General features: G+C 34.9%; 1 protein-coding gene across 1 annotated transcript; it reads left to right on the top strand.

The window, feature by feature from the left end:
* The first annotated feature begins 30,937 nt into the window (after positions 1-30,937).
* Positions 30,938-96,702, top strand: LOC150104872 (myosin light chain kinase, smooth muscle-like). The gene is made up of 11 exons (XM_090396032.1): positions 30,938-31,164; positions 36,693-36,740; positions 58,456-58,543; positions 59,533-59,736; positions 61,607-61,748; positions 62,619-62,818; positions 63,120-63,272; positions 66,278-66,323; positions 69,015-69,089; positions 75,075-75,142; positions 96,220-96,702. Exons 2-10 carry the CDS (start codon positions 36,707-36,709, stop codon positions 75,138-75,140), a joined length of 1,008 nt encoding a protein of 335 aa, XP_090252158.1. The 5' UTR covers positions 30,938-31,164; positions 36,693-36,706; the 3' UTR covers positions 75,141-75,142; positions 96,220-96,702.
* The last annotated feature ends 32,587 nt before the right edge of the window (positions 96,703-129,289 follow it).

Genomic DNA, 129,289 nt, shown 5'->3' with positions numbered 1-129,289 from the left:
AAATTTGCATAGTAATTATAAATTTCGAATTTGCTACTGGCATGAAGAGGAATTGCATTCCTATTTATGTATTCGTAATTTTAGGTATTTAATTATTACTTTTTTTAATGAGAAGTATTTTGTGAGTAGTTTTTTGCACTGTATTTGCATTTTTATAAGACGGTCTAATTCTAATTCTTTTTTTTTTATTTTCCTAGGCTATATCTTCTGGTTATGATTTATTTTAAAACTTAATAATAATAGCCCCAAATGTATATGTATTTCCCTACACATTATTAAGGAGCCTCCTTACGAAACGTGAAGACCTGGTAGAAGGTCTTTCAACCAAAATTGGGTTTAATCTTCTCGTACAGAGATAGCAAAGTTATGCAGCAAGGCATAATGCACGGTGACTTCACCTCCTGGAGAAAGTTAGTCTGGCTATAATTCGAAACAATCCAATTCACCCCTACCACTATCCCCGACATAACATACGTGTGTATGTGTGTGTGTGTGTGTGTGTGTGTGTGTGTGTGTGTGTGTGTGTGTGTGTGTGTGTGTGTGTGTGTGTGTGATTTTTAAAAAATATTTTTACATAGTCAGGAAACCCTGCTCTAGAGACTAAACATGGCAATTTTTTCAGACCATTTCAAATCTCTATTAAGCGATGAGATGGTCACACATTGGTCAATGAAATTCAACTCCCACCTAAAGACAATTACTAGCAACCATGGTCACAGCCATTTAGTGAGAAGATGGATACGCTAACCATTTAACATATTTTCATATCATAACAAAAACATAAGCGTCTTGCTCCATTGCAAGTGTGTTGATTTAATACATGGTATGGTCCACTTCGCACTCCCTACAACAACAACAACAACACATGAAATCAGCTAATTAAGAGATCTGATTACCATGGAAACCAATTCTCCGGATCAAACTACTTCCCAAACGTATCATACTAAGCGTTTTTTATCGGTAATTTTTTATACACATGAGATATTATCATGAGATATCACTTAGTTGCTCAAAATCGAAATAAGTTGAACCTTGTTACTTATACACGGTGTATATATTAGGTTATACGATACTACTGGGAAAGCAATTCCCAGTTTTCCACGATTCCCTTTCATCCTTATACGACTAAGGTGAATTACTTTGGAGGGGTAAGCAAAGTAAGAAACGACTCAATTCTATTTTTTTTTTAATCGGGTGAATGGTACGACTACACACATCTGAAAAGAAGAAGAAAATGACAGCGTTTTAGTCTCCCCCCCTCTATCTTCAAAGTACTCAATTTGTTTCATTAATCGAAATTAAAAAGTCGCTAATCAATAGCACTCCACTAAAACCTCGAACTGGTAGCAAATCAAAGTTTATTTTTTGCCCTAATTCTAGTAAAAAAAAGATACCGCTTGGCTTCAGAGTCATTGCTGTGAATTTTGATCGCCCACAACATACTCTATCCCAAACTGTCTATAATTATTATTATTATTATTATTATTATTATTATTATTATTATTATTATTATTATTATTATTATTATACTACTACCTCCAAAATAGAAAGCATATCACACGTATCGGATCAAACCGAAGCAGAGAGCTACCAGTAACCTGTGGAGTGCCACAGGGAGCAGTACTCTCCCCAACTCTATTCAACATTTACACGCACGATATTAATCAGTTACCACTCAAAGGTAAGATATTCCAGTACGCAGACGATACAGCAATGATATCCATCCATAATAACGCAAGCATAACTCAAACAAATATTCAACATGATATAAATCTGATCATAGACTGGCTCACGAAAAACTCCATACACCTAAACTCAGAAAAGACAAAACTAATGATATTCAGAAATCCACTGACTCGACCAGTTGATAACAAATATATAACCATCCAACATCCACTTTCCAACACAAAAAACACACAGAACAGCAAAACCACTACAATCACTCAGGTTGAAACAATACGATACCTTGGAATTTACCTCGATGCAGATATGAACTGGAATAGCTATATAAAACATCTACACAACAAACTCCGAACAATAAGTGGCAAACTCTACAGATTAAAAGACATAGTTCCCATACGCCTAAAAACACTAATATACAAAGCACTATGCCAAAATATACTAAGATACGCTATAACAACGTATGCTTTCTGTGCACCCTACAAATTAAATAGATTAATGTCGCTACAGTACAAAATGACAAAACTGATCATTTGGGAACAAAGAGAAAATCACGACCTTATAAACATTGCAATGGCAGAACACAAAATACTGACAGCAAAACATATATGTCACTATGAAGCTTTGTTAAAACATTATTTCGATGCCAACTACAGGACAGTTAGAAATACATACCGTATAACAAGACCTCAGACTACTAATTATATCACATATAAATACAATAATCACTACGGAAAGGCCACGCGAAACTTGTACATCCCAGACATGATAAACAAATTGCCTTTTGAATACAGAAACCTTACAAACTACAATAGCCTGAAAAGAGCTCTAAGGACATATTACGAACAAGAAACACGCACCCAAAACACCATGCTAACTTAATGAAACACAATATATTCGCTCAGGCTTCCAGTTCAGCGACGCATCAGTACATTCCAATTTATTGTGGGGGGGGGGGCGCGAATTTCTCAATCATAGATTCCGTAGCATCCTAACACAGCAAAAAAATAAAAAATACATAATAACCAACTGGTGTCATCCTCAGATAAGCTTACATTTAAGTTTCGAGGATGAAAGGAAAAAAAAATTAGTTTTCATCCAAGATGTATCATATGTAACCAAATGCATTTAATGTACGTATCACAAGAAAACCAATGTATGTATTATATGTAAACTAATGTACGTAATGTAAATATCACGTGTAAACAAATGTAAGTAATGTATCATATGTAAACAAATGAATGTAATGTATCATATGTAAACAAATGAATGTAATGTATATAATAATTGTAACAAATGTATGCAATGAAAAATAAAAATTATTTATTTTAAAAGTAAATCATGAGTTTACACCGTATGTTTGTGAAAATAAGGACACATAATATTCAGATTGCATAAGTGTAAATACTGTTGTATAATCACACCTTTTCAAACTTGAAAAAAAAAAAAAAAGCAAACCACAACATGTAATATTATACAACTTATGTAACTCTGAACAATATAATTGTAAATTATTACTATGATTGTTATATAAAAAAAAAACTGTTATCATCATTACTATTTAAATCTCATTGTATGTAGCACAAAGTGCTGAACCTTGTAACATAATATACTGAATAGATGATCATTGTACATATGTAAATATTTGAAAGAATAAAAAAATAAAAAATAACAAAATTAAGATTCCTAAACCTCTAAAAAAAAAAAAAAATTATTATTATTATTATTATTATTATTATTATTATTATTATTATTATTCACATAATTGATACACAGTCAAAACAAGATATCATATAAATAAAAATTTGACTGGTGATTCAGAACAATTCAGATTGTACCCAAGAATCTAAGAATAGTCCGTCAGGTAGCGTCGTAAAATATGGACTGTTCCAAGTAATGCTGTTTTTTGTAGGTCATATGGGGTTACTTCATTGATTTTTAATTGCTGTAAATAGTTGGATAGCTTCTTTGAAGTTGTACCAAGTGCACCGATAACGATTGGAATGACTTTGGTGTCTTTAAGTCACAGCAGCCAACTTCGATTGCCAGATCTCGATATTTAGTAATTTTTCCAGTCATTTGTTGTTAATGTTGTTATCACTGGTTACTGCGATATCAATAATTCAAACTTGTCGATGTTCGATAATTGTGAAGTCAGGTCTATTGTGTTCCAAATGCCGATCAGTTTGTATTCGAAAGTCCCAGAGAATTTTTGCTGTTTCGTTTTCCAATACCGTCTCTATTTTATGCTACCACCGGTTATCAGAAGTAGGAAAGCCATATTTCTTGTATGCATGCCAATGAATTATTTTGGCCACTTGATCATGGGGGTATTTATAGTCAGTTTGAGCTATTTTGCTGCAGGCACTGATTAGATGTTCTACAGTGTCATCTTTCTGATCGTATAATCTGCATTTGCTGTTATTATTGATGTTCAAAATTTTTGCTTTGATTGCATTAGTTTGAATGCCTGTTCTTGAGCTGCTAAAATAAACTCTTCCGTTTCTTTTTTAATGTATCCGTGTTGTAGCCATTGCCATGTCTTATTTACGTCAATTTTGCCCTCAGTATCTCGAAGAAATTGGCCTGCAAAGGTTTATTTTTCCAGCGCACATATCGGATATTTTGTTGTTCCTTTTTGGAATCTTTTTGGATTTGTTTCCTGTTGCTTTTAGATGGCCCTCTTGTGTAATTGCTTGAAGCATTATCTCAGAGCTATTGTCGATGTAATTTCTTAAACCAATTTCTTCTTCTTCCACAGTCTGTCTCACTTGCAGCAGACCCTGTCCACCTATTTTCCTCGGTAGACACAACCGGTCAACATCACTTTGTGGATGTAATGCATGATACATAGTCATTAGTTTTCTAGTTTTGCGGTCTAGTTTGTCCAGGTCTTCTTTTGTCCAATCTATTATGCCAGTTCTGTATCGGATCACTGGTATAGCCCAAGAATTCATTACTATAATTGTGTTTAATCCATTTAGTTTTGTTTTCAGAATATTTCTAACTCTTTTGATGTATTCTGATGCTGCCTGTTTTAACTTTCGAGTGGAGAATATCATTGACTTCTAATATTCCTAGGTATTTATAGTGTTCGTCTGCTGAAATTGCTTTCATATATATTTCTCTTGATCAAAATTAAAACTGCTAGTGTCATTAATTTTTCCTCGTTTAATAGATTTTAATAAATTGCGCATTTATCTAAACCAAATTCCATTTTGATGTCCTGACTGAAAATACGAACTGTGTTTAATAAAGAATCTATTTGATGGGCCGATTTTCCACATAACTTCAAGTCATCCATATACAACAGATGGGGAATTTTAATATTACATTTAGGAATTTCATATCCAAGTTTTGTTTTCTTTAGAACCATAGACAAAGGTATCAAAGAAATGTTGAAGAGCAATGGTGACAAGGAATCACCTTGGAAAATTCAACTTTTAATGCTGATATCTCCGAATCGTTCATTATTCACTATTAATGTTGTTTTTCATGATTTCATAGCATCAGACAGAAACGAACATATGTTATTGCTAATTCCTAACATTTTTAGTGATTTTAGGATCGAGGATTGTGGGAGGGAATCGAGTGCTTTCTTGTTATTATTATTATTATTATTATTATTATTATTTTTTTAGCACGTATGTTGAGTATTGTTCAACAACTAAAATTCTGAGAAATTGTCTTTCAATAGACCTAACATCGCTGCTAATGTACAATTTTTACCACCAGTCAATTATCTCTCCCTGACCTAGAACATCACATGATACGACTTTCACACACTCTGGTATCTTAATATCCTCACACTAGTTTCTATTTTCAGTAACTTAGAACCATTTAAGAGTGGATCCTCACACAAAATACCAAAATATAATATATTAGGAAGTACAGTTTCCAAGGTGCATTACGTTTTATCGTTATCATTAGCTAGCTATCACACGATGAGCAAACGCAAAGAGTAAAAGTCCAAAATATACATAGTGGAATTTATTTAACTAATGAGATTAAAGAGTGGTTTATGCTAATGTAAACAATCAGGATTGCGTTATTATTAATGAAATTGTCACAAAGGATTATAACAAATGCTCATTATAATATTTTTATTACATATGATACAACATTACATACATTTGTTTACATATGATACATACTTGATTACATATTTTTCTTTAAAAAAAATCAATCCTTTTTTATTATTAAAATTAGGATTAATATTGTGATTTTGTTTTTTTATTTTCTTCCCCTGTATAATGTAATAATAATAATAATAATAATAATAATAATACTTTTTTATGGATATGTTATGAACATCGTTGTTCTTTATTGTTCTTTCAAATATTTACATATGTACAATGATCATCTATTCAGTATATTATTTTACAAGGTTCAGCACTTTGTGCTACATATAATGAGATTGAAATAGTAATGATGATAACAGTTTTTTTATATATAACAATCATAATAATAATTTACAATTATATTGTTCAGAGTTACATAAGTTGTATAATATTACATGTTGTAGTTTACTATTTTTTTTCAAGTTTGAAAAGGTGTGATTATACAACAGTATTTACACATATGCAATCTAAATGTTATATTTCCTTATTCTCACAAACATACAGTGTAAACTCATGATTTAAATTTAAAAGAATTTTTTTTTACATTGCATACATTTGTTACAGTTATTATATACATTACATACATTTGTTTACATATGATACATTACTTACATTTGTTTACATGTGATACATTACTTACATTTGTTTACATGTGATACATTACTTACATTTGTTTACATGTTGTTACACCTGATATCTTAGGAATATAGTATTCTCAGCTATCATGGTGTAACATGAAGAATTGTTACAGTTATTATATATTATTATATAATAACTGTTATTATATATACAATCATAAATTAAAACTCCTGCATGAAAAAATGAATTATTTAATGGAAAATTTCTTGCATCCAGTAAAATGTATAAAACGGAAGGGTTGTTGTTAAAGTAGCTGATAAAGGAAGGAATGTATTAATATTGTAATATGACTTAAAATAAGGAATTCTAACTAAATAAGTAGCTAACAAAGGAAAGTATAGATTAATATTGTAATACGATTAAAAAATGAGAGAGTTAAGTAAATAAGTAGAAAGGGGTGAGTCATAAAATACATTAGGCGAGAGATTAAGTTATTAAGTAGAATTCATAGAAAAAGTTTGAAAGGGGATTAAGTCAGGTTAGCACAAAAAAAGCAAAGCTGTCGCCGATCCCCGGATTGAAATATTGAGAACGGCATTGCCAATCAAATGACGTTTGGCGGGTAAACGCCACCCTAATTGGTCGATGATTAAAAAAAAAAGTAGAAGGAGGAGAAAGGAAGTAAGAAAAGGTGCCGTTAGGGAGCAGCTATAAAAGGGTTGGTAACCCCCAGGAGAAAAACTTTTTTTTTGGATAGTCGCTTTTGGCCTTGGAGTTTGGTTTTGGTTCCGGTGGAGTTTACGGGGTTTTCCTGAGTGGCGACAGGGGTGATATCTCCTCGTCACAACACGGAAACGAAAGTGAGCGGGATTTCGATTCCCGTTTTCCTGAGTAGGAAGCAAAGGAAAAATTGCCATAGAGTCCTAGAAAAGGAGGGATCTTCTTCGTTTCGACTTCAGTGATAACTACGCAAAGCAGAAAGCTGTAAACAGATCGATGTCCTCGTTGCTGATAGTAGAGCAAATATATGTGTGTTAAAGTATTCCAGAGTTAAGAGAAGTTATACCAGAGGTTCGCTTGGAAAATAATAAAGGCCCATACAAAAAGCTCAAGAAAGGTACTGTAAATCATAACCTATGTTAGCTAGAAATTTGTCTGTGAAAAGTATCATGATTCCAATACAGAACTGTTGAAATTATACTAGGACTTTAGTTTATGATAGAATATGTTATGAGTAGATTGACTAGTGTTAAAAATTTGTGAATGATTAAGTGTCCTAAGGTAATTTTGCATGTCTATTATATTGCACAAGATATTTAAATGACATAATTGTGTGTTAGTGCAATTAACGGTATAACGGAATAGTGTGAATTAAGTAATTACTTATCCTAAGAATTGAATGCCTAATGTAATGTATAAAATAATTGAAATGTCACAAGTATGTGTTAGTGAAGTGAATGATTTGTTAATCTACTTCAGTATGAATAATCAGATAGTGTGAATTGATCTAATTTGTTCACATCAGGTGAATTTATGAATTAATGTGTATGGCGGCATAATCACAAATAGCCATATTGCTTGTAATGATTTAATGTTAGTCTTTAAGTATTTTAGTTTAGTATTTGAATTGTACCATGTTTAGAAACTTAATAAACCTTTTGTTCAATGATAAAAGAGTTGTCTGATGTTGCTAATCCAATGCACCACTTAAAATCATCATACCTAATCATGCGGGAAATTTAATGTTGAGGAAAGAGATTAAGAGTCACGACTGCAATAATATTTAAATACTAAGAGATATATTCGAGATTGACTTTCTCCCTATTTATGACAACATAAATGGTGCAGTTGATAACCACTTGAAAATATTGTACTTAGTCACGCGGAAAATTTAAGTTGAGAATCGAGTTAAGTGTCACGACTGCAATAGTTACACTTTCAGATATATTTGAGTTCTTTCTCCTTGTTTATGTATGTAATATCCTAAACTAAATATCCCAAAAGGCGCAGTATAAATACAAATATTAGGGGTACTACGGGGAGCAATAACTTAGATATTGGTATAAGTTTTGGTAAAATCTCGGGCATAGAAGTTAGAAGAATATAGATAAAAGGAATTGGTAAGATTAGAGTAGAAATCGTAAATTTGGACACGACATAAATGGCGCAGCCGACAGGATGTACTTTAGCTAATAAAATCTTAATTATAAGCTATTTACAATAAGTTGGTTTTGCTAGTAGATCAGACAACTAAGAGGTAAAAAGTTTGTTAAGTTTTGTTGAGAATTTTGAGTGTTAACTAATGTAAATTGGATGCAAGTATGACTGAACCCTCCAGTAGTTTAAAGATGGACAACAGCGAATTTTTTCGTTATATTAATCCACAGCAGGTGTTCCCACAATTTTCGGGCGAGGAGACTGATGACGTCCTAAATTTTTTAGTTACATAGAAGAGCTTAGAAGAGTTGGAGGATGGACTGATTTTCAGTTGCTAGTCCTACTCCGAAGTAAACTGGTGGGAAAGGCTAAAGCTTTCCTGTATTCTTCCCCCATTCTCAAGGAAACCTTGGATTACTCCCGATTTAAGATGGTACTAATTTCTGATTTCTCAAAACTGGGAAGCTTGGGACCTAACTTATGGAAGCTCCAGAGGTGCTCTCAGGAGGAAAGGGAGAGTGTGGCTGAGTTCCATAACAGATTACTGATGATAGCTAGTACCCTTAGTGTCAATAGTGAAGAAAAACCTCATTTTGACTGGGCTATTTTCCAACAATTCAGACAGGGAGTCAGACCTGAGTTGAAGGAAACAGCATTTGATAAGAAATTATCCAATTTTAGAGAATGTTACGATGCTGTAAAAGAACGCGAACAATTACTCGGAGACCTTCGTCCTGCACATGTTCATGGGTCAGTAAATATAATTGAAGAGAAAGAAAATTCTGTACAGGAGCAAAGACAAATTAAAGAGAGTAAGGAAAGGAGAGAAAGATCAAGGACGAGAGAGAGACTAGAAAAGGACAAAAGGCAAGAGATAAACAATTTGACATGCATTTAGTTACATATGATACATCTTGGATTAGAAATAATTTCTCTGCTTTCATCCTCGAAGCTTATATGTAAGCTTATCTGAGGATGACACCAGTTGGTTATTATGAATTGGTTTTTTTTTGCTGTGTTGGGAAGCTACGAAATCTATGATTGACAAATTCGCATGCGCGCACTCACACGCACACGCACGCGCACGCACGCACACACACACACACACACACACACACACACACACACACACACACACACACACACACACACACACACACACACACACACACACACACACACACACACACACACGCACGCACGCACGCACGCACGCACGCACGCACGCACGCACGCACGCACGCACGCACGCACGCACGCACGCACGCACACACACACACACACACACACACACACACACACACACACACACACACACACACACACACACACACACACACACACACACACACACACACACACACACACACACACACACACACAATAACTTGGAATGTATTGATGCGTCGCTGAACTGGAAGCCTGAACGAATATATTGTGTTTCATTAAGTTTGTATGGTATTTTCGGTGCGTGTTTCTTGTTCGTAATATGTCCTTAGAGCTCTTTTCAGGCTATTGTAGTTTGTAAGGTTTCTGTATTCAAAAGGTAATTTGTTTATCATGTCTGCGATGTAGAAGTTTCGCGTGGCCTTTCCGTAGTGATTATTGTATTTATATGTGATATAATTAGTAGTCTGAGGTCTTGTTATACGGTATGTATTTCTAACTGTCCTGTAGTTGGCATCGAAATAATGTTTTAGCAAGGCTGCATAGTGACATAAATGTTTTGCTGTCAGTATTTTGTGTTCTGCCATTGCAATGTTTATAAGGTCGTGATTTTCTCTTTGTTCCCAAATGATCAGTTTTGTCATTTTGTACTGTAGCGACATTAATCTATTTAATTTGTAGGGTGCACAGAAAGCATACGTTGTTATAGCGTATTTTAGTATGTTTTGGCATATTGCTTTGTATATTAGTGTTTTTAGGCGTTTGGGAACTATGTCTTTTAACCTGTAGAGTTTGCCGTGGCCTTCTTTCAAGATTTAACATTCGGAGTTTGTTGGGTATATGGTTTATCTGGCTATTCCAGTTCATATCTGCATCGAAGTAAATTCCAAGGTATCGTATTGTTTCAACCTGAGTGATTGTAGTGGTTTTGCTTTTCTGTGTGTTTTTTATGTTGGAAAGTGGATATTGGATGGTTATATATTTGTTATCAACTGGTCGAGTCAGTGGATTTCTGAATATCATTAGTTTTGTCTTTTCTGAGTTTAGGTGTATGGAGTTTTTCGTGAGCCAGTCTATGATCAGATTTATATCATGTTGCATATTTATTTGGGCTACGCTTGCGTTATTATGGATGGATATTATTGCTGTATCGTTTGAGTATTGGAATATCTTACCTTTGAGTGGTAACTGATTAATATCGTGCGTATAAATGTTGAATAGAGTTGGGGAGAGTACAGCTCCCTGTGGCACCCCACAGGTTACTGGTAGCTCTCTGCTTCGGTTTGATCCAATACGTGTGATATGCTTTCTATTTTGGAGGTAGTTTGTAAACCACCTGTGAAGAGGCCCGTCTGTTCCAACATGCCTCAGCTTTTCTAACAAGGTTTTATGTGTAAGTGTATGAATGCTTTAGTTAGATCTATAATGACTACCATGGCAATTTTGTTTTTGTCTAAGGCGGTATTAATTACTTCTGTCAAGTCTTCCAAGAGAGATGTTGTTCCCTTATTTTTCTGAAAACCATATTGTGTTTTGGTGATAATATGAAAGATCTCAGTGTATGCTGTGAGTACAGCATTTATTCATTTAACAATGAGTTATATTATATATTTACAATTTTGATTTTTTAGTATATTTAAGCGCTGTAACTACAGCACAAAAAGTGGGAAAGAGTATGAGAGTTCAGGCCGGAGTGTGGCATGTTTGGTCTGGGTGAACGTAACACCCATGGTGAAAGACTGTTGGAATTTGCCCGTGCTAACAGATTAGTTATTACCAATATCTGCTTCCAGAAACATCCACGACGGACCTATACTTGGACATCCAACATTCATAGATCAAGGCACCAGACTTATTACATCCTGGCTCTCCAGAGGTGGAAGACAAGCATCTCTGGTGTGCATACTTGTCCTGGAGCAGATTGTGGTACAGATCATCAGCTGGTAAGAGCCAAAGTAAGACTAAGACTTCGAAAACTTCCAGGTCAGGCACATTCCACTAGATTGGATGTTAGAGTAATTCCTAGTGGATTTACAGAAGAAACATCAACTCGGCTGGATGATTTTTTGGAGACCAATGAGGAAATCTCACCAGAAATGCTTTGGGAAGGAGTCAAGATGATAATACAGGATACAGCGAAGACGTATCTCGGCCCAATAAGAAAACCAAGAGACCCATGGATATCAGATTCAAGGTGAAGTAATAATCTGCTACTTTGCACTTTATGACTGATGCAGTGTAACTGTTTAGTGGTGCTCGAATGTTTATATGATCTAGGCAGGAAGCAGCGATAGTATTTCCGAATATTTCTTCTCTAGTACATTATGTTATTGTTGGTATTAGGTTATACATGGATTGCATGTCTAGGTATTGTACAGTGTTCTTCTGGTTTTCGTTTGCAATATTTGTTTATGTCGCTGATTATCATTAAGTATTCGGTTGAGCATATTTCTTGGCGTGAAAGCCAGCAATTGAGTTCGTGCAAAAATTTTATCACGTTTAAGTTTGGTGGCCTGTAAATAGCATTTAGTATTATGGAATGCTGTCTATTAGTGGTATTAGTGATTTCGATACAAAGGGTTTCAGCACGCTCAAACTGATAAAAAGTTTCTTTTGATATTAATTTATGTTCGATAAATATTAATGTCCCACCCCCTGTTTTTGTTTGTCCCCATGATCTATGTTGTTGGAAGCCTGGAATTTGGAAAGCTGTCGCTTCGTCATTAATTATGGATACTTCTGTTAGGACCAATATATTAATAGCATAACACCAGTGTAATTTCTCAGATAAGCCCGTAACAATCACCAATGTTTTCAGGTGCTTCTGATATTAATGTGCAGGATGGAGAGTCCTCTCGTTTGTATTGTGTCTTGTTTCCATGCATCCAGTGACTCAAAAGTACAATTACTTATGTATTCTGGTGTAATTACATCTGTCTGATGATTCACATTCATTTTTGTTGTGTTGAGGTCTTCTTTTTGAACTAATTAGGAGTTTTTGCTTCACTCTGGCAGCCTATCTATGTCCTCCGAGCTTTTTTGAAGTTTGTGACTTTCTCAACAATGTCTTGCCGTCTTTGATCCACAAAAATAGATTTTTTTCTCTGTTTTTGTTTTCTTGCTTGGTACAACAGATTATGATTGAATGGTGTTAAATACTCAGATAGAAAGTTGATGTATTGTCTTGCGATGCGTTTAAGTCCTTGACAACTGGTTTTTAATGTCTGCTGGCTTTTATAAGATTGTCTCTTGTGGACTTGCTTGTCAGACGAACTATGACTGATAATAATAATAATAATAATAATAATAATAATAATAATAATAATAATTTTATTTTATTTTATTTGTGCAAATAGGGTTGGATTTAGACGTGGTGTGTTTCTTTCTTTGTGTTCTTGTAGTGATAGTTTTTGAGAGGGTGGGGGTTGTCATAGGTTTGTGTGTGCATGTGTGGTGGGGGAGGGAGAGAGACAGGAATTGCTCTAATTTTCATTCTCGCTATAATATTTATATAGTGCCTGTTTCAGCTCTCTGTATGTTCCTAGGTTTCTGTTGTCGAACGGCAGTTTGTTTATCATGTCAGGTACGTAGAAGTTTCGGGTGGCTTTGCCGTGGGAATTGTTGTACTTATATGTTATGTAGTTTGTTGACTGTGGTCTTGTTATTTGATATGTTGTTCTGGTTACTCTATATGTTGGGCTGTAGTAGTGTTTTAACATAACTGTGTAGTGGCGTAAGTGTTTCACCTTAAATATTTTGTGTTTTGTCCATGCTTCCTGCATAAGAGTGGGTTGTTCCCAGAATATCAGTTTTATCATTTTATCTTGCAACCATTGTAGCCTGTTAAGTCTATAGTCTGCACAGAATGCGTATGATGTGATTGCATATCTTAAAATGTTTTCACATAATGCTTTATAGATTAGTATTTTTATGTGGGTTGGGGCAATGTCTTTTAATCTGTATAGTTTGCTTGCTATTATCCTAAGCTTGGTATGTAGGTAGTTTGTATGGCTATTCCAACTTTGATCAGCATCGAAGTGAAGTCCAAGATAGCGTGTTGTTTTCACCTGTGTGATGGTTGTGATTTTAGGTTCTGCACTTTGTGTATAGGAGGATGAATGTTTGATAGTGAGATATTTAGTTTCTATGGGCAGGGTTTGGGGGTTTTTGAATATCATTAGCTTTGTTTTTCCAGGGTTTATATATATGCCGTTTTCGGTTAACCAGTTAGTGATTTGATTGATGTCGTGTTGCATATTTTTGTAAGCGATATTTGCATTGTTGTGAATGGATACTATGGCCGTGTCGTCTGCATACTGGAAGATTTTACTTTTTAGGGGGAGTTGGCTTATGTCGTGTGTGTATATGTTAAATAGAATGGGAGATAGCACAGCTCCTTGCGGTACTCCACAGGTTACATGTACCTCTTTGCTGTGTGCTGATCCTATACGTGTGATGTGCTTTCTGTTTTTCGTGTATGCTTTAAACCACTGGAGTAGACGACCTCCAATTCCGATATGGGTAAGTTTCGTTAACAAGGTTTTATGTGTTAGTGTGTCAAATGCTTTTGTTAGGTCAATGAAGACCACTAATGTTATTCTGTTTTTATCCAATGCAGCGTTTATTAGATCTGTGAAATCTTCCAGGAGTGTTGCTGTTCCTTTATTTTTTTTAAAGCCGTATTGTGTTTTGGGTATGATTTGAAATTTTTCAACGTATGTGGAGAGTTTCTGATGTACAATGCGCTCCATGATTTGGTTGATTACAGGCAGCGTGGCGATAGGTCTGTAATTACTTATTATGTTTCTTTTTCCCTGTTTGTGTATGGGTGTGATTAGTGCAGTCTTCAGTGTTTCAGGTATGTGTCCCGTTTCGAAGATTTTATTTAACAGTTTTTGTATAACTGGAAGTAGGTCGGTTGAGTATTTCTTGATGTCTTTTGGTCTGATTCCGTCTATCCCCGGTCCTTTGTTAGGATTAATTTGTTGAATTGCCAGTGATAGTTCTTCTTTTGTTATGTGGGGAACCACATCGACTGGATTGCTCGTGGACCTAGTGGAGAATGTTCGTTTGTGTGAGGAAAGGTTGTTTCTTCTAGCTTTTGGACAGAGTTCACGAAGTGCTGATTAAAGTTGTTTGCCAACTGTTTGAGGGATTTGGGGTCGCAGGCAAAGCTGTGTTTTATTGTTTCTGAGGCAGTGGGTCTGTGTATATTGTCCAGCATTTCATTAATCAGGTGCCAGGTTTCCTTTATGTCATTCTGCGCTGTTGTTAATTTGTTGCTGTAATAGTTTCTTTTTGCCGTTCTAATCTGGGTTGTTAGGAGATTCCGTTTTCTTTTGTATTCAGCTTTTAAAGCGATATTGTTTGGCAACTTCTTAAGTTGTTTCCATAGGGCATCTTTTCTTTGTATGTCTGTTAGTATGTTGTCTGTTATCCATGGATTTTGTTTCGTTTGGGGGCGTATTTTTATTTTTGTTAATGCTTTGTTATATATTTTGTTAAATGCAAGTTTAAGATTATTATATACAGCTTCAGCAGAGTCTAGAGATGCTATCTGCATCCAGTCTGTTTTTCTGATTTCATCGTTCACTATTGCTTCGTTTACAATGCTATGATACTGTTTTGTAGTCTCAGTGATTTTTATGGGTTCTGGTTCAGTGTGTAACTGTAATGCTGTGAAATAATGGTCTGCTAGTTTGCATGTTATGACGGCTGCTGTGTGGCTGTTTGGAGGGTCCCTTATGTTTATATGATCAATGCAGGTTGAGGTTGTTGTGTTTCCGACTATCTCTTCTCGTGTATACGACGACTGTATGGATGGGGTTATGTTGTATGCCGATAATAGGTCTAGGTATTGTTCTGTGTTGTTATTTATGTTCCTAATGTTTATATTAATGTCTCCTATTATTATCAAGTATTTTGTGGTGCCTACTTTCGTGGCTGAAAGCCATCTGTTTAGTTCTTCTAGGAATTTTGTGGTGCTAATAATAATAATAATAATAATAATAATAATAATAATAATAATAATAATAATAATAATAATAATATTTTATTTAAAATAAAGAGCCAATAAGTTTCATGTCGGCCATGTAAACACTATTTAAATTTAGGGGATATTAAATCCCACATTGTTTCAAAACCGAATAAGAAACTCAAAGATCGGAATCAAAGAGTTTCATGCCGAATATAGTAAACTATAAAAGTATCGGCGACTACTAGCGTAAGCTAAAGCACGTAGTCCAACTACGTAGTACAAACTAGGGCAATTCGTAGCAAAGTTACTATATTCGGCATGAAACTCTTTGATTCCGATCTTTGATTTTCTATTCGGTTTTGAAACAATGTGGGATTTAATATCCCCTTTTTTTCTCTTTTTTTTAACACTTTATTATGTCTTGCATACATATAATGATTACATTATAAAATTATAGAAATGACAAAATTTAAAAATTCTAAAAATTACATACATATAATTTTGTTTTAAATTATTTTTATTTTTTATATTGCTCTCTCAAATATTTACATATATACAATTATTATCTTGAGTAACATTCAGTATATTATTTTACAAGGTTCAGCACGAAGTGCTGCATACAATGAAATTTCCATAATAATGATGATAACATAGTTTTTTTTTGCTTATCTTTTAAAATAACAATAATTTACAATTATATAGTTCGGATAATAATATTTGTTTTTTATTTTTAAATAATAATAATAGTTTATTATCTCTCAAATAATCACATGAATATACTAAAATTTAGGCAACAATGCAACTTTTTCTTGCAAATGGTTCAGTAAAAATTATGATTACTCGTAATATCATTATCATTTCCAGAATTTCTCATTGACACAAGAGTAAAAAGAGTGTATTATTACCATTAATAATAATCATAGTAATGCTTTACACTTAGTAACTCACAAGTTAAACAATATTACTTATGTTGCAGTTTACATAATAATATTTTTTTAAAATTTAAATATGTAAATTAAACATATAATTTTAAATTTAAATATATAACTGAAGTATTACTATCACATTTTCTGTTAGCTACAAGTATTCATTACAGAATGTTAAGTGAATAATGTTAGATAAATACTACTACTGGGATGTAATGTCTCAACTGCATCCTCGAAGCTTTGTAATTAGCTTATCTGAGGATGACACTGGTTATATATATATATTTTATTGATTTGGTTGCTGTGTTGGAAGTAGGCAGGTGTTTGGGAGGGCAAATGAATGACCTGAAAGGTCTGATCAAAGTAAAATTGCCGATATATCCTGTGTTATTTCATCTGTTTTGATTTAAATAATAATAATAATAATAATAATAATAATAATAATAATAATAATAATAATAATAATAATAATAATAATAATAATAATAATAATAATAATAATAATAATAATAATAATAATAATTATTATTATTATTATTATTATTATTATTATTATTATTATTATTATTATTATTATTATTATTATTATTATTATTATTATTATTATTATAGACTAGCTTCGAATTCGAAGTAGGTGGGATTAACTTGCCTCACACATCTACAAGTAATCCTTATAAGCAAATGCAGAAATTTGTATGTATAATCATTCTTTCTCAAACTTAAAAAATAAATAAATAAATAAAATAAAAAAATAAAAAATTATACAAAAAATTCTGTATAATCTTCATTGTTAACATTAGAAGAACATGTGTTGTAAATACATAATATAAAGGCAAAAAAAGTATTATTAAAATTTTAATTGAAATCCAATGTAGGAATTGCAGCACTTAGAGCTGAACTCTGTAAAATTATAAGGTGCAATGTCACACAAGATGTTTATTGTATGTATAAATATTTTATCAATTTTTTTAGCAATTCCGTGTAATCTTCATTGTTAATATTAGAAGAACACGTGTTGTAAATATAGATGCAAAATAGCATTATTATCAAAATTTTAATTGAAATGCAATGTAGAAAATTGATCACATATGCAGCACTTAGTGCTGAAATTTGTAAAAATTACAAGATGAAATGTAAGACGGTTATTGTAATTGTGTAAATATTTTAGAAATCAATAAAAATATTATTTAAAAAAAGAATGTGGAAGAAGAAGAAATTGGTTTAAGAAATTACATCGACAATAGCTCTGAGACAATGCTTCAAGCAATTACACAAGAGGGCCTTCGAAAAGCAACAGGAAACAAATCCAAAAAGATTCCAAAAAGGAACAACAAAATATCCGATATGTGCGCTGGAAAAATAAACCTTTGCATGGCCAATTTCTTCGAGATAGTGAGGGCAAAATTGATGTAAACAAGACACGGCAATGGCTACAACACGGATACATTAAAAAAGAAACAGAAGAGTTTATTTTAGCAGATCAAGAACAGGCATTACAAACTAATGCAATCAAAGCAAAAATTTTGAACATCAATAATAACAGCAAATGTAGATTATGCGATCAGAAAGATGAGACTGTAGAACATCTAATCAGTGCCTGCAGCAAAATAGCTCAAACTGACTATAAATACCGCCATGATCAAGTGGCCAAAATAATTCATTGGCATGCATACAAGAAATATGTCTTTCCTACGTCTGGCAGCATAAAATAGAGACGGTATTGGAAAACGAAACAGCAAAAATTCTCTGGGACCTTCGAATACAAACTGATCGGCATTTGGAACACAAATAGACCTGACATCACAATTATCGAACATCGACAAGTTTGGATTATCGATTATTGCAGTACCCAGTGATAACAACATTAACAACAAAGAACTGGAAAAAATGACTAAATATCGAGAACTGCAATCGAAGTTGGCCGACTGTGGCTTAAAGACACCAAAGTCATTCCAATCGTTATCGGCGCACTTCGTGCAACTTCAAAGAAACTGTCCAACTATTTACAGCAATTAAAAATCAACGAAGTGATCCCATATGACCTACAAAAAACAGCATTACTTGGAACAGTCCATGTTTTACGATGCTACCTGACGGACTATTCTTAGATTCTTGGGTACAATCTGAATTGTTCTGAATCACCAGTCAAATTTTTATTTATATGATATCTTGTTTTGACTGTGTATCAATTATGTGAATAAAATATATATATATATTTTTAACATTTTATTATTTCTCAGATAAATTACATATATTATATGAACACAATTATGCATAACAAATACTTTCTCGTACATAAAGTTTGTTTAAATAATAATAATAATAATAACAATAACTGTTTACAACGTATATTATTGTAATATTCATAATGATGATTATTACAGATGTTGCTTTGCAATTTTACACTCTATATATACAATATCAATGGATATAATCACTGTATATTGCATACTTTTGTTACAGTTATTACATTCATTACATACATTTGTTTACATATGATACTTACATTACATACATTGGTTTACATGTGATACGTACATTACATGCATTTGGTTACATATGATACATCTTGGATGTATCATATGTAACTAAATATTTAATAATAATAATAATAATAATAATAATAATAATAATAATAATAATAATAATAATAATAATAATAATAATAATAATAATAATAATAATAATAATAATAATAATAATATTTTCAGCCGCTTCTTATTTGTGTTGTAATGCGATTCCTTGTTATCTTATATTCAGTTTTTAAAACTGTGTTATTTGGTTCTTTAATTCTTTCCATAGAGCGTCCTTTCTGTGTATTTCTAGGATTAAGTTTTGTGTTATCCAAGGATTTAGGGTTGTTCTTGAACGAATTCTGACCTTCTTTGCAGCTTTCTTATATTTCCTCCAGTGTGAGTTTAATGTTGTTGTATGAGATATCTGCTGAATCTAATGGCATATGTTCCCAGTCGGTTTTTCTTATTTCGTGGTTGACTATTTCTTCGTCTATTATTGGTTTGTGTTGCTTTTCATCTGTGGGGAATTGCATGGATATTATATTAGTGTGCAGGTTTAGAGCAGTGGAGTAATGATCTGCTACTTTGCATTTTATGACTAATGCAGTGTAACTGTTTGGTTCGAAGTTCCAAGCGGCTGAAATGAGGTTCCTTCGAGGGGTTGCGGGGCTAACAAGAATCGACAGAGTCAGAAGCTCTGGAATTCGGGAAACCGTCAATACTTCTCCGCGTTGAGAGATCACAGTTACGTTGGCACGGGAACCTGGTCAGAATGCCACAAGAAAGGCTCCCCCAGCAGGCCCTCTTTGCCAAGCCAGAGGGTGGGAGGCCACGTGGAAGGTCAAGGACTCGCTGTATAGATTATATCCAAAACCTTGGGTGGACACGTTTGGGAGTCCCACCAGAATACCTGAGTTTGGTGGCGGAGGATCGTGACTATTGGAAGTTCCTCTTCCAGCTGCTGCCCCCACAACCCAATTAGGAAAGGTGGGCCTTAAAGATGTATGTATGTATGTATGTATATGTATAATAATATTAAACAGTTAATGATTAAATTAAACTTTAAAAAAATTAATGATAATATTAAAGATGTGTGCAAAAATACTCATTGAAACATACTTTTGAATTTTTATTGGTGTCTCGAAATTTATATGGAAAAGTCTTTGAATTTTGCTAACCAGTCTCTCTTTTCTAACAAAGTTAAGATCAATAATCCTGTATCTTGAAACCCAAAAAACATGAATTATCGAATACGTCAACAAACTCTATATCAACGAGAATATAATACAATTACTACCACTGAAATAAATAGACGTAAATAAATATCGGTATATTTCTCCTGTATAAAATTCCTCTTATGAAATAAAATAATATAATTAATTTAAAATCCTTAAAAATTATAAATATTTTGATTATTTTTTATTTTTTTGCTTAAAAATCGAAAGACTTTTATATAAATTTAGATACACCGATAAAAATATATGATAGTAGTGACCTAAAATAAATGGTCAAACTTATTGCTGTTACCTTCCTGCCATGATCAGAGCTTTAATAATAGGGAATCAATCGGCCGGATGACCACCATACCCTTGGAGGGTAATGGATGGCAATGCTGTAGCTAATGAAGTTCTAACTGAGGCTCGGCTATTGCTGTTACCCTCCTGCCATGATCAGAGCTTTATTAATACCTCATAACACCCTATCCCTACACTGTCCTCTACAGATAACGGGGAAGATGAAAAGCATTCTTGCTTCGCCCCTTTAAGCCAGTCCTTATAAGGACTAAGGGAATCAATCGGGGAATCGACTGTGAGGTGCGGTGATTAATACCCATGGAGGGTAATGGATGGCAATGCTGTAGCCAATGAAATTCTAACTGAGGCTCGACTATTGCTGTTACCCTCTTGCCATGATCAGAGCTTTAAGAGCTCAATAACACCTTATCCCTACACTGTCCTCTACAGATAACGGGGAAGATGAAAAGCATTCTTGCTTTGCCCCTTTAAGCCAGTCCTTATATAAGTTTAAGTTTATTTCTTGGAATTCTGATAAAAAGATTTCTATTGCAATTGAAAAGTGACTCCAGAGTAAGTCTTAACTGATTTACCAAATGAGGTTTCAGTCCCATTGACCACGTAATAAATAAACGATTACATGATTCTAGTCCATAGGAGGTGCTAGGCACTAGTCAGGTTGTCACTCCTGTTAGGCTCAAAGCACAGAATCACTCAGTACTATCCTTCATCTATTAACTGGGTAAAACCTGCTCTTCAAGAAGTTCTTGGCCCACTTCCATTGATAATTAACCGTAATAATTGAAGGCTCAGTGTCGAATATATGCTATGCGTTTATAGACCATTGAGGACATCAATGTGAGTCGAAGCTCCACTCTTTGAATACGGAAGATGTTCTGTGAAGAATCACGAAGGCTCTTCCAGCCGACTGCGGATCTCTTCGAGCATTCCACAGTGACAGTGTACTGTGACGCCGAAAAAGCAGAGGCATTTGCCAAAAGCTTGGAAAAGCAATGCAGTTCCAATAACACCATCGCAAATCTATAGGTAATCGATAAGGTACATAATGGAGTACGCAGAGGAACAAAAATGAAAATCTTTATGGAAACATCAGACTAAGTATCGCCTGCCGAAGTGTACAGGATTCAAAAATAGTTAAAAAAAAAGAAGACACGGGGGGAGGCATCCGGGATCTCTAACAACTTCAAATGCCCCTCTCTCTCTCTCTCTCTCTCTCTCTCTCTCTCTCTCTCACACACACACACACACACACACACACACACACACACACACACACACACACACACACACACACACACGCGCGCGCGCGCGCGCGCGCACGATAGAGTTATACACATAGTTTCCATCACAAATGCAATGAGGAGATTCTGTTACTTCTCTGTACAGTGTAAACTCATATCAATGTTTTTCTAAACCTGTTGAAGGAAATTAATTTCCTCAGAACACCAATCGTATTCAGTTTGTGTCATGTGTATTAAAAATTTTAGCTATAGACATTTAGAATTGCAGCCAAAGCAATTAAGGCTGTGAGACCAGTTTATATGTAGAGAGAGAGAGAGAGAGAGAGAGAGAGAGAGAGAGAGAGAGAGAGATTCATAAACAAGTAATCTTCTCGCGACTTCGGAAATTGTATTTATGTAGAGGGAATTAACCTCTGACAAACAATTTGGATTCTGCAAAGATAGACTCATTCAATAGTTCACTTGAGAATTTCAACGCCAGTTCTTATTCTATTCATTAAACCGTATCTCAATTGTTGCAAATTCGGAGTTAAAATCAATGAAGTAAGATCTTCAGAAAGAAAAATTACAGCAGGTGTCTTTGTAGCTCAGTCGATACAGAAGAAGCCCTTTGGTCGGAAAGACCTGAGTTTGATTCCCGTTTATGACGTGAGGAACCTTTATCTGGTCTCTTTCGACTAAAGGTGAGTTAGCTGGTCTCATATGGAGGTAGGTTTGATTTACAGCCATGGATACTTGCGACAATATGTGGAAGAGATAGGGTCCTCACCACATGTCGTAGTAAACCATGAGTCACATCATTAAACCATGATAGCAAACCTTCTGGTTAGGAGATGACCCACAAAGGGAATGGGGTTCCACACCCTTACTTTTCACCATCATTACAACTGAACTTCCTCGCACGTTTATGATTATGACTTCCCCATAAGCCGACCACACTGTTCTAATGTCCAGATCATTTAAGACAAGTACTAATACCAGAACAGCTACAGTCTGCTATTCTTGAACCAGAGGACAAAGTTCAAGGTATGGCCCATAAAACACAGTTTCTCCACAAAAGAATGACGTAATTATTTTCAAGTGTAGCTCACTAAGGAGCAGTGGCCATGTTCAGAAACCCATTCATCTGCGACTTCTAGCTAAATATTTAGGAAAACACTGACTTTGTCTTCTTATAGCTAACAGAACAATTGCGCAGCTTTTCTAGCTAAAAATAGCCATCTGAACAAAAGGATCAAGATACTGATCTACAAAACCGTGATTAGACCAATACTAGGTTATTTACGAGTCACCAGCCTGGGAATATAGTACAGATCAAAAACGTTAAGAAACTGCAAACAGTGCAGAACAAATGTCTGGTGATGAAGTTCAACGCCCCGTAGTTATGTCAGAAACGGTCACCTTCATCGAGAAGCAGGCCTTCCGGATATACAATCATATATAAAAAGTTCTTGGCAGAGACATTCATCCGAATCAGTTAATGTGCCAATCAGCCAATCATAATGCACAATAAATCTCAAAATACAGAAAAGGGAAATGAATCATCATAGATTAACTACATTATACACTACTGTATGTCGTAAATGAGAGGGGGCAAGTTTCCACCAAATTCTCCCCTCTTCTTATCCCTCTTCTTATCACAAATATCAAAACAAATATAGGGATGAAGAGTTCTAGGAACTCAGTTCGTCAATCAAAAGCAGTTAAAGTTTCGAAGAATATATTATTGCTAGTCATGTTAAAACAGTGATCGTGAACATAATATATATATATATATATATATATATATATATATATATATATATATATATATATATATATATATATATATATATATATATATATATATATATATATATATATATATATATATATATATATATATATATATATGACATGATATATTTCAAAAGATACTACTAGTTTACTAGTTTCGTTGAATTGATCAACATCTTCAGGTATCGCAATCAAAGAAGTATATAAAAAATTACAGAGACTTAAAATTGCATTAACAGAACAAGTACAAAAGACAGTAGCGTGTTTGAAAACAAAATACGAGCTTGAGTTCCAAATAAACGTAGACTACGCGCTGTCAAGAGTGCGCCAATACTGAACAGAGGCAACGTGTGCGTCAGAGAGATTGAAACTTAGGCTGTTGTTGATATGGGAAGAATCTAGAGAAATTTCTCTACATTCGACAATCTTTCTCTCGAGCTCATCATAGCACACATGGATGTTAGAAGTTTGAGTTCAGTTCACAATGTTGTTGGCCGCCTTAGTCTCAGTTAACTGAAAAGAGAACGTGGCTAGAGAGAGCGCTGGCTCTAGTCCTGTTGTAGGAGATATCTCTATGGTGTTCTTCCAAACGTAGAAGAATGGATTTAGCAGTCTGGCCATAATATAGCTTTCCACAATCACATAAAATCATTTCCACCTTAGCTCACCGAGCCAAATCATTACTTACAGAAGAAGCAGAAATTGAAAATGAACTCCTTTTTCTTATAAAAACTTTTGTTAACAATGGTTTCTCTCCTAAAAAAATTGACAAATTTCTTTCCCCCAGTTACTCAACTACTTCTGAAGATCCCTCTTCCCCTAGAGCCTTCATCTCTTTGCCTTACATCAACTCTCTTTCAACAAAACTGTCAAAAATTCTCAAGAAGTTTAACTTCAAAACTTGCTTCACTACGCTTCCAAAACTTCGTTCAATACTTAGTAAACTTAAAGAGAAACATCTTCCAACTCAGTTTCCAGGAGTGTACAAGATTTTATGTGATTGTGGAAAGCCATATTATGGCCAGACTGCTAAATCCATTCTTCTACGTTTGGAAGAACACCGTAGAGATATCTCCTACAACAGGACTAGAGCCAGCGCTCTCACTAGCCACGTTCTCTTTTCAGTTAACTCAGACGAAGGCCGCCAACACATTGTGAACTAGACTCAAACGTCTAACATCCACGTGTGCTATGATGAGCTCGAGAGAAAGATTGTCGAATGTAGAGAAATTTCTCTAGATTCTTCCCATATCAATAACAGCCTAAGTTTTAATCTTTCTGACGCACACATTGCCTCTGCGCGTAGTCTTGTTCGAAATGACAGAAGCCATTTCGAACAAGCTTCAAAACCTACAACTGACAAACGCAATTTCTTGGAGTAAAGAAATGTATAAAGATGCTCTTATGGGGTGGGTTGGGGTAAATGAAAATAAGAGAATGTGATTAATATAATAGCATACGAAAAATAAATATGATTACAAAAGTTATGATTATTAAATTTCACTATTAAAGCAATTTACATTATTAATCATTAATCATTAAATTATCATTAAAGTTATTTTTTACAGTTTTTTTAAAAAAACCTAGAGATTACTCTAGAACCCATCTCACTATCAAAAACAAGACTGCAGTTAGGATACGCATGTAGTAGGAATATAGTGCAAAATATTTTTATAAACCATAATAAAATAATTAATAAGAATTTTATTTTATAAAATTTTTTAAAATTGACTAAAATATCTAAATTATTTTAAAATAAATTTAAATTACCCATAAAAAGTTTACATTATATTTTTATGAATAAATTAAGGGAAAGTGCTTTACCCCATTTATCCACCCCGTGTGGTAGCAAAGTTAGAATAGTCCCACTGTAGCCCATGTATGTCATACGAGGCGACTAAAATGGGTACCCAGGGAGAGTAATGGATTGCAATACTGTGGCCAATAAAGTTTTAACTGAGCTCGGCTATTGCTGTTACCCTTCTGCCATGATCAGAGCTCATAGCTCAATAACACTCTCTCCTTACATTATCTTCTACAGATAACGGGGAAGATGAAAAGCATTCTTCCTTCACCCGTTCAGCCAAAAAAAAAAAAAATAGAAATTTAATGCTGCGTGCATTTATTTATAATTGTTTTCTTTATTATTTGTAGTAGGGATATCATTATGAAAAATGTCTCAGATGAACCGCAAGATTTTTTTTTTTGTTGTTACAAAACTTTATTTGAAAGGATTTAGTCGTTATGACCAAGGGATTTTTTTGTGTTCATCCCACCCACGAAAGATTATTTGCAAACGTATAGTACATTTTGTACAGTGGAGTAGTTAGGATTTTTTTTCTCATTTTTATCAATTTATGTACATATTTTTGCATTTTTTACCTGTTGCGAAAACCCTGCTCTAGAGAATCAACACTGGGATTTTTTCAAGCCACTTCAGGCCTCCAATAAGCAGAATGGATCTCACACCGGGCGATGAAATTCATCTCCCGTGCTCACGGCAGGATTCCAACCCATAACCTGTTGGTTCATCAATGAATTGATTAATCTTTTTTTTTTTCTTTTGTTTTAGGCAGGAATCCTTCGGGATGTTTATAAGATAGATAAAGCAAAAAATTCAAACTGCAAGTTCGAAGATGTAAAGTTCGAACAAGAGGTCTAAAAACAATTTTCAGACCGCATAAAGAATGCGGTCTGAAAATTGTTGCTATCAAACCCAGTAAGTGATGGTCAATTTTAATTCATGTGAAAAGTGAGTTATGCTACTGAATCCCATACGAGACAGAAGACGTGGAGATCATTATTTGTCTCCCCTTGGGTTTGGAATGTACAAAAATAAATAAATTAAATGAAATTAAACATTCTTAAACCAGAAATCATTAATAGAAAAAATATAAACATAAATGGATGGAACACGTTGAAAGAATGAAAACAGAAAGATTACCAAAACAAGAGCCTTAAATTACAAACGATTAGGAAAAAGAAAACGAGGACATCCTCATAAGAGATTCAACAATGACTTCTAAGGCCGGAACAGGCCAATCTAGCCCTAAATCCTTGAGAAACGTGATGAAGAAATTAAATTAAAATATGTTACAAATCACCTAAGCACTGGTGACGTTTTTTCGTCTTGGAACATTTTCTTCAAGAGGGCAAACAAATCATTATCTTTTAATTGAAGTTACATGGAAGGTACTCGTTGAGAAAAAATGAACTGTAATTATTTGGTTCCAGAGATTGTTTTAAAGGACGCAAATTTTCATCCAACAATGTTCTCTAAGAAACATCAGTACTACTGGTCGCGAGAAGGTATATGAATTCAACTGGCCCTTTAAACCTTTTATGGCGATATATTATATGATATATAGCGATAATTATTAGGTCGCTAGTGATAATATACTGGCACTGATAAAAATTAAACTTCTGAAGTTATGAAGCTATCAGAGAGGTTCAACCAAACTTCTCAATCTGTTGAGAAGTTTGGGATTTGTACCCGTTTTTCGATAGATGGAGGAATGCTAATATTATATATAGAGCAGAGGTTATCAAAAATGGGTCTTAAAAAATGGGTCTGTATACAATAATCCATGTTGCCTATTAGGTCACCTTGGATTGCCTTTATTCCATTCCGTGGTGCTACAGGTTTACAATCTTTTATGGACAGAACTGATTTATAAAATTATCCAAACAACATTTATATCTTATTTGATTTTAAAAAATGTCAATAAAATAAATATTAGGTCAATAGAAACACTTCTATTTTTGTAACTATGCACCCCAAATCTGGCGAAGATTATCTGATGTTCCTTCAGGAGATTCCAGTGTTGACATTTTCGGAAGTTCTTTTTAATGTTTTTATGAGGTGAGTAAGAGACATCCAGAAAATTATCAGGATAAAGTCTTAATTTTTTTTTCTTATTTTGTTTTGTGACGTGAGGGGCTGAAGGATCTTCCTCAGCCATAGCCAAGTTAGCCGGTCTTGGGCGTGGACAGTAAAGTTTTCCCCCCAGTTTATTCGGGGGATTTTCATCCCGCAAAGTAGGCAAACCGGCTTTGAGAACTCAACACTACGGACATATGATATACCGGGGCATAGTTTTTTAACTTTTTAAAACATTTTCTGATCATAAAAGATTGTAAACCTGTAGCACCATGGAATGGAATAAAGGCAATCCAAACAGTATTATTTTAAATCACTTCAGGTAATCGGGATAATGGTTTCACACCTGGAGAAGAAAAATCATCTGATATGAGATATATGACATACGACATGAAAATTTAAGACCCATTAGTGTCATCATTTATTGTTCATTATAATGTAATGTAAGAATTAGCATGGTTATTTGGTAGTAATAACAACTATGAATATTTCAAATAACGATTTTTCAAGTTTGTAATATACTTATTTGATCGTTATTAACATGAAACTAAAGAACATTAAAATAACACGTTATGTGGTACTTGTAGTTTTATCTGCCAAGTTTATGTAATCCATGGTAACGTAATTATACCTTTGGCATAATTACGTTACCATGACTACATAAATTTAGGCAGATACAAATGTCCATTGTTGGATAATTAATACATAAAACCTATTTATCCACGCATTACAATTTGAAATGCAATTGATAACTATGCATTTTATCGAACATTTGTATTTTTAATATTCGTAGATATTTCGGAAGTTTCACTATGAACCGTTTGCAACTTTGCAATGTTGTCGAATCTGAGAAGGGAAGCGTGCTAACAACAACCTTAGATTTTGTGAAATTAATACTGCAACGAAGGAAGATGAGAATGTTGCGTTTTATTTGCGTTTCCTTATAGAGAAGAACAGAAGGCGTCTAACAAGAGGTCCTTTTCATCCACCGTGACGCTGAGACTATCCCATGAAATGTAACCGTGGCGAGAAACACGATCTGTCAGACTGTGTGGACTTTCTCGCGCGTACTGTTTAGTGTCAGAACTGTGAATGGCTGGATTGTTAGCTAAGAGTGACAGAAAGGAGGGGGGGGGGGAAAGTCACTCACAACACGACTGAGGAATTTGTGTTCGGAGTTAGACAACGATTGTGTCACTGAGTAAGTTAAAGCGTAGGTCGGAAAGAGGAAAAGAAACTGCAAAGCAATGTGGTGATAGAAAAACCGGAACATTATGAGATAAGGGGAAAAGGAAATGAAATATTATGTAAGAATGAAAGAAAAAAGAATGGAAAGAAACGCATACACATAGAAAAAAGAATGGAAAGAAACTCATACACATACAAAGTGGGGGGCGGGGGGCTGCGGTGGCTATAATTGATGAGGAGACAACCAAAACCATAAGGGCAGTTTATATTATGCTTGGTTGAGTGGATTCGCCAACAATTTCTATATTTTATGAGAGGGGTGAAACCCAACTTTTCATGTTCCTCGCAGTATACACAGAATTCAAAATTATGTCCTTCCTAATAGAGAAAATGAAGAATAGGAAAATACATAAATGTCGCAGGGTTCTACAAATTAAGCAAAATCCTATTCGCTACGCAAAAAAATGTACTCGCCGAAGGCTCCCATTTGCTTTAATAATTTGCCTCAAGATTTGGCTAAGATGAAGAACAAAAAAAATAAAGCAGAAATAATCTATGCAATAAACAAGAATAGAACATCATTTAGAGAATGTGTGCGATTAACAAGCGAATCTCTAACTTGGATCATGAATAAAGAAACAATATCTATAGAGTTTAATGAATATAAAGAATGACATCTAGAAAAATAAAGATTAAAATATCAAGAGATTATGGTTAACGACATAATGAAGCTAAATTTGAATGATAAATACAGAATAAATTAATAAAATGATAGCAAAACACATTGATGTAATTGAAATAATGGAACGAAAAATTAAGAATTCATGGACTTGCATGATTTTGATATTTGAATTAGAGAAACCAAATATAGGAAATGTGAAATTTTTAACACGAATTAAATTTATAAAAATATTATTGTTTAAAAAAAACGGTTTATTTATAATTGTTCTGTATTATTGTGAAAAATGTAATAAAATTCAAAATTATATCCTGACAAATATACAAATATAATTTAATTTAAAATATCATAAAAATTATTCATTTTATTTATAAATTTTTTAGGCTTTGGTTTGCAACCAGTGTCCAATCGACACTTTTGGATAAAAGCATAGATGTCTTTATTTATGTACCACAGCTTTATTCGAAATTATAGCGTCGAATGAATTAAAACGTACTTATAGAAAGATCTCGAAAAGCAATCTCTATCTATTTGTCTGTCTCTCTCTCACTTTGGCGAGTTCGTGAAAGTAATTTGACTCTTTCGCAGGATCACTTTACAAAATTATCTGGAAATCATGGAAAATGACAAAATTATATATATATAAAGCAAAAATGAAAAAGTAGTTGCCATAGTTACGTTTTATTTTTGTAAGAGAAAAATAAACTTTATTCTCATACGCTCTCTTATTTTCTTGTACAATAAGGCACTTTAATATCGTTTGACAGTTTATCTTTTGCTTATGTCGATTTTGTCATTTTGGTGGATAATATATAATAAATAATTAATCATTCTGAAAATATTTTATTGGTAATATAATCAAATATGATAATCCAAACATGATAACGTACTTTAAATGCTGGATCTTAACCGGTCTTTCAAAAGCAAAATATTTCGAGATGACTGTTATATATAGACTTTTTTTTTTTAACCTTCTGTGTGACTGCAACATTTCTAGGCTAGAAATACTGCTTAACAGAGGTCATATGAGGCGTGGCATAAAACATCATCTCCGCGTGAAATTTTACGATGGGCCTCTCTTCTCAAAACAAACTATAACTCATACTGTCACGACTTCCACGTACTGATTGTTGAGTTCCTTTCATATTGAGCTTATATAGCTTAGTATACATAAAAATCCATCTTTTATAACAGCGGACAAGAAGCAAAAGGAGAGGTAAGGAATTAACAAAGGAGAAAAATAGAAGTATTAATATGTTCAGTGGTAGGTGAGGGCATAGTTGTTTCCTAGTTCTTTTCTGGCTTAAGTAAAAATCATGAATGACCTCGAAATATTTTACAAATGCTATTACTAAGGTAAACATTGATGACGTCACCATTCATTGTGAACCCGCACGAGCGCGCGCACGCACACACACACACACAGGGACGCACACACGAACGTCAATTTGGCTACATTTGGGCTGCGGGCCAGCACGCGATCGTGCACACACAGTGGTAAGCACGCATGACGACCAAGTCTGCGACTCGGTTCGTTGGTTTATATTCCCGAGGACTGAAAGCGCCAACACCCCCGCCAACAGTCGTTTGCCAATTGCTCGAGTGGTGTTTTAAATCACGAGCAGCGTTTCGTTACAGCACAAGGATTTCCGCTACTCCCGTGTACGCAGTTTGTTACATTAATTTTGAATTGAATGAGTCGTGGTAGCTGTGCTCAGTTGAATACTTATTCCTGAGGATACGTAAGTTGCTCAGATCATTTTTGTCATTTTTTGCTCCCGGTTGCTAAATAACGCGCTGTTGTGGGGGTGGCTACAGTGTGCATGTTGGTATCCCACATCATCGTCAAACTCTCTTGCGTCTATATTTAGTTTGGCCTCTTCTGGTCTATCCTCGATAAAGCTAACGAAATATTCCAACATCGAGTTTGGACAGCTTTTCATATGTTATTGATTCTCACTGAATTCCGTTCGTAGCCATTCTATTCCTTTAATATTAGTGCAACAGCCTTCCTTTTACTAATATCTCAATGGATTTCTTACAGATTCCTTAATAAGCAGAATGTCAGGCGATTTAACATTCCCAAGTTCCATTTTCAAACGCTGTAATACTATTTTTATGTGGAGTTTGAAATAAACAAGACAAGAATTTAGTGTTACCAGAATTCCACTGTGCTGCTGTAAAATTAATGGATAGGAACTAATTTTAGATACGATTGGCGACCTCGCTTCTCTCCTTTCACTTTCTTCGTTCTCTCTAAATAGTTTTATGTTCACATAATTTCCAATTTCTTTATATATAGTTTTATTTTCTTCTTTTTTTATGATTCTGGTTTTCTTTGATAGCTGCAACTAGCTGATGAAAACACTACATTTTCATCCGAATAAATAAACTGTTTTTATATAAATAAAAACATTTCCAAATTATTTTAGAAATATTTATTTAAATTACTTTAATATAAAATATTCATTTTTATTTATTTATAATAATTATTTAAATAAGAATAAACTTTCTTAATTTAATAGATTTTTAAATAATATACAAACACCTTTTTCTATTTTATATATTATTATTATATTAATACAATGAAAAAACAGAGAATAGTGGGATCATAAAAAGTCCTTCTTAGGACTTCCAGGGTAACGAATGGCAATGCTGTAGCCAATAAAGTTTTAACTGAGGCTCGGCTATATTGCCGTTACCCAGCCATGACTAGAGCCTTTAGTTCAATAACACCACGTTCACACAGATTTTCTTCATTCAGATGACAGGATAAAGAGTCAAGGACTCAGTCCATTTCATAGTTCTTTTAAGAACTTAAGAGAATGGTGAGGGACTTGGAATGAAGCATAATCGACCGTGAGATGCGGTGATTAGGAGGGCAATGCTGTAGCTAATGAAGTTCTAACTGAGGCTCAGCTATTGCTGTTACCCTTCTGCCATGATCAGAGCTTTAATAGCTCAATAACATCTTATCCCTATATCCCTACACTGTCCTCTACAGATAACGGGGAGGATGAAAAGCATTCCTGCTTCGCCCCTTTAAGCCAGTCCTTATAAGGAGAATGGTGAGGGTAATAGATGGCAATGCTGTATCCAATGAAGTTCTAACTGAGGCTGCTATTGCTGTTACCCTCCTGCCGTTGTAGATTATCCTACGGCAGCTCGTTCCTTAAAGATTTCGAACTGTTAAGTGGTACACGAAATAACATCTAAGCAATTAATAATTTTATTTCGTATTCTTATCTTATATTTCCGTTTTGTTATATTATTTCTGTAAGTTAACATTCATTAGTATTAAAACGTATGAATTTAATACTTTTTTAAAATAATTATTACGATAGACGTTCGTCACAAAAAATATTTAATGCTAAGCGGAAGTGCAATGGAAAATATTTCAAATGTAGAAAAATAGGGGGTGAAAAATCCCTGAATGCCCATACCGCAATAACATACGATACAAAGTTTGCTGCTCCATATATATATATATATATATATATATATATATATATATTTCATCTTGTAGTTTGATACTAGATCAAGATTTTTTTTTTTTTCGTGAATTTCACGAAAAGTGAATCCTACTAAAGATTGTTTAGCCAAAAGGTGTCACACCTTGATGAAAATCGTCTACAATTTGAATACATTCATAAACACCTATGCCACATGGGATTTGAACCGATAGTTTGTTGGTTGGAGAAATAAAGAGTCAAGGTTTTGCCACCTGGCAAAATTAACGAACGTACACTTGCCTCATAGTATTTGAACTTCTTATGTAATTCCGAATAGTCATAAACCTTGGAAAGTGGAAGTTCTATCCGCCTCAGCCAACCATGTAACTGGCAAAAATTTGTAGGGAGATTGTCCTATTGGACAATACAGTACATCAGTAACAAAAAATGATTAAGCACCTTTAGGAATTTTTCTTCCTTTCACCGGACAGTATCTTAACTTCCTTTTTTAAATCAATTATTATTCTTATTAGTCATGTTATATAAGCCTCATATTCAATTTATCCGTCCATACACAAGTTACTGCCGTATCTGAATGAATTTAATCGAAATTTGATATTTGGAATGTTTGAATTTATTTAATAGAAACATACCAACATTTGTTCCGATCGAACCGTTTGCAGAAGCACAAAGGAATAAAACATGGCGAAATATATATGTATGTATATATATATAGCAAAAAATCATCTGGAATGCTTCATCTTTAATAGTAGAACGATTACGATAATCGTTTTGCTTATAATAATAATAATTATTATTATTAAATTTGTTTATTTATTTATTGTATTTATTAAATTATATTACAAGAGATTATTTATTGCATTATTATTCATTGCTAATTATGGGATTATAATCAGTGATTATTGATTATATATATGAGAAATGATGGTAGATTTTTTTTCGTTCTTAGTTAATATTAGCAAAAATTGCTTTAGATTTAATTATTTTGATAATGAATGTCATCACTAAACAAGAATATGATTGGATATGCACCTTTTTATGATAGTCGCTATTATTTTCTTATTTACTACCGTTATTATTATTATGTATGATATATATAGAAATATATAACATTAAATGATGATAAAGAAAAAATATTAATAAATCAAATATTTTAATAATTATTAGAATTCAATGCTCTTTTTTTTTATAAAAAAATCAAGTACACCATACTTAAATCAATATGGACCATATCTAAGGTTCAAGCTTGTCTGGGTTTAGAGAGGGTACAGTTGAATAAGTTTCACCTGATACAAAATACTTAAACACCCATATCGTGCAAATCTTAACTAATTAATACTAATTAATTTTATAGATGGCGCTTCCCAAATCGTGCAAATCTTAACTAATTAATACTAATTAATTTTATAGATGGCGCTTCCCAAAAATTATAAAGTATAATTGTTTTGTAGCAGCGCCGTCTATATTGAAGTAATTTGAAGTGAAAATAACGGTAAATATATATATATATATATATATATATATATATATATATATTTAACAAATTCAACATATCTGTCGTTATCATTTCGCATTTTCGCATTTAACGCTTACATTTCTTGTAATGAAAAGAATATATATATATATATATATATATATATATATATATATATATATATATATATATATATATGTATATGTATATATATATATATATATGTTAAAGATACCAAGAAATTTTAAACCTGGTTTTACTCCATTTTTCCCAAGTAAGCAAACAGACAAACAAGTCAAGTTTGCGCCTGCAAGTGATGCAAGACTAGCTGATCCCACAGGTAGTGCAAGACCAAGGCAACTCGTGGTAAAGGTGGAACAAGCTCCGATCACTAATCTTAATATTTACCCTTAATGCCAAAACACATCTCCAAGAAGGGGGGATGTATGACGTTTTGTATTTATATATATCTCCTCCTGAGATTAATCGACCGTGAGATGCGGTGATTGATTCATTCAATTCATCCCATACCCTTGGAGGGTAAGGGATGGCAATTCTGTAGCCAATGAAGTTCTAACTGAGGCTCGGCTATTGCTGTTACCCTCCTGCCATCATCAGAGCCTTAATTGCTCAATAACACCTTATCCCTACACTGTCCTCTACAGATAACGGGGAAGATGAAAAGCATTCTTGCTTCGCCCCTTTAAGCCAGTCCTTATAAGGAATAAGGATAAGGTTTAGAGAGGGTGAACCTTCTAATTTAATAAAATCTAATTCAATAAAATCCAACATCCAATAAATATCCAATTGAATATAATAAAACATAAGTTATATTATTTTAATATTATAATAAATCCAATTTATTATAATATTAAAATCCAATTTAATAAAAATCCAATTTAATAAAAAATTGGATTTTTATTAAGAAATCCAATTTAATAAAAAATATAAATCCAATTTAATAAAAAATAAGTTATATTATTTTAATATTAATATTATTTAATGGCGATGAATTCAGAAAAATAAAAGAACTTTACGCAATGAGGACGTGGTTGGCTTTCATTTTTGGAGAAAAATCCTAATTCCTTCTGAAGTAATGATCAAATATGAATTTTCATTTGAGTGGATGTTTTTCCAAGAACTGTGAGAGAAAGGCTCCTAGACATTGATCACATAGATACACACTTCTAACGCCAGAGGCGATTATGTTAGGCAAATGAGAAATGGAAAAGGTCATTTCTAGCGACGACAGGGAAACATCAGTGAAAAGTAGGGATACTCGTGCGAACAAGATATTTTTAGTTCCGTGATAAGGAAAGCTTCACAAAAAGTTCATTTGCTGTTGGCAGTTTCCCCAATATTTCTATGTACTTTTGAGCCTTTACAGTTCTTTTCACGGCATGGATTCTTATTTCCACTTGACTTAACTTACAATCCTCGATCGCAATCCTCAGTTGGTACTTAATGACCTTCAGACACAATGTGTGAAAAATGTGCAACCATGGCATTGATTTATACATAACTTTATACTGCGTAATATTATCACATATTTTCTGCATTTTTCTGTTTCTATTAATTGATATCATATTACCAGATTTCGATATCCACTATTTATCTTATTTAATAATCTTTATTGTTAAATGAGATCATTTTAATTTTCTTATTTTAATTATTTTTTATTGTATTTAAATATTTATTTTAATATTTTAAGAATTGTAATAATTAGTGTAATTATTAAATATCATAATTATTATTTATTGGGAATAATTAATAAATCTACCATATATTAATAAATAAATGGTAGATTGTAAAACTTATTATATAAAATTCAAAATTTTTAAATTTAAAAATAAATTAATTTAATTAACATAACTAAAAAGAACGAATTGAAATTTATTTAGATATTTTAAAAAAATATTTAATTAACGTATAATTTTTCTTAATAATCTACATACCTATATTAATGTATTCTCTTATTTCTTTTATAATTTGTATTTTTTTCCCAATCAATCAATGCGACCTCACGTTAGATATGTATAAACAGAATTCTTATCAAGCTGGTTTCGACAAGTAAATTTCTTTTCTTTAATAGATCTATATACTTTTAAAAGTAGCACGAGTTTTCATAGTGCAAAAGAAACAAGGAGAGCATACACAATTAATAGACTTAGCATTAGCCTCTCATGGCCTTCGATTGTAATTTTTATTATCCTGATCCGATCCCTAATATATTCATCTTTCATTAGTGATTGGTAGTAATTTTTCTTGTTATTATGCCATTTTAAACAATCCATCATTCAAAGATTTGTATTTTATTTTGCAGGTGATATCAGTAATATGATCTATGTGGACGAGTCTGAACCAGAGGGTGGTAAGTGTAATTTAATGGCCTTTTCTATTTACCGATTTTTTTTAAATGAATTGAAATGCTGCATGTATTTAATCCTGCATAATTTTTGTTAGATATATTACACAAAATGTTTGTAACTGAGTTTCAGTTATATAGTCATATTTGAATCATATCTATCGTTAAATAAGATATTATTATATAAATTTAATTATATATTATATATTAACATAATGATTATAACATTTAACTATTTACATAATAATTATTTAACATATAGGTCGTTGTGCGTAAATTGAGTAATATAAAAAGACCGAAAAAAAATGATGATAATAGTATCATACATACAGAATGAAAAATATATATATAAAAACACCGAAAATATAAAAATAAATGATAATAATAGTAATATCAATGAATATGAAAATCATTTTTGAAGCAAAAATGATTTTCATATTCCCCGTTATCTGTAGAAGAAAAAGTATGGATAGAGTAATATAGGGCTATAAGCTCTGATCATGGCAGAAGGGTAACAGCAATAGCCGAGCCTCAGTTAAAACTTCATTGACAGCAGCATTGCCATTCATTACCCCTCATCCTGGATACCCATTTTAGTCGCCTTGTATGACATGCATGGGCTACAGTGGTGCGTTTTTAAGTAAAGCCCTGTTTAAAAATTAGAACGATCCCTAGACTACTCTACAGTGGCCGAAAGATCGTCCAACTCAGCGTTGGCCCACTGTTTACTCTACCACCGAGCAGAGCTGCTCATATTCCAGGGAAAAGCATCCACCGACAAGACCCCTCAAGGGCCACGCCTGAGAACACCCTCCCCAGAGACTCAAAATGCTCTTTCAGGGCAGTCCTCCCCCCAAAAAAAATCTAAGCCCCCCCACCGGGAGCAAAATTCTGGAAGAAACCTCAGAGAGCGAAACTCAGCGTCCATTTTAATCGCCTCTTAGTACATGCATGGGCTACAGTGGGATTATTAAGTAATGCCACCTCTAAAAATTAAGACGATACCCCGAACCACTCCCTACGAGTAGCCGAAAGAAGACCGTCAAACTCAGCGTTCGTTCGGCCACAGCACGAGATTCACATGAAAAAAAAAAAAAAAAATATATTAGGGAATAATTAACTAATAAATAAAGATTTGTATGGGCATATATATATATATACTTATAAGGCCTGGGCTTAAAGGGGCGAAGCAAGAATGCTTTTCATATTCCGTTATCTGTAGAGGACAGTGTAAGGATAAGGTGTTATTGGGCTATATAAAACTTCACGAAACAAACTGCCCGCTTAGACCTATAGTTGAGGGCATAAATTCTCCTACCTATAACCTCTCCAAATATCTCGCGAAGTTTCTAAGAAATCTTTCTGGAATTTCCTCTTCACATATTAAAAACTCTGCAGGTTTGTTTCTAAAATCAAGTATATCAAACTTAAAAAAAACAGATTTGATGGCCAGTTTCTATATTGTTTCTCTCCATACAAATGTACCTGCTCAGGATCGATCTTCTCAAGAACAAATTATCAAAAAAACTCTTTGCTCTTCTTTATATATAAATATATATTTATATATATTATATTATATATATTTATATATATTATATTATATATATTTATATATATTATATTATATATATTTATATATATTATATTATATATATTATATTATATATATTTATATATATTATATTATATATATTATATTATATATATTTATATATATTATATTATATATATTTATATATATATATTATATTATATATATTTATATATATATATTATATTATATATATTTATATTATATATATTTATATTATATATATATTTATATATATATATAATATATCACCGGATACTTTTTGTTTCGTTTATGAACAGTATAGTCTCTTATCAAAATACTACATAAAAGATAAAAGAGATTACATTTTGCTGAATCTCAAAGGTTAGTTTGAGCAGAATGCAAGTTAAGAACGCTCACAATTCTATGATCTCTAAGGCTCAATGTTGCCACTGCTCATTGTTACTTTTACTTAACTAATAACAAAGGAAAAAGTATTCAGAGAGGGAATGATTAACTAAACCACTATATTATATAGCTAGAATACATAAACCTCGAGTAGTTGTTGGTTGGAGTTATGGGCGAAGAAAATAAGATTGTCAGGTTAGTGCATTAGGTCTATTGATTGAGTTTATTATTTCCTAAAACAGGCTGATTTGTTTGTTTTGGGGGGACTAAAAATCCTTCTACTTTCATGGAGATCAGCTAAACTGCTTTCAATTGAAATGACTTTGGTCATTTCAGTAATAATTGCTGAAATCATTAGTCGCTATAGAATAATTATTACGGTATCATGGATATAGCATAAACATATTCATATAAGCAAAATTCTAGCCTCTAATCAAATGAACACGAACTGAAAACTTTGAAGTAAACAAATAGAAAAAAAAAATATATATATATATATATATATATATATAATAGGAAATATAATATAATATAATAGGAAAAAGTCACATTCAGATTTCGAACTTCTATACTTCATAACAAAGAATTTTGTGACAAGGTATATAGTCGAAACATCAGTTCTAAGTCAACAGTTTGAATTATAGTCGAAACTTGAGTTGTAAATCAGTGACAATTGACATTTATATCTTTAGGGGTGAAGCAAATGCTTTTCATATTCCCCGCTATCTGTTGCGGTTACAGTGAGGGTAAATTTTACGAGCAGCTTGCTCGCCCTGAATGGGCATGTAGATTATGCATCGCTATAGGAGGTTAATATAGCTTTTGGTCTTCTATGTTTGAATATGTCCGTTGCCTCGCATGCTGCAGCTTGCTGAAACAAATCGTTGGGGTGTATGGACGTCTTTAGGAAGAACTTAGATGCTAAGGATTGTAGGAAAGAGAAAATATAGGGAATATTTTTATCTCTATGAAGTTAATTGTTTCTAACATACCATGTATTTTGATAATGTTAGTATATTAGAGGTGTGGCTCCAGGCATTTGAGGTGTAGGTGATTATAGGACGAATCGTCATCTGGTGTAGCTGCAATTTGATTCTGTTGCCGAGCTTGCTATTTCTATTAATTAGCGGATAGATCTGAGCGATGGCTTTAGATGCCTTTGCGCACGTAAACATGATGTGTTGGTTGAAAGATAGCTTTTTGTCGAGAATCACACCCACGTAATTTGTTTCTGTCTGTCAGGGAATTTTAGTATTGAATAGTAATACATTACCCGCAGGAGACATTGGCCTTTTTTGAGAAAAGAACGGCTGAGCTTTTCTGGGGGTTGACTTCCAATCTCCATTTGGAGAACCAATCCTCCAGCTTAAGAAGGTTTTCTTGAAGCTTTATGGTAATGAAATGGGGTCGGAGAGATCTGGTTAGTATTGCTGTATCTTCCGCATACAGGGCCAAAATGGAAGACATCGGATTGTGCGGGATGTTCGACATGTATATAGAAAACAGCAATGGAACTAGTAGGGACCCCTGCGGCACTCCAGCAAAGATATGGCGCTGGGATGAGGTAGAACGTTGATTTTGACTTGTATTTGATCTATTCTGAAGATATGAATGGATTACATGAACCATTTTTAGTGAGATACCGGCTGAGATAAGTTTGTGTAGGAGTCCGAAATGCCAGATTTTGTCAAATGCTTTGGATAGGTCTAGGAAAACAGCTCCTGTGCACTGGTGCCAGTTATAGTTGGTGGTGATGTGTTCCACAATTCTGTGGATTTGCTGGGTAGTACTATGGTGTTGCCGAAAACCAAACTGTTCTTTAGGGAGGGTGTTTAGGTCACTTACTGAGGTTGTGAGTCGTGAGAGGATGATTTTCTCCGCAACCTTACCCAGATTGGAGATGAGACTGATTGGATGATAATTTGACGGTAGGTGTGGGTCCTTGCCTGGCTTATATATATGAAGTCTTAAGATTGCATTAATTATAATGGTCAGGTACACTACAGCTTTTCGAGGCAACAGCTTAATCTCCGTATTTGAGATGCTGTCTGGTTCAGGAGCTTTATTGTTCTTAAGTTTTTTAATAATATTATATAATTCAACAGGTGATGTGGGTGCAAAATGGTCAGCACTGGTATCTGGGAGTTTTAATACGTGTCTGACGTGTCTGTGGATTTTTGTTATATAAAGGTTTGCACTGCATTTCTAGATTCTTTACCATGGCTTCTGTCTTATCTACATCTGTGTGAACTAGTCCCTGGTTAAAAATTATGGGGGGGGGTCTGTTTTTATTTCTGATGTTTCTCAGTAACCTCCAGATAGAGTGATCAATAGGTGAGATAGAGGCTAACTTTTCATTCCAAACTTGGTTTCTATGAGTTTTAAGTGCATCTCTCAGTGCCCCCTTCAATCTATTAAGAACTGTTTTGTCTTGAGGAGCGCGAGTGTTACGAAATCGCTTCCTAGCTCTGTTCTTCTCTCTGATCAGGTCCATAATATCCTCGAGCAAACGACCAGGCTTGGGAACAGGTTTGTGGATGGTTGCAACCGTCATAGCGGACATTAGCGGACATAATCCGTTGATTATGTCCGCTATAACATAATTCACTGCTATAGGGTGAGGCTAGTCACTGCAGATTCCACATCTTCTTCTGTGTATATGTGAGGGACAGGTCCAATTTGATCCCTAAGTGCTTTAGACAATCTGTCCCACGATATGCATGAGTGAGAGGGAGGAGACAGGTATTCTTATTCTCCCAGTTGAAGTAGAATTGGGTTGTGATCCGATGACAGCTCGTTTTGTGATTTAAGGCTGTATTGAAGATTAATGTCTTGCAGGATAGCTATATCCAGGATGTCATCAGTGCCAAACAAATTGAGATGAGTTGGTTCGGTAGGTCCATCCACGACAACATAGTTTGATCCTATGTAATTGGAAAGGATGTAGCCATTCTCTTGTTAGTGGTTCTACTATTCAAGGCAGGGTGCTTGGAGTTTAAATCCCCAGCAATAATGGGACTCTAACTATGGGTACTCTAACTCCTAAAATGGCATTTAGATCAGTGTGCAACAGAGTTTTTAAGGGTGGATTGTAAGCGGAATAGATTTTCAATCTGCCGGCAGAGCTGGTGAAAACTTCCACACCTGCAATTTCAAGGTCAGTGGTTGGTGGGTTGTTCACAGAATGGTGGTTAATGTAATTTTTAAAGAAGATGGCACTGCCATCACCACCTCTGTAGTTGGATCTGTCATTTCCGTACGTGAGATAACCCCGTATTTTGGGACTGTCAGAGGGTCTAAGGTGTGTTTCACTCATTAATATAATATCAGGATGGTATCTGTAAGTGAAATCTTGTAGCTCCAGAATTTTGTTCCTTAAGCCGTTCACATTCCATGCAATGATCTGAAGAGAGGCAGGAATGAGTTTGTTTTCATTCATTTATGATTGTTGTGAGGATGGCCTGTGTTTCCTGTAGGAATCTTTATGTGGTGGTTGCTGAAGGGTTAGACAGGCTGAAATCTTGTAGCCTGTTAGCTAAAGAGGCTGTAATAATTGCTGTCAGATTAGGTGCTATTGGCTGATTTTGTTCTGATATTGGTTTGTTAGTACGGGCCACATCAGCATAACTTCTTGTTTGCCTTCCACTCTCTTTGAAGGTCACCGACTGTTGCTGCCGAGTCTCAGGCTGTGGAGCAGGAGCCTCAGGTGTTCTTTTACTAGAGGAAGAGGGCGGTTTAGCCTTCTCCATCCCTCTGTTTTTTGGGTGCTGAGTACATCCCTTGTAGTTTGCTGGATGAGGGTCACCACAGTTGGCACATTTAGCCGAGGTGGTTTTTGGCTTGGTTCTGGTGTTAGTGGGGTGGTTCGTAGCACATTTCAGTCATTTATACTCTGTTTTGCAGAGTTTTTGAGCATGGCCAAACTTCTGGCATCTATGGCATTGACCAGTAGATGCCCTTTTATGGAGTGGTTCTGAGGTGATCCGGAGTCCACAAACAGATGTTAAATCATAGATGTGCTTATAGGCTTTGTGGATCTCCACCAAGACCAGAGGCATAGGGGATTTGTCCGCTCTAGTCATTCTGCTGATCTTAATATGTGACAGGTCCTGGTGGTGGAGGTCAGTCTCAATTTCACCCGTAGTTATATCCACCGTGACACCCCGCAGTGAGTACTACCTTCAGATTTTTCTCCGAACTAAGAGAAAAGGTGTGGTATTGAATATTGTTAGAGTCTAACACTTTGGTCAGAGTCCTGTAATCAGTCACGGGAGCCGGCTGAATTTTTATACCATCATCAGTGTTCTGCTGAGAGATACTGTATCTGTGAGTTTATCATGGTGGACCTTAATTGTGTCCATCTTTTCTTTCCCCGGCGGACTATCGATGGAACCTTCTCTTTCGTGACGGTCGAGGGATTGGAACTGGGAGTATCCTCTTCCATACCAAAATCTATGGGAGGTTCTGTGTCAGTGGTTTTGCACTTTTTGCACACACGAACTTCTTCAAAGTCTGAGACAGACTGCAACTGAGTAATGAGCTCCTCACTTGTATCGTCCGAGTTATCTTCTGTGACTGCAGAGGGTGGGAATGAGTCAAAAAGCTTAACTTTTCCCGGCCAACTATCACTCAGAGGTTTTCCTAATTTGAGGAATTCATTATAAACCTCCTCGAAAATGGTCTCGTTCAGAGGTTTTGCCATAGCAAATTCCATAGACACAATCTGGTATTTTCCAGCAGTACGATATATAGTTTAGTATGCCCTGTGATTAGGCTTAGAAGATGGTTTCCGACGGAACTAAAAATTGAAATTAAAGTATTTACTCACCTGTAACTAACAAAACATTTTCGTAATCAAAAAGCTTGATCAATACATGTGAACATAATACTCTACACGAAAGCATAAATCGCTAAAAAACATATTAATCAAATTCGCAATTCACCATCAATAATACACGAAACACTAACACACGAGCCGCCATCTTTTTTCCCTTGTTGTAAATCAGAGTCCTTATAAGGACTGGCTTAAAGGAGCGAAGCAAGATTGCTTTTCATCTTCCCCGATATCTGTAGAGGACAATGTTGGGATAAGGTGTTATTGAGCTAAGCTCTGATCATGGCAGGAGGGTAACAGCAATAGCCGAGCCTCAGTTAGATCTTCATTGGCTACAGCACTGCCATCCATTACCCTCCAAGGGTATTAATCACCTCATCTCACGGTCGATCTATCATCCATCTTACCAATATTCTGTAAATCAGTCCTTATAACGATAAGGACTGGCTTAAAGGGGCGAAGCAAGAATGCTTTTCATCTTCCCCGTTATCTGTGGAGGACAGTGTAGGGATAAGGTGTTACTGAGCTATTAAAGCTCTGATCATGGCAGGAGGGTAACAGCAATAGCCGAGCCTCAGTTGGAACTTCACTGGCTACAGCATTGCAATCCATTACCCTCCAAGGGTATTGGATTGAATGAATCAATCCTCTGTAAATCAGAAGTTTGAATTAGAGAAATTATATGAAGGTGATATGAAAATAGGTGTAAAAAGAGAGTTCACATTATCTCTATTGTTAATTTATCATCTTTAAGAATCATATTAAAAATAAACAGATATTACTCCAGACAAAATGAAGAATACTTAATCAATCTCTTTATTATATTATACTCAGATAAATTTTTTGATGGATTAACTAATATAACATTGAAAACAGCAACAGTATCCTGAATAGAACACCTACAGAACAAGTAAAATATTTTATATTCAAAGCTATTCAGTTACAATTTTTGGTGAAGATTGTAAATTAAATTAAATATGAAAATAATAGACAACAGGAAAAGAAAAGTTTGTATGGTTGGAAGTCAACTGAAGAAATGTATATTGAACAAGAGAGAAATTGGTCAAGGCATTGCACTACATGTATTGTAGTGCAATGCCTTGATGCAATAACCTCAATTGCAATGCAGTGCAATACAGTTAAAAGTATGCAAGATACTTTTAACTGTATCAATCTGATACATAGATTAGAAATAAAACACTTAATCAAAGACCCGAGACTTTACAAATGAGAGTAATCCTGAAAAAACTTACGAAAGTGAACAGATCGCATCAATAGCAGAATCATATTGAAAATGAGAGAATTATGAACATGAGATTGTTAGCATTCAGGAATGCATTTACAGAACTAATCTCAGATGATATGGACACTTAAACAGAAAGGAAAGATTAGCAAAATAGGTTTTTGATGCCCAGGCTGTTAGAGAAAAATCAATATCTACGTGGACTGATGCAGAAGAAAAGGCCTTAGAGGACCGAAATAATCATGACTAATTTAGAAGAGAATTATCGATTTATTTATTTATTCGTATGGGGTTATTTCCCCTTTCTCCGCGTCCCTTGGGAGGACGGGTTGAGCCCCTCTTAATGAGGCATCGATATACAGGGTGTTCGGGATAAATTTGACAGTTTCGTAAGGAAAAATAAAATCTTCTTTGTATCTATTAAATTTAATGAATTGACAAAAAAACATTACAGGCAGAGTTAATTACAATACTATCAACAAGATTTACTCAAAATAACCACCATTAGCATCGATCACAGCTTCAATTCTGCTTCGGAACCTCGAACAAGCTGATGCTACAGTCTCCCTGGGAAGGGCCGCAAAAACTGTTTTAATTTTATCCATTAACTGGGCTTTTGTATTACTGGAAGTGCAATTGGTGTCTTTTTCAACTGCGCCCCATACAAAATAATCCATGGGGTTAAGGTCTGGGGAGTTTGGAGGCCAAACATTTGGACTGGTGAAGTCGTAGAAATTTTCAGACAACCATTTTTGACTTTTCCCAGAGGTGTGGCAAGGGGCCGAATCCTGCTGCCATACATACGGCCTACCATTGGCTACCCTTGTTATCCATGGCTTGACTACAGTTAGCAACTCCACGAACAAAGCCCGAATTCCAATGCCAGGGTTCTTCAACACCTGTTCCTGCAGATTTGCGAGGAATTCTGCTGTACGAACGCAATCAGATCGTCTGCTAGGGATCTTTCTTCTTGCTACATCCTCGTAGTCACCATTGCAAGTCTCTAGTTCATGCCTGATTGTTTTTACTGTATTCAGGGAGCATTGGGCAGCAGTCGTAATATCCTTATTTTGATGGCGGGCACGAATCATCATGATACAAGTTATTCTCTTCCATGATTCAGGTGGGTTCCAGCTATCCATCCTTTCTGACATCTTGTATATGAATGAAGAAGGGTCCAAACTTTTAAATGAAGAGAAGTGTGTGTTAATACATGTAACTTACGGAAAAATATAATTAATTATAAATATGTCAAATTTATCCCGAACACCCTGTATATATATATTATGACTGTAAATCAGTGTGTGTTCACGGGACCGGTTTGTCTGTTCTGAGGGACGAAAAACCCAAGTTTGCATGTGAAAATACCCTCTACCTCCGTATGAGACCGGCTAACTCACCTTTAGTCGAAAGAGATCACATAAAGGTTCCTCACATCATAAACGGGAATCAAACCCATGTCTTTCCGATCAAAGTGTTACTGAGCTGCGAAGCCTCTAGAATTATAAATAAAAAGTTAGTAACACTGGAAACTTTTGATGTATCCTATGTACGTCTTGAAGGAAAAACTTTATTTTTTACGAGAGTCAAGTTATTGCTCTCAATGCAATGATACAGGAGGCAACTGTGGGGAAAATACATCATCTAAAACTCTGAAAATGCAGGCTGTTCATTTCCCGTATCGAGTGAAATCTGAAGTTTTTGCTATTATGCGTGGAAAATATGCATCTCTTTTTAATATTATGCTGTTATTAAAATTTCACTAAAATGGAAAATATGCAAGGATTTAAAGTCGAACTCCTGGATTTCCAACGTATATTAAGTTGGAAATATATCAGAAAAACAAAAACAAAATGTCATTGCTTCTCTGACAGGTCAACCCAACAAACAATCCCTTTAGAATAAAACAATGACCTCTTCCGTAGCAAAAAAAAAAGTCGTCAAAAAGCTTTAATTTCCTTACTTTTCAAATGATGCTGAAATTTGAAATAATCTCTCTCTCTCTCTCTCTCTCTCTCTCTCTCTATATATATATATATATATATATATATATATAATGTTAAAAATACCAAGCAATTTTAAACCTGATTTTACACCATTTTCCAAGTTAACAAACAGACAAATAAGTCAAGTTTGCGCCTGCAAGTGATGCAAGTTGAATGGGGTTGAGCCTGAATCAATCGACCGTGAGATGCGGTGATTGATTCATTCAATCCAATACCCTTGGAGGGTAAGGGATGTCAATTCTGTAGCGAATGAAGTTCTAACTGAGGCTCGGCTATTGCTGTTACCCTCCTGCCATGATCAGAGCCTTAATTGCTCAATAACACCTTATCCCTACACTGTCCTCTACAGATAACTGGGAAGATGAAAAGCATTCTTGCTTCGCCCCTTTAAGCCAGTCCTTATAAGGGCTATAAGTGATGCAAGTCTAGCTGACCCTACAGGTAGTGCAAGACCAAGGCAACTCATGGTAAAGGTGGAATAAGGTCTGATCACTAATCTTAATATTTACCCTTAATGCCAAAACACATCTCCAAGAAGGGGATGCATGATGTTTTGTATTAAAGGCAAGAGGCCTCTACCCAGATCGATTTCGACTTTTATTGAGGTCTCATCAGTGGGAGCTAGGCTAGAAATACCAAGATTTAGTAATACAGAGCTGATAAGTATTTTACCAGAACAAGTTGCCATAAGGTGTTTTAACCTTATTAAATAAAAATCTCTGGAGGAGATATAAATGTAGAGAGTATTTTAGCAAAATACTCTCTCTCTCTCTCTCTCTCTCTATATATATATATATATAGTTATATATATATAGTTATATATATATATATATATATATATATATATATATATATATAGTTATATATATATATATATATAGTTATATATATATATATATATATAGTTATATATATATATATATATATAGTTATATATATATATATATATATAGTTATATATATATATTGTTATATATATATATATAACTATATATATATATATATAACTATATATATATATATATATATATATATATAGTTATACTATGCTACTGCATAACAATGCAAATCGAAGAATGCTTTTCATATTCCCCGCTATCTGTAGAAGAAAGTGTAGATGCGGTGTTATTGAGCTATAAGCCCTGATCATGATAGGAAGGTAACAGCAATAGCAGAGCCTCAGTTAAAATTTCATTAGCTACAGCATTGCTATTCATTATTCTCCCAGCGTACTCATTTTAATCCCCTTACGACAAGCATGGGCTACAGTGGGGCTGTTCTTATCCCGGCCACCACACGAGGTTGTTTCATTCAGAGGGGTCCTCGACCTACGTCGTACTCCACATGCGTCGTTTCGACTTTACGGTGGTAACCCCATAAATAATTTAAAAAATAAATTTCTACTTGAAGCAGCGCGACGTAAAATTCAAACGTCGCAGGCGAACTTGTTTGTGAGCGCGACGGAAGAATACGCCTTTACGAGGCGTTTGTTTTTGGAGAGGTGCATCGCTTGGGTCCCAGCATACACTGTTTGGGTAGCACGTGCTTTGTTTACATCCGCTCTCTCACTTTTGTGTTTGTGTTTTTTTTGTGACTTTTTACCCTTCCATATGACTCCCAAAAGTAAGGCAGACTCTTCCGATGGCAGTGTGTCGAAGAAAAGGAAAGCCATTACATTAGAAGTGAAATTAGACATTATGAAAAAGGCAAAAAAGGGAGAAACACCAACGAACATCGGCGGCGCGTTGAACTCGTCGTACCACAGTCGGGACTATTTTTTTAATCGCCTGTACAGAATGTACAGTTTCATTTGTCATTTTGGGGATTGTTCTCATTTTTATGTTTGTTTTTATATTACAGTTTCATTTTTCTGTACTATACAGTAATTATGTTCTCCCGTTCATTTTCCTATGGCCTAGTTCTGTTTCTTGATAGCTCTGATCATGGCGGGAGAGTAACATTTATTAAGGCTCTGATCATGGCAAGAGGATAAGAGCAATAGCCGAGCCTCGGTTAGAAGTTTATTGGCTACAGCATTGCCATTCATTACCCTCCAAGGGTATATCGTGTTCTCCATCTCAATCGGTAACATTTATTTTTAATAGTCCTTATAAGGACTGGCTTAAAGGGGCAAAGCAAGAATGCTTTTCATCTTCCCCGTTATCTGTAGAGGACAGTGTCGGGATAAGGTGTTATTGAGCAATTACATTAAAGCTCTGATCATGGTAGGAGGGTAAAAGCAATAGCCAAGCCTCAGGTAGAACTTCATTGGCTACAGCATTGCCATCCATTACCCTCCAAGGATATTGGATTGAATGTATCAATCACCGACTATGTAAGTTAAGATGAAATCTCAAAAATACGGACGATCGCTAGGCCACTCCATAGTGGGCGAAAGACCGTCCTTATCTCAGCGTTGGTTCCACTCAGTGACGGGCTCCCCGACCACTGAGCAGAACCGCTCAAATTTCGAGGAAAATAATTTAATTCACCGACAAAGCTCCTCAGCGGGCCGTGCTGGAGAACACCTTCCCCGGAGACTCAAAGTGCTTCCTTAAGGCAAAAACCTTAAGAGAGCGAACTCAAAAACTCATCACCCAAGGGGGTAACAGCAACAGCCGAACCTCAGTTAAACTTCATTGGTACAGCATTGCATTGCCATTCATTACCTCCAAGGGTATAAAATCAATCACCGCATCTCACGGTCGATTGATCCCACTCCCTTAACCGGGTAACATTTATGAATGCCTGTCAGACAGTTCAATGGAAGCTAGACATAATTGTATCATATGTGTATTGATTACGTATTTTTTAAAGCATGTATATTTTAGAAATACATCTATGAGCAGATTAAAATCAGTAATATTAAAGATCCATTCTTATTTCATAGAGGAAGAAATAATAAAATCTTTGAAAAGTTTTTTAAAATTATTTTGATTAATTTTATTATTATTATTATATCAAAGTTCAATTTCAAGTTCACCATCTAAAATCATGTAGTACCCTAATTCTTTACAAATTATAAATCGTTTAATAATATTCGATGGCCTACGATATTTCCTTAAATATAAGAACTTAATATTAAATAAAAATAAATACATATATAAAATAATTTAGAATTTACTTCCAAATTTTGTTATTCAACATTTATTGTATTTTTTTAATGTGAATAATTTTAATAAACCAATCACATTATTATAGAATATTTATATAGCAAATAATTGATTTGTCTATTTGAATAGAGTGAAAAAGAGTATAATCCTCTTGGGGAAAGAATCGACCGTGAGATGCGGTGATTAATAATATCCTTGGAAGGTAATGGATGGCAATGCTGTAGCCAATGAAGTTCTAACTGAGGCTCGGCTATTGCTGTTACCCTCCTTCCATGATCAGAGCTTTAATTTAACACCTCATCACGTTCTGCCTCTACAGGTAACGGGGAAGATGAAAAGCATTCTTGCTACGTCCCTTTAAGCGTCCTTATAAGGACTATATTTGAATAGAATTGCATTAATCGTTGCAATTAATGCAATATGACTGGACTAGCAAAACTGGAATTCTTTATTTTAAGATAAACGTTCTAATCAAATAAGCTAAAACCAGTCGTTTTATTTTTTTTTTTACTTTTTACGTTAAAATTAAAGCTAGGAGCTTCTAATGTTCAGAAGCAGATGTCTTTTTCCGATGCTCACACATGTTCTGTCAAACTAATAATTGATTATTGAATTATTGAATTTCGTCAACAGACAAAATGACATTTTTGAGAAGACACAAGTTTTCTGGCAGTCTTTGTTTCCGTTGTTTAAATGAAGTCCAAAATAAAAATTTTTGATATCTTTGTCTTAAAACCTTTCGTCATCTTTTGTAATTCTGTCAACCCTTCTTAATTCTTAGATTTTTCTTTCACATTTACACCCTCTGTCCAACCCGAAATCGTTCGTGAGATTGATTGCATATGAATTGGGGATTCCACATCATCAACTGTACACAACATTTTGACTGAGAGTTTGGGCCTTCGTAAATTGAATTCGCGATTTGTTCCTCACAAGTTGAACCGACGACCAAAAAATGTATCGAATTGAACACTGCAAGAACCTCATTAAAACCTCTCGTAAGGATCAAAATTCCTTGAAACGATCGTTACTGGTGACGAAACGTGTTGTTTTGAGTACAAGCCTGAAACAAAGCACCAGAGTGCTGAGTGGAGACCACCAGAAGAGAAGCATTCGAAAAAAAAAGTCTCTTGGAGAAGCCAAAAGTAAAAACAATGCTGATTTGTTTCCTTCCTGTTTTACGCTTATGTGTATTACGCTCGTTGCGAACTACATGTCATGGTAGTTACAGCGGCTGATAGTCAACATCTACACATAGTTCAAATCAAAACATATTGATTCAATTTCTCATTCATCCTCTTTCATTCTATCTGTTTGTGTTCTCTAGAAGAGTATTCTCTATAGGGTTTACGAAAACCAATTCTACTGATTTTTATTCTTTTTTGAACTAATCACGTGGCCATAAATTGCTTTGTTGTGTTATAAGTTTTGTAACTTCTCTTTTGCGAGGTCGACACGATATATGAGATTAGCCGATTTCTAGTAAAGTATATTATCACGCTCATATTGGTCATCAGTTCGTTCGTGCGATTGCAACGCAATCATAGCATTGGAGATCAACTGTGACTGGTCATTGAAGGATAAAAACGTGATGGTAAAAATAAACACAGGAAACTCTCTGACCCAGACAATAAACGGATGCGGAATAGAATGATGCTATAAAATAGTTGCACATTCCCCAGGTTACATCAACGAATTATCTCTACCAGGCGTTCAGGCAATTGACATTAATGTATAATAACTTATATTAATTGAGATAAAGTGGAATAAAATTTACTAAAGATACAGAGTTGCAATTTGTATTATGAATTCAATAATGCAAATAGCAACCGGGAATGAAAAATATTTTTTGCATAAAGTTTTAACTATTAGCATTGATTCACATTGATCACATAACATAAAACATAACATCATTGGCCAGAAGGGTGAAGCAAGATGCTTTTAAATCCCCGTTGTCTGATAGGGAGGATGAATTGAAGGAAAAATTTATGAGCTGAGAGCTCGCCCTGGGGGGGGGGGCACGGAGATTAGTCATTGTTGCAAGTATTTAGGATGGCCTTTGGCCTCTTGTATTTGAAGAGGTCAGTTTCTTCATAGTTTGCTGCTTGTTTAACTAGATCGTTGGGGTGTGTAGAGATCTTTGAGGAGAATTTTTCTGCTGTAGTTAGTAGGAAGGAGTAGATATAAGGGATGTTTGTATCTCTATGCATTTGTACGTTCATTACAAACCACGGTGCATCCAAGATCATGCGCAAACATCTATTTTGCACTCTCTGTAGCCTAATGATGTTGGTGTTGGATGTGTGGCTCCAAGCTGGAGATGCATATGTCACTATGGGGCAGATCGTCAGCAGGTAGAGGAGCACTTTGATTCTGGTATTTAGTTTGCTTTTCCTATTTATTAGAGGATAAAGTTGTGCAATGGTTTTAGATGCCTTCGTTCATATGGCTTTGATGTGTGGGTTGAACGTTAATCTTTTGTCTAGAATTACCCCAAGATATTTTGTTTCTGTTTGCCAGGGGATTTTGGTGTTGAATAGATGAAGGTCCCCCATGGGAGTTGCCATTCTTCTGGTGAAAAGTATCGGTACACTCTTTTGGGGTTTCACTTGTAATCTTCATTTGGAGAACCATTGTTCTAGTTGTAGCAGGTTTTCTTGCAGTTTTTTAGTAAAAAGATGTGGTCGTAGAGATCTGGAAAGTACTGCTGTGTCATCCGCATAAAGTGCTAAGATGGATGACATTGGGTTGTGTGGGATGTCTGCCATATATATTGAGAATAAGATCGGTCCAGTAGGGAACCTTGGGGAACTCCCGCAGAGATCCGTCGCTGACTTGAAACTGTATCATTTATTTTGTCTTGTATGTGTCTGTCCTGGAGGTAAGATTTAATTAGGTGGACGATATTTGATGGAATGCCTGCTGAAATGAGTTTGTGTAGTAATCCCATATCTTATCAAAAGCTTTCGCTATGTCCAGGAAGACTGCTCCAGTGTGCTGGTGCCAATTGTAACCGGTGGTGATGTACTCAATTATCCTACGAATTTCAAGCCTCAGTAAATGAGTTAAATATCATTTCATTCCTAACGAACAATTTGGTTTTAGACAACATCACAGTACTACTCAACGTTGATCACATAACATATAACATAGTCCTTATAAGGACTGGCTTAAAGGAGCGAAGCAAGAATGCTTTTCATCTTCCCCGTTATCTGTAGAGGACAGTGTAGGGATAAGGTGTTATTGAGCATTTAATAAAGCTCTGATCATGGCAGGAGGGTAACAGCAATAGCCGAGCCTCAGTTAGAACTTCATTGGCTAAGGCATTGTCATCCATTACCCTCCAAGGGTATTGGATTGAATATTCGTCCCCCCTAACATATAACATTCTTAAAAGAACTGGGCGATGGATGGAGTCCTTGACTCTTTATCCCGTCATCTGAATGAAGAAAATCTGTGTGGATGGAGTGTTATTGAGCTAAAAAGCTCTAGTCATGGCTGGGTAACGGCAATAGCCGAGCCTCAGTTAAAACTTCATTGGCTACAGCATTGCCATTTGTTACCCTGGAAGTCCTAAAAAGGACTGTTTGGGAATCAATAACATATAACATCCTTATAGTCCTTATAAGGACTGGCTTAAAGGGGCGAAGCAATAATGCTTTTCATCTTCCCCGTTATCTGTAGAGGACAGTGTAGGGATAAGGTGTTATTAAGCTATTAAAGCTCTGATCATGGCAGGAGGGTAATAGCAATATAGCCGAGCCTCAGTTAGAACTTCCTTAGCTACAGCATTGCCATCCATTACCCTCCAAGGGTATTGGATTCTTCAATCCAACATATAACATCCTTATCCTTATAAGGACTGGCTTAAAGGGGCGAAGCAAGAATGCTTTTCATATTCCCCGTTATCTGTAGAGGACAGTGTAGGGATAAGGTGTTATTGAGCAATTAAAGCTCTGAACATGGCAAGAGGGTAACAGCAATACCGAGCCTCAGTTAGAACTTCATTGGCTACAGCATTGCCATCCATTACCCTCCAAGGGTATTGGATTGAATGAATCAATCACCGACTATGTAAGTAAAGGTGAAATCTCAAAAATACGGACGATCTCTAGGCCACTCCATAGTGGGCGAAAGACCGTCCTAATCTCAGCGTTGGTTCCACTCAGTGACGGGCTCCCCGACCACTGAGCAGAACCGCTCAAATTCCGAGGAAAATAATTCACCGACAAAGCCCCTCAGCGGGCCGTGCCGGAGAACACCTTCCCCGGAGACTCAAAGTGCTCCCTTAAGGCAAAAACCTTAAGAGAGCGAACTCAAAAACTCATCGCCCAAGTGGGTAAGAGCAACAGCCGAACCTCAGTTAAACTTCATTGGTACAGCTTTGCGTTGCTATCCATCACCCCCAAGGGCATTAATGAATCAATCACCGACTATGTAAGTAAAGGTGAAATCTCAAAAATACGGACGATCTCTAGGCCACTCCATAGTGGGCGAAAGACCGTCCTAATCTCAGCGTTGGTTCCACTCAGTGACGGGCTCCCCGACCACTGAGCAGAACCGCTCAAATTCCGAGGAAAATATAATTCACCGACAAAGCCCCTCAGCGGGCCGTGCCGGAGAACACCTCCCCGGATACTCAAAGTACTCCCTTAAGGCAAAAACCCTAAGAGAGCGAACTCAAAAACTCATCGCCCAAGTGGGTAAGAGCAACAGCCGAACCTCAGTTAAACTTCATTGGTACAGCTTTGCGTTGCTATCCATCACCCCCAAGGGCATTAATGAATCAATCACCGTATGTGTAAGTAAAGGTGATATCTCAAAAATATCGGACGATCTCTAGGCCACTCATTCGTGGGCGAAAGACCGTCCAAATCTCAGCGTTGGTTCTACTCAGTGAAACTCGATTACCGAGCAGAACCGCTCAAATTCCGAGGAAAATAATTCACCGATAAAGCCCCTCAGCGGGCCATGCCGGAGAACACTCTCCCCGGAGACTCAAAGTGCTCCCTTAAGGTAAAAACCTTAAGAGAGCTGACTCAAAAACTCCTCGCCCAAAGGGGTAGCAGCAACAGCCGAACCTCAGTTAAACTTCATTGGTACAGCTTTGCGTTGCTATCCATCACCCCCAAGGGCATTAATGAATCAATCACCGCATCTCACGGTCGATTGTTCATTCAAACCAACATATAACATTAAAAAGTTCTTAAAAGAACTGGGCGATGGACTGAGTCCTTGACTCTTTATCCCGTCATCTGAATGAAGAAAATCTGTGTGGATGGAGTGTTATTGAGCTAAAAAGCTCTAGTCATGGCTGGGTAACGGCAATAGCCGAGCCTCAGTTAAAACTTCATGGGCTACAGCATTGCCATTTGTTACCCTGGAAGTCCTGAAAAGGACTAAGATCTTCCCTATCCTGGTCTTAATAACATATAACATAACAACCAAAGATAGTACATTAATTTCTTTTATAGGAAACGTTTATTGGTGTTGTTAATTTATCAATATAATTTGTAAAATTATCTGAATATATTCTAACTTTAAACATACACTTTGAAAGTAAGTTTATCATATCATAAAATTAATTTATATGATTATATAAATTTTTATATAATTATGAAATACAGTATCAAATTTTATTTGTAAACATATACACCTATCTTAATGCACTCAGCGCCATCTACTAGCAATTTTCTATATTAAAAAATGCAGTTCCAGATTTCCAAGTATTAGTCATTTATTTAAAACCGTGATATTTATGATTACCTCGGCGTCTTAGGAATTAACTTGAGTCTCTCGGGATTTTGCTATGTCTAAATTTGCTTGCTAAAGGTTCTGTCCTCATTGCACTTTCATTAACATAAACAGCTACCTAAGGAGTTGAAAGTGGGTTGAGCAACTGATACTTGAACGTAATTATTACATTGGAATTCTTCATGTAAAACATTTGAGAGAAACGTCTTCCATTTCTAAAGAAAAATTTAAAAAAAATTAATTTTAAATACATCTACAAATAACCTAGTTCAATTTTTAGTTTATTTGCTATATTATTTTTTTTTTAAAAGTGACACCTAAAATTTTATATAATAAATATTAGATATATAATTACATTTATAATGAATAAGTCAGTGAAAATTTAAAAGTCCTTTTTAGGACTTCCAGGGTAACAAATAGCAATGCTGAACCGAGGAAGTAAACTGAGGTTCGGCTGTTGCTGTTATCCTGGGTGTGAGTTTTTGAGTTCGCTCCCTTAGGGTTTTTGCCTTAAGGGAGCACCTTGAGTCTCCGGGGAAGGTGTTCTCCGGCAGGGCCCGCTGAGGGGTTCTTGTCGGTGAATTATTTTCCTCGGAATTTGAGCGGTTCTGCTCAGGAGTCGGGGAGCCCATCGGGGTGCTAGGATGGGGCGGCCGACACTGAGTGGAACCAACGCTGAGCGGTTCTGCTTAAACGGGGAGCCCGTCGGGGTGCTTGGACGGGGCGGCCGTCAATGAGTGGAACCAACGCTGAGACATGGACGGTCTTTCGCCCACTATGGAGTGGCCTAGAGATCGTCCGATTTTTTGAGATTTTACCCTTTACTTACTAATCAGGGTAACGAATAGCAATGGTGAACCGAGGAAGTTAACTGAGGTTCGGCTGTTGCTGTTATCCTGGGTGTGAGTTTTTGAGTTCGCTCCCTTAGGGTTTTTGCCTTAAGGGAGCACCTTGAGTCTCCGGGGAAGGTGTTCTCCGGCAGGGCCCGCTGAGGGGTTCTTGTCGGTGAATTATTTTCCTCGGAATTTGAGCGGTTCTGCTCAGGAGTCGGGGAGCCCATCGGGGTGCTAGGATGGGGCGGCCGACACTGAGTGGAACCAACGCTGAGCGGTTCTGCTTAAACGGGGAGCCCGTCGGGGTGCTTGGACGGGGCGGCCGTCAATGAGTGGAACCAACGCTGAGACATGGACGGTCTTTCGCCCACTATGGAGTGGCCTAGAGATCGTCCGATTTTTTGAGATTTTACCCTTTACTTACTAATCAGGGTAACGAATAGCAATGGTGAACCGAGGAAGTTAACTGAGGTTCGGCTGTTGCTGTTATCCTGGGTGTGAGTTTTTGAGTTCGCTCCCTTAGGGTTTTTGCCTTAAGGGAGCACCTTGAGTCTCCGGGGGAAGTTGTTCTCCGGCAGGGCCCGCTGAGGGGTTCTTGTCGGTGAATTATTTTCCTCGGAATTTGAGCGGTTCTGCTCAGGAGTCGGGGAGCCCATCGGGGTGCTAGGATGGGGCGGCCGACACTGAGTGGAACCAACGCTGAGCGGTTCTGCTTAAACGGGGAGCCCGTCGGGGTGCTTGGACGGGGCGGCCGTCAATGAGTGGAACCAACGCTGAGACATGGACGGTCTTTCGCCCACTATGGAGTGGCCTAGAGATCGTCCGATTTTTTGAGATTTTACCCTTTACTTACTAATCAGGGTAACAAATGGCAGTGCTGCAGCCAATGAAGTTTTAACTGAGGCTCGGCTATTGCCGTTACCCAGCCATGACTACAGCTTTTTAATAACACCCCATCCACACAGATTCTCTTCATTCAGATGACGGGATAAAGAGTCAAGGACTCAGTCCATCGCCCAGTTCTTTTAAGAACTTAAGAATAAGTCAGTCGACATTTAAATATGAGGAGATTGAATCAATCGACCGTGAGATGCGGTGATTGATTCATTCAATCCAATACCCTTGGAGAGTAATGGATGGCAATGCTGTAGCCAATGAAGTTCTAACTGAGGCTCGGCTATTGCTGTTACCCTCCTGCCATGATCAGAGCTTTAATAGCTCAATGCCACCTTATTCCTACACTGTCCTCTACAGATAACGGAGAAGATGAAAAGCATTCTTGCTTCGCCCCTTTAAGCCAGTCCTTATAAGGACTATAAGGAATAAGCCAGTCCTTATAAGGATAAGGAATAAATGGAGTGGCGGTGAATTGATCGACCGTGAGATGCGGTGATTAATAATACCCTTGGAGGATAATAATGGATGGCAATGCTGTAGCCAGTGAAGTTCTAACTGAGGCTGTTCTAACTATTGCTGTTACCCTCTTGCCATGATCAGAGCTTTAATAGCTCAATAATATCCCGACACTGTCCTCTACAGATAACAGGGAAGATGAAAAGCATTCTTGCTTCACCCCTTTAAGCCAGTCCTTATAAGGACTATTATATTAATGAATAAATGGAATTAGGTAGAGCAAAAAGTCCTTTTTAGGACTTCCAGGGTAACGAATGGCAATGCTGTAGCAATGAAGTTTTAACTGAGGCTCGGCTATTGCCGTTACCCAGCCATGACTAGAGCTTTTAGCTCAATAACACTCCATGCACACAGCTTTTCTTCATTCAGATGACTGGATAAAGAGTCAAGGACTCAGTCCATCTTCCAGCCCTTTTTAGGACTTATTGAATAAATCAGAGATTCAATGTTAAACGATATTCCTGTTTTGGAATCCATTTAAAAGATAATGAATGATTAAGATTTAAATTACTACACTTTCAATGTACATATATTCAATCAATTAATCAAAGTTTATATTTCGTAGATCCAGAACCGCCTTTTGAACCACGAAATGTTATTGTAAAGAACTGTGACGTAAAAACAGAGTACATTCTACACAAAGAATTAGGCAGGTAAGTAGAATAGAAAATAATTAAACAGAATTTAAAATGCTACGGGAAATTAAAAATAATTAATCACTACAGTATTTGGCTGTGTGAAATGTTCTTATTAAGACAGTATTTGTTTTATTTCATCGGAGAAATTTTAAGCAATAAAAGCCTTTGGCTCTTCATATATTTAGTAATTTTAAACAATATTTTTTTCAGTGCGAGCGTCATCTAGTGGCTGTTTAACAAACTAATAGAAGAATATGCAAATATCTATCATCACGTTTCCAGAGTTAAATGCATGCTTCATGCTCAAAGTGTCAGAAACCTACCAGACGTAAAATTAAATGAGTACAAAAAGTCGTAACTTCAGAAGACAACATTAAAAAATCCATTTGAGAAGCCAAGCATTACAGCAGTCTTGCATGTGAACATAAAAATTCAAATCGTTTGTAAATTTCACACTAATAAGCTCAGTTTAGGAACTAAATAAACGCTTAATTGCCTTTTAAAACACTTGTTATACGATCGTCAAGGTAGTGCTTTTTTTCTTCTTTTTTGTGAAGGTGTATTTTTTTTAGATTGTTCGCTCTCATACGATCATCTCTGATTATTGTGTGTGGGAACGAAGTGGTTAATGGACGTTTCACTAGCACATAAACAAACTAGACTACAGCATTTGCCCTAATAAGTAAGGAAGGATTCACACATGAATGATCAAGTGGCAATGCAAAAATAAATAAAGAAAAGAAAAGAAATAAAAAAAATAAAAATAAATAAAAGAAAATAAATAAATAAAATAATAAAAAATACAATAAAATAAATATACATAAATAAAAATGAATTAATTTTAACTAAATATTGAAAGCTAGGAGCTTTAACCAGTACGAAGATAACGAACTGAATGAGGTTTTTTTTTTTTTTTTTTTTTTTTTTTCCCTCCCAAAACGATTAATAATATCACTGAAAGTAGAGCATTATCTCTGTAACAAAAATAATTTTCTATGTTTCAGAGGAAAGTTCGGCACAGTGTACCAATGTACAGAAAGCTCTACCGGACGTATGTTAGCTGCCAAATTTATAGCTGCTGTTCGGCAGGAGGATCGACGTGATGTCGAAAGAGAGGTTGAAATAATGAGGTGTTTACAACACCCTCGACTACTGCAACTCTACGACGCATTTGATGACGGAAAGAAGATGTGTCTAATTCTTGAACTGTAAGACGATATCATATGAAATAACCTTGTATAAAAGTTATGTGTTGTTAAAGCTAACATTTTTATTTTATCATCTTAAAAATAATTCAAGGTATGGTTAATAATGATTATTTCGTTATTTTCTTTTTTATGTAGAAGAAAAAAACCCACATAGATATTAATTATAGTAGAAAATACGATATACTATTATAATACTGAAATATTATGCCCGATAGTAGTCATTTACCATTCATAGCAAGATCTTTCAATACGCAGATGGCATGGCCATGCTGTCAATTCATACTGATGCAAGCGGTGCCCAAGCAAACATGTAACATGACATAAATCTAGTCGCCAACTGCTCGCTATAAATTCCATGCATCTAAACTTCAGCAAGCATAATCAATGATATTCAGGAACTTATTGTGAGTGCTAACTGACAATAAGTACATAACAATCCATCATCCACCCTCCTATATAAAAGGGTTATCCATCAGCAAAACTACTACCATAACTCAGGTGGTTGTTTTAACGCAGATATAACTCAGTTCTTGGAGAAAATATGAACCAGAATAGCCATAAAACACATATGAAGCAAACTCCGGATAACAGCCAAGAAGATGCATAGACTAAAAGACTTACCTCTTACACACATAAAAGCACTTGTGTACATGATATTAGGTGATAACACATGATAGAACAACTTAAGTATTGTGTGTGGATGATAAACTAAATATATTAAGATCAGTGCAGTATAAAATGATAAAACTGATCTTTTGGATGCAAAGAGATGATGCTCACTTTATCTACACTGCAATAACATCGCCTAAAATATCAACAGTCAAACACCTTTGTCACTACTTTAATGCTTTAGCGTTATAATTTTGTAATGCTTTAACGTGACCACTACGTGGTCACACTAAAGCATTACTTTGAATTAACTACAGAATAACTAGAATCGTATAACAAGCCCTCAGTTTTATCTGCGTCACATAAATCATTACGGAAACCTTGAGAACTACAGTACTTTGAAAAGAGCCTTAAAACGTAAAACATTATACGAGATCAGGCTTTCCACTTCAGTGATACATCATCATCATCATATTTCAAGGTACCGTATGTGGTTGTTTTCCCATACTGATAGCAATGGAAACAACAAACTAATATGCAACAACTGATCAATATGATCCTCAGATAAACTGAATACAAGCTCAAGAATGCTTGCATGCAATTTTATTATACCTTATATACAGGCAGCAGCATTACAATGAAAAATATTTCACTTATTGTAAATATAACACTATAAATACGTATTGTAAATATGTTTCTAAAAAAAGATGCGAACTTCTCTCTCTCTCTCTCTCCTTCCAGCTATGCATAGGCCAACACTCCGATCCTTCCTAAATTTGATGTTATAAAGCTTGAAAAGAAAAAATAAAATGGAAGTGATAGATTTTTGTGTTTGGTGATTTGTCTACTCTTGCTATATGTTTTATATTGTCTATTCACCATTTACGCGTTTACCTCCTACATAATCCTCCATCCAAACCCTATGATGTGCACTGCCCACTGACACTATTGTTTATTAACTGCGTGTGTTTTCTGTACGATTCGTCTGTATGCGGGATAAAAAAGTTTGATACCTCATCCGTATGCTCGCCTTCAGTTGAAAAATAAATGAAGTCTATACATAATGATTCTTCTTGCCATGGAGGAATTAAAAGACAAATTGTCCCTGCTTTTCTAATTGCGTTGCCCCGGCGTAAATCTCATAGTACTTATTATCATGCACAGTACGCATCCAGTTTTATTTACTATATTACCCATCATTATTTTCCGTTAAAAATTCAATGTGCTTATATGAATTAGAACTGTTTTTTTTTTCTTCCAGAATAGAAGGTGGGGAACTGTTTGAGCGCGTAATTGATGACGATTTTATACTTACCGAGAAAGCTTGTTCCATATTCGTCAGACAGATTTGCGAGGGAGTGGAATACATGCATTCTAGGGATATATTGCATTTGGATATGAAGGTAAAGAATATTTTAATAATCTAAATACATCAACAGTACAAGCGCATCTAATAATTTCTTGTGAATAGTTTGCGAATGTAAGAAATTTCTATAGAAATATAAGTGAAGACTTTATTCAAAATGTTTGTGACCTCAAGTAAGAAAACATGGTCCAATTTCACTATAGATTGGTAATCTAAGTATACAAAACACGTAGTTGTGTTATGTCTTTCAAAACTTAGCTTTCAATTACCTTCAGTTGAAAAGGTCTTTGCCTCCTCAGCTGTAACAATTTGCCTCCTGAGCTGTAACAATATTACACTAACAGCATCAGATTAAAAAATAATAATAATAATAAAATATAAAATAAGGACTGGCTTAGAGGGACGAAGCAAGAATGCTTTTCATCTTCCCCGTTATCTGTAGAGGACAGTGTAGGGATAAGATGTTATTGAGCTATTAAAGCTCTGATCATGGCAAGAGGGTAACAGCAATATCCGAGCCTCAGTTAGAACTTTATTGGCTACAGCATTGCCATTCATTACCCTCCAAGGGTATTAATCACCGTATCTCACGGTCGACTAGTCCCACCTCTAGCATCAGATTACGTAACCATACAAATATTTAAATAAATAAAATTATAAATTATTTTTGGTATGTAATTAAATATAAAATTTTTTATTATACATTTAAACATAATAATAAATAAGAACTTTTTTATTTAGTAATTTTATTATTTTTTTTTTATATATATAAATAAATTTTACTTTAAATTTCTATTATAATCATTGGAATTAATTTTATCTGTTATAATTAATAATGTCTTATAATTAAACTTTATAATTTAACCACAATTGCTAATATCCATGTATTCCTCCACCCCATTAATAGCCTGAAAACGTCCTATGCATTAGTCGACGTGGGAATAAAATCAAAATAATCGATTTTGGACTCGCTAGAAAATACGATCCTACTAAAAAGCTACAAGTGTTGTTTGGAACCCCCGAGTTCGTAGCTCCCGAAGTTGTCAATTTTGAAAGAGTTGCTTATGGTACGGACTTGTGGAGCGTTGGAGTAATCTGCTATGTTTTGTAAGTGAAAGTTGTTTGTGTTTTAACATGAAATGATTCAAACTCGATTCTACTGGATATGTGATTTAATACATCGCTAAAGACAATACTATGTTAGTCAAAATAAAAACTGTTAAAGGTATTTTATTTTATATACTTCTTATACATAAAAAGAAATACTTTATCTTGTTTATTTGATTTTTTTAAATTAAAATACTTCATATAGACCAAAATAATAATTGAATTTATTAATATATTATATTATTAAAATTATAATAAACTGATACTCTATTTTTTTTAAGAATTTTTTTATTTTCTTTAGACTATCCGGATTATCACCATTCATGGGAGACAGCGATCTAGAAACCATGGCGAATGTAACTAAGGCAGAGTTCGATTTTGAAGATGAAAGTTTTGAAAAACTTTCTGACGAAGCCAAAGATTTTATTTCGAGATTAATTGTAAAGGATATCGAGTAAGTATGAATCATATTTTAAACAGAATTACAAGTTTTCTTCAGGCAAACTAGCAACAAAAATCCTGCCGAGTTTCCGGAGGGAAAATCCTCCGTATGACGAGGAGTGCTTTTCTCCACATTTCTGACATGTTCTTTTTGACGGACTTCTGTTATGTCCAACATAACAAACACCGCGGCTGCAATAGATTTTATAAACTGCTGGTCTCTTCGTAGGCTGGTGTGGTTGTTTTGGCTGTCTTAACATCGTGGAAATTTTTGTAGAGGTCTAAAGGCAATTAAGTTATGTTCGTCTAGGACTTTTGCTATTTTGTCTATGACTTTCTTGATATAAGGTTGCACCTTTATAGTCGACTGGTTGCTGTCGTCGAGCCAGAGTAATGGTATATTCAATACGTTATTAATAGTTTTTGATGTTGTAACCATTTTTTTAACTATGACCTTCAACTGATGAGAGCATCCAAGAAGAAAATGGATCTACCTTTTTTTCTACCTTTTGACGCTAAATTAGATTCTATGATTTCAACCATTAAGGATGTCAGTAAAGTTTTGAAGAGATTATTCTTCTGAGCCTGGCCAAATGATAAAAACATAATCAAATGTATTACTTTTTTCTGCTAGCAGAATGGTTTGTTGATTAGATGTACTTGAGATTATTAAAATTCCATGTAGTTTATAGCATGGAGGATGAACTGTTTTGCGGAATGGTAGCGTCTGTGAATGCCTGGTTGCTGAGGTGGGAAGATAGGTGTTGATGTTGCCGATCTCAGTATTGCTATGGAGTTGTGCGTTCCTTATTAACCATGGCGTATCTAGTATCTTGTATAGATATTTATTTTGAACGATCTGGATCTTTTTGATGTTGGAGTTTGCTTGTGTTGGTGAGCCATATCACGATTGGTCTAATTGCTGCTTTATAGAGGAGAGCTTGTTTCTGGAGTTTAGCAGCTACTTCGATTGAGACTTGCTCAGGAGTAGTTATTAATGATTTAAAAAAGCGGTGTCTTTTGTCCAAAAGGAAATGAACGTATGTGCTGACATTTAACGACTCTTCATCGGATTGAAGAAAATGTGTGGAGGTGTTATTGAGCTAAAAGTTCTAGTCATGGCTGGGTAACGGCAATAGCCGAGCCTCAGTTAAAACTTCATTGGCTACTGAATAAGTAAAGCCATCTCTAAAAATTAGGCGATCCCCCGGACCACTCCCTAAGAGTGGCCGAAAGACAGTCCAACTCAGCGTTGGTTCCACTCAGTGACGGGCTCCCCCCCAACACCGAGCAGAGCCGCTCATATTCCAGGGAAAAACATCCACCGACAAATCCCCTCGCCAGGCCATACCGTCGATCACCCTCCCCGGAAACTTAAAATGCTCTCTCAGGGCAAATCCCCCCCCCCGAAATCTAAGCCCCCCATCACCGGGAGCAAAATTTCGGAAGAAACCAAGAGAGCGAAACTCGACGTCCCAGGGTAACGGCAATAGCCGAGCCTCAGTTAAAACTTCATTGGCTATACAGCATTGCCATCCGTTAACCTGATACCCATTTAACACGACTTTCTAAAAAGGACTGGTTAAATGGGCGAAGCAAAAATGCTTTTCATATTCCCAGTTATCTGTAGAGGGCAATGCAAGGGTAGGGTGTTTATTGAGCTATATAAATAATTGAGCTTTATAAATAAAGCTCTGCTCATGGCAGGAGGGTAACAGCTATAGCCAAGCCTCAGTTAGAACTTCATTGGCTGTATACAGCATTACCCTCCCAGGGTACCCATTTTAGTCTCCTCGTACGACATGCATGAGCTACATTGGGGCTATTCTTATCCCGGCCACCACACGGGGATTAACCTTAACACGACTTAAATTGGGTTTTTCATTACTTATTTCTAAGTTAAGTATTTTCCTGTGCGGTGGTTGAAAGTTTCATTTTTTAATTGAAAATTGCATCTAATGTAATAATTTAATTAAAATAACAGCTATTTATTTACTGTAACAAATGTTTAATTACTGATAAATATTAGTATTCATTTAAATTATAGTTAAAGTTCTTAAACTTGAACTATAATAACTATAATTTCAACTTAAGTCCTTATAAGGACTGGCTTAGAGGGGCGAAGCAAAAATGCTTTTCATCTTCCCCGTTATCTGTAGAGGACAGTGTATGGATACTGTTATTGAGCTATTAAAGCTCTGATCATGGCAGGAGGGTAACAGCAATAGCCGAGCCTCAGTTAGAACTTCATTGGCTACGGCATTGCCATCCATTGCTCTCCAAGGGTATTAATCACCGCATCTCACGTTCGATTCCTTCTTCCTTCATTCCTATAATTTCAACTTATCCTTATAAGGACTGGCTTAAAGGGGCGAAGCAAGAATGCTTTTCATCTTCCCCTTATCTGTAGAGGACAGTGTAGGAATAAGGTGTTATTGCGCTATTATAGCTTTGATCATGGCAGGAGGGTAACAGCAATAGCCGAGCCTCAGTTAGAACTTCATTGGCTATAGCATTGCCATCCATTACCTATAATACCTATAATTTCAACTTATAATTCTTATAAGAACTGGGCGATGGACGTCCTTGACTCTTTATCCCGTCATCTGAATGAAGTAAATCTGTGTGGATGGAGTGTTATTGAGCTAAATAGCTCTAGTCATGGCTGGGTAGCGGCAATAGCCGAGCCTCGGTTAAAACTTCATTGGCTACAGCATTGCCATCCGCTACCCTGGAAGTCCTAAAAAGGACTCTGATCTTTCCTCTATAATAATTTCAACTATAATTGAAATTATAGTTATTTCTAAGTTAAGTATTTTTCTATACGGTAGTTGAAAGTTTCATTTTTTAATTGAAAATTGCATCTAATGTAATAATTTAATTAAAATAAAGCTATTTATTTACTGTAACAAATGTTTAATTACTCATAAATATTAGTATTTATCTAAATTATAGTTATGTATAATTAATTCTGTATTAATTCTACATTTTTGTGATACAATTCATATTTCATTTCAGTCAACGTATGACGGCAACTGAATGTCTGTGCCATTCCTGGTTGAGGGTAAGATTTTTAAATAAACACCTAACCAATTATTTTCCCTTAAAACTAAACGTTGTTTGCATCAGTGTTATCTTAGCTCCGTTTTTTTTACGTTTCCGCATCTCATTTTTAAAATTACCGGATGTGTTACCTGACTAGCATTCATTACTCTTGTCAGTGTTCAGTATATTTTAAAAGCACAAATGTATCCTTTTATTTCTTTCCTTCCATTGCAGTTAACTTATTATTTTAATGATCCCCAAATAGTATGTTATTTAAACTATCCATTGTACAGAAAATTACAGTATAATTTAGCCTTTTTAGTAAGCATGAAATAAGATAAACCCTTTGCACAAACCTTCATACGTATTTCACACGCCAGGTACTACGATCTCTTTAAGTTAGTCAAATATATCATCCTGCAAAGGTCAGCAACCTTTCAAGGGAAGAACCATTATTTTGTTTATTTATTATTTTCTTTATTTATACATAGTTTCTCACAGGGAATGATGAAGAGTCGGGAAGGAGGCCGGGAGTACTTTCGACTATATGAGAATGTTGCCTTCTTCGATGCTTAAAAGAATGCCAGTTCGATCCATTCTTCGTGAATGGTATTGGATGTGTATAGTAATAATCTTGCAATCTGTGTGAAGTAGATGTTAGCAGCCTTCTCGGTAATGTATTTAATTGTGGGTAGTAGAGCTAGTATCCAAGGCATATCTGATAACATGGCCGTATTTAGATGTCAAGTTAGATATCTGTGTCCAGAATTTCAGGGGTGTTACGGTACATTCGCAGATTTGAATCGATAAGTTTGAATCTATGTAGCTTCGCTGACGTTATCAGAATATTATGCCAAAGCCTCCATTGGATATCTGCTTCAAGTCTCATATGGAGGTGGACTGAAAGTTAGATGGTGCATGTGGCTGTCAAGAGGTGGGTTTGATGGGACGGTTAGATGCAGCGACATCAGGTAGTGATATATTTTCCTGTAATCGGTAGATAATAGAGTTAAAATGCACCAGATGATGGGAGTTGGAATAATATATTATAGAGTAGTGTGCACAGGTATATGTTGCCTGCAGAGTCTTGTGAAATACGATGATTCTGAAGTATGCAACCTTGGTTTCATGTAACTACCCTTGTGGGTAGGCATGCAGAGTGCTTAGTATTTCCTACGAAACATGCGAATAATGAAGATGCTATCTGCCAGAGGATGCTATCTGCTTTCTGACTGTTCCTCCAAATGAAGAGGTCGTCCGTACATTATGCCATTTTCCTAGAATTCGGTTAAAATGATTTTGTAGTTCCTTCCAGTTCAGCATAGAAATATTGTTTAGGTAGACACTAGGTATATTTGTCCATTACTTGATCAGTTACATCTGGTTTTCATTTCTTCTTTGTTTCGTATTATGACTGTGACATTCGCTGTCAAATGTTGTTACGGTAATTTTCCAAGGTGAGTCCAGTGCTTGACTTTGCGTGGATGATAGGCTGTTGTGTATTTTTACCAAGTAAGGTTATACAACTAATCTTTACAATATTCTTGAAAAAGGACAGCCTTGTTTTATCCCTCACGAATAAAGTAATATCTGGATAAGATGGTTACTTGCTTTCAAAAAGAAGCCTGCTTCTTTGTATAGTAAGTTGACTATCGCAGCTTACTTACTTAGCATTGTTTAAAAAATACTAGCAAACCTCTTCTATTTATGTGTTTGTATTCTTCCCATGCCAGTGAAGCGCAATGAAACCACTCGGCTATAAAGATATCCCAACAGAAGGCACACACCGTCGTGTCTTCATTTTCGTGATTTGTCTCTCTATCGGATGATATTACGGTAATTTTTTTCCATCTCCGCCTCTCATAAAACGAACATGTGCCCAATCAACCAGATTAATTTACATCCTTAAAAAGTTAAATTTAATGACTTGCTTATAAATTCACAGTATCTCTGTGATGTGAGGGAATTGAGTTCGTTTGTCGTGTTATGTTTTTACTTTTTTTTTTAATTTTCTTTTCATTACTATCCTACTGCCCTGTTCATTCTTTACCTATACAGTTAATTAGATGAAGTTTTTACTAAATTTTAAAGCATTATGCATCAAACATGGTAAACATATATGTTCATCAATGGTGATAACGACTGTAAACATTCCGAGTGAATAAGCGTAGAGTGAATTAAAAAAAAAAAAAAAAAAACTAAATGCAAGTATTTCTTTTAAATCCCACAAATTCATATAGTACAATGAAACGCAATACAAAAAATGACATTACATATGAAATAAAGCAATACACTTCAAGGTAAGTTTATTAGTATACTTATTTACTATTTAAACAAATAATGTCAGTAATTATTTACGAAACCCAATCGGATATATCTTATAAATCATGTAAAAATAATAATCACATATTAGCATTAAATTTCATCTTTGTTCATTTAAGTTTCAAATTCTATTATTAATATTTTATTTATTTTATTCTTACCATTCATAATTAATAGTTATAGATATTGGATGTCATGGAAACGGAAGAATTTTGAAACAACGCCCCCTATCAGATTTCATTTTATTGTTGATTGCAATTATTTATCTAATTATGCACATTTCACAAGATTACCTAATTATTTCATTTGCATTTGTTAATGATATTTTCTTTAATAAAAATAAACGGTCATTAGTATTCATTATTAAAATTCTTCCTGTCGTCAACAGAAAGACAAGAAAAAGGAAGAAAAGCAGTTGGATAAAAAGAAATTGAAGAGGTTTGTCATCAGAAGGCGATGGCAGGTAAGAAAGACGTTTGGATATTAAATGATTAATTAAGCTTTAGTAGTAGATAATATTTCAAATTGTTGACTACAATCCAATAAGAAATCTTGGTTGGATTGTTACATTTTATGTTATATAATTTTATTTTTATTTTTAACATTGCATTGGTATTTTGTTTGAAAAATTCGGAACATTAGTAGTGCCATCTGGCGGTCTGTTCTGAAAATTTGTTTAGGATTGGCGTATCATAAGGTATGCCAATGGTAAACCTAAACAATGATCAATAAAAAAAATTCGTTATTAAATTAAACTTGGTATTTGATACTGGATATAACTATCTGTTCTGTTGTTCTTAGGAACAAACGTGTTTTTAAAACACTCCTAACATTGTTATTAAGACCGTTACAGACATGATCTTTCATTTGACCTCAATTCAGCATTACGTTTAAAAATAAAACCGAAAGAATGATAGGAACGTGGGAATTATGTGCTTGATCAATAATATTATTTTGGAAATGATTTCTCAAGTGTTAAATTTTTGGCAGTTCAACAATAGCTAATTCATCAGTTATTTTTCTTATTCATCTTTGTTATTTTAATAACAATGTTATTCAAATATCTGTACACAGTAATAAATTCATAAAAGCAGCCTTCGTTCAACATATGCATACTTCATTATTTAATTATTTTATGGTGGTTCCAACTAAGAAAAGGTTTTTATTGTAAATCTAAATTACATTCATATATATAGTGCATGGATTGAGAATTTTTTTATCTATTTTTGTGGATTTTATATTTTTATTTATTTATTTATTACTTAGTGCAGTCTCTTCTTTGTAGGCAATGCACTTCCATCAAGAAGCACTGATTCGTTATTAATATTTTTTTCAGTATTAAATAATAACATATAGTGAACTAGTACCAGGGATTTCCAACTGCTAATCCTTATATACCACTGGAGAAACGGAAATCAATCCTCTTATGGTAATAGTTCCCAACTTATTTTTTAATGACAACAGCTAAATTTGTTTATTATAGGCTTGTGACATAATACCCTCAAACCTTTTCCAGAGTAACGCAAGAAGCGAACATCCTTCTTCCCCGCATCCTAAGTAACTTATTTTGTAAATGATGCCATGAATGCTCATCCACGCAAGTACCTTTTACCATGTTAGGATCACTAGAAATTAGGAGAAACACAAAAATCCCTTACTTCCGGTCGACAATTTAAATATGAGTGATGTTTTCTTAGCTTTTTTTTTATTATTTATTTAAAAATGCAGTATGTATCTTGTCCTTCTTTTCCTTTTTCGCTGTCCTCGTTTTAACTCTCTAGTGTCGAGTAACCCTAGAGTACGCCTCTATAAGGTAAACACTGAGTCGTGTTCCGAATTATAATTACATCTGACAGATTTATTTCTTCATGCAGCTTACACGTAGGTACTAATTATCCTTTAAAACTCTCACCCTGTTTTTCATCATCTCCGGACTGTTTTATTAATATTTGAGTGACTCTTTACACAACAGACTGTTCAATATTTAATTATTTTATGTAGGAAAAACAGTGAGGCACGCATTTTTCACCGCTAATATTTGCATATGTTTCAAACAAAGCATGAAAGATCTCGGTGTTTTTTCTTACTCTTAATCAATCGCACAGACTTGATTAGATTATCTTTCTTTAATTCGATTATGTTTCCCTTCTTTTAGAAGAACAGTATTACCTTTAATTTCAACTTGTGATCACTGAAAAGATACGTATGAATTCATCCTCTTTGTTATCACCACACAGAATGCCGTAAGATGGCGCTCAACTTCAATGAATGGAATTTTCAGCCAATCACAGCTATCAGCAGGATCAAGTGATGCTGAAGTTTCTCCTCTAATACAGATGTTCACAGCAATAATATTCGTATTATTGTTTTTATTTATTTAGACTATTAAGATGCTCATTTTTATTTCATTTATTTTTACTCTTCGGATCCCAAAAATGTTCCTTTCTTTCATATACTCCAAAGGTACAGTTTTATAAGGTAGTTACTCTTAAAAAGAAAGAAACAATCCCTCAAGTTTTGACAGGTACATGGTTGAAGATTTCAATAATATTTCCATGGCTTTCTTTCTAATATATACTTTTTCTTGATATTTAGCCAATATTCACAATAAGCACAAAAACTAACAATTCTGTGAATACCCAATGCGAAATGTTCGATAAACCAACATGCACAGAGGCTGATTGTACGCATGTGCACATTTCTCCAATCACTTACCATTCTCATGATGTCATTTCAGGCGAGTCCATTTTGCATTCTCCAGTACACTTTTCATCAAAAATAGCTCTTCAGATTCATAAAAAGGTGCCTCGCCTGCACTATGCAATTATTTTGTATTTTAGAATGAAACCCTAACTAAAACTTGCGTTAACACAGCATTAACAAAAGGTTTAATTCAGTTAGTATAACTTGGGATTTTTTTTTCTTGAATTGAGACGATATCACAAATGTTAAATGTCAATTTCTTGAGTTTTGAAAAACAAACAAAAGTCATAGAGTAAAAAGTCGGAGCTGAGGAGTAATATCCGGACGATATATCCGGATATACCTAGTATATACGTAAATATATTGAAATGAGTAGAAGCATTGCTGAGATGGAGAAAGCCATCTCCAGTGCATCACTTCTTTGTACGATTATGATATTTAGACTTTTTAAATTATTGTTTAATTTTTACCTACTTAAATTCCATATATCGGGCTATATTTTTCAGCTTTTTATAACTGAGCAATATCGTTCTTCTCAGTCTGTTCAATGTGCTTAGTAAGTAACGTCTATTAACAAGCATTCTTCAAAGTATCTATTTGATAGTTTGAAGAATAACCGTATGTTTATAAAAAGTGCATAAGAAATAGCAAAATTAGTTCAACTCTCATTGTATGAAAATATCTCGAAATCTGACGTCATCAGAGGCTAGTACGCATGTGCATATGCGTTATTAGCCAAAAAAGGTGGTTAGGAAAAGTGACTTGGAATCTTCACGTCATCTGAAGTTAAGCCTATGGTCGCAGAATTTTGGGGATGTTAGCTGAATTTAATTGAGGCTCTTAAGCCGCTAAAATTTTTCATTTTATTTTTGTTCCATAAGTTCATAATATAATTATATTAATTTATAAATTACTTTGTTTTATTTTAATTTAGATAATTAGCATTATATTAAATTATATATTGTTCATAACATTTTACGTTAATTTCGAAATTAATCTATTTTAAATTATTAACGTATAGTTATGTTAATAATAATATAATTAAAATTTACGCATATTAAATGTATATGTCCATGATACAAATTTTGTCTTTTTTTTTGGGGGGGGGGGAGATGGACCGAGTCCTTGACTCTTTATCCCTTCATCTGATTGAAGAAAATCTGTGTGAATAGGGGTTTTAATGAGCTAACAGCTCTAGTCATGGCTGGGTAACAGCAATAGCCAAGCCTCAGTTAAAACTTTATTGGCTACAGCATTGCCAACCGTTAACCTTGTTCCTCAACCAGATCACATCAAAGTTTTTTTTTTTTTAATACCAAAAAGTGGATAAATTAATTTTTATTAATTTTTTTTGTATTCAAAATATGTTTAAAAATTTATAATAAAATATTATTTATTATTATACTTATTACAATTGTTATATGAATATAATTTTAACGTTATACTTTTTAATAATAAAAGTAATTTTAAATATTTTATCATCAATAATGAAAGTACTTTGCAATAATAAAAGGTAAATTATTTATATAAGCTTATGTTAAGTGTAATTACATTCATAATAAATGATTATTATTTATGAATTTTATATTGCCATTACTCTCATAGTAATGGCAATATAAATATGTAATGGCTTATATAATACTTATATAATATAAGTATTATATAAGCTTTATATGTGATTATGCTCATAATAATAAAATTAATTATTATATTGTATTATATTATTACACAAGCATCTCCTGAACACAGATTCCAACGGAAATTGAACAGAAAAGCTGTGTGTGTGTGTGTGTGTGTGTGTGTGTGTGTGTGTGTGTGTGTGTGTGTGTGTGTGTGAAACAGCGAATTATGTATGTATTAGTGGCCAGTAGATGACATAGTGTATGGTGGATTGTAATAGTACGTAGGTGGTGCAGTGTGCCCTTCCGTGATGAGCCCAGGAACTACTTGGGGGAGGGGAGTGTCACTTAATAATACTAATATTATTTCTATTATTACACTTGACACTACCATTTTATACGTACATATTCATAACATCGAAGGTAATTTGAAATATCATTTATAGAAGTTTGCCATATAGCAAATTCCATCTGTAAATAAATTACTTTATAGAAATTGGTTTTTACAAATTTATAATTTATATCCTGTTTTATATAACTTAGAGAAGTTTATAATATAATATATCACTTACAGAACCTTGAAAAAAATATAATTGCGCTTGTAAAACAATAAATAATAAAGCGATTTTTGCTACGAATCAAATCCCACATTTTAAAGTTCTTAAAAGAACTGGGAGATGGACTGAGTCCTTGACTCTTTATCCCGTCATCTGAATGAAGAAAATCTGTGTGGATGGGGTATTATTGAGCTAAAAGCTCTAGTCACTCTAGAACACTCCCTAGTCATGGCTGGGTAACGGCAATAACCGAGCATCAGTTAAAGCTTTATTGGCTACAGCATTGCCATTCGTTACCCGGGAAGTCCTAAAAAGGACCATCCTGTCCTTATAAGGACCGGATTAAAGAGGCGAAGCAAGAATGCTTTTCATCTTCCCCGTTATCTGTAGAGGACAGTGTAGGGATAAGGTGTTATTGAACTATTAAAGCTCTGATCATGGCAGGAGGGTAACAGCAATAGCCGAGCCTCAGAACTTCATTGGCTACAGCATTGCCATCCATTACCCTCCGAGGGTATTAATCACCGCATCTCACGGTCCAAATCCTGTTCTTAAAAGAACTGGGTGATGGACTGAGTCCTTGACTCTTTATCCCGTCATCTGAATGAAGAAAATCTGTGTGAGTGAGATGTTATTGCTAATGAAAGATTAAGAACGTAATGCGCGACAAATTGAAAAGGCAGCGCTATCAGTCTACAAATTAGTTGTAGACTGATAGCGCTGCCTTTTCAATTTGTCGCGCATTACGTTCTTAATCTTTCATTAGTACAAAAATGAAATAAACCACGTGGTCTCATATGCACCGACTAGTTTTTGAAAGATGTGGAATTAGGTCTTCCATTTCGCATCCTTTCACTTACTTAGGCCGTATACTAATAATAATAATAATAATTTTATTATTATTATAGTGTTGGAAATTTTTTCTGTAGGGTCTACTATCCGCTTCTTGAATAATGATGAGTAATTATTATAAATGTTGAAAAAAGTATTACATATTTGAACGGATTCGAGTTTTTTTTTGTAAGCAACTCGGTTCTTGTATGATAAAATCTTTTTGCAAAAATGACATAATGTTTCCATGGCAGCAATAGTGTCTGATTACGTGAAAGTAAGCATTTGTTGATAATAATAAAACATGTCTGTTCAATGACCTTCTTTATAAGGAAAATGTATAAAACATATACAAAGAGTGCTAAACAAAGAAACATTGTGCTGAGTGGGTTGTGCATGCTGAGTAAGAATCTTGCTTGTTTAGACTTGTACAAACGTGTAATATTAGAAACGATATGGTCACTTTTTGATTAGAAGAATTATCATTTAAATTTGTGTGAAGTTCTGCGAGCATTTCAGACTCATTAAACGTGTTTACAGACAAAGAAAAATCTCAATGAAAATCCGCTTCGTGGATTTTCATTGAGAAACGAAAAATTCTAAAAAAGCGAGAAACTGAGAAATTTCATTGGCTTAGGTTATTGTTTCCCAACTTTATAGAATAGGGGTATCCGTAATTCTCTATTTATTAACATATCAAATAGCGTGATATATAATATTAATTTTATACTATTTCAGAAAGCTGTACATGCTTTACTAGCATTGAAAGCGATGGGCGCCACCATTTCCGAAGGATGTCCATAAAGGTATGTTTTTTTTTTTTAATCTGTTTTATTTTTACGAGCAAAAAGTGTGTTGAAAGTCTTAATGTCTTTAAACGTCAAATCGAGTATTGGCTGTGAACAATGAAAAGAGGAAGGAAGAAACAGAAAGAGAAATATCTTCGATTTGCAGACTGTGATGTTTAATACAGAATACTATTCGTTAAAGATGTAACAGTTCAAGACTGAAATTAATTTGCAATGCTAATTACTTTTACTTTTCATTAGTTTCCGAATTATATATCTGATTTCTTATAGTTTCTAGGCATATTACTAGTTTATACTTGTTTGTATATTATATAAAGAAAAAAAAATGAAATGTTTAATAAATTATTATACATACAGACAAGCAGATGTATAATAATCTATTAAAATTAATTATGCGATTTTTTTTTACCTTGTGAGCTCTTGCTTGGACCTTCCATTCATTGCTGGATTTACGCAATAGCTAGATAAGTTATAGCTTACGGCCTCATATTACAAGGGGGGCCGCTAGTTATCAATACAGATAATCTAAATTTTGCCCATTAGAGGAGGACACTCTTCTAAGTTATAACTTGGAGTTTTATTATTATTATTATTATTATTACGAGCAACTATAAAGAGTCCTTAGACTCATCGAGGAAGGTCCTAAACATCACGTCAAGAACTATTCAGCATTCGCACAGTATCTATCATACTTTGCTTTGAACTCATTCACAGTCATGGCACCCACAACAGACTCTGGCAGCTTATTCCATTCATTCACCACTCTACAAGTAAAAAACCTGGTTCTGGCACCCTTGCTAACTACACTCTTGCTCAATTTCCATGGATGGCTCCTAATTCTCCCATCACCAGACCTGTTCTGAAAAATTTCCTCTGAATTAATCTTGTAAAAACCCTCAGTAATTTGAATGTCTCAATCATATCACCCCTTTTCCGTAAGAATTCCATAATTCTGTTTAGTTTCATTCCATAGACTACCTACCATCTCGGTCACTCGCCTCTGGATCTCTCTACCTCCTCCTCATCAAGAAGAAACCCTGGCGCCCAGATTTGGGCACAGTAGTCAAGATGGGATCTTATCAAGACTCGATAAAGAGGAACAATTAACCTGCTCGTCAGTGTTCTTCAGTAACCAAGTGATCTGATTTAGCCACTTTTGCTATGTGCCCATAAACTTCAACTCCCTATCCACTAACACTCCCAAATCTCTGGCTTCGTCAATTTTTTGGAGTACAGTTCCACCGATGTGGTATACTGCTGCTAATCTTTCCACCCCAAAATGCATAACCTTGCACTTTGCCACATTAAACCGATATCCATTCTCCTTATCCCAGTCTGCCAATCTATCCAAATCATTCTGCAAAATTTTGACATCATGTGTATTCATTATTGTTCTACCTAACTTTGCATCAGCAAATAAATGAACAGTTCCTCTCAGATCCTTTCCTATATTCATTAATGAACAAATTAAATAGGAGTGGTCCAAGAACAGAATCCTGTCGCACACTACTAGTCACATGCCTTCTTCTGGACTCTACCCCTGAATAAAGTACTCTCTGATATCTCTCCATCAACCACCCTCCTATCCTTTTCACCAACCCTATATCCATCCCCATGTGCTGTAGTTTACTGATTAGAATTCCATGTGGTATCTTGTTAAAGGCCTTTGCAAAGTCCAGCAGTAACATTGTAAACCCACGTGGTTGAACTTATCCAGTTCAGCCGTCACTGTATTAAAATACGTGAGCAAGTTATTGAGGCATGATCTACCCTTCACAAAACCATGCTGTCCCTCATACAGTATCCCATTTCGATCTATCCATTCCTGTAGTTTAACTGACTGTTTAACTTGACTTTTTTCTCTCGACTAATTTGACTAATTTTGTGTTCTAAAAGTGACTACTGTGATTACTGACACAATACGAATGAAACTTAGAAACACTTTATAATGATTTTAAGAATAGGTTTGAGAAACTAAAAAAAAAAAAGTTAAAGCCATGTTTTGAATTTCTTGTGAATCCTTTTGTGATTGATGTCATCAAAACTTGACTAATTTCTCCAATACTACTATTGGAGAAATTAGTCAAGAGTTATAACCTTAAATCTAGTGCTGCTTCCATTTTATTTTGTAGATTTCGTTAATGAAGTGTGCGTTTGACACGACTTCAGAAAAGTAATTCTAAACTGAGTAGCTTTGAGATATTTAGAACAAGAATTCTAAACAACTGCACCGTAGGGCAGTAGCTCTAAAGTTTCTATAGTAGATTTCATTTTTGGCTAAAGATTCGGTTGTTGTTTTTTTCCAATAATCGATTAAGTGGTAGTTAAAAATAAAACAATACTATAAGTTATTCTTTGGATATATGGACCCTCGATGAGTCCTTGACTCCCTGGAGGTCTTAGATAATAATAATATGCCCAAGCAGCTAAACTATGAATTTAATATCTTCGGGTTGCTACCTGCGTGCACTTTTTCTGGGCTGAGTTTCATAATTTGTGGATGAAAATCCGTTACCATTATGAAAAAAACCTATCATCATCCCTGTATAAATAGTATTAATCAAGTACTTCAGTTGAAGAAAATCCCTTATAAAGGTTCTTTGTATCCTTGCCTGGATTCGAACCCAGATGTTTCAAACCAAAGGACATTGTCGATATCTGCTAAGATACGGAAATACTGTAACAGGGAATGGGCAAACCCATGCGGCTCCCGAGACAATACTGGTTTTCATTACCATTTTTTCTCAACTTTCATTTTAATAATCTATAGTAGCATAGTATGTACCAATATTAGAATATTTTATTTCGTAAATGCTTTAAAGATAAGTGAAAAACAGATATTCTGAAACTTTTCATTTTTAGCTTTTAAATGGTACCGGCTAAAAGGGTTGTTAATGTGGATTTTATTATCGCATTTGGTTGGTAAAAAGTGTTTCGATGTTTTATGGCCTGTGTCTCTCCCGCCAAAATCAGTTCACCAACCAAATGCGATAATAAAATCCACATTATGATAATCCTTTTGTGATTGATGTCATCAACGATGGATGTCCTGTTGTTGCACCTTTTACTGCGGATGTTGCTTCAATAGAGACAGAGCTTATTGAGCTGCAGAAAGATGTGGGTTTGAAGCTAGTACATACAAGCTCTTCTGTAACTGACTTTTGGAAACAAATCCCGGAATCAAAATATCCCAATCTTCAGAAAACTGGCTTCCGACTACTCTCTGTTTTTGGGACAACTTACTGCTGTGAATCTCTCTTCTCTGTAATGAAATTTGTCAAGTCAAAACATCGTGCTATCCTCACTAACAGCCACCTCACCGAGCGTCTTAAAACAGCTTTGACATCCACCAAGCCAGATTTTAATCTATTAACTGCACAAATGAAGAATCAATCAACGTCTTCAACGAGTACAGATTAAACATATTCTTCTTTGGTGAGAAGGAGTTGTATGTTTTATTATTTATAAATACAATTTTATAATATTTTCATGAACTGAACATTCAGCTCAAGAAACTGAATCCTCGAATCATGGATATACTTTTTATTATAGTAAAGTTATATAATAAATATTACGGTAATTATTACACAACTGGTTTTTATACAAAATTTTTAAAAATGCATTTACTACTATTTATAAAAAATTACCCAGTATTAGCTTTAACATTTAGGTTTATAAAAGATATAAGATTCTCCATATATACCTAAACCTTTATAAATGTTTCCTATTTGTTTATTTATGGAAGTAAACGAATGACGTCATGCTCTGCTATATAAGATTATGTAGTCTGCTTCATAGTACGTGATAATAGGAAGGGGAAGTACTTATTTAAAAAAATAACAAATGGCTCAAAATATTGGTTATAATTTCGAGCTTATATTTTGATCAACTATTCAATAGAAGCCATAAATAACAGGTAAAACAAACAGATGTATCGGGATCTTCAGTTCCAACTGCTCTGAAAAAACATGCATCTTATATAAATCTGGTTAATAATTACTCAATAATAGGATTACCTTTGCACCACCAACATTCTAAATGACTGCTCTTTCGTTATTGGTTAAAGTTCATTATTAAAAACTCTACCATTGAAGCTCTACCCTTAAGACATTTTCGCATGCCCTTGTCCTTGACGTCATCGCGCCAAGGACAGCTTCTCAAGCGAAACGAAATACGTACTAAAAGGTAGCGTGTAAAAGACAATCTACGCATAACTTTCATGTGTGTAACATTGGGTAAGAGTAGTATTATTCAACATTTAAACATTTGAAAAACCACGCGTTAAACAAATAAATGGTATTGAGAAATATCTTGCAAATAGATATTTGTATGCTATTCTTTTCTACTCAGTAAATATGTGCAGCCTTGTCAAGCTATTAAGGCTCTATGAACACATTAGAAACTGCAATATAATAGTAAATATTGTGGCAAGAAACTGTTCTAATAATGTTAATAATATTTTTACTAGTGAGTTACTTCAGGGTTATAATTAATACCAAAGGAGTTTAACTTGAAACCGTAATTTAAATTTCGGTTAAATGTAAAAAATGTCTCACTAAAAATGAAAATAGCAGTGATTCAACATGAAAAATGATTACTGTGAAAAGATGATTACGATGATTAAGCATCTTGATGTGAATAAGGCCATTGGACTCATGTGATTTCTCAATAGTCTTTCATAATGCGAAAGAAAGCGCTAAAAACTGCAATTAACATTGACTTAGTTGTGTAATGAAAGTGTTGCTTTTGGAAGGTTACCGCTCACCAGGGATCCTTCCCTGGTGAGCGGTAACCTTCCAAAAAAGACAAGATTATTCCATCACAATAAGAGATAATCAAACAGATGCATTGATTAATAAGTAATATAATAAATAAAGTTTTGGAGAGATTGGTTAGGAATAAGATACAAGATTGGAGAACTACGAAACGATTCCATATAGGGTTAAACATAAGCTTGTTGAAGGGAGATTGTTTTTCAATAATCTAGTTAGATTTTATAAAAAGGTCACTACAGAAGTAGATAAAGGGGGAGAGTGATTGGATGGATACGAAACTGGCTCTCTAATAGATATTAAAGGGTTGTGTATAGAGGAACTGTATCTCTGAGGCGGAGAGTTATCCATCTCACAGAGGCCTACAGGGTTCTGTTCCGGGACTACTGATGTTTAATCTGAATGTTAACGATAAAACGAGTGGTATTCAGATTATGTGTAGTTGGGCAAAATAGAGCACCGCCAGGGTGCTATATTTTGATTTTTTATGAATACATACTGGTGGTGCTATATTGTACGGAGTATAGGAAGTAAGAAATCTTGCAATAATTGTTAGAGAATTGAAGTGCGAAGGACATATTGCAAAAGTTATACAAATAGCACAAAGAAATGCCAATATACTAAGAAGAATTGAAAAATAAAGATAAGAGTGTGATCATTCCACTGCACATAGCTTTGATTGCACCACGTCTCGACCTAGATTTCGTCGCCTAATTTCTTGGCGGTGATCAAGCCTTGGAAAAGGTTCAAAGGCGAATAACAAAAGTAGTATCAGGTTTATAGAATACTGGCTAAGATGATGGATTGTAAATATAATTTGCAGAGTTTTGTAAACGGGTGGAGATGGGGTGATATAACTGGAACATGTAATTTGTTACAAAGAGCTTACCAGATATCCTTAGTTTTCAAAATTTAGTATTCAAAGGTTAAAGAAAGAGAAAATGGGGACAAGTGGTCATTCTTGGAAATTGTATAAAGGTGTGATGCGTAAGAGAACAAGAAGTAACTTTTTTTGCATGGAGAATAGCTGGCAAGAAGAATGCATTACTGGATGAGACTGTGACTGCACAGTCATTGAATACAATTTAAAGCAAGATGGATGGTATCCCTTTATAGTATCCCTGAGTTCAATAACTTATTTATCAAGACTGGAAAATGCATTTTCTTGCTCGTAATAACTTGTCTTACGAGCCTTTAAATACATTCAAGATGCCTTTAAATTCGCCCTCCTAAGTGCTACAAGATGGATTTTTATTATTTTTATACAAAATAAGAGAAGTGTATAGGATTGTTGATGATAAAATTAAATATTACAAGCAAATATAAATAAATTAATAAATATATTTATGTATCGAGAAAAATTAGGGGTGCTGCAGTTCCTTAGTGCCTATGCACGAGCCGCCCTGATTAGAAATATCTGTGGAATAGTTTCTACTTTATTATCTGCAATATCAGAATTAGATGTAATTGAACTAGAATTATCTGTAGGAATACTTGGTATGTCAGGTTTAAAATATGGGTCAACTTTGGGTAAACTAGATAAATGAGCCTCTAACAATTTCTTATTCTTTCTTTCTCTTTTTATAGCCAGCATTCTCTTTATTTTTAATCCTAAGCAAAAATTTTGAAATGTTAGTAAATAAAAATTATCCACTGTTACTTACATTACAATATTGCAAAGATATTATTAGAGTTCATTATTTATTTATATTACTTTATTATCATGAATTAATTATGTTTATCTGTAAATTATGTTGTACGATTTAAATATACTTTGTTAAACTATTTCTAAAGTGTGTTGTTCACTTTAAGAAGGCACGCATGCATATTAAAATAAAACACCGAAAGCAAACTAATTCAATTGCAATTTAAAAAAAAAAAAACGGGAGAAACGGTCAAGTATACCAACGATAGATTAGAAATAAATTCAGATTAGAAATAAACTAAGCCAGTTTCAATTTTGATAAGCAGTGACTGTTACTGAAAGATGTAAAATTGGATAGGCGGGTCCAAATGCATACACTTGTTTCATCTTTGATTGATGCTGAAATCTAGTAGCAAACCACTAAACTTGCACACTAACATAAGATTACGAGTTACTACCCGGTTAAGCCTTACTTTCCCCTATAAATAAGCAATATGTGAACAGTTGAAATCCGATCAATTTATCGCATACTACTATAATTTGTTTTACGATAAGTAAAAAAAGAAATAATCAAAAATAGTCTATAATTAACAATAATACTTTTGTATACTGATTAGCATTATCTATAAATAATCTATTTTTCATTATGTTTTCTATACTGAGGCAGAGGTTTTATTGTAATGTGAGGCTCGAAAATGTAGGTTTGTCTAGCTAATGCGTAAATCTGACCCTATGCTGACCACACTGCGCTAATGACGAGATCATTCTGACCGGGTCTAGTTACATTAGGGGAATTGCCTAGTTCAAGAAATAAGACTCAGTTCATTATTCACCAGTTAACAGTTATATTATTATTTATTTTGAAATAATTATTTTTATATATATAAAATATAAGTTTTTTTTTCAAAACAGTTATATTCTCATATAATGCAAATAAAATACATTCCTTTGTAATCAAACATAACATTTTATGCCTATAAATGGACATAATATTTCAATCATAAAATCCTTACAAGGACTGGCTAGATGGGCGAAGCAAGATTGCTTTTCATATTCCCGTTGTCTGTAGAGGACAGTGTAAGGATAGGGTGTTATTGAGCTATATATATATATATATATATGATCATGGCAGGAGGATAACAGCAATAGCCGAGCCTGAGTTGGAACTTCATGGGCTACAGCATTGCCATCCATTACCCTCCCAGGGTACCCATTTTAGTCGCCTCGTACAACATGCATGAGCTACATTGGGGTTATTCATATCCCGGCTACCACACGGGAAATTCTCAGTCATAGTCTTTAAGGGCGAAGCAAGATTGCTTTTCATATTCCCGTTGTCTGTAGAGGACAGTGTAAGGATAAGGTGTTATTGATCTATAAAGCTCTAATCATGGCTAGAGTGTAACAGCAATAGCCGAGCCTCAGTTAGAATTTCATTGGCTACAGCATTGCCATCCATTACCCTCCCTGGGTACCAATTTTAGTCGCCTCGTATGACATGCATCAGCTACATTGGTGCTATTCTTATCCCGGCAACCACACGGGGATTCTCAATCATAAAATACACATCGATATAATTATAAGTAGAGAAATTATTTAAGATATTGGTGTACTGAGATATTTATAGATATTATAAAATACCAAAGAATATTTATATAACATATCATCATCATCAAAATTATTTATTTATTTAAATAATTCTTTTTAAAAAAATCTGATTAATTATTAAGAATAATCAATTTAATCAAAATATATAATCAAAATATTAAAATAAACAGCATTGTTATAATGATCGAGTTTTATATCAGTGTTCGATTTCATTGATATTTCCTTCAATTGTCATTAACTATCATTTTTCAGTCATCGTTCTTATATTGTGGTTGTTTTTCCTAAAGAAATTAATTATTTTTCCTTAGTTTACTACTTATCCGGATGAAGGTGATTTTAAACAACAATAACAATAATACCAATAAGTGAGACCTCAGGAAGTCAGGGACTGATTGATGGAAGCTACATACATATTACTCGCACCAGCTATCATACCTGTATTTGAATTCATTCATTCTATTTGCACACACACAATATTCATTGGCAATCCATTCCCTTCACGCACAACTCTATGAAAGAAAAATCTAGCTCTCATCCCCTTGTTGACAATATTCATTCTGCAAGTATGCCCTTGTGTCCTCTCCACCCTCCATAAAATGAAAACTTCCATCAACTGAAATCCTGTATGACCCTTTCAGAGGTTTGTAAGTGTCAATCATATCAGCCCTCCTTCTCCTGTTTGCTAGTGATTGCGGACTAAAAATTCTCAGTCTGTCTCCATAATTAGTATTCCACAATCCTGATATCATTTTAACAATCTGCTTTGCATTCCTCCATTGTATCATAATCACCATGGAAACCAGGAAAAGAGATCTGCGTGCTATAGACCAAGTGAGGTCTTATAATGACATCGTAAAGAGGCAAAATGACTTAAAGTTGAAAGAATGTATGGAATTACCATACATTCTTTCAACTACTCTGGAATCTTTCCTGTTCTGAAACTCGTAATAACTAGCCTGGTCAAAGGAATAGCTAGTTCAACTGAATCATCGTTTAGCATATATGCTAATATCCCGTCAGTCCCTATTGCTGAATTCTTATTAAGTTTGTGCAACAGCGTTAATACTTCGTCCTCATACACCTCAGTTTCTTCATCCAGTGAAGAGGCAGCAGTGAGCTCAATGTTGTGTACACCAGGTCGATAGCTTTTAGCGCATTCATTAGTTAAATAATTGCTTCTGAAAACGTTCTTCTGAATCTGTCACTCGCACACCATCTGCAATCAGTACAGTTATTCTTTCATATCCATTCTTTCTTTTTCTTTTATAATAACGAGAGAAATTTTTGTATTGTCTTTAATTGCGGTTTCTTTTCATATTCAGACTTCCGTACAAGTGACTCTTCTGGCCTCTTGCTTATAATTATCATAATTAAGATCATCTTTATGCACACAATATTCCTTCCACGTAATCCTTTTCTTACGAATCTCTTGTTTAATAAGATTACACATCCGTTTGACTCCTACCCTATTTATTCTTCGAACTCTAGAGATATATTCAGATAATGCATCATTTATGTATTTTTAAATGTCTTCCCATGCACTGTCGATATCCTTCCCATTCAACAAATAATACCATGGCTTACAATCCAGCATACTCAACAGTTGGTCGCAATTTCCTGCTTTGTGACTCAACATGTAACCTTTTCTGAATGGAATATTCATGAAGAAGCTACTTCTCAAGTGAGTACGCTATGATCACTGTTACCTGTCTGAGGCAGAATAGTTACGTCTTTAACTGAAATCCTCTCCTACACTAATTAGATGTAGCACTCGTTGACTTCGATTTCCTTGAGGAAGTCGTCTCGCAACAACTCAATAAATTCATTTTCATTCTTCTCCTCATGAGATTTCACAGCTACCCAATCAATATTCAGATAATTAAACTCACGCCCTCATTAGGATAATCATGTCTCGCTCATGATTATCATAATGAGGTCATTGTTAGACTCCACCTCGCACCGAATGGCTTCAAACTCACTGCTACATGAAAAAATATTACTAGTATTGCTATCATAAGTCTCAACTCTAACTGGATTATTTATCATCCGATAAATAAATAAAGTTGCAAACTTGGATGTCATGTAATGCTTAAACTACATTTTGGCCCTTGTACTAATGAAATAATAAATACATGAATAATAATTTGAACTGGTACCTATTAAGGTATTTAGACTATCAACTATTAAGATTGCCAGTTAGTATGGAGAGCTCGCATAATAGGGCAGAAACAGCTGTTATCTGAGTCATATTTTTTTTCAATTAACAGCAGGCATTCAAGATTAAGACAACCTGTCAAATAGTCTTTATTATTATTGTTATTATTATTATTATAGAGGAGACTAGACAAGAATACCGATCTGTAAGTTGTCCAACTGTGTCATGCAGATTGCAGACAAGAGTACACAAAAGAATGTGCAGGTAGATTATTATGTCTGTACACGAATGCTAGGAGTATCAGAAACAAAGCGGGTAGAGTTTGTTGCCCTAGTCAATATGTTGGGACCTCAGATTGTAGGAATTAGTGAGACCTGAATTATCATGAATTATCAGAATCAGAGACCTGACTAACCGGTATTGATTGTAAAGGGTACACTATTTTTAGGAAGGTTAGACAGGTTAGGAGAGGGTGGAGGGGATGCACTGCTAATGATATCGGATGACTTGAAGCCAGTTAATAGCGAGATCTATGATTGTAGTACTAGTAACAGTTTTTCATGTGGCAGTACCTTGGAAGCCATCTGATGTGAGGTGGAATCTAACATAATCAATTACATAGTGGGGGTGTTGTTGCAGACCTGGTGGATTGGTTGCTAGTGATGAAGAAATGCATCACCATCATAATGGGAGACTTTAATTATCCAAATATTGATTGGGTAGCAGTAGAATCTCATGAGAAGAATGAAAATGCATTTATTGAGCTGTTGCGAGACAACTTCCTCAAGCATCATGACAGAAGGAACTCGACGTCAAAGACTGCTAGATTTAATTATAGTGTCAGAGGGAGTTTCAGTTAAAGACGTAACTATTCTGCCTCCGGTTGGTGACAGTGATCATGTGGTACTCACTTGAGAAGTAACTAAGTTTATGAATGTTCCACAAAGAAAAGGTTCCATGGTGAAATACAATGCAGGAAATTATGACCAACTGAGAAGTATACTCAGTTCAGTGGAATGGGATCAGTTGACGGATGAAAAGAATAGTGAGAGTTCATGAGAAGCATTTAAACAATACTTAAATGATGCGATATCAGAATGTGTTCCTAGAATTCGAAGAATAAATTGAGTAGGAGTCAAATGCATGCTTAATCTTATTAAGCCAGACTTCTATAAGAAAAGGGTGATGTGGAAGGAATACTGAGTGCATTAGAATGATGTTCATTATGAAAATTATAAGCATCATGCTAGAATAGTTACAACTGTTGTATGGAAACTTAAGTCTGAGTAAGAAAAGAAACTGGTTCTGAATGCTGAAGAAAATCCATAAGTAGTCTATCTATAAGCTACAAGTAAAAGAAAGAATGAATATGATAGAATAACTATTCTAAATGCAGATGGCTTGAGAGTGACAGACGCAGAAGAGGTTGTTCAATTAATCAGTGCCCATTTGTTTAAAGCTCTCAACTTGGTGTATGCAACATTGAGCTCACTATTACCTCTTCACTGAATAAAGAACTTCTATTGTATGAGGACGAGATATTACAGCTGTTGCAAAACTGAATAAGAATTCAGCAATAGGGACTGATGGGATATCATCACGGATGCTAAAAGAGTATTCAACTGAACTGGCCATTCCTTTGACTAGGCTATACAATATGAGTCTCAGAATAGGGAAGATTCCGCAGAAATGGAAAGAATGTATGGCAATCCCATTGCACAAGGGAATTTCAAAGACCGATGTTTCCAACTAGCGACCAATTAGTATATCAGGAGTGGTGGTGAAGATTATGGAAAAATTGGTCAAGACTCGCATTCAGAAATGGGTTAACAGTGAACTTCTACTTTGCGATGAACAGTATGGGTTTACTAAGGAAAGGTCATGTTTTTGCATCCTGCTCATATTCTATAATAATATTACTATTGAACTCGAAATGGGGAATGGACACACTATGATTCTTTTGGATTTTGCTAAGAATTTTGACAGAATACAGCATGGAGATTATTGCATAAATTGGAGAATATGGGTTTTGATTATGAAATATTAGCGTAGATAAGAGGATGGCTTAATAACAGATATCAAAAAGTGATATACGAGGGATGTGAGTTTGCAAGATTTAAGGTAACTAATGGTGTACTACAAGGATCAGTCCTTGGTCCACTGTTATTCAATCTGTACATTAATGATAATTGAGAAGGATTTGACAGGCGATACACTATTTGATGAAGATACAAATAGAGGTAGGATAATCAGGAATGCTGCTGCTGATATGGAGTACTTGCAGAAAGATTTGAATAGGCTGGGATTGTTGGCATGGGAAAATGGATGTTAGTTCAATGTCAGTAAACGCAGTCATGCACTTTGGCGTAATTAGATATCCAATGGCGTATTATATTGATGGGATTGTTAGAAGAAACTGTTGATGCTAGGGATCTTGTGAAAAAAATAATGTTGGGCCCTCTGTTGATTCTAATTTTATATACGAAAACATTTTTCTATGTAAGAAAAAGAGGAATCCTAAATGCCACTGCTTGGTTAGTTGTTAGTTTATCTCTTTGGATAATTAGAATCACAGAGTATCCACTTGAACATCTGACAGGAGCTTCTTGTGCAGAGGCACCAACCAAAATCTTTGCTTAATGTTGTCAACAATATCCAGATGATAACGACGATCATTTTGAAAATATACAATAAAGCAGTATGTCTCAATTATATAAAGTATCAGTAATAAATATATGCTATTTGTGTTTCATTGCTCAAATAGAATAGGTATATTTTCAAAAAGATCGCCGTTATCATCTGGATATTGTTGACAACATTAAGCAAAGATTTTGGTTGGTGCATCTGCACAAGAAGCATTTTCATTTTCTTACCTGAAACTCCATCTTCGTCATCGCTGAAACATTTGATTACTTCAATCTATGCAGGCGTGTGCAGATGAAATGCTTTCGAAAATATAACAGTAAACCGACGTCATCTCGTCTCCTAAGTCCGAACCATTACCGTGTGAAATCGTGCGAATTCCGGATCTTTATACTGAAGGGGGGGGGGGGGGAGTCTCCCTTGTATCAAATACCAACTAACTTGGCAAAGAGAAAAATGAAACACTAGAAAAATTATGACTTCTTCCGATTACTGAGAACTTTCTAGCAATTCTTGCTAATATGGCATCATAGACATTATCAGCACCCTTCACAACCTGCTGAATGTAATATCACTAATCAATAACTTGCAAACTATACGCGTCTATTTCTGAAGGAGAAGTATGTGGAGGAAAATGTGAAAATGACAAGTTCGATTACATAATTTGCATTATTTTCATTCGTCTTGAACATTTATTCATGAATGCCTTTTTAGTTATAACTTATATTTTACTGATAGTTTATACTACCGTTTTTCAAACCTTACAGTCCAAAGTGTAAATTAAGTGCCTGTAAATTCAAGTCATAAATTTGCAAGGTATATAAGCGTCTGTTCTGTAATAATAGTAATAGATTACAAAACTTAGTAAAACATAAACACCAATAAAGCCATATGATGTTTTGTTATGTTATAATGCCATTTACAATTTTTTTTCATCCAATTACTTACTGGATAGCTTATATCTGAGTTTACTTCTTTTGTAAGTTCACATGTAAGATCAAAACAATTGATCCTGACTAAATAGCATTAGTTATCCAACTCCATCAGTATTTCTTACTATTTTAAAATTTTGGGGTTCCCACTGTAAAAATAGAAAATGCTGTTTTTTATATCGATGAAAGAAGAGTTTTATCTCTCTCTCTCTCTCTCTCTCTCTCTCTCTCTCTCTCTCTCTTTCTCTCTCTCGGAAACAGAGCAACTATTTCCACTGTCCTATTTATTAGTAGAATTGCTTCTACAATCTGTGTAAATAAAATGCAGTCGACTTTCTGTGTGTATTTATTTATTTTTATTTTCAAGGAGCTTGTGTAGCTCAGGAGAAGTGGTGTTTGCACTCTCAGGGCTAAACCGCCCGTGTCACGAGTTCAATTGTAGTCACTGACTAGAGGAACTTTTTCTAAGGCTTTTTTCGACCGGTTCTCGAGTTAGTCGATCCGTAACCCGGGAAAGCGCGTGTTTCGTCCCGGAAACTCAAGAAACCCGACTGTGGAACCCACACGGTTTTCAGACATTAAAAATATTATGTTAGGGTTAGGTACCACAAGATGGCGGCACTTGTTAACTGTCTCTACACTGCAGGTGCAGGCTGCTTAATTAGTAATAGATTTGGGTCAGATATCTCTTATTGGCTACCAGTGGAGATTGTATTGCCCACTCAGTCTCCAAAAATTAGATAGGGCTAAAACTCCCTATAAGGGAATAAGACGTTAGCTGATTTTTTATATTTTTATTTCTTTATTTTATTTCTTTATTATTATTATTTATTTCATTATTTATTTATTTCTATTTGTTTATTTTCATTTATTTGTGATTCATATTTATTTTATTTATATCTCATTTTATTTATTTATGCTTTACTTTATTTATTGATTTGTTTATTTATTTTGCCTTACGATAATAATTCCAACCACTTTTGGAATAGGCGTAAATTCACTTGAACACTGATACATATACATAATCCTTAATTACTACCATTTCTAAATTAAACATATTTTATATTTTATTTTCATGAGCGATATTACTATTTTGTTTGGACTCGTTGTTTAAATCTTATTCCTAATTTAAACTCGTTGTTTAAATTAGGACTGTTTTGTAGAGGGACTCTGTATACCTATTGCAAAACATTTTCATTTAATTGAGACTGGAAACCATTCTGATAATAAATAAATTAAAATAAATTAACATTATAATTTTCGAATCAAAAGTAAATATTTTATATAGAATAAAAAAGGAATTTATACGCTTAAATTAACTGCTTAAAAATATAAAATATTTTTAAAAATTTAGATTTCAATAATAAATTTTGTAATACACTTTTTATTAATATGAATAATGCAGCCTCTTCTTAAAATGACTAGCATTTTATTATGTTTTTAGACATCCCACACAATCCGATGACTTCCATTTTAGCACTGTTTGCGGACGATACGGCAATACTAACCAGATCTCTCAGACCCCACTTCGTTACCAGGAAGCTTCAAGAAAATCTTCTAAAGCTGGAGGGTTGGTTCTCCAAGTGGAGATTGGAAGTCAACCCCCTGAAAAGCTCAGCGGTTCTCTTCTCAAAACAGCCAATGTCTCCTGCAGGAGATGTGTTACTATTCAATACTAAAATTCCCTGGCAGAAAGAAACAAATTACCTGGGTGTGATTCTCGACAAAAAGCTATCTTTCAACCAACATATCAAGTCTGCATGTGCAAAAGCATCTAAAGCCATAGCTCAGATCGACCCGCTAATTAATAGAAATAGCAAACTCAGCAACAGAATCAAATTGCAGCTATACCAGATGACGATTCGTCCTATAATCACCTATGCCTCTCCAGCCTGGAGCCACACCTCTAATACTAACATTATTAAGATACAGCGAGTGCAGAACAAGTGCTTGAGAATGATTTTGAACGCCCCGTGGTATGTTAGAAATAGCCAACTCCACAGAGACACAAATATTCCCTATATTCTCTCTTATCTACAATCCTTAGCTTCCAAATTTTTTCTAAAGACGTCCACACATCCCAACGATTTGGTTCAACAAGCTGCAGCATACGAGCCAACAGACATATTTAAATATAGAAGACCAAAAACTATATTAGCCTCCTATAGCGATACATAATTTCCATGCCCATTCAGGGCGAGCAAACTGCTCGTAAATTTTACCCTTTCTGTAACCACGACTGATAGCGGGGAATATGAAAAGCATTTTGCTTCACCCTTAAAGAATAAATGTCAATTGTCAATTGTCAATTATTATGCTTTTATGTCATAATGATGATAAAGCATCTGATTTCTCATAGAACGATTTTTGATTTGATATGAATAATGAAGCCCCTTCTTAAAATGACTAATATTTCATTATGCTTAAATCTTATATCTCATAAGGCTGATAAAAACATATTTCGCTGAAAGATGAAAGATACATGCCGGTGAAAGTCAACAGAATTATATCATCCGGACGCAAAATTTATTGCAATTAAAAATTCGTTTCTTTTCATCCTTACCATGCAAACATTAAAGTCATCGTATACCTTTACTTTTTTATGTCACTCAAAAAAACTGCAAACCAAAAAATTGTAAAGAAAACTGTAAAAACTGTATGGTACGTTAGTACCATACGTGGGCTAAGGTTTTCAAATTATTATTTTATTTATTTTTTACACCATCCCAAGACTGTTATAGACACACATAACTTTTAAAGCCACTTCAGAACTGCAATAGGGTCGGTGAGAACCACCATACCCTTGGAGGGTAATGGATGGCAATGCTGTAGCCAATGAAGTTCTAACTGAGGCTCGGCTATTGCTGTTAACCTCCTGCCATGATCAGAGCTTTAATAGCTCAAGAACACCTTATCCCTACACTGTCCTCTACAGATAACGGGGAAGATAAAAAGTTCTTGCTTCGCCCCTTTAAGCCAGTCCTTATAAGGATATATAAGGAACTGCAATAGTTTATTTATAATGAAAAAAAAAATTAAAATGGAATTTCCACATTATAATTAACTCATAAGTCATTCATTTACTTCTCTGTATGTCTTTCTTTACACATATCAAGAAATATGATTGCCTATCATACTAAATCAGGCACTGTTAGGATACAAACCAGCCAATCATGGTAGCAAGATTTCAAGCAAAACCATTTAATATATCAATAGTCCAGATATATGCGCCCACATATGACAGCACAGATGAGGATATTGAATATTTTACAAAGATCTGACAGAGAAAATAGAAACAAAGCACGATGTACTAATTATTGAAGGAGATTGGAATGCCAAAGTCGGAATAGATAATGATGGTTGGCAGAGTATCATGGGAAAATATGGTTTCGGAGAAAGAAATGAACGAGGGTGAAAAAATGTTAGAATTTACTGTGTACCATGAGATGATGATCTGTAACACACGATTCCAACAAAAGGACTGTAGAAAATGGACGTGGCGATTAAATGATGGGAAAATCAAGAACATAATTGATATGATTATGATTAAAATAAGATGGATAACATCAGTACAGCAGTGTCGAACTTCTCAAGGAGCAGATATAGACTCGGATCATAGTTTATTGATTGCAAACATCAAGTTGAAATTAAAAATAAAATATAAACTCCATCATCAGAGACGAAGAGATACAGCAAGAATAAGTGAAGCAGAAATAGGAAGAAGGTAGAGAACAGTGTTAGAAGAGAAACTTAAAAGTGTGGACAAAGAAAAAAAAATTCGAATCTAAGAGTGAAAGGAGTAATGAAGGCGATAAAAGATAAAGTTGAAGAAACAGTACCAGAAGAAGAGAAGTTCAAGAAGAAGTGGATTAGACAAGAAACACTGAAGTTAGTACAGGAGAAAAGAATGTTGAAGATAAGAAGGGATACATCAGAACAAATAGAGGAGCAATGTAGAAGAAAGTGTAATGAGGTGATAAAAGCAGTCAGAATGGATAAGATGAAATGGTTAGAAGCCCAGTGCAATAATATAGAACAGCACTGTGGAGAGCATAAAACTAGGGAGGTGTACAAAATGATTAGAATCGTTAATAGAAGGTGGAAAACAAAACAGACTACAATTAAAGATGAAAAAGGCAAAGTATTGATGATTAAAGATAAAAATGTAAAGCGGTGGAAAAGATACTGTAGTGAGTTATATGAAGAAAAACTATATTTAGATAGCGTTGGGAAACAGACTGAAGAATTGAAGCAGCTATCACCACCAGGTAATGAGTATGATATGATATGGACATTTTAAGAGGAGAGGTAGAAAAAGCAATAGGATGGCTAAAAACACAACAAGTGTCCTGGTAATGATAACATCACTGGAGAAATGATTAAATATGGTGGCGAAAGTTATGGTTACAGAAATGCACCATATAATATGGTATGGAAAGAAGGGAAAATGACAGAGTAGTGGGTGAAATCGATATTAGTCACATTATACAAGAAAGGACATAAGCTAGAATGTAAAAATTATAGAACAGTTGCCTTGACAAGTCATCTTGGTAAGGTGATGATAACGATATTGACAGAAAGATTGAGAACACAATTGGAAGCGTACCTTGCAGACGAGCAAGCAGGATTTAGGAAAGACAGAACTACAATTCAACAGATTTTGCAATACGGTTAATAGTAGAGAAAGCTAGGAGAAAACGCAAAAACATATGTAACTGCTTTGTTGATTTTCAGAAAGCATTTGACAGTATTGATCAGAAAGTGACATTAGCAGTGCTAGAATCCTATGGAATTGAAAGAAAACTAATAGCTATATTAAAAGATGTTTATAAGAATGCAGTTGCAGCAGTTAGAATAGGTGATGATTTAGGGAAATGGTTTAAAACAAGCAGAGGTACTAGACAGGGAGAACCCAACTTCACCAAGCATTTCATCGCACGTTTAGAAAGAGCAATGGATAAAATGAAGGAAGATGCAAAATGAATATCAGTGCATGGGATGAGAATTAACAATCTGAGATTTGCAGATAACATTGTTCTTATTGAAGAAGAAGAAAGAGAACTTCAAAAAACATTGAAACTGTTAAACGAGGAAGGGGAAAGATTTGGACTTGTTATGAACTTGGGAAAAAACAAAGACAATGGTTTTTGATGAGAACACGAAACAAAAGATAAAAGTGGATGGAGATGGAATTGATATAGAAAATGTAGAACAATTCACATATTTGGGAAGTATAATGACATATGATTTGGACTGTAAAAAAGAAATAAAAATCAGGATTGCAAAGGGAAGAACAAATCTGAATGCTATGGATAACATCTGGAAAAGTAAAGTGATCAGTCTGCAAACAAAACTAAGAGTGCTGGAAACATGCATCTTCAGTGGTGTACTGTACGGATCTGAAACGTGGGTAATAAATAAGGAATCAAGAAAAAGAATTTTGGCAATTGAAAGAGTTTGTTACAGGAAGATTCTAAGAATAGGATGGGCACAGAAAGTCACAAATGAAGAGCTCTATCGGAAGATACAACCAAAGGAGAATCTAATGCAGAAGATTATAAAATGGAAGTTGCAATTATTTGGACACATCTGTAGAATGAGTGAGGACCGGAAGATAAACACATTCGTGTTTGGTATTATGGATGGTGTGAATAGAAGAAGTAGACCATACAGAGAATGGATAGACGACATAAAGGAGTGGTGTGGAATGTGCAAATTTACACTTTGCACTGGAAAAAGAAAGGTGGAAGAAGATAGTGAAGGAGGCATCGAACACCAACGGGCAATGAGCCCATGGTTCGTGATGATGATCATATTAAATTGTAATGCCATTACAATGACAACCATACAATTATAAGTAGTGCTGTTATTTTCTTTTTATCTAAAAATCTTATATTTATGAAGACAATATTTATTAATAATAATAATATTATTATTATTATTATTATACGAACACCTCCATGGAGTCCGAAGACTCATCGCGAGAGACCCAGTCTCTCCACACAATCTAGCATACCTCTCATTGAACCCATTAACAGACAAAGCACTCACAACTGACTGTGGCAACCTATTTCACTCATTAACGACTCTCGAAGCAAAAAATCTAGTCCTTACACCCCCACTGACCACACCTTTATTCAACTTCTAGGGATGAATCCTTGTTCTGGTCCCTCTAGCCAAGTACTGAAACATTTCCCCTGCACCTATCCTATAAAAGCCTTTAAGCAACTTAAATGTTTCTATCGTATTCCCTCTGTGTCTCTTATCAACCAACTTCTGCAATCCGCACACATTCAATCTATCTTCATAGGAAACATTCCACATGCCAGTCACTATCTTGGTCATTCCCCTATGAATCCTCTCCATCGCTTCCTCATCCCCAAGAAACCCACGGGATCCATAGTTGAAGTCCCCCATAATAATAATCACTCTACTTGTACTCATTGTACTAATTTGGCGATGCATGTCATCCAGATCATCTGTGGAATTCTCTGGCCTATAGAAACAACCAACTATTTATTTTGTCTTATTGGTCTTAATCTCACACCAGATTGCTTAAAATGAACAGCCACCCTCCCTCCTGTTTCCTATTATGTTTAGTTGCAATTCATCTGCTATCGTCTGCAGCATCCCCCAGCCTATTATATCTTCTCTATTTTCACTGAAAATACTGAATCCTTCACATTCAATCCGTGTAACTACATCATCTGCTGTTAGCCAAGTCTCAGTAATACCTATAACCTTTGGCCAGGTTGCACGAATCAATGCCAAAAACTCCTCCCTCTTGATTCTGATACTTGTAGCATTAGTACAAGTATATAGATACCTGTCTTTACTTTCTGAATTGACTAGAATTGAGAGACCAGATTCTTCACTTGTCATTCTCACACTCACTCGCTTCATAGTTGCCTTCACACAAACTCACTTGCTTCCACCCTAATTGCTTAAGTTTCCCTGAATTTGCACGTTAGCATGCTCGGTGAACAAAACTATTAAATTTTTAATGTGTTTTTTCTTTTATATAAATAAGCTAAAATTAAAAACAAAATTAAAAAAGAAATTACTTTAAATCTACCAATAAAATAATAAATAACATTACTATAAATAAACCCTTATTTCTTTCCTAATGTTATATTTGTATTATTAAGGTCGCATTTATCTCCTGCTAGTTTGTGACATAAATGACATAAAAGCTGTTTTCATTGCAAAACAAATTTGAAATGAATTTGAATAAAACGAATTCGAACAAATAAAAATTTGAAAAATAATTTAAAAATGATGTGGCATACTTATTTATATTAATATTTGTTTTTTTTCAGATGAACTATGAAGAAAGTTCAAAAAGGCCTCTCTACTAAAAGCCTTAATCACACCTTCTCACAGATTGAATCATACACTTGGCTGCTTGATTCTACTTTCGTAACTATTGTTTATCGCCTTTGATCGGTGTATGTGATTGTGTCTAAACTTAGGACGGTAACTGCCTGCTTGTTGAACACATTCCTCTTTCCGTCCTGACTTCACCTTTCAATTAACGACAAAGCTTACTTGTAATATTTGTCAGGTCTAACACTCCCATGTCAGTCCCTCTAAGTATACGTTCCAATGGGGGATTTCGTTTGTGTAATATTTTCTGAGGAAGGCAAATAACAAACTGAAAACTTATGTGCAATAAGAATTATCGTGTTAATGAAAAAAAAAAAAATTCAATAATCTTGAACCAGTCAGAATCGTGGAGTTGTTATAAATTAATTGTAAAATAAATTTTATACATGAATCAATAAAATTGTTTAAAAATTTGCCTTGTGTTGTATTGGGATGTATTTTCTGTGTAAAATAAGTCAGATGTTTTAATTTTTGACGATTTGCTTTTAAAGAAATTCACAAATGTTTAATCTTTATATTAATTAGTTTATATTAATTTTCGTAGTAAAATCTCTTCATCTTTTTATTTAGAAAATTAAAAAGAAATTGTAAATAAATACAAATAAAAGTCTATTTAACAGTATTAAAACAAAAATAAACTAAATTATAAATAATAAATAAATTTAAAAAATATTTATTATAATAATAAATGTTTTATAATTTATTTAATTTGTTGTTTTAATTCTGTTAAAATATGTCCAACACCTAAACTTAATTTATTAGATAACAGATATATTAAAACAGACAATATTATCAAATTGTTTAAACTAAACATATTTGGCTGTTTATATAATTGAAATACAAACTTATTTATTACTGACCATTACAAAAACAAACTATTGTTTAAACTAAACATATTTGGCCGTTTATTTATATAATTAAAGTACAAACTTGTACATTACAAAAAACAAACTACATTAGCGCCTACCAGTTTCGCCAGCAAACTGTCTGGCTTTTTCAAGGCATTTACGGAGACATAAAAACTAGTAAATGCAAATTGAAAGGAACATTTTCTGGCTTTTTCAAGGCATTTACGGAGACAAAAACTTTCTGGCTTTTTCAAGGCATTTACGGAAACATAAAAACTAGTAAATTCAAATTGAAAGGAACAAGTTTGTATTTTAGACAATATTATCGTGATAACGGAGGGATTAAGTAATGGATGAAACTCTTGGAGGGTAATGGATGGCAATGCTGTAGCCAATGAAGTTCTAACTGAGGCTCGGCTATTGCTGTTACTCTTCTACCATGATTAGAGCTTTAATAGCTCAATAACACCTTATCCCTACACTCTCCTCTACAGATAACGGGGAAGATGAAAAGCATTCTTGCTTCGCCCCTTTAACCCAGTCCTTATAAGGACTATCGTGATAACACTCGAGTATATTTCTTGTGTTTCGTTTGCTTAGTGCAGGGGTCGGCAACCTTTTCAGACTGACGGGCCACATTTAACTTTTATTTTTAATAATTGGGCGTTAAGTGTAGCACGAACAATGGATTCATTATGAATACTTTGCATCTTAAATATATTTCGCTGAGCAGTTAAAGAAACTTGTAATTTATTAATTTGATTTTTTCCAAGTTCACAGTTCAAATCCTGGTATTGGCTTTCCTGTTGAATCTCGTAATGACGTCTGATATTATATTCTTTCATAACATCAACACTTATAGAATCATGTGTTCAAGAAAATCTAATTTTACATTTTCTTGAACACATTTTTGAAATTATTATTTAACAACTATATATCTGAAAATAATAGTTGATGTTATTGAATTATATTAAAAGACGGATCAGGGGACGCGACTGCAAAAGTGCGACAAAATTTCGGATGACGTCGCATTTGTTATCCCCACTCATGATGACTCACATGGTTGACTCGCGCCAAATGGCACGACCATATCACGAACTATAAGTATAAAATTATTTTGAATTTATTATTCATATTATAAAATGTATTATTTAAATAATTCAACATGCCATGTAAGGATGGTCAACCTTTTATGGGCCGCCAAAAATGCACGTTTGGGCTGCATGCGGCTCGTGGGCCGCCGACACTTGGCTTAGTGCATGGATCGTGATTAGGAAGCATTCAAACAAAATATTTTATTTTAGACGTAGAATAACAGGGGCAAGGAACAGAGCGTTATCAATACTTGCTTTCAGCTAATCGGTATGATGCACCAAAAGAAAGACATAAGTTCTTTGGAATGTATTTACAAACTTACTCCTTCAATACAATAAAACTGAAATAAAAACGAGTCCACTGTGATCATACCTGACCTTGTAACTATGACTGGAATAATCATAAATCCTGTAAAATACCGTATTTTATCCTTTTAACCTTTATAATGTCTTTTGTATATTTTATATTTTATACACCACCTACACACAGCTACATCACCAAATTACACATCATAATAAAGTATTGTATTGAATTCCAATAAATTCCAATACCACAGAGATTCATAGTTTTTTTTTTGGATATCTTCACAGTCAGGTTTTGTTCATGAAGTACTCCCAAATGAGTTCTTTCAGAAATTCGAAATATCCAGACGTTCACTGGTTCAATTTTGGTAACAATAATGGAAAAACGCTCCGAATAAATGTACTCCTGAGATTTTTTCCTGCAATAAATCTCTCAAATAGAGTTCGTAGTTTTATGGAAGATATTGTTCCCTAATGACCCTTTGGGAATAACATGCAGTGTGTGATGGTTTAAACTAAGACCTGATGGAGAAAGAGAACAAATAGAATCATTTACACAAGTCTAAATTTTTTTCCATCACTGGCAACGAATAAAAGGTCTTCTTGGATGAATAGTTAAACAAAGTAGAGAAAAACATGTGTCGGTGGTCATTATACGATTTGTAAGAATAGAACAATATAGAAGATACAAAAGCATCATTCGCTGTTTCTACATCATCCGTTATCTTCAAGACTATCATATTTTTATCAAACTAATTTTTTCACCTCAATCTGAACTATCGACTCTCATTAGTAAACCACTTTGGAAGTCCCACTGAAAAACAGGAGAATGTCAATCGAATGGAAACGTAGTCAAGAAGAAATATAAACTACTTCGTCTCGACTGTAGAAAAGATTTGAGATTCAGATTGATTTTATGTTACGATACACCATGATTTTCATTATTCAATTTATTAATTAAATGACTTGTAAAAGTATGTGTATATACTTTATATAATGTATATTTGATAATTTAAGTGCTATTAATTAACTAAAGTTCACAGACAAAAGGGGTTAAATATTCTATAAATGCATGGATAAAATGAAACAAATTTAGATTACAACATTAATTACACACTGCACTTAAAAATCCAAGTTTGTTTCATCACTACTTTTATATAAATTTTATGTACTAAAGTAGTTTACTTTTATAGTAAGATATTTCCCGATGAATGCATTATGGCACAAAGGCTTTATGTTATCACGTCACATTTTCGCATGCAATGCGATAATTATATGACCAACATAACAGGACCTTATAAGGAGTGGCTTAAAGGGGCGAAGCATGAATGCTTTTCATCTTCCCCGTTATCTGTAGAGGACAAGATGTTAGAGGATAAGGTGTTATTGAGCTAATAAAGCTCTGATCATGGCAAGAGGGTAACAGCAATAGCCGAGCCTCAGTAAAACTTCATTGGCTACAGCATTTCCATCCATTACCCTTAAAGAGTATTAATCATCGCACCTCACGGTCGATTCTTCCTTTTACATAACAGGACATGGGCTAATATGCCATCCAGTCCAACTACTGTATTCACATTCTTCATATTTTTTTTCACTCAATATTTAGAATACATTTATATATTTAATATATTTGTGTTTTGATTTAACTTTAATTAAAAAAAAATTCTAAATTTACTTTTACTTTCACAAATTTTTTTGAAAGATAAAATAATAGTTAACATTAGATTTTATATTTATTTTTAATTTATAAAAAATATTTTAAGGTGTCTGCGCTCACTCTCAGCTACTCATATGCGTATCCATATAAATACGCTTCTTCGAATAAATTAAGGAAATTAAATCAACGACAAAAATCACGATAATGATAAATTTTTATGGAACTCAGTGAAAAGCAGTATGATAGGAGATGTGGAAGAAACACCAACAAAAATTTAAATAAATGGTATAATTCAGTGACAAACGGGTAAATGAAGACAGTGGTCAAGAGGAAGAGGTCAAAATAAGGTTGACAAAGTGCCTTAATAAGGAATGTAGTCATCGACATCGAACCTATGAGCTTCACTCAGTGAGAACGAGCATTATCGTCTTGTAAGATGAATATTTCTCATAACCACACCCAGACTAACATAGGAGTCAAAGACTTCGTCTCTATAAGTTGCAGCATTCGTAGTTCTGCTAAGAAGCACATAAAGGTCTGTGTGACCACATAACAAGATACCTCCCCAAAATATCACAATATCTCCATCATCAGTGTCCATTTCATGAATATTAGGGGGGGGGTGATAACGTGTCATTGGTTCTCTCCAGATCAAAGCACTCTTGGTATCACTTGGTAGAGCAAATCGGAACTCGTCAATAAATAATGTTGCCCCAGTTAGTTTTGGATCAAACTGATGTGGAGCCTGGAATATTTCAAACCTTATTTCCTGTGAAGGAGTGGGATAAAGACACGCAAGACTACCAGTCACTTCATCTAGCTTACAGACCACCTTTTCAAAGCCATCTGCGGAAGCAATTAGCAATCAGATCGTAGCTGATTCGGAGTAGCACTCCGTTTTTGGTGAGCAGATAAAGGTAATTAATTATACGAGGGTGGGCTGAAAAGTTCTCGACCTAACAATGAAAATACGAATTTATAATTTCAAAATCAACATAATCTTCTTTAGTTTTCAACATAACCTTCCTTAAGACTAATACGTTTATTCCAGCGATGCTCCAGCGCCGTTATCCGGTCTCCGTGTAGTAGTTCTCAGTAAGATCTGCGAAATATCCCTCTACAGCTGCAATTTTCTTCAAATGTATGTTGATTTGAAGAAAAACGCTGACCAGAGAGGAAGAGGTTTTGTTTTTTGGGAAGAGATAGAAGTCAAAGGGGGCCAAATCTGGGGATTAGGGTGGATGTTCCAACAATTCATAGTGCAGATCCCTTAATTTTCCCATTTCCAAAACACTTGATTTTTTGGCAGTGAAGATGATTCTTTTATTCTGCAAATCGGGTCTTTTCTCACGAATTTTTTCGTCTAGTCTGGTTAAAAGAGCGGAATAATATTCTCCAGTTATTGATTTACCCTTTTCAAGATAATTCATAAACAAAATACCTTTCGCATCAAAAAACACCGATGCCATGACTTTCCTACTGACGGAACCGACTTTGTCTTCTTTGGCGTTGAACAACCGGCTTCTGTCCACTGTTTTGACTGCTGTTTGGATTGTGGTGGGTAATGGTGAATCCAAGTCTCATCCATAGTAATAAATCGACGCACAATATCAGTTTTATTCTTGTTAAAACGCTCCAAGCACTATTCGGGAATTTTCATCTAGTGCCATTTTGATCTGCTGTGAGCAAGAGCGGCACCCATTTTATGCAAAGATTTTTCATATGCAATTCTTAATTGTCGAAAACGAAGGAGAAGAGTGCCCATAAACTTTTATGAATTTCGAATAAATTTCTTTTGACGTTAAACTTTCTTTTACAAATAATTTTATAACCGCACGATACTCAATTTTATCCATTTCAAGGGATCCATTCGGTGCATGGATCCCTTGAAACACTTTTGCTTCACACAACTGTATAAAACAAACTACTTGATAGAATGACTTGCAATTTCACATGCATTTTTATGATAGATGTACCAACTTAGAAAAAACTCTTGCCGATAGTGTTGCCATCTGTGGTCGAGGACGAAAACATTTTGGACCACCCTCGTAAAGGTCGGTGATCCAACCAACAGGATACTTCCCCAAACCATCACACTATCTCCATCATTAGTGCCCATTTCATGGATATTAGAGGGGTGATAACATGTCATTGGTTGTCTGCAGATCAAAGCACTCCTGGTATTATTTGGTCGAGCAAATGGGAACTCGTCAATAAATAATGCTGACTTAGTTGGTTTCAGTCAAATTGATGTGGAACCTGGCCTATTTCAAATCTTATTTCCTGTGACTGGGTGATAAGAACACGAGACTACCAGTCACTTCGTCTAACATACAAACCACCTTTTTGAAGCCATCTGCTATTCACTTATGTAAATATATATAATAATTGCGTTCAAAATAATCATAAAACTGCACTGTTTCAAATATTTTTTTATGAATATTGACTCTTATTTCGAATCTCATTGTCATACAGATGTAAGCGAATTTCTAGGTGTAGATGACTTTTATCGCTGAGTGTGAGACTACCTCTGTACTTATTGGAAACCTAAACCACCATTCGAAAAAATATCCACTGTTGGCTTCTGGATGATATATCCTTGAGCCCAGTTGCTTACTAATGAGCTACTGGTTTATAACCATTCAAAGTCAGGATTGCCATATAAAAATTAATAAGGATTAAAAGATCATTTAAACTCCCACTAATAATGCTTTATATGAAAACAAATATACTTTTTTGGTATCTTGGTATGTTTATCATAGAAATGGATAAAATTAGAAATTGCAAGTGCAACTTCTATATTGATATCCAAAAGTGATCTTATGTTATTGATACTACAGTGAAGTATACGTTTTGAAAAATATATATCTTCTGAATCAGATGAGTAAATCATATATAATATAAAATATATAAACATGTAATATAACATATAATATAATATACACTGCTTGTGAAGAAGTCAACGGGCATCTCCCGTGGGCAAGGTGTATCGTGCCAAATAATGAGTTACGTGTTTGTAGCCGGTATAAATTAGATGATGCTCCCAAGTCAGTGAAATGGCTGCAAGAATGGAAGATGGAGTTTGAAAAAGGCGTTGTGATAGGATGCCATGTTGCAGCGGGCTATCTGTTAGACAAATTGTCCAACCATCCCAGGTTAATAATCAGTGATACCATACTGAGATGAGAGAGCAGAGAGTCAACTGCAAGTGCTACCTGCAGTGGACGACCCACGATACTCACCGACGTGACCGTAGGGTGCTACGAAGGATAATGTGTAAAAATCGCCATTTGTTGCCGACACGTTGAATGCAGAGTTCTGGGCATCGACTGAAACACGAATCTCCACACAAATATTCAGAGTCGAGACTAACAACATGAGTTTCTATGGTATGCCCCACATTACCCGAACCGTCGTCTTCAGTGGGACATGGAAACTTGAAAAACTGTATTATGGAGCGACGAATCACGCTACACCTTCTTCCGAGTAAATGGATGGGTGTGGGTGTGGTAGGTGCCCGTTGAATGTCTCTTACTGGAGTGCATAACCCCAGCTATGAAATTTGGAGGTTGTGGTGCGATAGTATGGTCCTGTTTTTCCTGGTTTGGCCTCGGACCTCTGTTTGTGGTGGCACGAACATTGAACTACGAGAGGTATCTAAAATTCTTGACCATGCAAATGTGTTTCTACTTTGTGACGTTTGAACTGACCTTTGTCTCTTTCGGCAAGGCAATATATCGTGTCATAAGGCTCTGCCGTAACTGTGTGGTTTGTGGACACGAACGTCATCACACACTTGATTGGCTCCACAAAGCTCTGATCTCAACCATATTGAATATCTGTGGGATGAACTGGAGTGCCGGGTGAGGTCAAGGGATGTCAACTCCACAACAGCGCAGAACCTCATTAAATGCATACAGGAAGAATGTTCCCAACTTCCCACTGATCGCTGTCATACGCTTGTGGAAATGCAATCCCATATGCCCCGTGGGATTGCTGTAGTCACTGCAGCAGCGAAAGGAGGTCCTATATCCTTTTAAGGTTGGCGCCATGATTGTTTGTTCCTCACACTATGGTGTCCTTTGATTTCTTTCCAAGCGATGTGTGTGTGTATATATATTATTAATATTATTCATCAGCCATTTTCTGTCCCCTGCTGGAAGAAGACTGCCGCAGAATCCTCTATTCAATCCTCTTAAATCTCATCCTTCCACCATCTCCTTGGCCTTCCTGTAGCTTTGATATTCTCTGAGATTCAGATATCAACTGTTGGTCCATTTCTGAGTAGTACTACGTGCAATATATTCTGCCCGATTTGCCATTCGGATCTTTTAATGACTCTTACAATGTCTCTCACCCCCACCGCAAACACACACACACACACACACACACACACACACACACACACACACACACACACACACACACACACACACACACACACACACACACACACACACACACACACACACACACACACACATAGTGAGAAAATTCACAAAACATCTGTGTTATGAATTTGCGCTTTTGGACAAGCAGCTCATTAGTTAGAGAGAGGTGATAGGTTAACCACAAATTCAACTAAGCTAGTATATATAATATAATGGAAACAATAATTCAAGAGCACTGTATATAACATTGAGAACATTTCGCAAACTTTGCATTGCTGGGAAATGGCTATACATTTTTATATTAATATTTCAATATAATTTTGGTGGTCGTCCAGCACGCATATATGTATGTGTAACAGGCGCGTATGTAGTTTCTCGAATTATTATTATTATTATTATTATTATTATTATTATTATTATTATTATTATTATTATTATTATTATTTGAGACCTACAGGGAGTCAAAAACTCATCGAGGGAGGCTATAAATTACTAAAACCAACTGCCATACCTTCCCTTAAATCCATTCACACTAGATGCACTCACTACCCCCTAAAGGCAAACTATTCCACTCATTCACTGCTCTGTGAGAGGAAAATCCTAGCTCTTACCCCTTTCTTGACTGAGAACAACTTAACTTCCATGGATACTCCGTGTTTTCTTCCCCGCCTTCCATATAACGAAAAATTTCATCAGTTGAAATCCTATAACACCCATTCAAAAGTTTATAGACCGCTATCATACCTCTTTCTCCACAGAGTCTGTAATCCACAGACTCGCAATCTGTGCTCATAAACTAAATCTCATAATCCGGATATAATCTTTATAACTCTTCTTTGCACTCTTTCCACAGCTTCTTTATCCCCTTCGAATCCGGGAGGGCAAATCTGCGCACAATAATCCAAGTTTGGTCTTATCATATCAAAGCCTTATAAAGAGACAAAATGACTTCCTTATCCTTAGATGTCAAGTTTCGCTTCAACATCGCAATTATCCTCTGAGTTGTATTTGCAATTTTTGCTATGTGACCTTTGAACTTCAAATTCCTATCCAGCAAAATCCCTTGCCTCGTCAGTTTCTTGTAGTATAACCCCGCTAATATAATATGCTGCTGAACTCAAATCACGCCAAAGTGCATAACTTTACACTTACTGAATGATAAATGCATGTAAACACAAGAAAGATATTTAATTAACCAAATATTTCGGTCTGGAAATAGCAGACCATCTTCAGTGGTATTACAAGAACAGTTTTAAAAAATACAAGCTAGAATACTAACAATAGATCGTTAAAAATAGAACACGCCGCGTGATGTTATATCACTAAGTATTTACACTTACTGATATTAAACTGATAACCATTTTCGTTTGACCAAATTTCCAGCCCATTCAAAGCATTTTGTAAATGCTGAATATCGGTAGCATCAGTACTGTTTACAATAAAATGAGTACTGTATATTTATAATACAAGCAAAAAATAAATATTATTATTGGCGTGTGATATTTAGTTCTTCACTAGTGTTATTAAACTTGAATAAATAATAATTTACCTATTTCTGTTCTTTAATTTAATTATTTAGTTTTTAGTAGTTTATAGCTTGATTTTTTTCGCACTCGATAGTCCCAGTGTTATATTTGATTTTTTATAATTTCTGCGAGCCAATCCTAGCTATTCATCACCAGAAAATGCGGACATAGATAAAGATAGATAATTAATACAACTATAATGCAAAAAAAGCTGGTATAACATAACAGACAATAGAAATGATGACAAAAAAAATTCAATTTGAAGAGAAAATACGATATGGAAATTTATAATCCCAAATATATATATATTTAATTTATGTATATGTAACTTTTATCCTTAAATATGGTATTACAATTTGTTTAAATATAACTAAGATTAGAAATGTTAATACAGCAATCCCTCGATTAATGCGCCTAATGGATTCTTTAAAGCAGGCGCATTAATCGAAAACGCGCTAATCGAATATAATAACCTGTTGGAAAATGTATAATTCGTTCCTCAGATTTTTTTTTTTGACCCTTAAGTTTTTTTTATAAAAGAATTAGGGTATATCTCAGGGCCTAGTTAAAGGGAAACCATGAAGCTGAAAGACAATAAAACATATTCAGAATATAAATTTAACTAATGGAAGGTCAAAAAGGGAAAAATCTACTGTAAATAAAAATATAAAATACGCGATTATATAAGTATGAAAATAACTCATATTATATATAAATTATTTAACAATTTAAAATACTGTCCTTCAATTGGAAAGGACAAGTTGGATTCTCTTCTTGACTAAAGGATTCTTCATATGAGCTATTTCAGTTTAAGGTGATTTAGGCAATGCCATAGGGAAATAATAAGATTTTTTTCTCCCTTAAACATGAGTTTTTCATTCTATATACAGGCAGATTGGTTAAGAGAAAACACACGTGATTTACAGACAAAAGTACTATTGGTGGGAGTTAGGAGGTGGTTTTGTGTACAGATGAGAATAGTAGCTTAGTGTGTATGTAGATTGTGCTTAGTTCTGTAGTGTATAAATGGATAATTAAGTAATGGAGGAGGTGGGTCAAAGAATGGAATGTTCTCCCACAATTAGACCTTGAATTCCTTGGAGATGTCGCGTAATAATAATAATAATAATAATAATAATATGAAAAAGAGTAGTATAATGAATAACAGAAACGCGAATTCAGAATGAGAATATAACGAGAATTTTCACCCTGAAAAATAACATAGTATGCGATAAATAATTGAACGCGATTATACTAGAAGAAGAAGTGGATTAGACAAGAAAAACTGAAGTTTAGTACAGGAGAAGAGAATGCCGAAGATACTCGTAAGAAGGAATATACGTTAGAACAAATAGAGGAACTATATAGAAGAAAGTGTAATGAGGTGAAAAAAGCAGTCAGAATGGATAAGATTAGATGGTTAGAAGCTCAGTGCAACTATGGAGAGTAAAACTATTGAAGTGTACAAATGATTAAAACCATTAATAGAAGGTGGCAACCAAAACAGAACACAAATAAAGATGAAAAAGACAAAGTATTCATGAATAAAGATAAAATTGTACAGCGGTGGACAAGCTGCTGTAGTGAGTTATATGAAGCAAAATTAGATTTAGATAGCACTGGGAAACTGACTGAAGAATTGAAGCAGCTATCACCTCCAGGTAATGAATATGATATGGATATTTTAAGAGGAGAGGTAGAAAAAGCAATAGGACGGCTAAAACACAAGAGTCCTGGTAATGATAACAGCACTGGAGAAATGATTATTCAGGGTGGTTCAAAATTCCACGTATACAAACTTTGAGGGGAAGTAGAGAACATCAAAATCAACCATGTTCACATAGGAAAGCATGACCCGAAATGCCACCGGAAGGTACTAACAGGGACACAAAGGTACAGAAATAACACAAGGCAGTAAGTAGTGTAAAAAACTCGTAACTGAACAGTTCAATAGTAGTTGGATACATAATATGGTTTCAAGGTGCATGTCTGCCATCTTCGCGTTCGTAAAACGACGCATGTTCTTCGTACGACGTCGAAAGCTTGAATGAGGAAGTCCCAGTTGCTCGCCTGGAGTGCTGGCGAACAGCGCCACCAATCACTTTCGGTTCGCGTTTCCAGTCATGCTTTCCTATGTGAATGTGGTTGATTTTGATGTTCTCTACCTCCCCTCAAAATTTGTACGTGGAATTTTGAACCACCCCGTATATTATGGCGAAAGTATGGTTACAGAAATGCAACAACTGTGTAATATGGTATGGAAAGAAGGGAAAATGCCAGAGGAGTGGATAAAATCGACATTAGTGACATTATACAAGAAAATAAATAAGCTAGAATGTGAAAATTATAGGACAATTGCTTTGACATTTACCTTGGTAAGGTATGATAAAGATATTGATGGAAAGATTGAGAACACAATTGGAAGCATACCTTGCAGATGAACAAGCAGGATTTAGGAAAACAGAACAACAATTCAAATAGATTTGACAATGTGGTTAATAGCAGAGAAAGCCAGGAGAGAAAACAAAAACATATATACTTGCTTTGTGATTTTCAGAAGGCATGTGGCAATATTGACCAAAAAGTGACTTTAGCGGTGCTGGAATCCTATGAAATTGACAGAAATCTAATAGCTATATTAAAATATGTGTATAAGAATGTAGTTGCAGCAGTTAGAATAGGTGGTGATTTGGAGAAATGGTTTAGAACAAGCAGAGGTACTAGACATGGGAAATATCACCAAACATCGCACATTTAGAAAGAGCAATGGATAAAATGAAGGAAAATGCAAAAGGAATATCAATTCATGGGATGAAAATTAACAATGTGAGATTTGTAGATGACATCGTTATTATTGAAGAAGACGAAAGAGAACTACAAAAACATTGAAAGTGTTAAATGAGGAAGGAATGCGATTTGGACTTGTTATGAACTTGGAAAAGAGAAAGAGAATGGTATTTGGTGAGAAGAACATGAAACAAAAGGTACAAATGGATGGAATTGATATAGAAAATGTAGAACAATTCACATATTTGGGAAGTAAAATGACATCTGATTTGGACTATAAAAAAAGAAATAAAGATCAGGATTGCAAAGGGAAGAACAAATCTGAAGGCCATGGATAGCATCTGGAAAAGTAAAATGATCAGTCTGCAAACAAAACTAAGAGTAGTGGAAACATGCATCTTCAGCGGTGTACTGTACGGATCTGAAACGTGGGTAATAAATAAGGAATCAAGAAAAAGAATTTGGTATTTGAAAGAATTTGTTACAGGAAGATTCTAAGAATAGGATGGGTACAGAAAGTCACAAATGAAGAACTCTATCCGAAGATATAACCAAAGGAGAATTTAATGCAAAAGATATACAAAGCAGCTGCAATTATTTGGACACATCTGCAGAATGAGTGAGGACCGGAAGATAAAGACATTCATGTGTTCGGTATTATGGATGGTGTAAATAAAAGAGGTAGACCATACAGAGAATAGATAGACGACATAAAGCACTGGTGTGGAATGGGTGTACAGAAACTGCGACACTGTGCACTGGACAAAAAAAAAAAAAAAAAAAAGGTGGAAGAGATAGTGAAGGAGGAATCGGACACCAACGGGCGATGATGATGACGAATTATACTAGGTCAGTTTACAACCTCAAAAATGAAAATAAATTTTATATTACTTATAATGAAGCCATTCAGTTCTTACATAAGGTATGGAAAAGGTATTTTAAATTTATCTTAGGGAAAAATAAGTAAATAATATATATATATATATAATTAAATTTAAAATTAAAAAATTCCATTGTCAGTTAAAAAATCATAATCACAAGTCATTGGCAGACCATTTCCTTAATATGGTATTTTCCTATAAGATGACAATGATTACAAAGACCTTTTCTTTGTTAATAAGTGACTCCGACTGAGAAAAGGTCCTAAACCTATAGTACATTAGTACTCTAAATGGGCTAGCGTTTTTTTTCTAATTCGGAATTCCTGCTAATACGATCAAACAAAAGCTTTCAACCGACTTCAAGCCGCCATTAAGGTGGTGGTAGTTCCTCCCCCCCCCGACACACACACACACACACACACACACACACACACACACACACACACACACACACACACACACACACACACACACACACACACACACACACACACACACACACACACACACACACACACACACACACATTCGCGAACCTTGATACTCACTACGGAATTCGAGTCTATACTCACACATGTCTAGCTAGAGAGAGAGAGAGAGAGAAGATAAGTTATCCACTCACCCAACAAGACCAACAGTATTTTTAATTACTAGCGTTATCTGGTGATATTATTAACGTAATAAATCTACCGTATAAATACACTGCTTTCCATAAATTAAGGAACAAACAGAAAAATCGCGATTACTCGATCGAAAAGGGAAAAAACATATGAAAGTCTGGGCCGAGTCTAGTTATTGCATACAAATGAGTGCCGCTGTCAGCAGTATGTGCAAATGAGCCACGGCATAAAAGCGGGCGTTTTGGAGTGGTTTTTCCATTTCGTGTCTGAAGTGAGAACAAGACATTTGGTGATAGCAAAATGTTTGGATATGGGTGCAAGACATCAATTAACAGAGATTAATTCAACTCGCAAGCGATCGTAAGACTAGAAGCGACCAAAGTTAGGCGGTGACAGCCAGATGGTTGGATTTGAATCGTTCCGCTGTTCACAGATTGTGGAACTGATTCCAACAATCACTAACAGCATCTCTTTGAGTTGTGAAGAAATGCCACCGCAGTGAGTGACCGATATCTCAGATTATCTGCTCGCCGAAACTGGAATGTTATCCCGAATCAGTCACGATCTCACCTCGCGTCAGATCGAAGAACATTGATATCTGTTTACATGTGCGCAGAATGCCCCATGAATGTGGCCTGTATGCTAGCCAAGACGACCGGTACTTTCCCTGCTCCAGCCTCAGGAAAGAGCATCTGAAACGGGCCAGACTCCACGTCAATTGGGGCCAAAACTAATGGGATTGGTTTACTGACGAGTCCCGATTTACTCTACAATGCGATACCAGGTGTGCTGTGATCCGGAGAAAAACAGGGACACGTTATCAATCCTCTAATATCCATGAAAGGGACACCTATGGTGGAGATACTGTGATGGTTTGGGGAGTCAACTGGTTGAGTTGATGCATCGGCCTCTGTATGTGCCCATTGGAACCATGAATGCTGTAACTTATAGAGACGAGGTCCTGGTTCGTCCATATGAGGTGGCCGCTACGAGAGACATTTATTGTACAAGATAATGCTCGTATACCGGTATCTTCAAGAAGAGACTATCGATAGTATGCACCTGGCCAGCCCGGTTTCCTGACCTTTATCCTATTGCGCATGTCTGGGATGCTTTAGATAGACGTGTTCTCCATCCCTCTACACCAAAATCTTAAGGGATTTAGCAGTTTTACATGAGCAATGGTTTCTGTTACCAAATAAGCTCCTGTACACCATTAGAAACAGTTGTGAGCGCTGTATTGCTAGGGGTTGACCACATTCCTTATTAAGGCACTCTGGCAATCTCATTTTGACCTCTTGTTTTTGACCAGTGCCTTCATGTATCTATTTGTTACTGAATGAAACTGTTTATTCACATTTTTGTAGGTGTTTCTTTCTCATCTCATCTCATATTATACTGGTTTCGCTAATTTGTATAAAAATTCATTATACAGTTTATGAGTTATCGTAACTTTTCCCTTTGCTCCTTAATTTATGGAAATCATTCAAATAATTTTACTAATGCAACGATAAAGCGAAGAAATAGATTTCAGGATTTTAAACTATTAATAGGATAAAATATAATTAAGATCTCCATACATAGTATACAATAGTTTAATTCTGCAGTAAACTACCATTATCACCATCTCAGCTAAAGACGCAAAGCCTAAAACATCCTTAGATGTTAAACATCCTTATATGTTACTTGAATCAATATGAGATCCTACCTTTCTCTGAAAAGAGCCATTTTGTTATCTAGCGGATGCAGCGCCAATATGCGGCTTATGGAAGAAATCTGTTTTTAACAGGAGCCAGAAACCCACTGCTTTATATTTATGATTATTATTCTAATTTCTTATTGGAAAACATTTCTCCTTCTAAAATAGTCCTTTTAAGACTATACTAGGATTTCATAAAGAGTCAAGTCTTTATGAATGATCCTAATATAAGAATGAATAATTCTTTTTCATGCATTTTAAAGTCATTTATACAATACACATCGTTAAAACTTTTGCATAGTCTGAACCATTCAGTGAATGAACAATATAGCCAAGGAATGGGAGAATCCAATCGTGTTCCTCCAGAGAAATGTGCATTTTAATTTAATTTAATTAATTTTATTTATATTATTTTTATTTTCTTTATATTTATATTTATATAATTTTATTTATTTTTATTTTTATTTTCTTTATATTTATATTTTTATTTATGTACGTGTGTCTAGATTAGTGAGTTTATAGTGGAATTCCCAACCTAACCTATTTCCAAAATATATTTATATGCATTTTTATTTTCTTTATATATATATTTTTTATTTATGTACGTGTGTCCAAATATTCAAGTTTATAGTGGAAATCCCAACCTACACTATTTCCAAAATACACAGTATCTACATCTATTTTTTTTTCTTAATTATTTCGTCTAAATTTATTAAAGTATGTTCATTCTAATTACATGCGCCCTAATTATACACACACACACACACACACACGCACGCACGCACACAGTGTATCATTTGTAGGAACAGATACTACAATTCATTTCACAAAGATTGAAGTATAATACGTGGCCTAAAATTGAAAGTCAGTTTTGCGGTGAGAAACATTCTTCAAAAAAATAGTAAAGATATTCAATAGCGTTGGAATGCCTCGGCAATTGGGACTGTTGCCAAGGTGCCAGTGGCAAGGTTTTATTTTATTTTATTCTTCCAGTTATTGAAATTGTCACACTTAAAAGACGCTTAGATACGAATGTGAAAAGGAAGCTACTGAATATCTTGCATATTTTAATCATTTTATTTTTTTTTTCAGTTTTATATTTTTTAGTATATCGTAAACTCTCATGAATTAAAAAAAAGTGAACAGTTGTCTAAAGATTTGAAAAGATTTGATTTGGAGCAGGTTTGCACTTCTAGAACCCGAAGATTCTTGTAGCCTTCGTTTTGGTGTGTATTAGAATCCCAACTAAATGCTTGATGTCCAGTCTTAGAGGTGCAGGTCGTGAAAATAGATGTCGTTATGAACTTGTTTTTTTTACCTCATGATTATCGTGATTGTATGTCGGAGCATACTATGTGAAAAAAAGCATTTAATTGTAATTGTTTATAATAATAATAGGTAATTTATCCTCTATACCTTATATATTTATTTACTATACAACTATTTAGTGTGAGTAATGTGTCCCGTTATATTGGTGTCTGCAATACAATATTTACATAATAGCTATATTATCAAAATTGTTGTATATTAATAGGAATAAAAAGAGTCTGATATTTCCAGAATTTGTCATTTATTTGTCCTTAGTCATTATGGTACATTTTTTCCAACGAGATTTCACTCGATAGTTTGTTTTTTATTCTTACTAAAATTCTAAGGCTTTAAATTCCTTGGATTTTTCTACTGACCGAAGTTAAAACAAGTCCATATTGTCAGTACCAAATGAGCAACACTTCAGTTCTTTTGATTATTATGATTTTTGTTTCTCTTTTAACATACGAAATGTTACTGAATTCTTAAAAAGAGTTTTTAAAGTCAAAATCAATTCACCAAATCAATGTTTGCGTTCTTCTGTTGATTTTTCTGATCTTCCTATTCGAGGAATAAAAGCTGCCCTCCCTAACCTGGGTGTAAAAGAAGCACGAGAATTGACACGGATGTCTGGATCGGAGCGACCAATGCGTGGGATGAAAGGAGCCCGACCTATCCTAGGGGTGAATGCTGCCCTCTTGGAGTCATCATTAGCGTCAGCTTCACCGTCGGACCTCTTGCGACCTAAACGGGGAATGAGGGATCCTCTGCCCATTCTAGGAGATGGAATCAACTGTCGGGATTGGCGAGAATAGTAAAGGTCATCATCGAAAGAGTCATCATCCCAGGTGTAGTCCCAATTGCTAGCAACATTTTTGGAATTTTCGACGTTATCGTCAGCGATTGATCTCTTCTTGCGTCCGATCCTGGGAGTGAAAGCGATGCTACCTCTTTTGTAGAAGGTCAAAGGAACTTCGTCGGTCCAATCGTCAAAGTCTTCGAATACCTCGAATTCTGGGAAGGCGTATGTTCGTCCCACTCGAGGAAATGGAATCAGTCCTTGGCGTTTCCCCTCGTACATAGAGCGACCGAATCGGGGAACTGGAACTAGACCTTGTCGCTTGTCTTCTTCCCATTGCCAAAATGGACGGCCGATTCGGGGAAATGGCACGAGATCCTGACGCTTGTCATCATCAAACCAATAACCTAAGTAAGAACAGTATTGATTAGTGAAAGTGAACATATACAACGAACACACAAACTCGACGTGTTAACAACTATGCATTACGTCCGCATGGAGCAAGAATTTCTCTTTTATTATTTCATTTTTTTATTTAAGAAACATGCCGGTTATAACTGCCTTCACTAAAACAAAGGAACATGACAAGTAGAACTCAGTCCAAGAAGGAAAATGTTACGTCTAACTCAAATCGAAACTATTTCTTACAAATTACACCCTGTAAAAGTGCCTTGAAGCCTATAATTTCAGCTCTTTCTCTGAAAGTTTTTACCACCGTAATTCTTTCAAGCACAGAATTCTCAAGCGAATCTATGATCAGTTAATCCCAATAAAGAATTTTGCTCAATTACTCTAAAATAAAAGAATTTCCCCAATATCTCCTATTCGATTAACTAGAGTAAAGAAACTCCAACGAACTTTTATGAAATAATTAATTTTTTTAATTACAACTCATTTTTTCGATTATTACCATTAGTTTTAGTTATTAAAGATTTCTTCAAATAAACAGAGAAACTTTCCATGATATTCACTTAATAGAAATAATTGTATAATTGTAGAGCCTTATAGTCCTTATAAGAACTGGCTTAAAGGGGCGAAGTAAGAATGCTTTTCATCTTCCCCGTTATCTGTATCGGACAGTGTAGGGATAAGGTGTTATTGAGCTATTAAAGCTCTGATCATGGCAGGAGGGTAACAGCAATAGCCGAACCTCAGTTAGAACTTCATTGGCTACAGCATTGCCATCCATTACCCTCGAAGGGTTGGATTGAATGAATCCTAATTGAAGAGCATTTAGATAATATGCTATGTTAACCAGACTTTTGTAAAAAATAAAAAGGTGTATTAAAATTCTTAACATTTTAATAAATATTTCAAGGAAAAAATGTTAAGCCTCATTTTATATTTATAATTTTTTTTTCATTAAAAAGAATAAAATAATCAATTTTCATATTGTATTTATAGATTATTTAAATGATTCTGATGGGTTTATATGCCTTCCTTGTATAATGAGTGCATTATATATACGCATATGTAAATCCTGTATAATATGCGTCCTATTTAGTCGACAAATATTGACCCTCTTCTCGCAAAAGTTTTATGCCTCGTAACAGAAAATATATCAAACGATTTTTGACAATTATTTTAAAATTAGCACCATAGTTAATGGCAGTACAGTAATTTTTAAATAATTATTACCAGAATTTTTAAATAATTATTGCCTTTTGTCCAGATTACTTATAAATTTAATAAAATAGTAGAAATGTCCGGTTTCCAATGTAGTTTGTTAATTATAATTGTCTACTAACGGTAGACAATTATATTATTATTATTATTATTATTATTATTGTTATTATTATTATTATTATTATTTCTTATGTTATTATTACCAATGTTATTACTTTTGCAAAAGGAATAACATTTATTACTTTACATTGCAATAACATGATTCGATCATTGATGACATGATATATTCGTTTTTTATTCATGCTAATTCAAAGATTAAAAAGAATAAAAATGAAACGTTTATTCTTTAAAAAGTTCATTAAAAATTAAAGTGCGAACCTTGTTGATTAAAGTAATATTGTAGAGTATTCGAATGCGGTTTGAATATTTTTTCTTTTTTTTTTTACAATGGAAAACATGGACAAGATATATTTTAAGGGATATAAATAAGATTTAAGTTTACTTAATAAAAACCAAAAGAACTAAAAAATCAGGTATCTGACAATATGGGGAAAGACTACGTGGATAAAATTAACTGCTCTAAGACAGCAAAAATAAATAAATTTAAGGCAAACGCTATATGAGGTCATGAGGTCTAATACACTTAGGCAAGATAACAGAAAGAAAAAATCAAGATTTCTTTTTAATGGATATAAGATTTTAAACTTCAAAATGAATAAGATATTTTAAAGATTGCATTGTTTTAATTGATAAATATAAGATTTTAATATATCATTAGAATCTACTCATGTCACTAAATGAATAACACAAAATCAGAAGCAAAGAAGAGAAAGAAGGAGAGAGAGATTTTTTACAAACTAACCTGTGCTGCAGGAAACCAACACGGCTAGGAGAGTGAAGAAAGGAATGGTCATGGTGTCGACCCGGGCGCACCCAGCTCCTGTGAAGAAAGCCATGAGTCCTAGAAAGACTAGGAGAAGTTGTCTCCCCTAGCAGACTTGTTGGTGAAGAAAAGGGATGTAGGTAGGAACACCGGAGGATGTTGTAGTTCTAGTAGCTCTCTCGGGATATGTGATGCTCCCTTCATTCGATCCTGTCCTCTTAAGTAGTCACCATCCACGTGACATTGAGACGCAACGTAAAGAGGCGAATACCACACATCACGTTCTAAAACGGAAGGGAGGTCTCTAAGAGAAGCCCCGTCTTGGCAATCGGGCACCACAAATGAAAATAGATTCGACTCATGACTCGCCATTGGTGGATCGTAATCAGAGGCGAAAAACATCGGTTCAAGATTATGACACCACAGGGTTCTGGTCGAACATTACTGGCTAAATGACTCGGCAAATCCTAGCACGTGTTTCAGAACGCCTTGCGGGCAAGTTTCGATTAAGATTGAAGGGATGATGTGATATTGACGGCGACACAGGCAAACGGGATTAGAGAGATTGGTTTTGGAAAACAGGGAAAAGTTATTAAAGTGTGTCCGTAAAAGACCTAGGGGTCATAAACGCCCACTAGGGATCTATGACAGGAGAAAAAGGGCTGAGAATGACGCTGGTCAGTGTTAAGTAAGTGTTGGTAATCAGTTCTGCCTAGAGATTGTCTTCTCAAATCGGTGATTTATTTGCTGTCTTATGGACAGCAAACATGAGGAATTGAGCTAATTTTTGTTATACTTTGCCAAACTTAAGCTTGGATTCAGAGGTGACTGGTTAATGTAATTTATTAGACTGATAACAGACTATTCGTTTACATCAGCGAAACTAATAGAGGATGTTTTTTTTTTTTTTTCGACCAAGAAATCTTAATGGCCACACACAATACATCCATTAGTGATCTTAATGCAGTAAATGATTCCGGTTTTCTTTTGACTTTATCTATATATATTTAATTAAAGCCCTTAAGCTTTTTTTTCACTTTAAAATGAATAATTCTTACATTAATCTATGCATTTAACTATCAGAAAAATAGGTTGCTGATCGCGAGCTGAAAAAAAAGGATTTTATATTATAAAATCCTGTCTTTATAAAATGATTTTATGGTTTTAATTGCACATCATTCAAAATTTCTCAATAATGTATTATGTAACATGTTTAAGTTGAGATAACTTCGTCAAATCTGTCTGAGCATAGACTAAAAATTATAAAGGACTCCATAAATTAATTTTACTACTTATTTAAAATACTAAATTTTAAATCCGTCAGCCAAAATAGTATAAAATGTGTACAAAATACAGGACAGACGGACAAACAGCCTACGAAAGTTTATTATTATTTTTTTTTTCGTATGACATACGTCTAAAATGACTTTTCTATGTGGGAATTATCAGATATCACACCAGTACCAGTGTCCACTCTTATAGGCCCACAGGATACCAAGAGTTATTTAATAGTTCATCTGAAAGATATCGTTTTTTTTTTTTTAAATCGTAACACTTCATGCAGGCCATCTCATGAATAAATCTCATATCTAAAAAAAATCTTACATGTAAAGAACCAAAGGAAAACGAAATTCGTTGCAATTTATTATGACTATTTTACTGACTTTTAAATAAATAATTATTATTAATAGTATTAATGTTCTTGTTGCTACGATACTCTTTCAACGTCAGAGGGATATTGGCATTATGAACAATTAAAATAATCATGTCAGCCAAGCACCCGTTTCTGAATTGAATCAGTTTCCTACTTCCTCAGTAAGTATAAGTAGTTAATTAATTAATTATTTATTTATGAATGGTTTTTAGGAGATATCACTAATTTTCGATGATGTAGATAAATTTCTTTATACTGTAAAAGCGAAGTGGAGTAATATTGATGATACAGGTAGCCATCTATCCAATATTTTGTTTGGTGTTATATGATAGAGATTATGATAGCTATTAAAGAATTTATATGAAAAATATCCAGAAAAGAAGTTATGACATAAAATCGCAACCGATGAACTATAATTTGTTAACTGATCATATACATAACCAATTATGTCTCACTAGTTTGCTAACCGAGTGAAACCTCAAATGAATGAGTAATCTATTCAATCATGGATTGGAAACATGGAATGATCTGAAACTGGAAGTTTTCTAAAATCTTAGAAATATGTAGTGATGGAAAATTTTAGTTTGACATAATAAATCTTTTAATTTAATTTTTATTAGCTTTTTAACCCAAAATGATGTAATATTTTGAACTTTTGTTATATTTTGAAGAAAACATTATTTAACAATAAATATTTAATATTTTAACTACTACATTTTATAAATTTTATTTGATATGGTTTTGTTAGCTTTCGTAGACCAAATAAATAAATAAATATGGCATGTTTAAGGCAGTCTTTCTTTACCTTTAATAAATTTACACAAAGTGCTTCTTAAAAAAAATAAATCGGTAATTTGTGGATTTTTAACCATTTATGCAGTCTTTTATTAGGTAACAAATGGCATCGATAAACGCTATCATCAAAATAAACTTTTAAAGAAACCGAAAAAATTAACCAATATGTGCATCACATTACAAAAGTTATAGTCGGACGGCTCAGTGTTTTACAACCCCTTTCCTTGTTTTTCTGCGTTTGAGATCCTTGAGCCGAGTAAAAATATTACTGAAAATGTTGATCTTGGACTCTTCTTGAGAACTACATGGACATCACTTCTGAAAGTCCGTACAATTGTTGTACTACAGCCATCTGCAGCAATAAATAATTTTGAACACACGTTGATCAACCTTTAGCACGTATTTAATTCTAATAGCTACTAGACACGCCAGGAACTGAATTAGAAACCCATGACAGATATACGTAAACGTCACTTACTTAGCGTATATGCAAAATACTTGGTCCCATGCGTCACCACGTGTCGTAGGCAACTATTAAAAATGATGTTGGTCCGTAGTCGTCAACAGTGTTGATCACAACTGGAAAAACAAAAGATCTCTCTCTCGGAGTTCTATAAAGGGCTTAGTGGATACCCGTCTGTCAGGAACGAGCTCGCCGTCATCTGAGAAGGCTTGTACGAACACACGGAATTTCCTGCGTGTGTGTGTGTGTGTGTGTGTGTGTGTGTGTGTGTGTGTGTGTGTGTGTGTGTGTGTGTGTGTGTGTGTGTGTGTGTGTGTGTGTGTGTGTGTGTGTGTATAGCAATTGATTGAAGCGAGAGATTTAAAGACGATCCGGATTGGCCGTCGCATGTCTATCGGAAACCACTGATTTCTGCGAAGAACTGCAAAGTTCGTCTAAACGTGGGGTCAGGAACACAGTGACTGGATGGAAGACGGGAAAAAAAGTGGTCCGAGGAGATACGGTACATCTTGTTCTGCAGCGCGGGTAGCAGAGAGAGAGAGAGAGAGAGATTGGAGGCAGCCCCATGAAGCAATGAACCCAACTTGCCTTGTAAACACAACTCAAGGTTCTGGATGTGGTGTCATGGTGTGGAAGGGCATGTTCTGTTGGTACGAAACGGGTCCTCTGATTTGCTGAAAGGTTGCGTGTGCTTTAAGGAATATCTGAACGTTGTTGCCGATCAAGCCCATCCTGCCCATCATGGACGACAATGCTGCTGACCATCGCGCAAGAATTGTTGAACAGTGGTTCAGCGAACATGACAATGACTTCCACCATCTTCCCTGGTCACCAAGAATCCCGGATCTGAACCCATTGAGAATGTATGGGACATGTTAGTAAAACAGATCCATAAGCAACGTTCTTTTCCTTTTCAAATCTGAGCCAGTTAAAGGACTGTCTATGAACGCATGGTATTTTGTAGATGCAGATGAAGTCTAACACCTTGTTAAATGTATGCCAAACCGCATGTGCTATAATTCCGGCTAAAGAAGGTCCAACACGATATTCAATAAAAGTTTCTAATTCAATGGTCGGTATGTGTAGATGCTTTTCATAGTCAGTTCTGATATCACTATTATTCTTCGTAGAGACTTAGTAACTTTAGTAGTAACTTAGTAGTAACTTAGAACATAGGTTGATATTCAATTCTAGAACAAGATTCTGCCGTATGTATCCTTGGCTCATTGCAGGATGGGCTTGTTCAGATTTTCCTTGCTCAACAATGTTCAGATTTTCCCTGGAGCACACTCAACTTTCCAGCAAATCAGAGTACCCGTTTCGTACCAAAAGAACATACCCTCACACCATGACACCACCTCCAGAACCTTGAGTTGTGTTTACGAGGTTGTCTTCATTGTTTCAAGGGGTTCCCTGCAAATTTCTCTCTGCCTACCTTCGGTACAGAACAAGGTGTAAAGTACCTCCTCGGACTACATGATTTTTTTCCAGTCATCCAATGTCGGATACTATTTGCTTTCAATCTATTGCTTTGTGGTTTGACATACAAATGAAATAAAAGTGAATAAACCGAGGCATATAATAATATGCCTCAATGTTCATTTTTTTTTCCTTTCCAGTTTCTGTTCAAGTAGAATATGATTTTTCTTTTGTTTATCAATGCTCATATTTTTTTTGTGTTGGGGAAGTAGAGCAGTATATATTCGTTGTAGTGTAATTTTATTCGCTTATAATTTCGCAACTATAGTATTTTCCTTAAGTGTTCTTAGAAAACATTAATGCCATCATAATCTTATGTGACCATTTTCTTTTATGGTTAGTTTATTCAGAAGTAGATTTATTAGTCCCAAAACAGTGAGTAAAAAAATTTTTAATCAGAAAGTCTTAAGTTATTTCCAGTAAAGAAGCAACCAGTACTATATGCGAGACAAGTTGTATAAGAATATTCTCAATTTTGAAGTATAAAATTATTCTCAATGTGATATGTTTCAAACAATCCTTCCTATCATACTCGTCTCATAAAAGTTCTATCAAGCCCTTCATAAAAGTTATTTGTTTCCTAAAAGAGATTCGAACCTAGAAAAGGAAAATTGCACGTCCTACAGATTGTGTGCAACCAATGCGTCCCTCAATCTCTCTCTCTCTCTCTCCCTCTCTCTTCCCTCAAAAGAGAGAAGAGAGAGGGAGAGAGAGAGAGAGAGAGAGAGAGAGAGAGAGAGAGAGAGAGAGAAAGAAAGAGAATCATTGCAACATAAATAGCGTTGGTTGGGCTGTTTTTAAATTAAGGTTAAAGCAAAAGGCCATGATGCCAAGTTTGGGGATTTAAAAACCGAGTTTCCTGGAAGCCTTGCCATTTCTGTATGAGCAACACAAATGAAAAACAAAAACAAGTCAAACGAAACGGTAGAGGAAAAGGCCTATGGAGACTTAGTGATATTTTCCATAACTATAAATATCACAACATATCTGATCAACAGTATACGAATATTTTTATCACTGCACTTCCGAATTTAAACCAATTTCACTTCCTTTAATTCTCTAGCTTGCACTAGAAACTACTGGATAAGGTCTTACTTCTTAGAACATTTCAAAAATATCTGAAAATAAACCTTTCCATTAATCCCGGAGAGAGAGAGAGAAGCTAAACTGATCTCATTAGTACTCAATTTGCATCCTTTTCATTGCAACCTATCAGTTGGCAGTAGTTAATAATGGTTGACGTTAAAACGTTGCATCCTGCAGGGAAGAGAATATGCTATTAAGTTCTATCATAACACTACTTAATCTTTTGATTAACGGGAGGCTATTTCCAAGACGTAGCCAAATAAGTGGCTTAGATATAAAAAAAATATTTAAGAAGATTATAGGGAAAAACGAAACTGATGTTAAGACTCGGGAGGTGTTATTACACCAATCAGAAGCCTCCAGACAAATGAAACGTCAGATTAAAAGATATCGAGGTAAATTTAACTGGCATATGATGATGAAATTGGACGGCAACTATTTCAGTAACTAATAATATGCACCCTAGATGGAAAAGGGTGATGATCTTTGAAAGTTTTGTTTTTATTTATTTTTATTTTTTTATTGTAGATAGTATAAAGCATTCTTTAGGAGGTTTTTTGGTGCTCCATCCCTAAAATGTGAAAATAATATTTTTCTGAGATTAAGATAGGAATTTGTTTTCATAATGGAATATATAATTCTAATTCAAAGCCTAGAAAAACAATTTCTGATCAGAGGTACTTTACATTTTGGTATAATCAAAGAAAAATTATAATTTATAAAATAAATTATAAAATTTATAATTATTTGTTAAGCTTCACGATTAACATTTCTGACAAAAGAGTGAAGCAAAATGCTTTTCATACTCCCCTCTATCTCATAGGGAAACAGTGAATGGAAAAATTTATGAGCCAATTGCTCGCCCTGAGTGGGCTTGAAGATTAAACATCATAATTGTAGTTTAAGTTGGCTTTTGGTCTTTTATATTTGAAGTAATCCGTTACTCCGCAATTTGCAGCTAGTTGAACCAATTTGTTGGGGTGTACAGATGCTTTTGAAAAGAACTCTGTTGCTATAGTTTGCAGGAAATTGTAAATAGAGGGGACATCTGTGTCTCGATGGAGATGCACATTTCTTATGAACCATGGTGCGTTTAGGATCATTCGTAGACATTTATTTTGCACTCGTTATAACTTGAGTATATTTGTATCAGCGGTATGGCTCCAAGCCGGAGAAACATAAGTGTGTATAGGATGAACCTCAGTTTGTAGATAAGCAGTTTGATTCTGGTATTTAGTCTACTGTGCCTGTTGATTAAAGGATAGAGTTGATCAATGGTTTTTGATGCCTTTGCACAGACTTCATATGGCAGCTGAAAGATGGCCTTCTGTTCAGTAGTACACCAAGGTATTTGAGCTCTGTTTGCCACGAGATTTTTGTGTTAAATAGGAAGATGTCCCTTTTAGGAAGCATCGGTCTTTTGGTGAATAGCATGGCTATAATTTTCTGCGGACTCGCTTGCTGTCTCCATTTGAAGAAAGTCTCCATTTTCAATCAGTAGTAGGTTTTCTGGTAGTTTTTTGATGCCTAAATGTGGCTGTAGAGATCAGCCTAACATTGCTGTATCATCCGCGTAGAGGGCCATGATAGATGACAATGGATTGTGCGGGATATCACACATGTATACGGAAAACAGAATCGGTGCCAGTAAGGATCCTTGTGGGACTCCAGCCAAGATACGTTTCTGTGCTGAAACCGCACTGTTGATCTCAATTTGCATGCGCCTGTCAAAAAGTTATGATTTAATTAAGTGAATCATTTCCTAACGTATTCCAGTTGAGATCAGTTTATGCAGTAATCCGAAATGCCAAATTTTATCAAATGCACTGGCTATGTCAAGGAAAACAGCCCCAGTGCATTGATGCCAATTGTATCCAGTTGAGATGTATTCGACTAGTCTGTGTATCTGTTGTGTGGTACTATGGAATTGACGGAACCCAAACTGCCCATTAGGAAGAATGTTTAACTTGTGTACGGAGGCTTGAAGTCTGGTAAGAATAACTTTCTCTGCAATTTTACCCAAATTTGAGATGAGGCTGATTGGCCGATAATTTTGAGGCAGGTGCGGGTTTTTCCGGTCTTTTGGATTGGAATTATATCCGCCACCTTCCAACAGGAGGGGGAAATGTTTGAAACGGAGGATGGAATTATGTTGGTCAGATGTACAATAGCTATACGAAGAAGAAGCTTTATCACCTTGTTGGTGATGCCATCAGGTTACAGGAGCCTTTTTATTTTTTAATTTCTTGATTATATCATATATTTCTGCTGGTGATATGGGTGCAATTTGATTGGAGCAGGTTACAGAAAATTTTAATGAACATCTGACATGTCGATGGATCTTGTAGATGTGATTGAAGTCTAGATGTTCATATGAGGGTTTACATTGCTTGTCTAAGTTTTCTGCTATTGCTTCGGCTTTATCTGCATCAGTGTGAATGAGGTCTAGATCTATTTGGAGAGGGGGGGAGAGATTTGTTTTTGTTTTTGATCTTTCTGATAAGATTCCAAATGGAGTGATTATCAGGAGAGATAGAAGACAATCTTTCTTAGCCAAGTTGACTTCTATGTGCTTTAAGGGCATCTCTCACTGCAGAATTGAGCCTATTCAGGATTAGTTTGTCTTGTGGTGCGCAGGTATTGTGAAACCTTTTTTCTAGCTTTGTTTTTCTCCTTGATCAGGTTCATGATATCTTCTGGCAAGTGGTTGGGCCTGAGGTCAGTTGTGAAAGTAGTGATTAATAAGCAGAACAGGACCAATATATTTCGGGAGTATTTTGGTCAACCTTTCCCATGATATGAATGAGTGTGGAGGGGAGATAGGTTTTCTTGGTTTCCCAACTGAAGCAGTATTGGATTTTGATCAGATGAAAGATCATTTAGTGTCAGTAAACTGTACTGAAGTCTCACATTCTGCAGTAATGTCCAAGACATCAGCCGTGCCATATGTACATGATGGGTAGGTTCAGTGGGACCTCCCATAACCGTTTTGTTGGATCCCGCGTAGTTAGCAAGTATGTGGCCGTTTTTATTGGTAGCTCGATTGTTCCAGGCGGGAAGCTTGGCGTTTAAGTCACACAGGCAATGATGATAGGCTCTCTAATGCCCAAGATGGCGTCCAAATCCGAGGTAATAATCCGAGGTAGTAATGCTTTTAATGGAGGATTGTATGCCTCATAGATTTTTAGTCTACCAGCCGAGCTCATGAGAACCTCTAGATTAATAGTAGGTGGGATATTAATAGTAGGTGGGACTAATGTAATTCTTGATTAACATGGCAGTGCCGCCGCCTCTCTGGGTCAGCCTGTCAGTTCTGTACAGATGATATCCTCTGATTTTGGGGTTGTCCGATGATCTCACATGCGTTTCACTTATGAGAACTCTTGGAGCTCCAAGACCTTATTTTTGAGGCTGTTCGCGTTCCACTCGATAATCTGCAGTGAGTCTGAATTTAGTTTATTCCTATTCATGAGTAAGCACTGTGAGGATGGTTTGTGTATCCTTTAGGAATCTTTTAGTAGAGGATGGTGTAGGGTTGAATCTGCTGAAGTCTATTAGCATATTTGCCAAAGAAGAGGTGATGATAACTGTCAGGTTTGTGTGTGGTACTAACTTATCCTGTTCATGAGTTATCTGTTCAGAACGGACTACATCCGAATATGTCCTTTGTGTGTCATTGCTGAGTTGTTCTATTAATGGCCTCTGACTGCGGCAGATGGGCTTCTGACAATTTGTGCTGGTCTTTGAGAGGCTGTGAAGCTGAGGTCTCCGATGTGGGTCTTCTGGGGGAAGAAGGGTGTCTGTCTGACTCCGATTTTCTGTTTTTTGGGTTTTGGATGCATCCCCCTGTAGTTGGCTGCGTGTAGGCCACCGCATTTGACATATTTAGCCAGGGTGGTTTTCGGCTTTATGCAGATATTGTGTCCCCACATTTTAGACGTTTAAACTCAGCCTTACACATTTTCTGGGCGTAGCCAAATTTTCGACATCTGTGGCACTGACCTGTTGAAGCCCTTTTCCTTAAGGGTTCTGGGCTGATTTTCAGTCCACAGATGGACGTCAGGTCATATGTATGTTTGAAATCTTGACTGATCTCAACTATTATTAGTGGCATCGGAGTCTTGTCTTTTTTAATCATTCTAATCTACCACCCTGATGTGTGGTATCCACAAGAAGTGGCTGCTGATAATTATATCAGCAGCCACTTCTTGTGGATACGTCTTCCGATACTCCTCTGAACACTACCTTCAGATTTTTCTCTGAACCAAGTGAGAAGGTGTGATACTGAATGTCTCTGGCATTCATTTCTCCTGTGCATTTTTGGTAGTCCAACACTGTGGTGGGTTGAATCTTGATGCCATCAGTGACATTTTTTGCGTAATTATAAGAGATCTGTAGATTGGGTATGGTATTCCTTAGACACATCCATCTTTGTTTTTCGCGCAGTATAATCGGCGGTATCTTTTCTCTAGTGGAGGCAGAGGAGTCCAAAATGGGATCATCTTCTTCCATTCCATTCGTTCGGCTTCCGGACCTCTTTTGGCGGTTCGGAGGCCGTGGTTTTGCGCACGTGGACCTCCGTGAAGTGAGAAGTTGCCAAGATTAAAATTACCAAGTTCCGCTCATATGCTGGAGCATTGTCGTCGTCCTCGTCGCCCTCCCCCCTACACAGAGTACATTTGTTCAGTATATTTACGGCTAGTCCTCTGTCCAGAGACTCTAACAGGGCGTCAGTGTCAACCCCACTCATACCAAGAAAACGAGATGTAAAATTACTGTTTAAGATCTTGGGTCCTTGAGTCGTAGATATCCCGTAGAGCCTATCCGCAAAGAGAATCCCGCAGCCGCAAAAGACTGCCAGAAAAACCAAGCGTTGGAAAAATGCTTGAAGTAACAGCAATTTTTAGTTTTATAGCTAATAAAATCGGAAAAGGAGTGTCAAGAACTCACTTGGCCACAAAGTGAAAACCTACCTCCCTAAAATACCATACATCCACAACCGGTTTTCATAGCGGGTGGGGCCTACACGGCCATCAGACCTCGTGCATGTTTCATGCAGAGGGGGAGATAGTAGGTTTCAAAACCGTGTTAACTCTAGTGCAATGTGAGTTTCCCGAAAAACCTTATATATATATATATATATATATATATATATGTATATATAATATAAAATTCACTCAAGTACAGCCTAAAACAAAGCGATTATCCTTTAAAAAAATTCTCAGAATAGTGAATTTTTGTTAAGCATTGGTATTGTGTATAATTATTATATTTATATTATTGAATGCATTTTATGCTTTATAAAGAATTATATTTTTATTAATTTAATATTTAAAATCTTACATTTATTTTAATTAAATTCATTAATTTAATTTAAATAAAGGATTTATGCATTATTTATTTGTTTATGAAGATTTTATTGACCATATGAATTCCTGTCATTGGTTAGAAAACCTTGAATCTCATTGAGAAGATGATTCTAGATCGTTTGAATAGAGGATAAGTTAGTCAATCTCAAACAGATGTAACAGGATTTTTTTCTTTTCTAGAAAAATCATATTTTTGTCTCCCTTAAAACAGACAAATCGGCCTGAAATATAAAAAGCAGTTAATAGATATAAATATCTCAACGAAAATTCGCAATGTAAAATTAAGCAATATCATAAAGTGATAGTCTGCATTTTCTAACAATAATTGTTTATCGTTAGTAAATCTTTGTTTATTTTTAAGAATTTATTATGCAGAAGAATCCCTATAGCATATTTTTTTATAAAAATTGCAACGACTATCTCACTTTTTTTATCTTTTTTTTTTTTTTTTTTTGTTCCCTGTAAATTTCAGTTTCGAAACAACATCCGGGGGAAAAAATATTCCAACTGTTGACAAATTCTTGTATCAAAGTCGGTTTCACACATTCTCCTCATATAGGAAAATTCGAAGCAATCGGTAAGAAGAATTGATAATAGACGTGGAAATGAAGAATGGAGAAATAGACTGAATGCAATAAATGTGACATGGCCGTCAAAAAATTTCCATTCGAGTATCTTTTTTTTTTTTTTTTATCGATTTAGTTGTGCATTCAATTTCTAATAGTATATTCATGACTTTTATTCATGATTACAAGAAATCTTTATTTTTTATTTTAGTTTATTTTATTTACAAATCATTTTGGAAATACTGACGGTTCACTATATGCATACCGTCTTCATTTAAATTACACATTTGCAAATTTATTTGCGCAGAGTGGATTTTATGCTTGTAATTTTAAATAATTTTTGAAAGTTCTCTTTCTAATTAAATGGATTAATATTTTTCAAGGGACAAACGCGCACATCCGTAGATTATTGACATCAAAGATATTATATCAACTAATAATACTGTGAATGAATTGCCGTTACTATTGAGGACGCTCATATGATGAGAAATTAGCGATAGAGAAATTATCCAAATGCTTGCTCTTTGCAGTATATTCTTTTAATAATTCATTATTATGAAAAATATAATAGTGAAATATAAAACTTAAATTAAGATAACTAAAATTAAGCAAAAATAATATTGAAATGTGTTAAGATACCATTTTCTTTTTTCTAGACAAACAAATAAAGTATTGTATAACGAGAGTGTGTTGTGATCAGCATTGGAATCAATCGACCGTGACATGCGGTCGATTGGTTCATTAATGCCCTTGGGGGTGATGGATAGCAACGCAAAGCTGTACCAATGAAGTTTAACTGAGGTTCGGCTGTTGCTCTTACCCCCTTGGGCGATGAGTTTTTGAGTTCGCTCTCTTAAGGTTTTTGCCTTAAGGGAGCACTTTGAGTCTCCGGGGAAGGTGTTCTCCGGCACGGCCCGCTGAGGGGCTTTGTCGGTGAATTATTTTCCTCGGAATTTGAGCGGTTCTGCTCGGTAATCGAGTTTCACTGAGTAGAACCAACGCTGAGATTTGGACGGTCTTTCGCCCACGAATGAGTGGCCTAGAGATCGTCCGATATTTTTGAGATTGAACCTTTACTTACATGGTGATTGGTTCATTAATGCCCTTGGGGGTGATGGATAGCAACGCAAAGCTGTACCAATGAAGTTTAACTGAGGTTCGGCTGT

Source organism: Typopeltis vanoorti, chromosome 7, assembly GCF_054136105.1.
Source record: "Typopeltis vanoorti isolate ZY-2024b chromosome 7, IOZ_Tvanoo_1.0, whole genome shotgun sequence".
NCBI lineage: Eukaryota > Metazoa > Arthropoda > Arachnida > Uropygi > Thelyphonidae > Typopeltis > Typopeltis vanoorti.
Note: the sequence above shows the minus strand (reverse complement) of the source record. Positions and strands in the feature narration are given on the sequence as shown.

Bases quoted from the DNA above. Each gene is read 5' to 3' on its own strand.
- LOC150104872 (XM_090396032.1), top strand. From the start codon at position 36,707: ATGATCTATGTGGACGAGTCTGAACCAGAGGGTG. The intron at 61,749-62,618 runs GTAAAGAATATT...CCCCATTAATAG, and splicing joins TATTGCATTTGGATATGAAG to CCTGAAAACGTCCTATGCAT. The intron at 69,090-75,074 runs GTAAGAAAGACG...ATACTATTTCAG, and splicing joins TCATCAGAAGGCGATGGCAG to AAAGCTGTACATGCTTTACT.